General features: G+C 41.7%; 4 protein-coding genes, 1 long non-coding RNA gene and 1 pseudogene across 17 annotated transcripts in view; 4 read left to right on the plus strand and 2 right to left on the minus strand.

Moving 5' to 3' along the window:
- Positions 1–11,055: 11,055 nt before the first annotated feature.
- On the plus strand, positions 11,056–20,518 carry LOC133114308 (GTPase IMAP family member 8-like). 2 transcript variants are annotated; one of them, XM_061223586.1, is made up of 7 exons: positions 11,056–11,328; positions 12,785–12,936; positions 15,138–15,842; positions 15,983–16,192; positions 16,289–16,873; positions 17,686–17,910; positions 18,339–20,518. In XM_061223586.1, the coding sequence occupies exons 2-7, from the start codon at positions 12,846–12,848 to the stop codon at positions 18,542–18,544; spliced, it is 2,022 nt and encodes a 673-aa protein (XP_061079570.1). In that variant the 5' UTR covers positions 11,056–11,328; positions 12,785–12,845; the 3' UTR covers positions 18,545–20,518. The 2 variants fall into 2 exon arrangements, with proteins under 2 accessions (XP_061079570.1, XP_061079569.1); XM_061223585.1 differs by having other exon boundaries at positions 15,983–16,873.
- An 804-nt stretch (positions 20,519–21,322) lies between these two features.
- On the plus strand, positions 21,323–31,092 carry LOC133114175 (GTPase IMAP family member 8-like; annotated as a pseudogene).
- LOC133114307 (GTPase IMAP family member 8-like) lies at positions 29,375–97,055 on the plus strand. Of its 9 annotated transcripts, XM_061223584.1 has the most exons (8): positions 74,053–74,353; positions 86,071–86,149; positions 86,630–86,803; positions 91,536–91,661; positions 91,851–92,246; positions 92,364–93,269; positions 93,353–93,598; positions 94,725–97,055. In XM_061223584.1, the coding sequence occupies exons 3-8, from the start codon at positions 86,773–86,775 to the stop codon at positions 94,928–94,930; spliced, it is 1,911 nt and encodes a 636-aa protein (XP_061079568.1). In that variant the 5' UTR covers positions 74,053–74,353; positions 86,071–86,149; positions 86,630–86,772; the 3' UTR covers positions 94,931–97,055. The 9 variants fall into 9 exon arrangements, 7 of the variants coding, with proteins under 7 accessions (XP_061079562.1, XP_061079567.1, XP_061079563.1 ...); XM_061223578.1 differs by lacking the exons at positions 74,053–74,353; positions 86,071–86,149; positions 86,630–86,803; ... (3 more) ...; positions 93,353–93,598; positions 94,725–97,055 and adding exons at positions 29,375–30,170; positions 31,468–31,858; positions 33,689–33,830; ... (2 more) ...; positions 38,400–38,624; positions 39,024–40,740; XM_061223579.1 differs by having other exon boundaries at positions 74,052–74,353; positions 91,536–92,246.
- Positions 47,672–51,598, minus strand: LOC133113972 (uncharacterized). Its single transcript, XR_009705523.1, has 3 exons — positions 51,536–51,598; positions 48,202–48,320; positions 47,672–48,095 (listed from the first exon to the last, which is right to left on the minus strand). It is a non-coding gene; the product is annotated as an uncharacterized LOC133113972 (long non-coding RNA).
- Positions 54,289–69,878, minus strand: LOC133114880 (GTPase IMAP family member 8-like). The gene is made up of 4 exons (XM_061224568.1): positions 69,851–69,878; positions 67,774–68,484; positions 66,787–67,692; positions 54,289–54,986 (listed from the first exon to the last, which is right to left on the minus strand). The coding sequence occupies exons 1-4, from the start codon at positions 69,876–69,878 to the stop codon at positions 54,289–54,291; spliced, it is 2,343 nt and encodes a 780-aa protein (XP_061080552.1).
- Positions 97,056–138,679: 41,624 nt separating the features above from the next.
- The window catches only part of LOC133114744 (ATP-dependent RNA helicase DHX58-like), a 19,232-nt gene continuing 13,732 nt past the window's right edge, over positions 138,680–144,179 (plus strand). For 2 of the 4 annotated variants that reach the window (XM_061224340.1, XM_061224342.1), the window contains exons 1-3: positions 138,680–138,785; positions 139,737–139,913; positions 141,480–141,684. In XM_061224340.1, coding sequence (XP_061080324.1) covers positions 139,737–139,913; positions 141,480–141,684 — 382 coding nt within the window. In that variant the 5' untranslated portion in view covers positions 138,680–138,785. Of the gene's footprint in view, positions 138,786–139,703; positions 139,914–141,479; positions 141,785–144,179 lie in introns of those variants that run through there. The other 2 variants (XM_061224341.1, XM_061224343.1) reach the window with 2 other exon arrangements.

Below are 144,179 nucleotides of genomic sequence, written 5' to 3' on the forward strand. Positions count from 1 at the left end.
GAGGTCAAATATTATACAATGCCAAAGTTGAATCTAGCCAGAAATGACCAAAAAGTGTTAGATATTCCACAAAGTAGATGGCAAGGTTGAAAGTTTCCGATCAAAATGAAACTTCAAAAGGTATACTAAGGTATACTAAGGTATACAAAGGTATCCAAAAAGTTGTTGTAAAGAGTTGATACTGCAATGCCTTCGATCGGTTCAAATAGGACCTCAATTTTTACTTTATTACACCTACTTATTAATGCGATTATCTAATTAGCCAATTGTGTGGCTGCAGCGCAATGCATATAGTCATGTAGATACGGGTCTGGAGCTTCAGTTAATGTTCACATCAACCATCAGAATAAGAAAAAATGTGATCTAAGTCCTTTGACCGTGGAATGATTGTTTCGTGGCAGAGAGGGTGGTTTGAGTATCTTAGAAACTGCTGATCTCTGGGATTTTCACGCACATTAGAGCAAAGAATGGTGCAAAAAAAGAAAACAGTGAGCAGTGAGCAGCAGTTCTGCAGACAGAAACTCCTTGTTAATGGGAGACGTCAGAGAAGAATGGCCAGACTGGTCAAAGCTGACAGGAAGGTGACAGTAATGCAAATAACTACACATTAGATAGATAGATAGATAGATAGATAGATAGATAGATAGATAGATACTCTATTCATCCCGAGGGAAATTTTAGGCATCCAGTAGCTTATCCATACACACATATACACACATATCTGTTGTATACCTGCTCATGCTCGAATATTTCAATGAATGGAATACTACGAGATGTGTGGAAGTACCACGGTGCTCTGTGTTTATTCTCGTTCTCACACAGGACTACAAGTACAGCAACGCATATGTACAGGACTACAAGTACAGCAATGCATATGTACAGGGCTACAAGTACAGCAATGCATATGTACAGGACTACAAGTACAGCAATGCACATGCAAAAACAACATATCCCTCCCCCCTTACATTTGATGCTCCCCTTAACAGAAACAAAACATTTCTCCATTGCCATGCTTTCTATTCTACAAGTAACATTCAACAAATTATACTACAGCTACAGAACTTAAACTAGGGAAAGAGGGTAGAGTGCCTCAATTCCCAGACTGAACCCTGGGGATTATTCTGCCCCAATGTAGAGGGTTAGACTCTAGACTACCCTACAAAGACAGTCTATTTGGCAGACACCTGACTCTTTGGGGGTGAGTGCGGCCCAGAGATAAGTCAGTCAGATTTTTACTTGGTGGGGACTGTGGAACTCCCCTTTGAGGTGAAGTGATGCCCATGGTAGGCACCGGAGCAGGTTCTGGTGTGCCCAGAGCTGAAGGCACAGCGACAGGCTGATTCTGAGGTTCTTCTGGTGATGGAAGCGGCTCCTGGTATGCCTCCGGCACTGGAATCAACGTTGGTCGCTGAGGCGGCTCATCACTGGACCCAGATGCATGAAGCAGTTGATCCATGTGTCTTCTCCATATGAGATTGTCACTGGTTTCTATGGTGTATGACAAAGGGCCGGTTTTTGCAATTACGGTTGCCGGAGTCCATTTGGCACCTCTGGTATAGCTTCGGGCTAGGACCCTATCTCCGGCTGTGAAGCTGCGGAACTTTGCTTTTGTGCGTCTCTCCACTTGAGCTCTCTGTTGCACGTGCACAATCTTGCTTGTCCTCTGCGGTCTCAAGAGGTCGATTCGAGTGCGGAGGTGTCTATTGAGCTGAGCCGTGGCGGGAGACACCTTTGTTGTTGCATGAGGCGTGTTGCGATATGCCAACAGGAAAGCATTTAGAGGCCGGTTGAGGGATTGGGTCCCCTGAGAAGACTTGAGAGCTTGCTTCATGGTCTGAACAAATCTCTCTGCAAGCCCATTTGTCACCGGGTGATATGGCGCAGACTTAATGTGCTGAATACCGTTCTCTTCCATGAAAGCCTTGAACTCATCAGTTGTGGGCCGTTATCACTGACAAGCTGTTGTGGTAGACCAAAACGAGCGAATCTTGACTTGTAGCTCTTCAATGGTTTTCTCTGAGGAGGTGCTCTTCATGACGGTAACCTCGGGCCATTTACTATGAGCATCCACTACTACTAAGAACATCTGTTTCTCTAGTAGCCCAGCAAAGTCTACATGGATTCTTTGCCATGGATCTGTCGGCCAGTCCCATGGATGTAAGAGAGCCAGCTGTGGAAGGTTCCTCACTTTCTGGCAGGCGAAACATGATTTTGCTTTCTCCTCAATAGCTGAATCTAGGCCTGGCCACCAGAGATAGCTGCGTGCGATTTCCTTCATTCTTACCACACCACAGTGTCCAGAGTGCAGCTCGTCAAGTACTTTTTCCCTAAGTGGTGGTGGAATAATGACACGATAACCCCACAATAGGCACCCAGATTGGACCGAGAGTTAATTTTTTCTCACTAGGTAAGGCTTCAGCCTCGGTGTCATTTCCCCTCTTTTCCCCCCGAGTGACTATGTCCATAACCTCGGCCATGACCGGATCGGTGTGAGTATGTCTCTTCGACTGAGTCGAGGTTACTGGAGCAGATGTCACTTCCTTGAAATAGAAAATCTCTGTTTGTTTTGGCTCAGTGTGTGCGACAGGCAGGGGGAGCCTTGAGAGCCCATCCACATTATCATGCTGTTCCGCCTTCCTATATTTGATGTCACACTGGTGGGCGGACAACAGCAGTGCCCATCGCTGCATGCGACTGGCCGCGAGTGATGGAACGCCATTGTGAGGACCAAAAATAGAGGTGAGGGGTCGATGATCCATCAGTAATGTGAATTTTCTTCCATAAAGGTATTGGTGGAATTTTTTCACTCCAAACACAATTGACGGTGCTTCACGCTCAATCTGAGCATAATTACTTTCTGCCTTGCTCAGTGTCCGCGATGCAAAGGCAATTGGTCTCTCTTCACCTGATGGCATGATGTGTGACACTACTGCACCCACCCCATACGGTGAGGCATCACACGCCAGCTGAAGCGGTAATCTGGGGTCAAAGTGGGTGAGAACCTCTGATTGTGCCAGGGCTGTCTTCACTTCTCTGAAAGCTGTTTCACATGTGTCTGTCCACTTCCATGGAGTGGTTTTGTTGAGAAGGACATGAAGCGGCTTTAGCCTATTTGCAAGATTAGGTACAAACTTTGAATAGTATGTTAGCAGGCCAAGGAATGATCTCAACTGACTCACATTTGTTGGGGAGGGATCCTCCAGAATTGCCTTCACCTTTGATGGTGCCTTATGAAGTCCGGCGGCATCAATTACATGTCCCAGGTATTCGACCGCAGGCTGGAAGAACTCGCACTTATCTTTCCGGACCCTAAGACCGTATTCTTCCAGTTTTTTTAGTGCGGCTTCTAGGTTCCTCAGGTGTGACTGCTCGTCTGGTCCTGTGATGAGCAAGTCATCCAGATAGCACTGAACCCCTGGAATTCCACCCAAAATCTGGTCCATTGCTCTTTGGAAGAGTGCTGGAGCCGAAGTAATTCGGGAATTAAGGAAGCCTCCGGTACCGGTACAGCCCTTTTTGGGTTACTATGGTTAACAGTTCCTGTGATTCTGGATCAACATGCATCTGTAGATAGGCCTGACATAAGTCTATCTTGCTAAACTTTTGCCCCACGGATAAACCTGCAAAGAGGTCCTCAATGAGGGGTAATGGATACTGTTCTACGGGTAGTTTTACAGTAATTTTAAAATCACCGCAGGTCCTTGGGGCCCCATCTTTTTTTATGACTGGAACAATGGGTGTAGCCCATTCACGTGTGGTCACGGGTTCCAATACACCATTCTTCACTAACCTATCTAGTTCTGCCTCTACCTTCGGTTTTATGGCGTATGGTACCGGTCTTACTTTAAGGCACTTTGGGGTGCTTCCTGGTTTGACTGACAGCTTAACGATAATGTCCTGCATGCTGCCAAGTTCTCCATCAAAAACCTGGGAGTATTTCTTTAAAATCTCCAGCAGAGGACGCGTGTCCCCTTCCCTGACTAAGAACACCTCTTGCCAGTTCAGTCTGAGCTTTTCCAGCCACCTGCGGCCGAGCAGCGCTGGACGGTCCCTTGAATAATGTACAATGGGAGAACCTTTTTCTGTTTGTTGTGTTCCACTGTCACATCCACAAATCCTAACACGGGCACTGGCTCACCTGTGTAGGTCCTTAACTTCAACTTGGTCTCCCAAAGAGTGAGGTGCTGCAGCTTATCTCTGTATAGAGATTCACATACCATTGAGACGCGTGTACCAGTGTCTACTTGCATTCGCCCTGTATCCGTCATCACTGTCCATGCACTGTCCATGTATAGGGCTAATATAGCCTATTAGGACAGTCAGACAGATATTGGATAGAGGATGGTAGACAAAGGTGATGTGGTGGAAGGAGCAGAAAGAGACCGAAAAGTCCAATTCTCTCCTCCCGTTTTGTGTGATGTTGTATAACTGAATGGCCCAAGGACCTTCTTAACCTGTCTGTTGAGCATGTCAGAGACAGGAGTCTGCTGCTGAAGATGCTCTTCTGGCTGTTAAGTGTGTTATATAGTGAGTGGCGGTCATTGTCCAGGATTGCCAGCATCCTGTTCAGTGTCCTTTCTCTGCTTTTGATATTATGCACTCCAGCTCCATTCCAACTACAGAGGCAGCTTTCCTTACCAGCCTTTCCAGTCGCCCAGCGTCCCTCTTCTTAATGCTGCCTCCCCAGCACACAATGGCATAAGAAAGGACACTGGCGATGACAAACTGGTTAAACATCCAGAGGAGCTTACTGCAGACATTGAAAGACGGCAGCCTCCTGAGGAAGTAGAGCCGACTCTGCCCTTTCCTGTAGAGTGCATCAGTGTTGGCTGACCAGTCCAGTTTATTGGCCAGGTGTACCCCTAGGTATTTGTATGTGCTGACCACCTCCACATTGACCCCTTCAATGGAGACTGACAGCATAAGTGGCTTAGTCCTCCTGAAGTCCACCACCATCTCTTCGGTTTTGGAAATGTTCAGCTGCATATGGTTGAGATTGCACCACTGCACAAAGTCATCTGCCAGGTTCCTGTACTCATCCTCCTGCCCATCTCTGATACACCCCACTATTGCAGTGTCGTCTGAAAACTTCTGCATGTGGCATGACTCTGAGTTGTACCTGAAGTCAGACGTATACAGGGTGAACAGGACTGGTGAAAGCACAGTCCCCTGTGACGCTCCGGTGCTGCTGACCACCCGCTCTGAGAAACAGTCCTTCAGCCTGACGAACTGTGGTCTCTCCGTCAGGTAGTCTGTGATCCAGGATACCAGGTGAGTGTCTACCCCCATCTGCACAAGCTTGTCTCTCAGTCTGGCAGGCTGGATGGTGTTGAAGGCGCTGGAGAAGTCAAAGAACATGATTCTCACAGCACCTTTCCCCTTGTCCAGATGAGAGTGGGTCATGTGCAGCAGGTAGATGATGGCATCTTCCACGCCCACCTTCTCCTGGTATGCAAACTGGAGCGGGTCGAGTGTGTGGCGGTCCTGGGGTCTGAGGATGTTGAGTAACAGTCGCTCCATGGTCTTCATCATGTGTGATGTTAGAGCGACTGGCCTGTAGTCATTGAGCTGGCTGGGGTGTGGTTTCTTTGGGACTGGGATGAGACAAGATGTCTTCCACATTGCTGGTACAAAAGTACAACACTGGTATGCAGAAGAGCATCTCTGAACACACAACACATCATAACTCTAAGTGGATAGGTTACAGCAGTAGAAGTCTAAAAAAGTCTCATAAATAATCAACTTTTGTCGAAGTTTGAGTGTTTTTAAGAATATTGGTCGCAACCAAGGGGCGGCCTAACTGCTAACTGTTCTGCTAATGGTGAATTCATCTTTAGTGCAGTGATTAGTTCAGCTGTCTTTACCCCTGGAGACCAAAATTTGAGCCTCTCCTGATCCCTGCCTGTTCTTCTTATTGGCATATCACTGTTCCTGAAATTAGGCATTTCTAATCTGACACCGTTGATGAGAGACCCCAGCAGTTTTTATGACAATTCATGTTCGGGTAAATAGCAATAAAGAGTCTTATTCTCTCTGACAGGGAAGACACAACATCTCTCCAAGCTGAGGATTGTGCTGGTGGGAGCAGAGGTATGTGGGAAGAGTTCGGCAGGAAACACCATCTTGGGCAAACAGGAGTTTGCACCTGGAAGAAAAACGTTAGTGTGTAAGAAGGTGCAGGCTACCACAGCTGGGAGACAGGTGCAGGTGCAGACAAATGGGCAGAGAAATTATAAAGGATCTAGAGGAGAAGAGGAGGATTACAGAAGAGCGAGACAGGAAATGCCATTTTGGGCAGAGAGGAGTTTGGAGTTTGGAGAAGAACTGCATAGTGTGAGATGAAGCAAGGTGAAGTCAATGGGAGGCAGGTCACTGTGGTCGACACACCCGGCTGGTGGAAGTTCATCCCGGGGGAGCTCACACCTGATTGGATAAAAGAGGAAGTGGTGAAGAGTTTGACACTCTGTCACCCTGGACCCCATGCAATTCTACTGGTTATTCCTGCAGACACATCATTTAAAGAAGAACAAAGGAAAATAATTTGAGACAACATGAAGCACCTTGGAGATAGAGTGTGGGGACACACTCTAGTGCTCTTCACCTGGGGAGAAAGTCTAGGAAACCACACCATCGAGCAGCACATAGAGAGAGAAGGACAGGCCCTCCAGTGGCTTATAGAGAAATGTGGGAACAGGTACCATGTTCTCAGAAATATGGAAAGGGGGGATAGCACCCAAGTCACAGAGCTGCTGGAGAAGATTGAGGAGATGGTAGCAGGTCGAACTGTCCTTCCTCTCAAGACTGAGACACAAAGTGAAGTTATGGAGGAGATAGAAGACAAGGACAGAGAGACTACGGGGGTAGATCGCAGCACAGATAAGCAGAAAGTAACAGAGCTGATGAAAATCTTTGATGAACAGTGGATCAGGAGAGAAGATCTGTTGGAGAAACTGTATTTGGATCGTAAGGAAAGAAGCAATTTTCAGCCTCCTGCTGATTTCCTAAAAAATCTTGAAAAGGAATGGAGCAGAATAGACTTGAACCTAAAGAAGATGATTCAGGAATACACCACTCCACCAAACAAGGCAGGCAGCATGGGACCCGCCCACTATGGTGAGTTTGGTTCATTCCATTCTGAACCAAGCTGAACTGCTCACTCTTCAAAAGGTATTGACTCCAGGCTAACTGTTGTGCTGTTTTCTAGGGGGAGACATACTCTGTGCATCAAGGAGTTTGGTAGAAGCTGTTGGCTCAGAGGAAGAGGGGAGAACTCTTACGGAAGCAGCCAGCAAGACACATGCCCAACAGTGGATAGAGAGAGGATGCTACTTTTGAAAAGGAGTGGGGAAGGAAAGAAATAGGGATGTTCTGGCAATTTCGAAGGATGATTCAGGACATGACCAGCCTTCCAATGAGGGGAGCAGCAAGCATGGGGGAAGGCCCCAACTGTGAGTTTACTTAAGTCAATATAGTCAATATTATTAATAACATAGGGAACCCTTAAGTTCTTTAATATTACATCGTTACGTACTGAACCTTTCTTGAAATTTGGGTGACTGTTGTTTCCCTTTCTTCAGGTTTTAGTTGAGTGTAGCAGTTTGTAAATGCAAAATGTTTTCATTCAGGAAAAAAACTAGGCAGATTCTATTCAGAATTTCTGTCTGTATTTCAGTCCAGTCAGTATAAAAAGGCAGATTGGTGGATATTCGTGAAAAGTAAATTCCTTTAAATGTATTTCTATAAAAATACAGTCATGAGCTCATGAGATAGCTTCTCAGTCTGTGTAGTAGAGGCAGAGATCCTCATGGTGTTCAGGTCCAGGCTTGATTATGGAGAGAAGAACAGTTCAAAAACCATTGCAAAGTAGACACTACATATCCAGTTAACAAGACACCACATATACAGTTGCCAGGCACTATCCAATTGTTAAGCCAGATATCCAGGCATCCTGCGCCACCCAGTGGACATCACACTACCCAGTTGGGTCAGGCGGGGTGTGCAGCTGGGTAGCACCGTGCTCTTCAGCTGGATATCTCCTTAGAATGACTGGTGTCTTGTAACTGAATATGCTGTGTCTAGTTTGGCCATGTTTAAGAATTGGTAAGGAACAACAAAGTACAAATACTATTTACAACAATACAATTTTAAATGTTTTTTTTTTTTCCCAGATTTTTCCCTTTTTCTCCCAATTTGATAGCCAATTGTACCTCGTCTGATTCAATTGGAGGTAGTCGTATTAGATGTACTGCCCGTACCCCGTCCCTCGGCGGCCCGAATGAGAGCGACAAGCCATCTCGTCTCGTGCCCGTTGCCGTGATTCCGAGGCGCACGAGGTGCTTATTGTGCGGCGATCTAATAACCCTGCCAAGTCCCTCCCTCTGGAGCAGCGAGCCAATTATTGCTGCCCCACGTGAGCCGGCCAAACTTGGCTTTTGGCAGGACCGAGAATCTAACCCTGGTCCCCGGTGTGCAACTGCAGCAAACTGCAACCGCAAGTCTGCTGCGTCTTAGCATGTTGCGCCACCGCGGCTCCTAATTTTAAAGGTTTTAAGCATTAGGTGAAAAGGTAGCCCTGGAGATTAACTTGGTTACCGAGGCACAGCCCTGTGTTCCGACTCTTTGTTTGCTATTTGTCTGTATTTAGTCCCAGATGAATGTGTGTATTTAGTCTCCAACAGTGAACATCAGAACAGCACAGTAACACTGCCTGAGACAGGAGCACAGGAAGTGTGACATGTATCGCTGTAGAAAAGACCGTAGAATGGGCATTCTGAAGTGTAATGCATGAGTAATGATTGTTACTTTACTGTAGTGTTGCATTTTCTCTCTGATACAGCCTGTTTCCTTGCACAGTGCGTGCAGAGACATCTTCAGAGCCTGACACCTCTCATCTTGCACAGGCCAACATCAAGGTGTGTGACTGGATGAGTGAAAAGCATTCTGGGAATTCTGCTGCTGCATCTGGATATGAAACAAGTTCTGAAATTAGCAACACAGAGGCCTCTGACATCACAGAAAGAGACAAGGGACTGGAACACTGTGGGACTGCAGATGCATGAAACTGACCACTGTAATATAGCATCACTCCTTATACAACATCAACACTGAACAGTGTAATATAGCATCACTCCTTATACAACATCAACACTGAACAGTGTAATATAGCATCACTCCTTATACAACATCAACACTGAACAGTGTAATATAGCATCACTCCTTATACTGCATCAACACTGAACAGTGTAATATAGCATCACTCCTTATACAACATCAACACTGAACAGTGTAATATAGCATCACTCCTTATACCAAATCGACACTGACCACTGTAATATAGCATCACTTCTTATACTGCATCAACACTGAACAGTGTAATATAGCATCACTCCTTATACAACATCAACACTGAACAGTGTAATATAGCACCACTCTTTTTACTACAATAGAATGGACCATTGTAATAGAGGCACCACTCATTATACTACATTAGAGGAGTAACATGGTGGTTTAATGTAACACATCCAGTTGTCTTTAGGCAACAACAAAACAAATGTTATACAGTCATTTAAAAGTATTTTAAAACATATTCTTCTAAGCCTAAATTTCCCACAATTAAACTGTCTGGGCATGGTAATGAGAACTATGAATTAGCTATGATTGACAGACCGTGCTCCCACTTTCCACACATTGTAGGTTTGTTACCATAGCTATCTCCATGATACATGCCCCATGATACATGGATTCCATGTATCCATGTTTTTGTCGACAGAGCACAGGAACCATTTGAAACTAAAAAGACTCAATGAGGAAATCACAAAATATGAGTGGGAAAAATGTCTCAACGTTCAGATCGTCAATACAATACACAACGTGATATGAATGGTAATGGAATTACCTTTTTGCACTTGTTTCTCTATCTTGATGTTGTAGTTCTTTACTATAATTATTTCAATGATGGCTTGCATCCTGTTTATGACATGCTATAACTTTCCTGACTTTCCTATATTTACCATGTGGACTAGGCTTGATGTTCTTTGATATGCATTTATTGTTTGTCACTTTGGATAAAAGGATCTGCTCAATAAATGTAATGTAACCTAATTGGGTTAATGAGGTTAGACACTATCAATGATGCATTACTTCAATGCTAATATATCTGATGTCCGCATAAAATGCGACGTTGAGGTGAGCACTTTATTGTGTCTTTAGGAAGAACCCAAAATAAATTACTTTTGATCATGATCATGATTCATATCTTTTGTGATTTAAACAGATTCCTGTTATGTCCCTGAGTCTGTCTGTTAGTTTATAATTGTTTATTATTGGTATTCTTGTCATTCATTATTTTTCATATCTCATCTGGTCTGTTAATTCTTACATTACTATTCATTGGATTCGTGATTTCCCTGTCTTGTCTGTGTCTGAATGTTTCCGAGTCAGAGTCACTGTCTGCGTGAAGCACTATTCGGCTGATTTCGGTAGTTTCCGGATTTCAACATTCCTTCCCACTCTCGCATTCCTAACTTGCTGCTTTCCTCGCTAGGTAATGTTGTATAGCACTATTCTTACTAACAACTACTAATTTAGATATTGTAGAGTAATAATGATATTGATAGACTTACTGTCTCTCTAACTAGTGAACTAACAGTCGCTTATTTTGGGTAGTTTAGATTTAATCACGTAACTAACTTACTAACGATATCTCCTATTGCTCATGCTGTTCTGCTGCTCCGCCTTCCTATCCTGTCCCTGATTACTTGCTTCGTTTCAGCGAAGTGTTCGCACCTGTCTCTCGCTGTGACTACGCCATCTACTCAATGCAAATGTCCACTCCCTAATATGGAGCCGTATGTTTTACGTGCTGGTCTATGTGTACCCAGTTCACGTTTTCGTCTCCAACCTTGTTATTGTATTATTGCCCGTCATGTCCCTCACCTGTTGTTGTTTAATTGTTTCGCACTCTCCTCACTCCAGTGTCCCGCCTAGTAGGCTATGTCACTTCCCTTCATGTATTTAAACCCCAGTCTTGGATAGCGTCCTTGTCAGAACGTTTATCATATTTGGGGTTGCCGAGTCTCCGTAAACCTGAATTGATTGATTGTGTTTTGTTTGTTTTCATCTTCGCTTCGTGTGTTTTGACCTTCCGCTTGACTTATCCCTTGTACCTCTGCAAATCTGCCTTTTTGGATTTTTACCTTTGATTGTTTTTTCACCACTTATTTTGCTACTCGAGTTGGCTTTGTGTTTATTGGAATACCTGGCTTGATTATTGGACTGTAAATAACGACGATTCTGATTATCCCTGGGTCTGCGCTTGGGTCTCTGACCGTACGTAACAATTCCTCTGTGTCCAATGCTATTGGCTATGTTTTGGTTTTCTTCCCTGTCGATTGAAATGAATCTACAATATATGTATGTGTGTATCATTTTCCCTTTACCTTAAAGTAAAACGCACGATAGCGCGTCATTTTTGAAAGTTGAAATGGATATTTCACTTCGGTCAAACACAGGTAAATCTGTGGAGCTCACCCCATTATATTTGAATATTGTGAATACTAACATCTAATTACTGAGGACAAGAGATTAAATCAGCCTAACGTCGTACCAAAGAACCGGTTGGATAACTTTGACTCAAAGTTTGAAGAATGTGAGTAGCAGGCAGTGGTTTCCGAGTCATTTAACCAAGCTACGAACACGTAAAGTCAATGTTGGAATATAAAAATCATTCATGAGAAATACAACGATTTCGTTCAGTTATGATCTATACCATGTGGTCTAGCTAGCTAATGTAACGTTAAGGTTAGCCATCAGCACCCCCCTAACCATGATTGATGTAAAGTTAGTTTTATATTGGGATATTCTCCTGATATTCGGAATAACGAATTCAATAGCTCCCGAACGAAATGTTCAAGTAGGCTAATACAATAAACACTACATTTTTAATCGTGGCAATTACAAAGTATTTTTTTCGTAAGAATTATTTACTCTTTGAAAATGGGAAATTCTATTGATCTCTGACAATCCTGACATTTCTTCATGTCTTTTTAATAAAATGTCTTCCTATAGGTGTAACCGTTCATCCCAAACCGGTTACCCTGGTTATGTTTCCAGTGTCTTCATTATGAATAATTAAGTTCCTGTTCTGTACTGTTGCCCTTGTGAAACTTTTCAAGCACTCCAAAATCCCTTTATTATTGTTGTTAGTATTCAGAAATTGTGAATATAACCTCCTTTATGTTAGGGTAATGCAAATGCAAAATGGGTCATAAACTCATTACTATCTGTTCATCAGCATGGGGTCAAAGATACCTAAGGATCCTTGCCATAACTCTCTGAAAATGAATAAAATGAATTGTGTGAATTATAAAGCATATACGTTTGACACCTTCTGGGGGTTTAAGATGGAACGTGGTACACATTTGGGCGACAAGGCTCAGGCAGTAAGAACAGTCGTCTGGCAGTTGGAGGGTTGCCGGTTCGATCCCCTGCCCGGGCTGTGTCGAAGTGTCCCTGAGCAAGACACCTAACACCTAAATGCTCCTGACGAGCTGGTCGGTGCCTTGCATGGCAGCCAATCACCGTCGGTGTGTGAGTGTGTATGAATGGGAGGATGAGAAGCATCAATTGTACAGCGCTTTGGATAAAGGCGCTATATAAATGCTAACCATTTACTATGCTGCTCATATTAAAAGTGTGTAAAGCAATAACTTCTATACCTGCAGCCAAGTACACAGAATTACCTATCCTATGGACTGTGCTATATTAAAAATATGTTTACTACTAGGATCAGTGCTGCGGAATCTACAGTCCTGTGAGAATCTTTCAACCCAAAACAGCTGGAATAAATGCACTCAGGAAAAAGAGTGTGCATGTGGGAGAGAGATAGAGAGAGAGAGAGTGGAGAAATGGATACAGGTGGATCATCTGGTCATGTTGGTGAGTTCTCTTTTAATATCTGTCTGGCCATCATCATACATCTGAAGCACAAACACTTTCTGAAGGAATTGAAACAGTTTTAACTGTAATTTGTGCTGTAGTACTGGCTACTTTGCAGAAAGTAAAAATAAATAAAACATTTAGTATGACGTTGTTCAGAATTATTTTAAGCAAAATTTTGAAGCATAAACATCAATTGGCTTGCTTCATGCTACTTTTGACAGTTTACATTGATAGGATAAAAGCAACCTGAAAGTAAGGCTTCGACAATATTGAAATGCCATGTCTGGAAACATCGAGTTATAGGGCGACCAGATGTCCTATTATTCCTGGGATGACCCTGTATTTCAGGCCTTTTTCATGCGTCCAAACTTATTTTGTCCTATATTTCAGTCATACCATATCTCAATTAGCTTTTTGACTATAATTACTAATGTCCAAAATGATACTGTAAAGGGTTCATACTGTAATGCCTTTGCATGTTTTAATCGGTTCAAACAGGACCTGAATTTACAGGAACATATATAGTGGGCTCCAGAATTATTGGCACCCCTGACTGGCAATGCAAAAAATATATACTTATTGCGAAACACAAAAATATCAACATGTGAAAAATATTGTACTTTATTAATGTTTCAATGGAACCAAACAAAATCGAGCATTCATTTAATAAAAAATAGATTTTTCCAAAATCAAGATTCCATCATTTTTGGCACCCCTGGTTTAGTACTTCCAGGTGCATCCACATTTGGCAAGGATAATAGCATGGAGTCTTTTCCTATAATGCTTGACAAGGTGAAGGAATTTCATCGATTTTGGACCATTCCTCTCTGCAGATCCCTGCATGATCCTTCACATTCTTGGATTTGCGCTTATCAAGTGCCCTCTTCAGTTCAGCCCACAGGTTTTTAATTGGATTGAGGTCCGCCTGAGATGCCATTGCAGAACATAGATTTTGTTGTTGCAGAAACATTTATGTGTGGATTTTGAGGTATGCCTTGGGTTATTGTCTTGCTGGAAAGTTCATATACAGCCACGTCTCAGCCTTGTGGTAGAGGCAATTTGGCAATTTGAGGCAGATTGTTTGCCAAAATAGCCTGATACTTGGTGGAAATACATTATGTCATAGATCTTAACCAGTACCTGTGGAATTTAAACTGCCCAAAAACATCACTGACCCACTGCCATATTTCACTGTGGGTATCTACTTTAATGCTTCACTGTTTCGATGCCTTACCAATGCTGTATCTGACCAAAATGTTACATTTGTTTATTTTTATTTTGTCACTTCGTTATACATTAAATGACCAAACGAGACCCCAGGAGATCAGCAGTTTCTGAGATACTCAAACCACCCTGTCTAGCACCAACAATCATTCCATGGTCAAAGTCACATTTCATCCCCATTCTGACATTTGGTCTGAAAAACAGCTGAACCTTTTGACCATGTCTGCATGCTTTTATGCATTTAGTGCCACATGATTAGCTGATTAAAGCTGGTGTACAGGTCTTCCTAATAAAATGCTCATTGTATATCAATGTGAAAACGCTAACCTTTTTACGGAATGACTCTTATGCTGTTTGTGCTGTGTACAGCATTTTGTTACAGATTGACAATAGTTCTCATTTAAAATGTATTTATGGCTGATAATATATTTCAGCAATCATCCTACTGTAATCCAAAACAGTGTACTGTTACTTTAGCACACAATTTGACCAATCAACGTGCACAAACTTGAACATTTCTTTTTTTGCTGACCACAGTTGAAGGTGAAGTTAATCATCAACTTTTGTAGAATTTTAAGAATATTGTAGTGCTGCGATCCAACCGAGGGGCGGCCTAACTGCTAACTGCTCTCTGCTAATGGTGAATTAATCTTAATGCAGGGATTGGAGACCCTAATTTGAGCCTTGCCAGATCCCTGCCTTTACAGTGGTGTCAGAAGTGGAGGTGTGGCCTTGATGGAATATCAGAACATATTGATGATAATAACATAAGTGAAACAACAAACCCAATTCTATGGGTTGACAAAAAATCCCATTTCCTAGTTGTGCTAAAAAGCAGTTTTTATTATTGGCATATCATTGTTCCTGCAATAAAACATTTCTAATATGTTGATCAGAGAGCAGTTTTTATGTGTTATATGTTGAGCAGAGTTTATTTTCTGCTAAAAAGCAAAAATGAGTGTTTGTTTTGACAGGGGAAACACAACATCTCTCTGAGCTGAGGATTGTGTTGGTGGGAGCAGAGGTATGTGGGAAGAGTTCAGCAGGAAACACTATCTTGGGCAAACAGGTGTTTGCATCTGGAATAACAACTCTAGAGGGTAAGAAGGTGCAGGCTACCATAGCTGGGAGACAGGTCACTATGGTGGACACACGTGGCTGGATCTGTTATTTTCCTGTTGAAGATTCTCCAGAACTGCTGAAAGACCATATTTTGTGGAGTGTGTCTCTGTGTCCCCCTGGACCCCATGCTTTCCTGCTGGTCATAAATCTGGACTCATCGTTCCAAGAGGAACACAGGATAGCAGTGCAGAAACACCTGGAGCTTCTCGGTGAAACAGTGTGGAGACACACTATACTGCTGTTCACCTTTGGGGACACTTTCAGGGGAATGACCATCAAGCAGCACATTGAAGGACAGGCCCTCCAGATGCTTATAGAGAAATGTGGGAACAGGTACTATGTTCTCAGCAATAAGAACAGCAGTGAGGGCTTTCAGGTCTCAGAGCTGCTGGAGATGATAGAGAAGATGGTGGCAGGTAATGGTGGCTGTCATTTTCAAATGGAGAGAGAAATTCGAAGAGACATGGAGGAGAAGAGGAGGATTACAGAAAAACGAGCCAATCAGAGAGCAATGAAGGTGTATGAACACAGAGAGACACTCCGACACCTCCTTAGAGGTAAAATTAATATATTTTATTTTGTATTTAATTTCTGATTTTGTCTTTTCTCTCAATGATAACGGCAGTTTTATCCAGTTAATCTAGTTGTTCTCTGGTTAATCTAGTTTTAATCTAGTCAAGTTTTTTCACCCTTACAGGGGATGCCACCCGTCCCTCAGAGCTGCGGATGGTGCTTCTGGGGTGGGTGGCTGGGGGGAAGAGCTCGACAACAAATACCATCCTGGGCAGAGAAGAGTTTGGAGTTGGAGTTTGGAAAAGAACTACACAGTGTGAGAAGAAGCAAGGTGAAGTCAATGGGAGGCAGGTCACTGTGGTCGACACACCCGGCTGGTGGAAGTTTATCCAGGGTGAGCTCACACCTGATTCGATAAAAGAGGAAGCAATGAAGGGTTTGACACTGTGCCACCCCGGACCCCATGCAATTCTGCTGGTTATTCCAACAGACACATCATTTAAAGAAGAACAAAGGAAAATAATTCGAGACAACATGAAGCACCTTGGAGAGAGAGTGTGGGGACACACTCTAGTGCTCTTCACCTGGGGGGAATACCTAGGAAACAGCTCCATCGAGCAGCACATAGAGAGAGAAGGACAGGCCCTCCAGTGGCTTATAGAGAAATGTGGGAACAGGTACCATGTTCTCAGCAATAAGGAAAGGGGGGATAAAACCCAAGTCACAGAGCTGCTAGAGAAGATTGAAGAGCTGGTAGCAGGTAAAAGTATCTTTCATCTCAAGACTGAAACACCAAGTGAAGTTATGGAGGAGATAGAACAGAAGGACAGAGAGACCATGGGGGTTCATCTCAGCACAGAGAAGCAGAAGGTAACAGAGCTGATGAAAATTATTGATGAACTCTGGGTCAAGAGAGAACAACATCTGTTTGAGCAACTGGGTTTGGATTCTAAACAAAGGAATGAAGTTAGGCATCCTGCTGATATGCTAAAAGTGTTTGAAAAGGAATGGAGCAGAACAGAAACAGGCTTGAAGCTGAAGACGATGATTCCGGAATGTACCACCACCCACAATGGTTAGTTTGGTTCAATCCATTTTTCTATGATTTCTTATTCATGACAGAATCAAGCTGACTTTTGCACTAAATTAATTCATTCTTATAGTCTTTGCTCTGTAGAAATATATTTGACACACCATTATTCTGAATTAGTCTGAAAATCACATAATGTATGGAAAAAGTTGGTCATCCACACTAATCACCACTAATAGCATGTGCACACTGTTCAGATGTGGTTTGTAGGGGCGGCCTGTAGCATAGTGGTTAAGTTAAATGACTGGGACCCGCAAGGTTGGCGGTTCGATCCCCGGTGTAGCCACAATTAGATCTGCACAGCCGTTGGCCCCTTGAGCAAGGCCCTTAACCCTGCATTGCTCCAGGGGAGATTGTCTCCTGCTTTGTCTAATCAGCTGTACATCACTCTGGATAAGACCATCTGCCAAATTCCAGTAATGTAATGTAATGTGGGTGGCACCCTTGATAAATATGCACAAAATACTGTAAGCTAAAAATGCAGTTATTGACAGAGGCTTTAGTTTCCAGCATTCATCGTGTGTTGTATTAAAGATTCAATGGAATCAACCAAAGTCTTAACATTTTTCCTCTAAAAAAAAATTTCCACAAAAAATAGGCTTCACAATTATTAGCACCCCTGGTTTAAGACTTTGTGCAAACACCCCTGGCAATGATGACAGCCATGAGTTTTTTCCTAAAATTTATAAAGATTAGATCCTACATTTAGATCATTCCTCCATGCAGAACCTTTCAGAATCATTGATATTTCACAAACTTCTGCACTAAACTACAGGCTGGTCTGTGTTCTTTTCCAGAGGGAGACATACTCTGTGGATCAAAGATTTTGGAAGTGGGGAGCACTCTTACAGAAGCAGCCAACAAGACACGTGCCCAACAGTGGATAGAGAGAGAGGATGCTGCTTTTGAAAAGGAGTGGGGAAGGAGAGAATGGATGATGTTCCATCACTTTAAAAGGATGATGCAGGACACTGTCACACAATCTGTGAGGGGAGTGGGAAGCATGTATGAACCTCCAGACTGTGAGTTTGCTTCGTCTCATTATCCAATACAGGCTATTTATAACTTATGGAACTTTTAACAAATTCTTTTACAGGACACTTATGGACTGAATATTTCCAGAAATGTGTGTTCTTCAGACTATTATAGATGAGTTTTCTTGTGACATCACACTGAATACTGTATGCACATACAGACAGGGTCATGCGCAGTCTATGTAGCTTAGCAGCAATATCCGTAGCATATTGATGGTTGCACAGCTTGTGTTATTGTAAAATAATGAAATGATTCCTCACTTGAGGAAATAAGTCTCGTTGTGTCTCATCTTTGTGTTTTCACTCGTGAGATTAAGCTGTTCTTGTAAAAATGTGTTCAGAATGAGCAAGCTCAAGCTTCCATGCATTTGCCCGGCCTCCCAGCGCTCTCTGATACAGCCTGTTTCCTTTCACAGTGTGTGCAGACACATCCTCAGAGCCTGACACCTCTCATGTTGCAAGGGCCTGCATCAAGGTGTGTGACTGGATGAGTGAAAAGCATAATGGGAATTCTGCTGCTGCATCTGGATATGAAACAAGTTCTGAAATTAGCAACACAGAGGCCTCTGGCATCACAGAAAGAGACAAGGGACTGGAACACTGCGGAACTGCAGATGCATAAAACTGACCACTGTAATATAGCATCACTCCTTCTACAACATCAACACTGAACAGTGTAATATAGCATCACTCCTTATACCAAATCAACACTGCACAGTGTAATATAGCATCACTTCTTATACAACATTGACACTGAACAGTGTAATATAGCATCACTTCTTATACAACATCAACACTGACCACTGCAATATAGCATCACCCCTTATACCTAATCAACCCTGCACAGTGTAATATAGCATCACTCCTTATACCAAATGAACACTGCACAGTGTAATATAGCATCACTCCTTATGCCAAATCAACACTGAACAGTGTAATATAGCACCACTCCTTATACAACATCAACCATGAACAGTGTAATATAGCACCACTCCTTATACAACATCAACACTGACCACTGCAATATAGCATCACTCCTTATACCAAATCAACACTGCACAGTGTAATATAGCATCACTCCTTATGCCAAATTGACACTGAACAGTGTAATATAGCACCACTCCTTATACAACATCAACAATGAACAGTGTAATATAGCACCACTCCTTATACTACATCAACACTGAACAGTATAATATAGGACTACTCTTTATTCAAATTCAACACTGAACACTGTAATATAGCCTCACTCCTGATACCAAATCAACACTGAACAGTGTAATATAGCACCACTCCTTATACTGCATCAACACTGCACAGTGTAATATAGCACCTCTCTTTTTACTACAATAGAATGGACCACTGTAATGAGGCACCACTCATTATACTACATTAGAGGAGTAACATGGTGGTTCAATGTAACACATCCAGTTGTCTTTAGGAAACAACAAAACAAATGTTATACAGTCATTTAAAAGTTTTTTTTTTTTTTAAGTATTCTTCTAAGCCTAAATTTCCCACTATTAAACTGTCTGGGCATGGTAATGAGAATTATGAATTAGCTATGATTGACAGACTGTGCTCCCACTTTCCACACATTGTTGTTTGTTACCATAGCTGTCTCCATGATACACGCTCCATGATACATGGATTCCATGTATCCATGTTCTCGTAGACAGAGCACAGGAATCATTTGAAACTAAAAAGACACAATGAGGAAATCACAAAATATGAGTGGGAAAAATGTATCAAAATTCAGATGGTCAATACAATACTCAATGTAATATGAATGGTAATGGAACGACCTCCCCATTTCTCTATGGCTGCCGCTGCAGTGAGAACACATCTCTTCAGACTGTATCTCAAACACTACTTCTCTGCATGATTACCTCCAATCTAGTATCACTCATGTATTGCTTGTGTCTTCATCTTCAAACCCTTTCATGTTGTATTTGTATCTAGCAATCTAATTTTGCACTTGTTTCTCCATCTGGATGTTGTAGTTCTTTACTATAATTATTGCAATGATGCCTTGCATCCTGTTTATGACATGCTATAACTTTCCTGACTTTCAGGAATTTTTTTTTTAATTTACCATGTGAACTAGACATGATGTTCATGGCTATGGATTACTGATGCTTTAAGTGAATTGTACATTATCTGACCTGTAATCTGTTGTTCGATCTTTGATATGCACTTATTCTATGTGGCTTTAGATAAATGGATCTGCTAAATGAATGGAATATAATGATGTAATTGGGTGAATGAGGTTTGACACTCAATGATGCATTACTTTATTGTTAATATCGCTCATGTCTGCATAAAATGCAATTTTGAGGTGAGCACTTTATTTCACTGTCTTTGGGATCACCCCAAAATAAATGACTTTTGGTGCAATTCATATTTTTTGTGATTTAAACAGATCCCTCTGTGTCCAATGCTATGTGTTTTGGTTCTCTTCCCTGTCAATTGAAATTTATCTAGAATTTCATTCTTTTCCCCCTTTGCCGTCTTCTAGTAAAACACGCAATAGCAGCTTTAATTGGTGAAACCCAGTCACTGTATTACCACTGGCTAAAGTAATTGCTTGGCTCTGTACTTGTAAATGTACCTTGTTGTGCCTTTTTCTTTTTTTTCCCTCAAGTCTTAATTTTGTCTTTATTTCACAAAAAACTCAATAAACACATTTTTAAAATGGCAGAAAAGGCAGCACCTTTATGGTTTCTTGAGTCGCTTTTGTTTAATGCCTCTAGGTCAAATAGTGTATGAGTTTAAAAAATAACATTTCATTACATTACATTATTGGCATTTGGCAGACACTCTTATCTAGTGTAACGTATGCCAAAGTGCAAATTTCATACCCATCACCTGGAACAAGTGCACTGAAAGACCCTAGGGGGAAGTACAGTTTCAAGTGCTAAGTGTACAACAAAGATAAGGACGAGGGCCTATTTGAGAAATCTGACAAGGGATTATATCAAAAACAATTTCAGCAAAACGCAGTAGAATGAAAACACTTACATTGGAACAATAAACAGGTTACAAAGCCAAACAAAAGTAGTAAAATATCATCCTAGGGAACAAGTTATTACACAAGTAGTGACACTATTGAGACCTGAAGAACAACAACAACTACCAATCAGTTTAAGATCACAGGGAGGTAGAGAGGGGGTGGAAGTGCGGAGGGAGGGGGGGGGGGGACCTGCATGACCGGGTCAACGCCGCGATGTTCTCAGAGAGGGACAGTCTGTTGTCCATCTCCACGCCGAGGTTCCTTGCACAGGGCGCTGGCGTCACTGGGGTATCCCCCAGGGAAATGGAGAAATCAAGAAAGGGAGAGGTTAGAGCAGGGATGAAGTCTTACCTGGTTGAGCTTTAGTTGGTGGTTGTCCATCCAGATATGGATATCAGGCAAGAAGAGATGCGGGCTGAAACCTGTGCGTCAGATGGTGAGAAGGAGTTGGGTGTCATCAGTATAGCAGTGGTGAACTGTTACAGTGCCACCAAGTGGGTAGTGGAAGTAAATCTGCAGGACCCTTTCACAGCATTCATAACAATTACCAGCCAACAATTTTAGCTGGAGAGAGAGTGGGGTTGGTTGGCACACTGCAATTTTCTGGTCCTTTGAAGGCCATAGAAACAAAAATGTAACATCAAAATAAAAAAAGTTTTTTGTGTGATAAACATTTCAATTCTGTAGTATCAAAATATAAAAAATGGTGTTCACACTAAATACATCATAAACCTGTTTTAGATAGAGATTATAGAAATGTCTTATGGGAATCAGCTACATTTTGATATAAGATTTGAAAGTCTGTGATGAGTGATGTTACCTGGGAAACAACATATTTCCAAGAGGTGGCTCCCAATGGGAGTGGGGTTGGCTGGCCCACTATTTTTGGGGTTGGTCGGCACAAGGATAAAAAATAAAAAAAAACATGTAATATTCATATATTATGCATGATTAAATATAATTCTGTACAAATCCACATGCCACAAAAATACTCACACACCAATGCACATGCATGCACATGCAAGAAGAAAGAGAAAGGGAGAAAGATAAAGAGTGAGAAGGCCAGGCCTATAGGAATGGCATTATTATAGTTATATTATTATATTTATTTTCTCTCATTGGGTATTAGTGCTTTCTGGTTGTTATTTGAATGAAATAGAATCATTTCTATTGGTTGCTAAATTCTTTCTAACTCAAGCTCCCTGGCACACTTCAATCACCATGGCAATATCCCTTACATCATTTAATGTATACATAATCATTCCAGTTTATTATTAGGGGGCCAAGCGCCAAAGGTGCCATGCACCCTATTGTGTTTGTTGGTTTTATTATTAGGGGTCCAAGCAGGAACCCAATTATTTTAATTCTCCCAAAATTACAATTCAATTCATTTCAAGTGGACATGGTTATTACAAAAATGCTAATGATTCCTAAACTGTTTGAAATAAAGTTACACAACTTGGGGTGTGCATTTACAGTTGGATCACAATTCATGCAGTAAAGATTTAGCCCAATCCAACCACATGGTGGCAATAGATACACATAAAAAATAGTGTGACATTTTATTAATGCCCACTGCTTCATTGCGGGAGAGGTAGCTAGCTAATTTATCTTTCATTTTTTGGTTTTGCATGAACAACAACAACCCCTCCCCCCATGTGTGTGGACTCATTTATTTATTTCTTTCTCTTTATGCTTTCATGTAAATGCCCCAAAATCAACTGCCCTATGGACTATGCTGCTCATATTTCCTCATAGACAGTATGTTAAGCATTAACTTATACAGTATACCTGAAGCCACGTACAGAGTTACCTGGCCTATGGACTGTTCAAGTGTGTTCACCATTACTCAGGGTTCAATGTTTAAGGCTCAGCAACACTTGTGGCTCAGATCAAGTGAAGTTATACAGACAGAGAGGACCAGATTCTACAGTCCTATGAGAATCTTTAAACCCAAAACAGCTGGAATAAATGCACTCTGAAAAAAAGTGTGTGTTTGCATGTGGGTGTGTGAGAAAGAGAGAGAGTGAGTGGAGAAATGGATACTGGTCAGTTGGTAAGTTTTCCTTTAATACCGTATATGTCTGACAATCGTCATACATCTCAAACACAAACACTTTCTGAGGGAATTGAAACAGTTTTAACTGCAATTCTTGTTCTAGCACTGGCTACCCTGCAGAAAGTAAAAGTGTTACATTGTCCATAATTATTAAAAACTTTTTTTATTAAGCATAAGCATCAATTTAGGATAAAATCAAGTAATGGTAATATCCTGAAATTAAGGTTTCAACTTTATACAAATATTGAAATGCCACGTCAGGAAACATCAAGCTATAGGGTGACCAGAGGTCCTATTTTACTGGGATGGCCCTGTAATTCAGCTCTTTTTCATGAGTCACCACTTATTCTGAGAAAGTCAGCATTTGCCCTATATTTCAGTCATACCTTATCTCAATGGCTTTCTGACCGTAATGACCAAATATTGCGTCAGCCTGGATTTTGCATTTAATGAAGCATTTCAGTGGTCATTGCTTATTTTATGCTTTAGAGTAGGGGAGTCAAAATTAATTCCCAGGAGGCCACAGTGTCTGCAGGTTTTTGGGGTTTCCCTCCAAGCAGCTGTCAATGAAGGCCTTGAGAACAAGGTGTGTGGATTCTTTCGCCAATCAATGACTTGAATGAACCACAGAACTGGACTTTGACACCTGTGCTTTAGAGGACATCATTCCCATTACTAAATAAAAAATTAAGTGGTTTGCAATATTCAGGTGCACAATTCTGCAAACGTGGGGACTGGCTTGGCACTGGGCTCTGGCTTCTAGTTGGTGCATGAGGAGTTACTGCTGAATACGGGTTGGGTAATGCATGCAATCAGCTTAAAATAATTAAAATAGTGATCCCCACATCCCCTCGTTGTTTAAACCAGAGGCCACATTCTGGGAAAGTCTTGCTGATAAATAGACAATTAGATGGGGAGTGCGAAGCTGAATTTTAAACAGTATTTTACTTCTTTCATGAGTAAAATTACAGTTGTGTGAAAAATCAACCAGAGGTGTAGGGGAGGCACTCCAATTTTGCTCAAACTTTGTATAAATGTTCTTTATATATTCAATAGAAAATATCTAAAACTTTAGCCTCAGTGGATTTGATGATTTAGAGATATTAAAAAGGGAGGCAGGAACCCAAAAAGTTACTTGTGAGTGGAAATTGGAGTTTGTGTTAAATTTTGCGTGTCATAGCCATATCACCTGAAACCTTTCAGATTTTGAAATCATCATTTTTTCATAATTCTGCTCAGAAAAAAGTTATGGTCATTAAACAATGCTAAATCTTGCCACTTGCCACTTGCATATTCAACCAAGTAGTTTGTAAGATGGAAAATGTCTGATCAAAATGAAACTTTCTTAAAATTTGAAAACTTTTGTACAAAACATTGAGTTGTTACTGCTATATTTTGGCAGGTATCCAAACTTGAAATACTAGTAGATGTATTCGTTAAGAACAAGTTTGGTCAGAAATTATACAATGCCAAAGTTGCGGTCCGACCAAAGGGCGGCCTAACTGCTAGCTGGTCTGCTACTGGTGAATTCATCTTCAGTGCAGTGATTAGTGCAGCTGTCTTTACCCCTGGAGACCCAAATTCGAGCCTCGCCAGATCCCTGCCGCTACACTGGTGTCAAAAGTAGAGTTGTGCTCAATAGAATATCATAACATATTGATGTTAATAATACATGTATAAGTGAAAAACCCAGTTCCTAGTTGAGCTTAAAAGCAGTTGCAGATTCACTGGTTCTGCAATGAGGCATTTCTAATCTGACACGATTGATGAGAGACCCCAGCAGTTTTTATAACGTCTATATCAGATCTATGAAATTTATGTTCTGGTGAATAGCAATAAGGAGTCTTATTCTCTCTGATAGGGAAGACACAACATTTCCCTGAGCTGAGGATTGTGCTGGTGGGATCAGAGGTATGTGGGAAGAGTTCAGCAGGAAACACCATCTTGGGCATACAGGAGTTTGCACCTGGAATAAAAACTCTAGAGGGTAAGAAGGTGCAGGCTACCATACATGGGAGGCAGGTCACTATGGTGCACACACCTGGCTGGGTCTGTTATTTTCCTGTTGAAGATTCTCCAGAACTGCTGAAAGACCAGATTTTGTGTAGTTTGTCCCTGTGTCCCCCTGGACCCCATGCTTTCCTGTTGCTCATAAATCTGGACTCTTCATTCCAAGAGAAACACAGGATAGCAGTGCAGGAACACCTGGAGCTTCTCGGCGAAACAGTGTGGAGACACACTATACTGCTGTTCAACTTTGGGGACACATTCAGGGGAATGACCATCAAGCAGCAGATTGAAGGAGAAGGACAGGCCCTCCAGATGCTTATAGAGAAATGTGGGAACAGGTACCATGTTCTCAGCAATGAGAACAGCAGTGAGGTCTCTCAGGTCTCAGAGCTGCTGGAGATGATAGAGAACATGGTGGCAGGTAATGGTGGCTGTCATTTTCACATGGGGAAGAAACTTCTACAGGACATGGAGGAGAAGAGGAGGATTACAGAAGAGCAAGCCAAGCAGAGAGTAAGGAAGGTGTGGGAACACAGAGAGATACTCCGAGACCTTCTGAGAGGTAATATTTTTAATGATCTTTATTTACTCTCTTTTTTTGTCTTTTCTGTGAATGATGACACCAGTTTTACCCAAGTCATCCCTCAGTGCTGAGGGTGGTCTTACTGGGGTGGGTGGCTGGGGGGAAGAGCTCGACAGGAAATACCATTCTGGGCAGAGAGGAGTTTGGAGTTCGGAGAAGAACTGCACAGTGTGAGAAGAAGCAAGGTGAAGTCAATGGGAGGCAGGTCACTGTGGTCGACACACCTGGCTGGTGGAAGTTCATCCCGGGTGAGTTCACACCTGATTGGATAAAAGATGAAGTGGCAAAGAGTTTGACACTCTGTCACCCTGGACCCCATGCAATCCTACTGGTTATTCCTGCAGACACATCATTTAAAGAAAAACAAAGGAAAATAATTTGAGACAACATGAGGCACCTTGGAGAAAGAGTGTGGGGGCACACTCTGGTGCTCTTCACCTGGGGAGAAAGCCTAGGAAACCACACCATCGAGCAGCACATAGAGAGAGAAGGACAGGCCCTCCAGTGGCTTATAGAGAAATGTGGGAACAGGTTCCATGTCCTCAGCAATAAGGAAAGGGGGGATAGCACCCAAGTCACAGAGCTGCTGGAGAAGATTGAGGAGATGGTAGCAGGTCGAACTGTCCTTCCTCTCAAGACTGAGACACAAAGTGAAGTTATGGAGGAGATAGAAGACAAGGACAGAGAGACTATGGGGGCAGATTGCAGCACAGATAAGCAGAAAGTAACAGAGCTGATGAAAATCTTTGATGAACAGTGGATCAGGAGAGAAGATCTGTTGGAGAAACTGTATTTGGATCGTAAAGAAAGAAGCAAATTTCAGCCTCCTGCTGATTTCGTAAAAAATCTTGAAAAGGAATGGAGCAGAATAGACTTCAACCTAAAGAAGATGATTCAGGAATACACCACTCCACCAAACAAGGCAGGCAGCATGGGACCCCCCCACTATGGTGAGTTTGGTTCATTCCATTCTGAACCAAGCTTAACTGTTCACTCTTCAAAAGCTATTGACTCCAGGCTAACTGTTGTGCTGTTTTCTAGGGGGAAACATACTCTGTGTTTGGTAGAAGCTTTGGTAGAAGCTTGGTAGAAGCTGGTAGAAGCTGTTGGCTCTGAGGAAGAGGGGAGAACTCTTACAGAAGCAGCCAGCAAGAGACATGTCCGACAGTGGATAGAGAGAGAGGATGCTACTTTTGAAAAGGAGTGGGGAAGGAAAGAAATGGGGATTTCTGCAATTTCGAAGGATGATTCAGGACATGACCAGCCTTCCAATGAGGGGAGCGGCAAGCATGGGGGAAGGCCCCAACTGTGAGTTAACTTAAGTCAATATAGTCAATATTATTAATAACATAGGGAACCCTTAAGTTCTTTAATATTACATCGTTACGTACTGAACCTTTCTTGAAATTTGGGTGACTGTTGTTTCCCTTTCTTCAGGTTTTAGTTAATCAGTGTAGCAGTTTGTAAATGCAAAATGTTTTCATTCAGGAAAAAAACTAGGCAGATTCTATTCAGAATTTCTGTCTGTATTTCAGTCCAGTCAGTATAAAAAGGCAGATTGGTGGATATTCGTGAAAAGTAAATTCCTTTAAATGTATTTCTATAAAAATACAGTCATGAGCTCATGAGATAGCTTCTCAGTCTGTGTAGTAGAGGCAGAGATCCTCATGGTGTTCAGGTCCAGGCTTGATTATGGAGAGATGAACAGTTTAAAAACCATTGCAAAGTAGACACTACATATCCAGTTAACAAGACACCACATATACAGTTGCCAGGCACTATCCAATTGTTGAGCCAGATATATCCAGGCATCCTGCCCCACCCAGTGGACATCACACTATCCAGTTGGGTCAGGCGGGATGTGCAGCTGGGTAGCACCGTGCTCTTTAGCTGGATATCTCCTTAGAATGACTGGTGTCTTGTAACTGAATATGCTGTGTCTAGTTTGGCCATGTTTAAGAATTGGTAAGGAACAACAAAGTACAAATACTATTTACAACAATACAATACATACAATTTTAAAGGTTTTAAGCATTAGGTGAAAAGGTAGCCCTGGAGATTAACTTGGTTACCGAGGCACAGCCCTGTGTTCCAACTCTTTGTTTGCTATTTGTCTGTATTTAGTCCCAGATGAATGTCTGTATTTAGTCCCCAACAGTGAACATCAGAACAGCACAGTAACACTGCCTGAGACAGGAGCACATGTGACATGTATCGCTGAAAGGATGTAGAAAAGACCGTAGAATGGGCATTCTGAAGTGTAATGCATGAGTAATGATTGTTACTTTACTGTAGTGTTGCATTTTCTCTCTGATACAGCCTGTTTCCTTTCACAGTGTGTGCAGAGACATCTTCAGAGCCTGACACCTCTCATCTTGCAAGGGCCTGCATCAAGGTGTGTGACTGGATGAGTGAAAAGCATTCTGGGAATTCTGCTGCTGCATCTGGATATGAAACAAGTTCTGAAATTAGCAACACAGAGGCCTCTGGCATCACAGAAAGAGACAAGGGACTGGAACACTGTGGGACTGCAGATGCATAAAACTGACCACTGTAATATAGCATCACTCCTTATACAACATCAACACTGAACAGTGTAATATAGCATCACTCCTTATACAACATCAACACTGAACAGTGTAATATAGCACCACTCTTTTTACTACAATAGAATGGACCATTGTAATAGAGGCACCACTCATTATACTACATTAGAGGAGTAACATGGTGGTTCAATGCAACACTTCCAGTTGTCTTTAGGCAACAACAAAACAATTGTTATACAGTCATTTAAAAGTATTTTAAAACATATTCTTCTTAGCCTAAATTTCACACTATTAAACTGTCTGGGCATGGTAATGAGAACTCTGAATTAGCTATGATTGACAGACCGTGCTCCCACTTTCCACACATTGTTGTTTGTTACCATAGCTATCTCCATGATATATGCTCCATGATACATGGATTCCATGTATCCATGTTTTTGTAGACAGCACAGGAATCATTTGAAACTAAAAAGACACAATGAGGAAATCACAAAATATGAGTGGGAAAAATGTCTCAACGTTCAGATCGTCAATACAATACACAACGTGATATGAATGGTAATGGAATGACCTTTTGCACTCTCCATCTTGATGTTGTAGTTCTTTACTATAATTATTGCAATGATGGCTTGCATCCTGTTTATGACAAACAATAACTTTCCTATATTTACCATGTGGACTAGGCTTAATGTTCATGGCTATGGATAACTGATGCTTTATGGGAATTGTACATTATCTGACCTGTAATCTGTATGTTGATCTTTGATATACATTTATTGTTTGTCACTTTGGATAAAAGGATCTGCTCAATAAATGTAACGTAATTGGGTTAATGAGGTTAGACACTATCAATGATGCATTACTTCAATGCTAATATCTCTGATGTCCGCATAAAATGCGATGTTGAGGTGAGCACTTTATTGTGTCTTTAGGAAGAACCCAAAATAAATTACTTTTTTACTTGACATGATTCATATCTTTTGTGATTTAAACAGATTCCTATTTTGTCCCTGGGTCTGTCTGTTAGTTTATCATTGTTTATTATTGGTATTCTTGTCATTTATTATTTTTCATATCTCATCTGGTCTGTTCATTCATACATTACTATTCATTGTATTCGTGATTTCCCTGTCTTGTCTGTGTCTGAATGTTTCCGAGTCAGAGTCACTGTCTGCGTGCAGCACTATTCGGCTGATTTCGGTAGTTTCCGGGTTTCAACATTCCTTCCCAGTCTCGCATTCCTTACTTTCTGCTTTCCTCGCTAGGTAATGTTGTATAGCACTATTCTTACTAACAACTACTAATTTAGCTATTGTAGAGTAATAATTATATTGATATACTTACTGTCTCTCTAACTAGTGAACTAACAGTCGCTTATTTTGGGTAGTTTAGATTTAATCACGTAACTAACTTACTAACGATATCTCCTATTGCTCATGCTGTTCTGCAGCTCCGCCTTCCTATCCTGTCCCTGATTACTTGCTTAGTTTCAGCGAAGTGTTCGCACCTGTCTCTCGCTGTGACTACGCCAACTACTCAATGCAAATTTCCTCTCCCTAATATGGAGCCGTATGTTTTACGTGTTGGTCTATGTGTACCCAGTTCACGTTTTCGTCTCCAACCTTGTTTTTGTATTATTGTCCGTCATGTCCCTCACCTGTTGTTTAATTGTTTCGCACTCTCCTCACTCCAGTACCCCGCCTAGTAGGCTATGTCACTTCCCTTCATGTATTTAAACCCCAGTCTTGGATAGCGTCCTTGTCAGAACGTTCACGTATCATATTTGGGGTTGCCGATTCTGAGTTGATTGTGGTTTGTTTGTTTTCATCTTCGCTTCGTGTTTTTTGACCTTCCGCTTGACTTATCCCTTGTACCTCTGCATATCTGCCTTTTTGGATTTTTACCTTTGATTATTTTCTCACCACTTATTTTGCTACTCGAGTTGACTTTGTGTTTATTGGAATACCTGGCTTGATTATTGGACTGTAAATAACGACGATTCTGATTATCCCTGGGTCTGCGCTTGGGTCTCTGACTGTACGTAACAATTCCTGTGTCCAATGATATAGGCTATGTTTTGGTTCTCTTCCCTGTCGATTGAAATGTGTGTGTGTATATTTTCCCTTTTACCTTTCTTAAAGTAAAACGCACGGTAGCGCGTCACTTTTGAAAGTTGAAATGGATATTTCACTTTGGTCTGACCCAGGTAAATCTGTGGAGCTCACACCATTATATTTGAATATTGTGTACCAACATCTAATTACTGAGGACAAGAGATTAAATCAGCCTAACGCCATAACACCAAAGAACCGGTTGGATAACTTTGACTCAAAGTTTGAGGAATGTGAATAGCAGGCAGTGTTTTACGTGTTCGTAGCTTGGTTAAATTACACGCAAAGTCAATGTTGTAATATAATATGGTGTAATATAGCATCCCTCCTTATACTGCATCAACACTGAACAGTGTAATCTCGCACCTCTCTTTTTACTACAATAGAATGGACCACTGTCACATACTTGGGCAAAGTTGTGGGACGCGGACAGGTACGTCCGGTGGACTCTAAGGTGGAGGCTGTGGTTAAATTCCCAGCTCCCAAATCGCGCCGCGAGTTGCGGAGGTTCTTGGGGATGGTAGGTTACTACCGCAACTTCTGCAGAAACTTTTCTGCAGTCGCCTCACCGTTGACCGACCTTCTCAGTCCTAAGACCGTTTACGCTTGGACTGACCAGTGCCAACGATCGTTTGAGAACGTGAAAGCTTTGCTAGTCAGCACGCCAGTTCTCTCTGCTCCCGATTTTACCCATCCTTTCAAACTTACAGTGGATGCAAGCGACTGTGGGGCCGGAGCCGTTCTTCTGCAAGAAGACACTCTTGGTGTCGACCACCCAGTGTGCTACTTCTCGAGGAAATTTGACCGACATCAGCGGCTATATTCCACAATTGAAAAAGAAGCTTTAGCCCTGGTTCTGGCTTTACAGCACTTTGATGTGTATGTTGGTTCCTCATTACGCCCCGTCGTTATACAGACGGATCATAATCCGCTTGTCTTTCTTCACCGTATGCGTAATCATAACCAACGTCTTATGCGGTGGAGCTTATTCCTGCAAGGTTATGATTTGGACATTCGACACATCCGCGGGCGGGATAATGTTGTCGCCGACGCATTGTCCCGTACATACGAATGTGACAATAAATAAGGATGTATTTATTGTCTTAAGGGTGGGGGTGTTACATCCCAGTGTATTATAAGGTTAGATCTAGGGATGTAATTTTAAGGGTACTGTTTGGAGTTTTTGGCTGGGTATTGTCGCGTGCTGGTTTTTCCCTATACAGGTAGGAGTGCATCCTGTTGCCGGGTGACCTGCCTTGGTGGATGCCCATGACGACCGTCGCGGAGGAACCACCTGGCCATGCAGATGCTGCGGAGACCAGGATGCCTTTACGTCGCCCGGAGACGAGGGATCGCGGCGCGACTATATAACGGCTGGACGTCGTCATCTCATCGGAATCGCCATTTGAATAATCTTCTTGAGACTCATCTACTTTGAGCCATATTCTCTTCTCGCTCTCCCTTTTGGTTATTTAGGTTTACCACTTTTAGCTATTAATTATCAAGACTATATAATACTTTATTTAGTCTCACAAGCCCAGCGTTTTCGGTTCTTCTTTTGGACTTACAAGAACCGACCATCGGACGACCTTGGACCGCTGTATGGACTGCCTGGTGAGGCTCTGTAAATAGTTTATAGTTTAGAGTTATAGGTTTAAGCTTAGGATTAAGACGATCATTAACTTGTAAATATTAAATGATTATTTAACCGATAAATCCCGTGTTGCGTTTCAGTCACGCCTTTACATATTACTGTGGTTGTGTGTTAAATGTTACGAACTTTTACACCCATTTGTCTTTGTTACATTGTTGGGTTTCCGTTTCGTAACATAGATTTAAAAAAAAGTTGAAGTTACTCCTTTTAAATTACATTAAAGGAGTAACATGGTGGTTGAATGTCACTTCCAGTTGTCTTTAGGCAACAACAAAACAAATGTTATTCAGTCATTTAAAAGTATTTTAAAACGTATTCTTCTAAGCCTAAATTTCCCATTATTAAACTGTCTGGGCATGGTAATGATAAGTATGAATTCGCTATGATTGACAGATCGTGCTCCCACTTTCCACACATTTTTGTTTGTTACCATAGCTATCTCCATGATGCACGCTTCATGATACATGGATTCCTTGTATCCATGTTCTTGTAGACAGCACAGGAATCATTAGAAACTAAAAAGACACAATTAGGAAATCACAAAATATGAGTGGGAAAAGCTTAAATCAGCGAGATTAAATCAGCCTAAAGCCATAACACCAAAGAACCGGTTGGATAACTTTGACTCAAAGTTCGAGGAATGTGAATAGCAGGCAGTGGTTTCCGTGTCATTTAACCAAGCTACGAACACGTAAAGTCAATGTTGGAATAAAAAAATAATTTATGAAAACTGAACGAAATCGTTGTCTTTATACGACGTGGTCTAGCTAGCTGATGTAACGTTAGCCGTCAGCACCCCGCTAACCACGGATATTCGGAATAACCGAATTCAATAGCTCACGAACGAAACGTTCAAGTAGGCTAGTATAATAAGCACTACATTTTTAATCGTGGCAATTACAAACTATTTTTTCGTAGGAATTATTTACTCTTTGAAAATGGGAAATTCTATTGATCTCTGACAATCCTGACATTTTAGCGACCGTGTAAAAAGTACGACGACAAGAAAAGTAGGCGATTCAAAATATCAAGACGCTTTCTGTGCTTATTGTGCCTTTTTCATAAAATGTCTTTCCAAAGCTGTAACCGTTATCCTGGTTATGTTTTCAGTGGAATGTCATTATGAATAATTAAGGTCCTGTTCTGTACTGTTGCCCTTGTGAAACTTTTCAAGAACGACAAAATCCCTTTATTATTGATAGTATTCAGAAATTGTGAATATTACCTCCTTTATGTTAGGGTAATGCAAATGCAAAATGGGTATTTCATTTTATGGATCATAAACTCCTGTACCACAAGAGTGAAAAATCTGAGGGAGGGTGATTTGCAGAACTAATAAAGGTCTTTGAGGGAAATTACAATCTGTTCATCAGCATGGGGTCTAAGATACCTAGGGATCCTTTCCATAACTATGAAAATTAATAAAATTAATTGTGTGAATTATAAAGCATATACGTTTGACACCTTCTGGGGGTTTAAGATGGAACGTGGTACACATTGGGGTGGCATGGCTCAGGCAGTAAGAACAGTCGTCTGGCAGTTGGAAGGTTGCCGGTTCGATCCCCCGCCCGGGCTGTGTCGTGCCAATCACTGTGAGTGTGTGTATGAATGGGTGAATGAGAAGCATCAATTGTACAGCGCTTTGGATAAAGGCGCTATATAAATGCCAACCATTTACTATGCTGCGCATATTAAAAGTGTGTAAAGCAATAACTTCTATACCTGCAGCCAGGTACACAGAATTACCTACCCTATGGACTGTGCTATATTAAAAATATGTTTTCTACTAGGATCAGTGCTGCGGGATCTACAGTCCTGTGAGAGTCTTTCAACCCCGAACAGCTGGAATAAATGCACTCAGCAAAAAGAGTGTGTGTGTGAGAGAGATGGAGAGTGGAGAAATGGATACAGGTGGATCATCTGGTCATGTTGGTGAGTTCTCTTTTAATATCTGGCCATCATCATACATCTGAAGCACACTTTCTGAAGGAATTGAAACAGTTTTAACTGTAATTTGTGCTGTAGTACTGGCTACTTTGCAGAAAGTAAAAATAAATAAAACATTTAGTATGACGTTGTTCAGAATTATTTTAAGCAAAATTTTGAAGCATAAACATCAATTGGCTTGCTTCATGCTACTTTTGACAGTTTACATTGATAGGATAAAAGCAACCTGAAAGTAAGGCTTCGACAATATTGAAATGCCATGTCTGGAAACATCTAGTTATAGGGCGACCAGATGTCCTATTATTCCTGGGATGACCCTGTATTTCAGGCCTTTTTCATGCGTCCAAACTTATTTTGTCCTATATTTCAGTCATATCATATCTCAATTAGCCTTTTGACTATAATTTCTAATGTCCAAAATGATACTGTAATCGGTTCAAACAGGACCTGAATTTACAGGAACATATATAGTGGGCTCCAGAATTATTGGCACCCCTGACTGGCAATGCACAAAAAATATATTTCTTGAGAAACACAAAAATGTGAAAAATATTGTACTTTATTAATGTTTCAATGGAACCAAACAAAATCAAGCATTCATTGAATAAAAAATTGATTTTTCCAAAATCAAGATTCCATCATTTTTGGCACCCCTGGTTTATTACTTCCAGGTGCATCACATTTGGCAAGTCTTTTCCTATAATGCTTGACAAGGTGAAGGAATTTAATCGATTTTGGACCATTCCTCTCTGCAGATCCCTGCATGATCCTTCACATTCTTGGATTTGCGCTTATCAAGTGCCCTCTTCAGTTCAGCCCACAGGTTTTTAATTGGATTGAGGTCCACCTGAGATGCCATTGCAGAACATAGATTTTGTTGTCGCAGAAACATTTATGTGTGGATTTTGAGGTATGCCTTGGGTTATTGTCTTGCTGGAAAGTTCATATACAGCCAAGTCTCAGCCTTGTGGTAGAGGCAATTTGGCAATTTGAGGCAGATTGTTAGCCAAAATAGCCTGATACTTGGTGGAAATACATAGATCCATAGATCTTAACCAGTACCTCTGGAATTTAAACTGCCCAAAAACATCACTGACCCACTGCCATATTTCACTGTGGGTATCTACTTTAATGCATCTCTGTTTCGACACCTTACCGATGCTGTATCTGACCAAAATGTTACATTTGTTTATTTTTATTTTGTCACTTTGTTCATACATTAAAGGACCAAATGAGACCCCAGGAGATCAGCAGCTTCTGAGATACTCAAACCACCCTGTCTAGCACCAACAATCATTCCATGGTCAAAGTCACATTTCATCCCCATTCTGACATTTGGTCTGAAAAACAGCTGAACCTTTTGACCATGTCTGCATGCTTTTATGCATTTAGTGCCACATGATTAGCTAATTAAAGCTGGTGTACAGGTCTTCCTAATAAAATGCTCATTGTATATCAATGTGAAAACGCTAACCTTTTTACGGAATGACTCTTATGCTGTTTGTGCTGTGTACAGCATTTTGTTACAGATTGACAATAGTTCTCATATAAAATGTATTCATGGCTGATAATATATTTCAGCAATCATCCTACAGTAATCCAAAACAGTGCACTGTTACTTTAGCACACAATTTGACCAATCAGCTTGCCCAAACTTGAACATTTCTTTTTTCTTTTTTTGCTGACCACAGTTGAAGGTGAAGTTAATCATCAACTTTTGTAGAATTTTAAGAATATTGTAGTGCTGCGATCCAACCGAGGGGCGGCCTAACTGCTAACTGCTCTCTGCTAATGGTGAATTAATCTTAATGCAGGGATTGGAGACCCTAATTTGAGCCTTGCCAGATCCCTGCCTTTACAGTGGTGTCAGAAGTGGAGGTGTGGCCTTGATGGAAAATCAGAACATATTGATGATAATAACATAAGTGAAACAACAAACCCAATTCTATGGGTTGACAAAAAATCCCATTTCCTAGTTGTGCTAAAAAGCAGTTTTTATTATTGCCATATCATTGTTCCTGCAATAAAACATGTCTAATATGTTGATCAGAGAGCAGTTTATTTTCTGCTAAAAAGCAATAATGAGTGTTTGTTTTGACAGGGGAAACACAACATCTCTCTGAGCTGAGGATTGTGTTGGTGGGAGCAGAGGTATGTGGGAAGAGTTCAGCAGGAAACACCATCTTGGGCAAACAGGTGTTTGCACCTGGAATAAAAACTCTAGAGGGTAAGAAGGTGCAGGCTACCATAGATGGGAGGCAGGTCACTGTGGTGGACACACCTGGCTGGATCTGTTATTTTCCTGTTGAAGATTCTCCAGAACTGCTGAAAGACCAGATTTTGTGGAGTGTGTCTCTGTGTCCCCCTGGACCCCATGCTTTCCTGCTGTTCATAAATCTGGACTCTTCATTCCAAGAGAAACACAGGATAGCAGTGCAGGAACACTTGGAGCTTCTCGGCGAAACAGTGTGGAGACACACTATACTGCTGTTCAGCTTTGGGGACACTTTAAGGGAAATGACTATCAAGCATCTGATTGAAGGACAGGCCCTCCAGATGCTATTAGAGAAATGTGGTAACAGGTACTATGTTCTCAGCAATAAGAACAGCAGTGGGGTCTCTCAGGTCTCAGAGCTACTGGAGATGATAGAGAAGATGGTGGCAGGTAATGGTGGCTGTCATTTTCACATGGGGAGGAAACTTCTACAGGACATGGAGGAGAAAAGGAGGATTACGGAAGAACGAGCCAATCAGAGAGTAAGGAAGGTCCTGGAACACAGAGTGACACTCCAACGCCTCCTTAGAGGTAAAATTAATATATTTTATTTTGTATTTAATTTCTGATTTAGTCTTTTCTCTAAATGATGATGACACTTTTATCCAGTTAATCTAGTTGTTCTCTGGTTAATCTAGTTTTAATCTAGCCATGTTTTTTCACCCTGACAGGGGATGCCACCCGTCCCCCAGAGCTGCGGATGGTGCTTCTGGGGTGGGTGGCTGGGGGGAAGAGCTCGACAGGAAATACCATTCTGGGCAGAGAGAAGCTTGGAGTTTGGAAAAGAACTGCACAGTGTGAGAAGAAGCAAGGTGAAGTCAATGGGAGGCAGGTCACTGTGGTCGACACACCCGGCTGGTGGAAGTATCTGCTCACACCTGATTGGATAAAAGAGGAAGCAATGAAGGGTTTGACGGTGTGTGACCTCGGACCCCATGCAATTCTATTGGTTATTCCTGCAGACACATCATTTAAAGAAAAACAAAGGAAAATAATTCGAGAAAACATGAAGCACCTTGGAGAGAGAGTGTGGGGACACACTCTAGTGCTCTTCACCTGGGGGGAAAGCCTAGGAAACCACACCATCGAGCAGCACATAGAGAGAGAAGGCCAGGCCCTCCAGTGGCTTATAGAGAAATGTGGGAACAGGTTCCATGTCCTCAGCAATAAGGAAAGAGGGGATAGCACCCAAGTCACAGAGCTGCTGGAGAAGATTGAGGAGATGGTAGCAGGTCGAACTGTCCTTCCTCTCAAGACTGAGACACAAAGTGAAGTTATGGAGGAGATAGACGAGAAGGATGGAGTGACCAGGGGGGTTGATTTCAGCACAGATACGCAGAAAGTAACAGAGCTGATGAAAATCTTTGATGAACTCTGGGTCAAGAGAGAACAACATCTGTTGGAGCAACTGGGTTTGGATTCTAAACAAAGGAGTGAAGTTAGGCATCCTGCTGATATGCTAAAACTGTTTGAAAAGGAATGGAGCAGAACAGAAACAGGCTTGAAGCTGAAGAAGATGATTCAGGAATGTACCACCACCCACAATGGTTAGTTTGGTTCAATCCATTTTTCAATGATTTCTTATTCATGACAGAATCAAGCTGATTTTTACCATTATTCTGAATTAGTCTGAAAATCACATAATGTATGGAAAAAGTTGGTCATCCACACTAATCACCACTAATAGCATGTGCACACTGTTCACATGTGACCTGTAGGGGCGGCCTGTAGCGTAGTGGTTAAGTTAAATGACTGGGACCCGCAAGGTTGGCGGTTCGATCCCCGGTGTAGCCACAATTAGATCCGCACAGCCGTTGGGCCCTTGGGCCCTTAACCCTGCATTGCTCCAGGGGAGGATTGTCTCCTGCTTAGTCTAATCAACTGTGCGTCACTCTGGATAAGACCATCTGCCAAATTCCAGTAATGTAATGTGGGTGGCATCCTTGATAAATAGGCACAAAATAGAAATGCAGTTATTGACAGAGGCTTTAGTTTCCAACATTCGTAGTGTGTTGTATTAAAGATTCAATGGAATCAACCATTAACATTTTTCCTCTAAAAAAAATAAATAAAATATTTCCCCAAAAAATAGGTTTCACAATTATTAGCACCCCTGGTTTAAGACTTTGTGCAAACACCCCTGGCAATGATGACAGCCATGAGTTTTTTCCTAAAATTTATTTAGGTTAGATCCCACATTTAGATGGATTTGACCATTCCTCCATGCAGAACTTTTCAGAATCATTGATAACTACAGGCTGCTCTGTGCTCTTTTCCAGAGGGAGACATACTCTGTGGATCAAAGAGTTTGGAAGAGGGGAGCACTCTTACAGAAGCAGCCAACAAGACACGTGCCCAACAGTGGATAGAGAGAGAGGATGCTGCTTTTGAAAAGGAGTGGGGAAGGAGAGAATGGATGATGTTCAATCACTTTAAAAGGATGATGCAGGACACTGCCACACAACCTGTGAGGGGAGTGGGAAGCATGCATGAACCTCCAGACTGTGAGTTTGCTTAGTCTCATTATCCAATACAGGCTATTTATAACTTATGGAACTTTTATCAAATTCTTTAACATGACACTTATGGACTGAATATTTCCAGAAATCTGTGTTCTTCAGACTTTTAGAGATGAGTTTTCTTGTGACATCACACTGAATACTGTATGCACATACAGACAGGGTCATGCGCAGTCTATGTAGCTTAGCAGCAATATCCGTAGCATATTGATGGTTGCACAGCTTGTGTTATTGTAAAATAATGAAATGATTCCTCACTTGAGGAAATAAGTCTCGTTGTCTCATCTTTGTGTTTTCACTCATGTTCAGAATGAGCAAGCTCAAGCTTCCATGCATTTGCCTGGCCTCCCAGCACTCTCTGATACAGCCTGTTTCCTTTCACAGTGTGTGCAGAGATATTCTCAGAGCCTGACACCTCTCATCTTGCAAGGACCTGCATCAAGGTGTATGACTGGATGAGTGAAACGCATCATGGGAATTCTGCTGCTGCATCTGGATATGAAACAAATTCTGAAATTAGCAATACAGAGGCCTCTGACATCACAGAGAGAGACAAGGGACTGGAACACTGTGGGACTGCAGATGCATAAAACTGACCACTGTAATATAGCATCACTCCTTACACAACATCAACACTGAACACTGTAATATAGCATCACTCCTTATACAACATCAACACTGAACAGTGTAATATAGCATCACTCCTTATACTGCATCAACACTGAACAGTGTAATATAGCATCACTTCTTATACAACATCCACACTGAACAGTGTAATATAGCATCACTCCTTATACAACATCAACACTGAACAGTGTAATATAGAACCACTCCTTATACAACATCAACAATGAACAGTGTAATATAGAACCACTCTTTAGACTAAATGAACACTGAACACTGTAATACAGCATCACTATCAGGCTCGCAGAACAGAGGATCCAGATACAAGACTCATACGGAGGTTTCTTTGTAATAAAAATCTTCATTACCAGATAGCAAGTCAGACAAGCGAGGTTCAAAAGCCAACAAACAGATACAGCAGGGATAACGCAGTTTGTAATAGATAGTCCAGGAAATGGGTCACATTTCCAACAAACAGATCATATCAATGGTAATCCAAAGAGTAGTAGTGGTCACAGGCGATGGGTCGAAAACAAACAGGCGGAATAAGCTAAACTCGGAGGTCGGGGACGAAATAGGTCTTAACAGATATCAATCAGACAGGGTGGCTACGGTGTGCACAGAGGTTAAAAAAAACACGGAAACGCTAACAACAGAATACCATACATACAAAACACAAATCCTAACGATCACTCCTTATACTGCATGAACACTGAATGGTGTAATATAGCACCACTCCTTATACAACATCAACACTGAACAGTGTAATATAGCACCATTCCTGACACTACATCAACACTGAACAATGTAATATAGCACCACTCCTTGTACTACATCAACACTGAATGGTGTAATATAGGATCACTCCCTTTACTACAATAGCATGGACCGCTGTAATAGAGGCACCACTTATACTATATTCACGCTGGCCAGTGTAATACAGCACCAGTCACTGTCCACCCATCCATCCGCTATGTAACCCATTTTCCTGGTCAGGGCGGCATGGCTGGGCCATGTATCCATGTTCTTGTAGACAGAGCACAGGAATCATTTGAAACTTAAAAAAAAAAAAGCGTGACGTGAAGACACAAGGAGGAAATCGCTAAATATGAGCGGGGAAAATGTCTCAAAGCTCAGGTACAGATGGTAAAGACAAGATTTAATGTCATATAAATGGTAATGGAACAACCACCCCATTTCTCTATGACTGCCACTGCAGTGACCAAGAACGCATCTCTTCAGACTATACCTCAAACACAACTTCTCTGCAGGATTACACCCAATCTAGTGTCAATCATGTATCAATTGTATCTTCAAACCATTTCATGTTGTATTTGTATATAGCACATTCATTTTGCACTTGTTTCTCCATCTTGATGATGTAGTTCCTGTAAAGGTAATTTTCTTAATTGATTCTTAATTGACAATGTGTGTTAACAAAGACAATCATGTGATTAAAGATAACCTTTTACTATAATCCTTATTACTATTAGACCACTTTCTGAATCGTTTGGAAGGGAGTCTTTCTTTGTCTCTCTCTCAGCAGGCAGACAGCCTTTCACCTAGGTATCTCTGCTTCACCCTGAAGGGGGTAGCTAGCACATCCGGTCTTACAGAACCAACAAGGGGTAACAGTGAAGACAAAATATGGATAAAAGTTAGCAGCCAGCTGCGTTTATGTCCTCCCCCACCCCCTTCTGGGTCAGTATACTGAAAAATGTATTTAAGTCATACTGTGTGTGTGTTGGGCGGCACGGATGGTGCAGTGGGGAGCACAACAGCAAGGAGGTCCTGGGTTCGAATCCCCGTCGGCTGGGGTGGATTTTGCATGTTCTCCCCGTGTCTGCGTGGGTTTCCTCCGGGTACTCCGGTTTCCTCCCACAGTCCAAAGACATGCAAGTTAGACTGATTGGAGAGTCTAAATTGCCCGTAGGTATGAGTGTGTGCCCTGCGATGGACTGGCGACACAGGACCCTGGTTTAAATTATGTTTGGACATCACAGATAATTTAAGAAATATTCTCCCTCTCTGTGTCTTACTGCACACCAGTTTCCAGATTTTCTGACAGCATTCATGCATTGCCTTGTGACACTCACACGTATTTGCATGTGTCAGATCCAAAACTGAGTGCAATTCCCTCTCAATAGTGGCCATGTCCAGATATGATGTGGGGCTCATGACTGGGGCTGCTGCACTTCAAGTTACCCCTGAGTCAGAGTACAGGCCATGTCAACGATAATATCCCTGTTTTTGATGCATTACTAAAAGCTGGTGCTGTGGTTCCCTGTCCTAACTCACCCTGCAATACCTCGATTCTGCCTGTAAGAAAACATGATGGATCTTGCCATTTTGTACAAGATTTACGAGCTGTAAACAGCACAGTTCAACACCGGGCTCCAGTGGTTCCAAATCCAACCCCATTTTAGTCCCGGGCAATGCCAAACATTTCACTGTGATCGATCTTGCTAATGCTTTTTTCAGTATACTGGTTGATATTGATTCCCAGTACTGGTTTGCTTTTACGTTTAAGACAAAACGATACATCTGGTCTAGACGACCACCAGGGTATGCTGAGTCTCCGGCTGTATTTTCTGCTGCGCTGCAGGAGAATTTGGAACAGTTCCAGTTCTCTTAGGGGTGTAGCACACTAATTCAGTATGTTGACATTCTTATCTGCTCACCACAATCTTGCCTCAAACATTCACTGGAAATCATTCCCAGCCACACAGGGCCACAAGGTCAAACGAGAAAAACTCTGGCCTGACGGAAGTTACATATCTAGGCCACAGAATTTATGAAGATGGCCATTTTGGACACTGTTTAAACTTGCCCCAGAGGTGTTTCGATGGTCTATTGTCATAGACATGTATCTTCTTTTTGGAAGAACAATATTAGCTCTAATATGTGTATATATTTTGTAATTAAGTGAAAACCTAAAAGTGTTTGGTTGTTCCCCGGTCACCCCTACTACACTAATTAAATAAATGGAGTTAAGCAGATGGTATTTATTTGATGGCTTGTTTGTTTCCTCAGTATTCCCAATATAGAACATGCTCATGGAGCCCCCCTAGTGTTCTAAGTGCAAATTTTATTAATATTAGAAGAAGCACCAATTAATAAAAAAAAAAAGAAATTAATAGAAGTTTTGATCAGATCCACAGAGCACCTCCATGGCATATGCCTCCCTCCCATTTAAAAATAAACTTTGTTATCAGTAGTCTGTAAGTTAAACAGAAAAGTCAGTCTATGAGTATCATAAATCTAGCATATCTCAGCCAAACCTGAACAAACATCATACAAGTAACACCAACATTATCAAAATGAGCAGAACCTGTAGAAGGGGGTTTTCTCCAAGGTTCTAAGTTACACAGAGGAACCATCTGTAAATATATACCCAGTGTTATATTTTTTTCTGACATTTTTTGGCATTTTTATGGCATTTTGTTAAAGGTACAATAGGTAATTTTGTACTTCTAATGGTCATAAAAGGAATTGCAACAACAAACAACCTCAAACCACAACACTGTTTATGCTTCCCACAGTCTATGAATATAATGCATAATATAAAGCATTATTATACACATCAGTGTTCTCGTGCACTGTTTTGGAAAGCTGACAAACGCACCTGTCAGGGTTGGGAGGTAGTACCGGTCGTGGCCACTTGGGGGTCTTTATTATTTTCACCTGGCCCTCATTAGTGCCAATGGTACCTTACCTCCTGAGGCTGTATATAAAGCACTTGCAGACAATCGGTCGACGCTTTGGTGTTACTGTTCACTCTAATACCAAGCCGATATGCACGCGGTAAGACTCTGAGCCTTATTGAGTCAGGTATCGTGCAGGTTTGGGTTTCTGTCTCTTTTTAAAAAATTAAACAAAACAAAACAAAAAGAAAAGGTAAGGAAGACGCTCAGCCTGTTGGTGCTGTGTGCATGGCTGACGCCTTCTGTAAGGTTCTTTGTTTTTCTTTGATTTCATTTTCAGCTCGTGTGAGCTTGCGGGTGAGGGACGTTGTCCCTGGTACATTTTGGGTTGTGTTTTTTCCTGAGCTGTGCCTCAAGGTTCTTTGTTTTCGTGCCTTGTGTTTTTTTTTACTAGGTTGTTATTTTATTTTGTCCCCAGTCTGGGGTTGTAGTGCTCGTTATCAGCATTCATTTTGGTTGGGTTATTCGCCCTGGTTTTTAAGGGTTGCTTTATTTTCCTTAGCCGTTTTTTGGGGCTATTTCCTTTATTTGGTTTCATCTACCTTCCGGGGTTTAGTGGCGGACACGTTCGCGTGCCCACTTACAAGGGATTTCCCTTAGTCGCTCCTGGCTCTCCGCCATTCCTCAACCTTATAGCAACAGAGCCTGCCGTCTTTTGCCTGCCGTGACTTTATAAAATCTTGACTTCGGTATGCTACTTCTTTTTGAAGTTTTCACTTTAGCTAACCAACCATATTGTGAGCAAGCAAGTTATTTGGCTATGTAACTAGCTGGCTATATAACTATGATATGATAGTCTACCACAAACAATGCAACTAACTTACAGTTTGAGAGAAATAAAGGTTTAGCTAAACATGGATGATTGAACACATAAACAAGTAAAAGGAGTGTCGCTGCCCAAATTGCACTGCTGCCTCACAGCAAGGAGGTCCTGGGTTCGTATCCCTGTCGGCCGGGGCCTCTCTGTGCAGAGTTTGTATGTTCTCCCCGTGTCTGCGTGGGTTTCCTCCAGGTACTCCGGTTTCCTCCCACAGTCCAAAGACATGCAGGTCAGGCTGATTGGAGAGTCTAAAATTGCCCGTAGGTATGAGTGTGTGAGTGAATGGTGTGTGTGCCCTGTGATGGACTGGCGACCTTTCCAGGGTGTATTCCTGCCTTTCGCCCAATGTATGCTGGGATAGGCTCCAGCCCCCCTGCGACCCTGATCAGGATAAGCGGGTTCAGATAATGGATGGATGGATGGATGGGATAGTTTTAAAACAATACCAGTTCACTATCAGTAACAATAAGCAAATTAGCTATTACTAGTTAGCTTCCTGAATGTACAAATATCCACCTGAAGGCTTGTGCAATCGCTACTATGTTCATATTGCCATATATTTTATTGTAAGTGGATATTTGTGAATTTGTCAAACTAACTATAGCTAATTTGCTTGTTGCTACTCTCAGGAGCCTGACAGCTGGGCTCGATTTGCCAGAGAGTTGGGTGGGGCTCGGTTTGCACATGGATCCACGCAGCTCCGTGAAGTTGGCAAATGTTGCTGGCCACAATAGGCCTCTCACTGACTGTTGAGGACTTTGTAGTTTCCTCCTCCCGTACAGCAAAGAATCTTGGGGTAACTCTGGATAACTGCCTCACCCTGGCTCCACAGGTATCCTCCACTGTCAGAACCTGCAGGTTCTTTCTGTACAATATACGCCGTATCCGTCATCCTGTGTCTATTTATGTTTATTGTTATTTATTTAAAATTTTTGAAATTGGTTAGTGTTTTCCATTACAGTTCTCATTTGTCATCCCCTGTTATGTCTGCGTCTGAATGTTTACCAGTCTAGTCACTCCCCTGTCTGCGTGTCCCACTATTAGAGTGGTTACGGTAGTTTTCGGGTTTTCAACATTTCTTCTAAAACTCGTACTTCCTGCTTTTTCTTGGTAGGTAAATGTTGTAAAGCACGATTCTTACTAACTACTACTAATCTAAATTTTGTACAGTACTAATCCGATTAATATACTTACTGTCTGTCTAACTAACTAACTAACAATCACTTTTATTGGGTAGTTTAGAAATATTCACGTAACTAACTCACTAACGCAATCTCTTAGTATTTCTGCACTGTTCTGTAACTCCGCCTCCCTATGCTATCCCTGATTACTCGTTTAGTTTCAGCGAAGTGTTCGCACCTGTCTCTAACTATCACTACGTCTTCTAACTACGTCTTCTATAACAAATGTCTACTCCCTAATCCGGAGCCGTATGTTTTACATGTTTTGTTTTGTGCATCCAGTCCGCGTTTTCGTCTCCCTCCCGTTATGTTATTACCCTATTATTTTTCCCCACCTGTTGTCTATTTGTTTAGCCCACCTTTTTCCCAGCCCCGCCTAGATTGTCACCTTCCCTCATGTATTTAAACCTCAATCTCTGCATTGTTCTTTGTCAGAACATTGATCAGTTTTAGTGCCGAATACCTCGTAAGCCTAACTCTTGAGATTCTTGATAGACACCCCTTTGCCTTTTGATTTCCGAGCCTGCCTTGCCCTTTTGTTTGTCTTTCTGCTTTTCTGGTTTTCGACATTCTGCTTTGTTTTCTGGTTTTGATTCTTGCCTTCGTCCTTTTGTACTTTTCATTTTCTGGATTTTTGACCCCCTTGCCTGTTTTTTTTTTTTACTATTCTTTTGCCTTTCATTTTTGTCTTTGTATTGGATCTCTTGGCTACGATTTCGGACTATTAAACACGATTTTTGGATTATCCTGTGGTCTGCATTTGGGTTCTCAGAGCGGTACATAACAAGGAGGAACATGTTATGACATTCTTGATTTTGTATGTTTTATTGTTCAGTGGGTTTGTGAACGTGTGTGCTTTTTGGACAAGGTGACATTGCGCGCAATGGCCGCACCTGTAGCTCCCATTGGGAATGGGATGATGTTTGAGGCATAGCTTTCCAATCAGCGTGCACCAGGAAGTCTCTCAGGTTTTTACCTTTCTTAGGAACAAACACAGGAGGTTCTGTAAATTCACTGGTAAGTAAGGGATCGGATGACAGAATGTGCCAGTGTTTTTTAATGATGTCTTTTAGCTTGACAAATTTCGGAGTGTATGTAGAAATAAATGTCAATGGACGTTTCTTTTGGACTGGTTCTTTGTTTAAGTAAGTCTGATCGTGAGCTATTCAGTGCAGTGTCATAAGCGTTTTTTATCCAACTTGTTGGGTAGCCTCGAGTGCGGAACCTTTCTTTAAGAGAATCCTCCTTTTCAACAAAATCAGTAGTGTCGTGGCATACCCGATGCAGGCGAAAAAACTGGCTTTTTGGTAGGCCTCGTTTCAGGGGCACAGGGTGGTAGGAGGCAGCCGACAGAAAAGTGTTCCTGTCTGTGCCCTTCATGTAAAGACTGGTGATAAGAGAAGAGTCGCATTTGGATACCCCCATGTCTAAAAAATGCACTCTAGGAGTGTCCGATTCTGCTGTGAATCGAAGGTTGGGGTTGATTTCATTAATCCACTGTGTGAAATCTGGAAGCTGAGAATTAGAGCCATTAAATATACAGAAGACATCGTCTATGTAGCAGTACCAGGAAAATATATGCATGAAAAATTGATTATTTGCGTTTAGGATATATCTGTTTTCCAGGATACCGACATACAAGTTTGCGTAATTGGGGGCAAATGCAGAGCCTATAGCAGTGCCTTTTATCTGCAGAAAGAGGTCATTCTCAAAACTGAAATGGTTGTATTTAAGAACAAAGGCTGCAAGTTCAACAATAAAATGTGAAGGAGGTAATGAGTCGTCTGGGCGGTCTTGGAGAAAAAAACGCAGCGTAGCTAGCCGTCCACAGTGTGGAATGTTAGTATAGAGGCTTTCAATGTCTAGAGTGACAAGGATCGAGTTGGATGGAATTTCGGGCAACAGGTTGATCTTAGTCATAAAATCGATTGAATCCCTTATAAAAGAGGGCAATTTGTGCACATAAGGTTTTATAAAGCTGTCCACAAATTTAGACAGGGGCTCCAAGAGAGAATTAATGCCATTAATGATGGGTCGTCCGGGAGGGTAATCCATCTATTTCTTAAACCATTTTTGATATTGCATTACTGGATCCTGTTGTAATTTACTGTAGAACTTAGTATCACTCAACTGTCTTAGGACCTCTTTTCTATAGCGGTCAATATCTTATACCACAATAGCTCCGCCTTTGTCTGTGGGTTTTATTACAATTGCTGGACCATTAGACAGTTCAAAAAGGGCATTTTTCTCAGCATCAGTTAGTCACAAGTTAGTTCTTGCAAAAGGAATGTCTTGGGTGATTAACGACACATCATTTTCCACCAATCTGCAGAAAGTATTGATTGATGCATTAGTGGAGACGGGACAAAAGGTACTTTTAGGACCAAAGTTAGTGTAGGTGGTAGCCGGGGGCTCAGTTACAGGCTTGTACATAATTAAGTGTCTCAGTTTTATTTTTCTGAAAAACTTAAATAGGTCCACCTGAGTGTTGAAAGAATTGTACGGAGGATTGGCCTTTGGAAAGAGCAGCCATTTGGTCGTTGGTGAGTGTCTTCTCGGAGAGGTTGATCACCGACTGCTGAACCTGGTTGGGTAGTGGTGCGTCTGTGCGCGGCAGATCAAACAATTAACAATGAATTCTGAACAATTTGTGTGATGGGTGAGATTGGCAGGGTGCAGATGAAGGAGGTGTTGAATGTGTGGGAGATTGGCAGGGTGCAGATGAAGGAGGTGTTGAATGTGTGGGAGATTGGCAGGGTGCAGATGAAGGAGGTGTTGAATGTGTGGGAGATTGGCAGGGTGCAGATGAAGGAGGTGTTGAATGTGTGGGAGATTGGCAGGGTGCAGATGAAGGAGGTGTTGAATGTGTGTGAGATTGGCAGGGTGCAGATGAAGGAGGTGGTGGTCCTGGGGCGGTATGTGGGGGGTGTCTCAGCGCTGCAGCATGGTTGTGATGAAGACAAGGGAAAAAAATAACAATATGGCAGCGGGAAGTAAGTAGGGACACAGATGGGACTTGGAAACAAACCGAGGCCTTAATTGTACTATTTACTGTACATCCTTTCGGCATGGCCACAAACCCATCTACGAAGCCCCGCAGATGGGAATCTTCAACCACCAGAACAAACTGTAAAATAAAAAAATCCAAGCAGTTAGAAACAAAGAAAAGAGAAGAGTAAAGAAACATATTACAATTCTGTCACTGCAAGGTGCATTTCTCATTTTGTCCTCACCTTTTTATCAGGGGTCTCTGCTGGCACAACAGTCTTATTGTAGTGTTCCGTTACAGGAGACACAGGCCATTCATTCACCCGGTTTCGGAATCCTGTCCCAAGCAAGAAATCTGCCATTGCTAAACAGAGTAAAAGGTGAATATAAGAATATGCACAAGAAAGGAAACCTTTCACACAGCAACAATTGCTCGGAACATGATTTCACAGAAAGGACTCTAGAATATTAAAGATATGGGTCTATAGAGTAAATGTATACCCTCTTTCATTTGGTAACAATTTATAGTTTTTGAGTTATGAGCTATGCAAATGAGTCGGGTGGCTACTGACAGTCAATAGCAACATATGGCCTCCCCACACTGTAAATACTGTTTTTCAAACAGTAAGCAGGTATGCAAATTAGCTGTTATTGAACCGACAGTGTCAAGCAATTTATGCTTGGCCTACATTATAGTCACTAGTCAAACAGCAAGCTAGACCGGAACTTCTGTACAGGAAGTCTAATTGTTGCTAGCTTCACGGAGCTGATCCATGCATGTGACGTGCCGGCTGCCGGGTTTGGGGGCGTGACGTAGCTGTTTAAGCCGGGCTTAAAACAAGCAGGTAAGGGGCAGAAGCGAGAGAGAGACGCCGGGATTTAATGTTGGGTTCCGCGAACGGAATTTTAGCTTGTTGGTTATTTTTCAGTTCGGTGTGTTTGGGTTTTTTTTTTTTTTTCTTTCTTGGTTCTTTTTTTGTTTAGGCTGTCTCCCGCATTGGCGGAGGTTAGCTGGCTGGCAGCCCCAGAAAAATGTGGACGCTACACCTGCGATACTGCTATTAAGTGGGACCAACGCTGGGCGATTCTGGAGGAGCGGCGCTGTGTGGAGCCGTGGCAACGACTGCGCGACTTTGCTAAGGAACAACGCAGCGAGACTACACTCACCCTGACGAGGGCGGAGGGAACTGCGAGTCTCCCACACGGCTGTAAAGCAACGGGCGGACCAGTACCGGAGCCAGCACCAGCTCACTCCCCATTGGTGGAACAGCGAGGACGCTGAGTGTGGACAGTGCAGCAGATCCAGCGTGCAGTGTACAGCAGAGTGGTTCAGGGCGCAGCTCAGCGACCCGGAGACTATATTGCACAGCGGGAGACAGCAGATTGTTTAGGGGGGGGTTGGGTTTTCTTTTTTTCTTTTTTCTTTTTTTGTCTTGGGATGTAGAGGTCCAGCACAGCGGTGGGGGCCAACTACATCCCCTCCTTAAAATTATTTATAAATTATAAATTGTTGTGTTGTGTGTGGAAGTGAAAGGTGTGAGTGCGTGTGTGAGACCCCGCCTGTGTTAGTTGACTTCCCCTTTGAGTGGGGTTTCCCCCCCTCCTTGGCATGGGCTAGGTAGCAGGGGGGCCCTGAGTGGGAAACACTGGAGTGCTGTCTAATCACTGGGAGTTCAGCAGTGATTGTCTTTGTGTGTGGTATGATGGGTTTGCGCTCTACCTGTGCCGGGCTCTGGGTACGGGGGGGGAGTGTTGTAGGGGTAGTGGGGAAGTCGAAGGGGGGTGGGGTTGGTGCGAGTTTGTGGCGTGCTCTGTTTTTTTAATAATTTTTTATTTTTATTTTATAATGAGTAAAATAAAGCTTTTGCCCTTTACCTGCTTTGTTCTGAGCTCCTTGTGGTGGGTGGGTTCTGCATAATTATAATATGAACCCGTGGAAGGGGCGGGAGTCAGCTGGTGCTTTTCCCGCTCCTGACACTACCAATAACAAATTGGTATTGTTTTTAAACTAGATATGTAGTCTTTGCTTGGATTATAAGCAATAGTATACAGCATTTCAGTGATTGCTTGTCTGGAGTGCAATTTGGGCAGCTACATGAACAATCAGTAAGCCCCCACGCCATTGGCTGTGGCAGTTAGAACCAATTTTCAACCAATGAGCTTGAATTGTCGTACAGCTGTACAATGTTTTGATAGTGACGGCCCGACAAATGTAGATTTTGAAACACTAATTTAAGGACTATTAACACAGGCAGAGAGGTGAGTCAACATTTTTTACCCATTTTTACCTTATCCCATGTCATTACCATATCAGTATCAGCCATTCTCCAGGGCTCTCAAGTTTTGGGTTCAGAGTGAGTTCAGAGTGAGATTTTGGCGTGGGGGTTTGGTTGGCGTAGGGACGGGGGTCTGATCTGATAAATAAACACACATAAATAAAAATATTTATTTAATTCAACATTTCTTAGTGCAGGTGTGTGTGTGTGAGATAATGGTTAGTGTAGTTTATTGTAGGTGTTGGTGGCAGGTTTTGAGGCCTTCAGCACGGGGGCTGGTGGCTCCCATTTGAAACACTGTGGTTCCAGGCCAGCCATTTTAACTGCCATTATGGATGACAGAGTTCCGTCCAGTGCCAAGCTGTTTCTAGTTTTGGTCTTGTTTAATCCGACCATGGAGAAAACCCTCTCAGCGTCTGCATTCAAATGAGGGAGCACTACCACTAATGCAGCTATCTTAGAAAGCCTCCCAAACTGGCTCAAACCAGTTGAAGGGAAAAATAAAAGGAAAGAAAAAAACAAAAAAATATTCCATAATTATTAATGGTATTGTTATAAAATTATTACGGGTAGGGCTATTATGAAATGGGTATCTTTATAAAAATATAAAACTGTCAGAGTAGCCCCGGTATAATGTGACACCCCAAGTGCTCCTGCTATCTAGCCGGCTACCTCTGCAAAAATGATTTCGTGAAAAGGAAAAAACCCGACGAGCAGCCGATTCATGTGTAATCGGCAAAAAAAGCTACCGCCGACCACGTACGACGGCCGAAATCGCGTGTGTGTCAGGGTCATTAGCCAAGCAGACCAAACATAGCCTAGACTGTATTTTCATGATGACAATTGAAAATACAGTACAGCCAACAGTAGGTCTATATCCCGAGAATGACATACAATGAAAGTGTCACTCATCAGCCTATCACTGAGCGAGGTGAATGCAAGCAAGCTCGTGCATGAGCCGTCAAGCAAAGCGGAGCTTTTATCTCATCTTAAGTTGGTAATGTCCTTCCTAGAAGTTGGTCTCAACTGCTTTGTGAATTACTTTTAAGGAAAAACTAAAAACCTTTAGTGCAATTTAGAAGTACTCTTAGTGGTAGCCTAAGAGAAAAGCTTTGTGAATAATGGGTCCTGAACTAAGACTAAAAAACAAGTGTCAGAATAGCTGCTGAAATTAGCAGGGATTCAACTGGCTAGCTAGGCTAGTTCACACACTCTGGTCAAACTGTTAGCTAACATTACTGATTACCAGCTGCCTGGACACAATATTCCCCAGCAACGGAAATCAAATGATGAGATGACTTACTGTACTCATAGGATATGGTCTTCTCCCACGTCGATCAGTCTGTAGCTACTTCAGCGAGCGTCTGAATAAATGTGTCAATTGACGTCTTCTGTAGCTACTTCAGCGAGCGCGTGAATCAATGTGTCATTGTCGTCGTTGGAATCAGAATGTAACGTTGTTGTAGCGGGAATATCTAAATCTTACCCGGATACAGCAATGCTATTTTTTGATTGGCTGTTCGGTAGCTATATTATTATTATTTGATTAGCTGGTGCGTGGCATGCGCCTTCTGAACTCTACGGAGAACCCACTTGATTCCTACCTGTTCCACTGTTATAAAAAATAGCGGCGCAACTTGGTGGGCGTTATCCTGGTAATTTCTCGGCGTGAGAAATACAAGGTGTGGCGTGTGAGCGTGTGAACGGGTTGAAATGCGTGTGTCTCACGCACAATGCGTGAGACTTGAGAGCTTTGTGTTAGTAAGAATAGTGCTATGCAACATTAACTAGCGAGGAAAGCAGGAAGTAAGGAATGCGAGACTGGGAAGGAATGTTGAAACCCGGAAACTACCGAAATCAGCCGAATAGTGCTGCACGCAGACAGTGACTCTGACTCGGAAACATTCAGACACAGACAAGACAGGGAAATCACGAATGCAATGAATAGTAATGTATGAATGAACAGACCAGATGAGATATAACAAGAATTACAAGACTAACAATAATAAACAATGATAAACTAACACAGACTCAGGGACATAACAGGAATCTGTTTAAATCACAAAAGATATGAATCATGTCACACCAAAAGTAATTTATTTTGGGTTGTTCCCAAAGACACAATAAAGTGCTCACCTCAACATCGCATTTTATGCGGACATATATTAGCATTGCAGTAATGCATCATTGATAGTGTCTAATCTCATTAACCCAATTACGTTACATTACATTTATTTAGCAGATCCTTTTATCCAAAGTGACAAACAATAAATGCATATCCATCCATCCATCCATTATCTTAACCCACTTATCCTGAACAGGGTCGCAGGGGGCTGGAGCCTATCCCAGCATACATTGGGCGAAAGGCAGGAATACACCCTAGACAGGTCGCCAGTCCATCGCAGGGCACACACACCATTCACTCACACACTCATACCTACGGGCAATTTAGACTCTCCAATCAGCCTAACGTGCATGTCTTTGGACTGTGGGAGGAAACCGGAGTACCCGGAGGAAACCCACGCAGACACAGGGAGAACATGCAAACTCCGCACAGAGAGGCCCCGGCCGACGGGGATTCAAACCCAGGACCTCCTTGCTGTGAGGCGGCAGTGCTACCCACTGCACCATCCGTGCCACCACCAATAGATAAAATGTATGTAAATAAACCAACAAACAAGCAATCAATACATCACAAATCGTTCTCATTCTGAACACACAAACATTTTTTACAAGAACAGTGAAAAAGTGAAAATACAAAGATGAGACACAACAAGACTTATTTCCTCAAGTGAGGAATCATTTTGTTATTTTACAATAACAAACTGTGTTCAGTGTGATGGCAAAATAAAACTCATCTATAATTTCTGGAAATATTCAGTCCATAAGTGTCATGTTAAAGAATTTGATAAAAGTTCCATATGTTATAAATAGCCTGTATCGGATAATGAAACTAAGCAAACTCACAGTCTGGAGGTTCATGCATGCTTCTCCCTCCCCTTACAGGTTGTGTGACAGTGTCCTGAATCATCCTTCTAAAGTGACGGAACATCCCCATTCCTTCCCCACTCCTTTTCAAAAGCAGTATCCTCTCTCTCTATCCACTGTTGGACACGTGTCTTGCTGGCTGCTTCCGTAAGAGTCCTCCCCTCTTCCTCTGAGCGAACAGCTTCTACCAAACTCTTTGATCCACAGAGTATGTCTCCCTCTGGAAAACAGCACAGAACAGCCTGTAGTCTAGTCTAGTTTGTGAACGCCTTGACCGAAGGTATGTGTAACAGAAAATCCTGTGGGAAGTTGTGTTGTTCTGGTCTATTTTTGGGCTATTGTGGCTTGAGGTGTTGTGCAGATCAGTCAAAGTCTTAAAAACACCATTTTGTTTCCTTTGTGTAGTAAAGAATATTGGATCTAAGTGTTTAGCCATTTTCCAAAAGATAGAGAAAAGACAATGGAATGTTATTTTGTTTGTTTAAGATTCTTAAGGTTTTGTCCATTCATGTGGTGCATGAAGAGAGACAGATATGGTGGGCTCCAGAATGATTGGAAATCTTGTTATGAATGAAAAAAGGCTGTATTTAGTACACAACAGGTAATAATCTATAGGATATGTTCAAAGATATAAGAAATATTTATACTTTTATTTAAATCATGTCAAAAACCTGTGGTCTGAACAGAAGAGGGGTCCATAAGTGTAAACCAAAGGATATAAATGATCCTGAAAAGTTCTGCATGGAGGAATGATCAAAATCATTTTAGGAAAGGACTCATGGCTGTCATCATTGCCAGGGGTGTTTGAATATACAGTGCATCCGGAAAGTATTCACAGCGCTTCACTTTTTCCACATTTTGTTATGTTACAGCCTTATTCCAAAATTGATTAAATTCATTTTTTTCCACCAAATTCTACACACAATCCCCCATAATGACAATGTGAAAAAAGTTTTTTTGAGATTTTTGCAAATTTATTAAAAATAAAAAACTAAGAAATCTGTTCTGCTCCATTCCTTTTCAAACACTTTTAGCATATCAGCAGGATGCTGAACTTCACTCCTCTGTTTAGAATCCAAACCCAGTTGCTCCAACAGATGTTCTTCTCTCTTGATCCACTGTTTTCATCAGCTTTGTTACTGTCTGCTTCTCTGTGCTGAAATCTACCCCCCTGGTCTCTCTGTCCTTCTCTTCTATCTCCTCCATAACTTCACTTTGTGTCTCAGTCTTGAGTGGAAGGACAGTTCGACCTGCTACCATCTCCTCAATCTTCTCCAGCAGCTCTGTGACTTGGGTTTTATCCCCCCTTTCCTTATTGCTGAGGACATGGTACCTGTTTCCACATTTCTCTAAAAGCCTCTGGAGGGCCTGTCCTTCTCTCTCTATGTGCTGCTCAATGGTGTGGTTTCCTAGCCTTTCCCCCCAGGTGAAGGGCACTAGAGTGTGTCCCCACACTCTTTCTCCAAGGTGCTTCACGTTGTCTCGAATTATTTTCCTTTGTTCTTCTTTAAATGATGTGTCTGCAGGAATAACCAGTAGAATTGCATGGGGTCCGAGGTTACACACCATCAAACCCTTCATTGCTTCCTCTTTTATCCAATCAGGTGTGAGTTTAGCTGGCATAAACTTCCACCAGCCGGGTGTGTCGACCACAGTGACCTGCCTCCCATTGACTTCACCTTGCTTCTTCTCACACTGTGCAGTTCTTTTCCAAACTCCAAACTCCTCTCTGCCCAGAATGGTATTTCCTGTCGAGCTCTTCCACTCTAAACACTCTAAATTGCTATTTTCACTTCTAAATAGTGTGTCATTATGTGTGTTAGAACTTGCTTGCTAGAATTCTATTTTTCCTAGTTTGTTTGGCTTTGTAAGCTGTTTATTGTTCATATGGAAGTGTATATCATTCTATTGCATTGCGCTGTATAGAAACAGTTTTTCAATATAAATATAATCCAGTAATCAGATTAACCAAATAGGCCCTAGTTCTCATCGTTGTTGTACTGTTAGCCCTTTAATGGTACTTCCCTTTAGGGTTTTTCAGTGCACTTATCCCTGGTTATGGGTATGCACTTTGCACTTTGATATATGTTGCTCTGGATAAGAGCGTCTGCCAAATGCCAATAATCTAGTCATGTCATATTTAACTGAACATAAACTGTCATGCTGGGGTCTCTTATCAACGGCGCCAGATTAGAAACGCCTCATTCCACGAACAGTGATATGCCAATAATAAGAACCAGTGAAACTGCAACTGCTTTTACGCTCAATGAAGAAATGGGTTTTTCTTTTTCATTTAAATTTTTTCAATTAATAGGTATTTGGTTTGTTATACATTTGGTTTGTTGTTTCACTTCTACGTATATTATTAACATCAATATGTTATGATATTCCGTTGAGGCACACCTCTACTTTTGATACCAATGTAACGGCAGGGATCTGGCGAGGCTCGCATTTGGCTCTCCAGGGGAATTCCCTCTTGGCTGGCCTCCCAGCGTCCGCTATCAGACCCCTCCAACTTATCCAGAATGCAGCAGCTCGTCTGGTCTTCAACCTTCCCAAATACTCACGTCACCCCCCTGCTTACTTCCCTCCACTGGCTGCTTGTCATGGCTCGCATCAAATTCAAAACTTCCAAGCAGGTAAGGGATCTTCCCCAGCTTACCTAGAAAAAATCATCAGACCCTACACCCCTGCCAGACCTCTTCGTTCAGCCTCCACAGGCCGCCTGGCACCTCCCCCTCTCCGAACCTCCACCTCACGCACACGACTACTGTCTGTTCTGGCTCCACGGTGGTGGAACAAACTCCCCGTTGAGGTCAGAACTGTAGAATCTCTCCCCACCTTCAAGTGCAAACTGAAGACGCACCTCTCCCCATCCCTCCCTACCTCCCTGTGAACCTTAATTGTTGTCTTTGTGATTTACGTTGTGTTTCGGTATTTTTAGTTGGCTGGGTAAGCAGTATTTGGATAGTTAAATTTAGTCACTTTTGCTTTGTTGTTTGTTTGTTTATTTGTTTGTTTAAAAAAATAAAAAAATAAAAAAAGATAGGCCCTGGTCCTTAACTTTGTTGTACGGGTAGCAATTGAAATTGTACTTCCCTCTAGGGTCTTTCAGCGCACTTATCCCTGGTTATGGGTATGCACTTTGTTGTATGTCGCTCTGGATAAGAGCGTCTTCCAAATGCCAATAATGTAATGTAATGTAAAGACAGCTGCACTAATCACTGCATTGAAGATGAATTCACCATTAGAGCAGTTAGCAGTTATGCCAACCCTTGGTTGGATCGAAGCACTACAATATTCTTAAACTTCTACAAAAGTTGATGATTAACTTCACTTTCAACTGTGGTTATCAAAAAAATAATAAAAAATGTAGTTAGAGCAAGCTGATTGGTCCAGTTTTGTGGTAAAGGCACATTACTTTGTTGTGGATCATAGGAAAGGATGATTGCTGAAATATATTATACCCATAACATTTTTTTAATGAAACCTATTGTAAATCTATAGCAAAATGTGGTACACAGCACAAACAGCAACTGACTGTTCATCAGAGTCCTGTATGAACCAATCAAATCATGCAAAGGCATAACAGTATCAACACCTTTTTGGACATACAAAGGCTCTGTATCTACTTTCTTGAATATCACTTTTTTGTAATTCCTGGCTAGACTTTGGCATTTTATAATTTTTTTAAAGAAATTATCCATTTGCCTGTTCTTAAACAATATATATTCTCGTATTTCAAGTTTTCATACGGCAAGTAGTGCTGATGTAGGAAGCGATCAAATTATGTTTTATTGTGAATTAAGGTTCTCTTCAAAATTATCAAAACATGCCGAGACATAGCAATAACAACTCCATAAGTAGGCCTATTATACCTTTTAAAGTTTAATTTTCATCGGAAACATTCCACCTTACCAGCTACTTGGTTGAATATGCAACATATTTTGGACATTTTCTAGCCACAGGAAAAAACAGGATGTCTGGTCGCCCTATAGCGAGATGTTTCCAGACGTGGCATTTCAATAAGTCAAAACCCTACTTTCAGGTTGATCCCATTACTTGATTTTGATCAAGTAATTGTAAACTTTCAAAAGTAGCATGAAGCAAACCAATTGAGGCTTATGCTTCAAACTTTTTTTGTTTCAAAGAATAAAGAATAATGTTAAAATCCTTCAGAAAGTGTTTGTGTTTTAGATGTATGATGATGGCCAGACATACAGATATTAAGAGAACACACCAACATGACCAGATGATCCACCTGTATCCATTTCTCCACTCTCTCTCTCTCTATCTCTCTCCCACATGCACACTCTTTTTTCTGAGTGCATTTATTCCAGCTGTTTTGGGTTGAAAGACTCTCACAGGACTGTAGATTCCGCAGCACTGATCCTCTCCTGCTGTGTGGCGATCTGCAGTGCAGTATTACTCATTTGATCTGCTGGTTAGACTCAAGTATTGCTGAGCCTTGAACATTGAACCGTGAAATCCGAGTAGTAGTAAACATATTTTTAATATAACACATTCCATAGAGCAGGTAATTCTGTGCACCTGGCTGCAGGTATAGAAGTTATTGCTTAACACACTTTTAATATGAGCAGCATAGTCCATAGGGCAGCTTTGGGCCATATGAGATCCACCCTGTTGGGGTGTTAGGGTTTGAGGTTTGATTTACGGGTTTGCAAAACCGTAAAATGAAAGAAAAATGATTGGCAAAATACTTTTTTTTGAAGAAGGAGAGAAATAAATTACTTCTGATTCCACACCTACACACACACAAAGACAACGTGTAATGTTTGTCCAACTGGCTTCTGTGGAATGAGAATAGCAGCCCCAATCCCAAAGCACTGAAACCTGCAGTACTGCACCTTAAGGAATCCAAGGATGTCTTTTCGTTTTCCTCAGGAGAATTAGCCACTGCTTCGGCCTGCCAACTCTGGATAATATCTGTGTCAAAACAAAACATATTTTACCAATTCCTGAATGAAGCAGTGGGCATTAAGGGTACAATAGGTAAGATTTTTGTGTTAAAACATTGTGACAAGACCATACAAGATCCCTTCCTATCATTGAAAAAGGCTCACTGACACGTTGACTCACCCTCTGCCTGTGTTAATAGTCCTTAAATTAGTGTTTAAAAATCTACATTTGTCGGGCTGTCACTCTGTATCAAAATACTGTACAGCTGTACGACAATTCAAGCTCATTGGTTGAAAATTGGTTCTAACTGTCACAGCCAATGGCGTGGGGGCTTACTGATTGTTCGTGTAGCTGCTCACATTGCACTCCAGACAAGCAATCACTGAAATGCTGTATACTATTGTTTATTATCCAAGCAAAGACTACATTTCTCGTTATAAAACAATACCAATTTGCTATCGGTAGCAACAAGAAAATTAGCTATAGTTAGCTTGACGAATCTACAAATATCCACTTACAATAAAATATATGGCAATATGAACATAGTAGGGATTGCACAAGCCTTCAGGTGGATATTTGTACATTCGGGAAGCTTACTAGTAATAGCTAATTTGCTTGCTGTTACTGATAGCAAACTGGTATTGTTTTAAAATAATATAGTATACAGAGATAAGCAATAGTATAGTATACAGAGATAAGCAATAGTATAGAGTTTCTGTCATCGCTTCTCTGGAGTGCAATTTGGGCAGTGACACTCCTTTTACTTGTTTATGTGTTCAATCATCCGTGTTTAGCTAAACCTTTATTTCTCTCAAACTGTAAGTTACAGTTGCATTGTTTGTGGTAGACTATCATATCGTAGTTATATAGCCAGCTAGTTACATAGCCAAATAACCTGCTTGCTCAGAATATGGTTGGTTAGCTAAAGTGAAAACGTCAAAAAGAAGTAGCATACCGAAGTCAAGATTTCATAAAGTCACGGCAGGCAAAAGACGGCAGGCTCTGTTGCGTTTGTCAGCTTTCCAAAACACATGAACAATGATGTGTATAATAATGCTTTATATTATGCATTATATTCATAGACTGTGGGAAGCATAAACAGTGTTGTGGTTTGAGGTTGTTTGTTGTTGCAATTACTTTTATGACCGCTAGGAGTCCGAAATGACCAATTGCACCTTTGACAAAATGCCATAAAATATTTGAATATCACACAAAAAAGAAAAGAAATGGGTATATATTTACAGATGGTTCCTCTGTGTAACTTAGAACCTTGGAGAAAACCCCCTTCTATAGGTTCTGCTTGTTTTGATAATGTTTGTGTTACTTGTATGATGTTTGTTCAAGTTTGGCTCAGATATGCTAGATTTATGATGTACATAGGTACTGACTTTTCTGTTTAACTTACAGACTACTGATAACAAAGTTTATTTTTAAATGGGAGGGAGGCATATGCCATGGAGGTGCTCTGTGGATCTGATCAAAACTGCTATCTAATATTAATAAAATGTGCACTTGGAACACTAGGGGGGCTCCATGAACATGTTAAGAACAAGGGATTAAAGACTATATTGGGAATACAGAGGGAACAAACAAGCCATCAAATAAATACCATCTGCTTAACTCCATTCATTTAATTAGTGGAGTATGGGTGACCGGTGACATGTATGTTCTTTTTCTTCCATTGTCTATGACAATAGACCATCGAAACACCTCTGGGGCAAGTTGAAATAGCATCCGAAATGGCCAGCTTCATAAATTTTGTGGCCTAGATATGTAACTTCCGTCAGGCCAGAGTTTTTCTTGTTTGACCTTGTGGCCCTGTGTGGCTGGGAATGTTAGCAGCTCCAGCGAATGTTGGAGGCAAGATTGTGGTGAGCAGATAAGAATGTCAACATACTGAATTAGTGTGCTACACCCCAAAGAGAACTGGAACTGTTCCAAAGTCTCCTGCAGCGCAGCAGAAAATACAGCCGGAGACTCAGCATACCCTTGTGGTCGTCTAGACTAAGTGTATAGTTTTGTCTTAAACGTAAAAGCAAACCAGTACTGGGAATCAATATCAACCAGTATACTGAAAAAAGCATTAGCAAGATCGATCACAGTGAAATGTTTGGCATTGCCCGGGACTTGGGCTAAAATAGGGGTTGGATTTGGAACCACTGGAGCCCGGTGTTGAACTGTGCTGTTTACAGCTTGTAAATCTTGTACAAAATGGCAAGATCCGTCATGTTTTCTTACAGGCAGAATCAGGGTATTGCAGGGTGACTTAGGACAGGGAACCACAACACCAGCTTTTAGCAATGCATCAAAAACAGGGATATTAGCGTTTACATGGCTTGTACTCTGACAAGTATAACTTGAAGTGCAGCAGCCCCAGTCATGAGCCCCACATCATATCTGGACATGGCCCACCATTGAGAGGGAATTGCACTCAGTTTTGGATATGACACATGCAAATACGTGTGAGTGTCACAAGGCAATGCATGAATGCTGTCAGAGAATCTGGAAACTGGTGTGCAGTAACACACAGAGAGGGAGAATATTTTGTGAGTTCCCTTGTCTCTTAAATTTTGTTTGTCTGTGATGTCCAAACATAATTTAACCCAGGGTCCTGTGTCCTTTCATTTTTTGTTTAAGGCTTTACACAGAGACACATGGGGTGCGCTTCCCAAAATGGTACAAAATGATGGTTGTGCTGAGCTCAGTTGCACAGACAATGCACAAAAATCTTGTCCTACCAAAAACAATACAGTACACAATTTAGTTCCACCGTACAATTTCTCCTCAAATTCCCAATCTCTACCCCGACTGAGGTGTGCTGTTACATGCAGTTGTGATTCTGTCAGTCTGCTGAGTGTTAGAGAGTGATTAGTAGTAATACCAACACTCTGGGACTGGGTCCAAGTGCTTAGAGTGGTAGAGAGTGATTAGTAGTAATACTAACACTCTGGGATTGGGTCCCAAGTGCTGAGAGAAGTAATAGTTACAATTGTAATAATAGAGAGGCCTTAAGGAGTACATATGTATAGAACTGCGCTCTGAAGTAAATTACTTTGTTGTGTAATATCGTATCTTTTGTTGCGATAGAGGCGCTGTGTAGTGGGTCCATGTGTGTGCACGCATGTGTGAAAGTGTCGACAGTGGAGACAAATTGTCTAGTTGATATTGTGGAATTTGAATCCGATTTTGATCAGATTAAGGTGCACCTTAAAAAAGATTTTTTGTAAAAATAAAGCTTGCGCATTAAAATAAGTGAAAAAGGATTATGAATGCCCTTGTTACATTTTACAGGTGAGCATCGTCTGAAGAAACAGATCCACAGGAAAACGACTATGAGCTATTCTTGAGTTTAACTTTCTTACTTACTTGATCAAACAGAACAAGGCCAGCTTTGTGATAGCTCTTCAATTTGAACACACACACAGTATGACTTTAATACATTTTTCAGTATACTGACCCAGAAGGCGGTGTGGGTGGACATGAACCCAGCTGGCTACTAACTTTTATCCGTATTTTGTCTTCACTGTTACCCCTCGTTGGTCTTCTGTAAGACCGGAATGTGCTAGCTACCCCCTTCTAGGAGAAGCAGAGACACCAAGGTGAAAGGCTGTCTGCCTTCTGGGAGAGAGACAAAAAAAGACTCCCTTCCAAATGATTCAGAAAGTGGTCTAATAGTAATAAGGATTATAGTAAAAGGTTATCTTTAATCACGTGATTGTCTTTATGTTAACACACATTGTCAATTAATAATCAATTAAGAAAATTAACTTTACAGGAACCACAACATCAAGATGGAGAAACAAGTGCAAAATGAATGTGCTAGATACAAATACAACATGAAAGGTTTTGAAGATACAAGTGATACATGATTGACACTAGATTGGGTATAATCCTGCAGAGAAGTTGTGTTTGAGGTATAGTCTGAAGAGATGTGTTCTTGGTCACTGCAGTGGCAGTCATAGAGAAATGGGGTGGTTGTTCCTTTACAATTTATATGACATTGAGTCTTGTTTTTACCATCTGTACCTCAGCTTTGAGACATTTTCCCCGCTCATATTTAGCAATTTCCTCCTTGTGTCTTCACTTCACCCTTTAAAAAAAAAGTTTCAAATGATTCCTGTGCTCTGTCTACAAGAACATGGATACATGGCCCAGCCCTGCCACCCTGACCAGGAAAATGGGTTACATAGCGGATGGATGGGTGGACAGTGACTGGTGCTGTATTACACTGGCCAGCGTGAATGTAGTATAAGCGGTGCCTCTATTACAGCGGTCCATGCTATTGTAGTAAAGGGAGTGATGCTATATTACACCATTCAGTGTTGATGTAGTATAAGGAGTGATTGTTAGGATTTGTGTTTTGTATGTATGGTAGTCTGTTGTTAGCGTTGCCCTGTTTTTGTTACCTCTGTGCACAACGTAGCCACCCTGTCTGATTGATATCTGTTACGACCTATTTCGTCCCCGACCTCCGAGTTTAGCTTATTCCGCCTGTCTGTTTTCGACCCATCACCTGTGACCACTACTACTCCTTGGATTACCATTGATATGATCTGTTTGTTGGCAATGTGACCCATTTCCTGGACTATCTTTTATGAACTGCGTTATCCCTGCTGTATCTGTTTGCTGGCGTTTGAACCTCGCCTGTCTGACCTGCTATCTGGTAATAAATACTTTTATTACAAAGAAACCTCCGTATGAGTCTTGCATCTGGATCCCCTGTTCTGAGACCCTGATAGTGATGCTGTATTACACTGTTCAGTGTTGATTTAGAATGAAGAGTGATGCTATATTTCACTGTTCAGTGTTGATATTATATACGGAGTGGTGCTATATTACACTGTTCAGTGTTGATGTTGTATAAGGAGTGATGCTATATTACACTATATTACACTATTCAGTGTAGATGTATAAGGACCACTTCACCACTTCATCTCATTCTCCCTCCCTCTTCCTCCCCATCCTCCTCCCCTTCCTCCCACCCACACTTCCTCAGCCCGCCGTAACCTCCACTCCCTCTCACCCTCTTCCTTTGCCACCACTGTCACCGCCTCACTCCCCCCTCTCGAATCCTTCTCCAAACTCCCCACTGACTCTGCTACTGCCACCCTCCTTTCATCTCTCTGTCCTCCACCTTTGACTCTCTCTGTCCCCCTGTCTCAAAGCCACCTCGCACATCCCCTCCCAGTCCTTGGATATCTGACACCCTCCGTACCTCCAGGACCAGCCTCCGCGCAGCGGAGAGGAAGTGGGGAAAATCCAGAGACCCTGCAGACCTCACAATTTACCAGTCTCTCCAGGCGGCATTCTCTTCCGCTGTCACTGCCGCCAAAGCAAAATACTATCAGACACAAATTCAGAACTCTCGGAAACTGTTCTCCATTTTCTCCTCTCTCCTCAACGCACCGCCTCCTCCACCTCAGTCCTCCTTCGCTGCTGATTTTTTCGATGAGAAGGTCACAGTCATCCGCAGATCCTTTACAACCTCCGCCCCCCTTACTGTGCCCCTTCCTTTTCCACTTTCTCCCCCCTTACAAACTCTGATGTTTCTCAACTCCTGCCCTCCCACTGCCCTACAACCTGTGCCCTTGACCCTATCCCCTCTTCTCTTCTCCAGACTATCACACCTGACCTTGTCCCATTTGTCACCTCCCTTGTCAACTCCTCCCTGTCTTCCGGCTGTTTTCCAGCAACCTCCAAGAGGGCCCACATCACTCTGTTGCTAAAAAAGCCTACTCTGGATCCCTCCATCATCCAGAACTTCCGCCCGGTATCTCTTCTTCCTTTTCTTTCTAAAACCATAGAACGAGCTACTTCTACTCAACTTTCTTCTTTCTTTCCTAACAACAACCTGCTAGACCCCCGTCGGTCTGGCTTCAGATCGGGCCACTCGACAGAGACCGCGCTCCTCTCTGTCAGTGAGTCCCTCCATGCCGCACGAGCAGCCTCCCTCTCCTCTGTCCTCATTCTTCTAGATCTCTCTGCTTCCATCGATACTGTGGATCGGACTCCATCCTCCTGTCCGCCCTGTCAGCAACGGGCATCTGTGGCACAGCCCTAGACTGGATTGAGTCCTACCTCTCTGGTCGCTCCTTCCAGGTTGCCTGGGCTGGTACGGTATCGACACCTCGGCCCCTTGCCACAGGAATTCCCCAGGGCTCGTTCCCTTGGCCCTGTGATCACTGCATATAGGCTATCCTACCACTGCTATGCGGACGATACCCAACTCTTCATCTCGTTCCCACCATCTGATACACAGGTTTCTGCCCGTATCTCTGCTTGCCTGAGTGACATCCAGAGCTGGATGGATAACCACCATCTAAAGCTCAACCCAGGTAAGGCTGAAATGATATTCATCCCTGCTAATACCTCTCCCCATCTGGATCTCTCCATTTCCCTTGGGGATACCACACTAACGCCATCACCCAGTGCAAGGAACCTTGGCGTGGTGATGGACAGCAGACTGTCCCTTTCCGAGAACATTATGGCGGTGACCCGGTCATGCAGGTTCTTCCTATACAACATACGGAGAATCCGCCCCTTTCTCACCCCCTACTCGACCCAGCTCCTGGTCCAAGCGATGGTTCTGTCCTGCCTGGACTACTGCAATTCCCTCTTGGCTGGCCTCCCAGCGTCCGCTATCAGACCCCTCCAACTTATCCAGAATGCAGCAGCTTGTCTGGTCTTCAACCTTCCCAAATACTCACACGTCACCCCCCTGCTTACTTCCCTCCACTGGCTGCTTGTCATGGCTCGCATCAAATTCAAAACATTGGTGCTAGCCTTCCAAGCAGTTAAGGGGTCTTCCCCAGCTTACCTACAAAAAATCATTAGACCCTACACCCCTGGCAGACCTCTTTGTTCAGCCTCCACAGGCCGCTTGGCACCTCCCCCTCTCCGAACCTCCACCTCACGCTCATGACTACTGTCTGTTCTCGCTCCACGGTGGCGGAACAAACTCCACATTGAGGTCAGAACTGTAGAATCTCTCCCCACCTTCAAGCGCAAACTGAAGACGCACCTCTTCAAGCAGCACCTCTCCCCATCCCTCCCTACCTCCCTGTGAACCTTAATTGTTGTCTTTGTGATTTACGTTGTGTTTCGGTATTTTTAGTTGGCTAGGTAAGCAGTATTTGGATAGTTAAGTTTGGTCACTTTTGCTTTGTTGTTTGTTTGTTTATTTGTTGTTTAAAAAAAACATTATCTTTGTTGTACGGGTAGCAATTGAAATTGTATTTCCCTCTAGGGTCTTTCAGCGCACTTATCCCTGGTTATGGGTATGCACTTTGTTGTTCGTCACTCAGGATAAGAGCGTCTGCCAAATGCCAATAATGTAAATGTAATGTAATGTAAGGAGTGGTGCTATATTACACTGTTCAGTGTTGATTTCGTATAAGGAGTGGTGCTATATTACACTGTTCAGTGTTGATGTTTTATAAGGAGTGATGCTATATTACACTGTTCAGTGTTGATGCAGTATAAAGAGTGATGCTATATTACACTGTTCAGTGTTGATTTGGTATAAGGAGTGGTGCTATATTACTGTGGTCAGTTTTATGCATCTGCAGTTCCGCAGTGTTCCAGTCCCTTGTCTCTTTGTGTGATGTCAGAGGCCTCTGTGTTGCTGATTTCCGAACTTGTTTCATATCCAGATGCAGCAGCAGAATTCCCATGATGCTTTTCACTCATCCAGTCACACACCTTGATGCAGGCCCTTGCAAGATGAGAGGTGTCAGGCTCTGAGGATGTCTCTGCACACACTGTGAAAAGAAGCTGTATCAGAGAGTGCTGGTAGGCAAATGCAACACTACAGTAAAGTAACAATCATTACTCATGCATTACACTTCAGAATGCCCATTCTACGGTCTTTTCTACATCCTTTCAGCGATATGTCACATTTCCTGTGCTCCTGTCTCAGACAGTGTTACTGTGCTATTCTGATGTTTGCTGTTGTCAGTGGTTCATTTGGGACTAAATACAGACAAATACCAAACAAAGAGAACAGGCCTTTCAGCCCATCTAGGCTCAGTTATCATCAGACTAAAGAGTACCCAGCACTGCATCAAGTACGGAGAGTCGAACAGTTCAAAAACCAGCCCAAACTAGATACCTCATTATAAAATGAATGTATTTATTTTAGTCAGAGACTGCTGACACAGGGCTGTGTCTCGGTAGCCAAATTCATCTCCTGGGCTACCTTACCTTGTCACCTGATGCTTAAAACCTTTAAAATTATATTTTTACTTCTTCTTTCCGTAACAATTCTAAAACATGGCCATTCTAGACAAGGGTTCCCTATGTTACTAATAATATTGGCTTAAGTAAACTCACTGTCGGGGCCTTCCCCCATGCTTGCCGCCCCCCTCACAGGCAGGCTGGTCATGTCCTTAATCATCCTTTTAAAGTGACGGAACATCCCCATTTCTCTCCTTCCCCACTCCTTTTCAAATGCAGCATCCTCTCTCTCTATCCACTGTTGGGCACGTGTCTTGCTGGCTGCTTCTGTAAGAGTTCTCCCCTCTTCCTCTGATCCCAAACTCTGTGATTCACAGAGTATGTCTCCCCCTAGAAAACAGCAAAACAGTTAACCTGGAGTCAATACTCGCTGTAGACTGGCTGGTTCAGAACGGAATGAACCAAACTCACCATAGTGGAGGACTCTGCCTGCCTTGTCTGGTGGAGTGCTGCATTCCGGAATCAACGTCTTTAGGTTAAATTCTCTTTCTGTTCTGCTCCATTCCTTTTCAAGATTTTTTAGGAAATCAGCAGGAGGCAGAACATTGCTTCTTTCTTGACAATCCACATACAGTTTGGCCAACAGATCTTCTCTCTTGATCCACTGTTCATCAAAGATTTTCATCAGCTCTGTTACATTCTGCTTCTCCGTGCTGAGATTTATCCCCCTGGTCTCTCTGTCTTTCTCTTCTATCTCCTCCATAACTTCACTTTGTGTCTCAGTCTTGAGAGGAAGGACAGTTCGACCTGCTACCATCTCTTCAATCTTCTCCAGCAGCTCTGTGACTTGGGTGCTATTCTCCCTTTCCATATTTCTGAGAACATGGTACCTGTTCCCACATTTCTCTATAAGCCACTGGAGGGCCTGTCCTTCTCTCTCTATGTGCTGCTCGATGGAGCTTTTTCCTAGGTATTCCCCCCAGGTGAAGAGCACCAGAGTGTGTCCCCACACTCTCTCTCCAAGGTGCCTCATGTTGTCTCTAATTATTTTCCTTTGTTCTTCTTTAAATGATGTGTCTGCAGGAATAACCAGTAGGATTGCATGGGGTCCAGGGTGACACAGTGTCAAACTCTTCACCACTTCCTCTTTTATCCAATCAGGTATGAGCTCACCCGGGATGAACTTCCACCAGCCGGGTGTGTCGACCACAGTGACCTGCCTCCCATTGACTTCACCTTGCTTCTTCTCACACTGTGCAGTTCTTCTCCAAACTCCAAACTCCTCTCTACCCAGAATGGTATTTCCTGTTGAGCTCTTCCCCCCAGCCACCCATCCCAGTAAGACCACCCTCAGTGCTGAGGGACGGCTTGTTCCCCCTGTCAGGGAGAAAGAACATCACTTTCAGTGAACTTTTACTGGGTAAAACTGGCGTAAATACAAATAATTAAAAATATTACCTCTCAGAAGGTCTCGGAGTGTCTCTCTGTGTTCCCGGACCTTTCTTACTCTCTGCTTGGCTCGCTCTTCTGTAATCCTCCTCTTCTCCTCCATGTCCTTTAGAATTTCTCTATCCATTTGAAAATGACAGCCACCATTACCTGCCACCCTCTTCTCTATCATCTCCAGTAGCTCTGAGACCTGAGAGACCTCACTGCTGTTCTTATTGCTGAGAACATGGTACCTGTTCCCACATTTCTCTATAAGCGCCTGGAGGGCCTGTCCTTCTTCTTCAATGTGCTGCTTGATGGTCATTTCCCTGAAAGTGTCCCCAAAGGTGAACAGCAGTATAGTGTATCTCCATACTGTTTCGCTGAGAAGCTCCAGGTGTTCCTGCACTGCTATCCTGTGTTTCTCTTGGAACGATGAGTCCAAATTTATGACCAGCAGGAAAACATGGGGTCCAGGGGGACACAGAGACACACTACACAAAATCTGCTCTTTCAGTAATTCTGGAGAATCTTCAACAGGAAAGTAACGGACCCAGCCACGTGAGTCCACCATAGTGACCTGCCTCCCATCTATGGTAGCCTGCACCTTCTTACCCTCTAGAGTTTTTATTCCAGATGCAAACACCTGTTTGCCCAAGATGGTGTTTCCAGCTGAACTCTTCCCACATACCTCTGCTCCCACCAGCACAATCCTCAGCTCGGAGAGATGTTGTGTCTCCCCTGCCAAAGAGAACAAACACTCTTAATTGCTATTTTCAGTTCTAAATAGTGTGTCATTACATGTGTTCAAACTTGCTTGCTAGAATTCTATTTTTGCTAGTTTGTTTGGCTTTGTAAGCTGTTCATTGTTCATATGGAAGTGTATATCATTCTATTGCATTGCGATGTATAGAAACAGTTTTTCAATATAAATATAATCCAGTAATCAGATTAACCAAATAGGCCCTAGTTCTCATTGTTGTTGTACTGTTAGCACTTTAAATGGTACTTCCCTTTAGGGTTTTTCAGTGCACTTATCCCTGGTTATGGGTATGCACTTTGCACTTTGATGTACGTCGCTCTGGATAAAAGCGTCTGCCAAATGCCAATAATCTAGTAATGTCATATTTAACTGAACATAAACTGTCATGCTGGGGTCTCTTATCAATGGTGCCAGATAAGAAATGCCTCATTCCACAAACAGTGATATGCCAGTAATAAGAACCAGTGAAACTGCAACTGCTTTTACGCTCAATGAAGAAATGGGTTTTTCTTTTTCATTTAATTTTTTCAATTAATAGGATTTGGTTTGTTGTTTCACTTCTGGGTATATTATTAACATCAATATGCTATGATATTCCATTGAGCACACCTCTATTTCTGATACCAATGTAACGGCAGGGATCTGGGTCTCGAATTTGGGTCTCCAGGCGTAAAGACAGCTGCACTAATCACTGCACTGAAGATGAATTCACCATTGGCAGAGCAGTTAGCAGTTATGCCAACCCTTGGTTGGATCGCAGCACTACAATATTCTTATTCTGCAAAAGTTTACTTCTAAAAAATGTATTTAGAGTAAGCTGATTGGTCCAGTTTTGTGGTAAAGGAACATTACTGTGTTTTGGATGATAGTAAAGGATGATTGCTGAAATATATTATAGCCATAACATTTTTTAAATGAAACCTATTGTAAATCTATAGCAAAATGCTGTACACAGCACAAACAGCAACTGACTGAGTCCTGTATGAACCAATCAAATCATGCAAAGGCATTAGAGTATCAACACCTTTTTGGACATACAAAGGCTTCGTATCTACTTTCTTGAATATCATTTTTTTGTCATTCCTGGCTAGACTTTGGCATTGTATAATTTTTTTAAAGAAATTATCCATTTGCCTGTTCTGAAACAATATATATTCTTGTATTTCCAGTTTCATACAGCAAGTAGTGCTGATGTAGCAAGCGATCAAATTATGTTTTATTGTGAATTAAGGTTCAAAATGATCAAAATGATCAAAACATGCCGAGACATAGCAATAACAACTCCATAAGTAGGCCTATTATACGTTTTAAAGTTTAATTTTCATCGGAAACATTCCACCTTACCAGCTACTTGGTTGAATATGCAACACATTTCGACATTTTCTAGCCACAGGAAAAAACAGGATGTCTGGTCGCCCTATAGCGAGATGTTTCCAGACGTGGCATTTCAATAAGCTGAAACCTTACTTTCAGGTTGATCCCATTACTTGATTTTTATCAAGTAATTGTAAACTTTCAAAAGTAGCATGAAGCAAACCAATTGATGCTTATGCTTCAAACTTCTTTTTTTTCAAATAATTATGAATAATGTCAAACTAAATTTCTTTTTTTTTTTACTTTCCAGTATTACCAAAGGAATTGCAGTAACTGTTTAAATTCCTTCAGAAAGTGTTTGAGTTTTAGATGTATGATGATGGCCAGACATACAGATATTAAAAGAGAACACACCAACATGACCAGATGATCCACCTGTATCCATTTCTCCACTCTCTCTCTCACATGCACATTCTTTTTGCTGAGTGCATTTATTCCAGCTGTTTTGGGTTGAAAGATTCTCAGAGGACTGTAGATTCTGCAGCACTGATCCTCTCCTGCTGTGTGGCGATCTGCAGATATAAGTGCAGTATAACTTTGATCTGCTGGATAGCCTCAAGTATTGCTGAGCCTTGAACATTGAACCCTGAAATCTGAGTAGTAGTAAACATTTTTAATATAACACATTCCATAGAGCAGGTAATTCTGTGTACCTGGCAGCAGGTATAGAAGTTATTGCTTAACACACTTTTAATATGAGCAGCATAGTCCATAGGACAGCTAACTTTGGGCCATATGAGATCCACCCTGTTGGGGTGTTAGGGTTTGAGGTTTGATTTACGGGTTTGAAAAACCGTAGAATGAAAGAAAAATGATTGCCAAAAAACTTTTTTTTGGAAGAAAGAGAAATAAATCACTTCTGATTCCACACACACACACACACACACACACACACACACACACACACACACACACACAAAGACAATGTGTAATGTTTGTTGTCCAATTGGCTACTGAGGTATGGGAATAGCAGCCCCAATCCCAAAGCACTGAAACCTGCAGTACTGCACCTTAATGAATGCAAGGATGTCTTTTCATTTCCCTCAGTAGAATTAGCCTCTGCTCTGGCTTGCTAACTCTGGATAATATCTATGTCAAAACAAAACATATTTTACCAATTCCTTAATGAAGCAGTGGGCATTAAAGGTACAATAGGTACGTTTTTTGTGTTAAAACATTGTTACAAGTAGGGGTCGACCGATATGCATTTTTCAGGGCCGATACTGATACTGATATCTGATGGCCTAGAGTGGCCGATACCGATATTTGGCCGATATTCTAGGCCGATATTAATTTTGTCACGTTTCAGGTCTGTCTTGCCATGTTTTATGTTTAATCATTTGTCTTAGTCACGTATTGTCTTATCATGTATTATGTTAGTCTAGGTTTGTCATGTGTTTAGTTGATTTCTTTTAATGAATAATTGTCTTGTCGTGCGTAGTTATGTTTTTGTTACGATTATTTTTCCTTGTTATGTTGAGTGGTTATCGTCTTAGTTTGTGTTAGTGTTTTGATTTATGTTTATTGTTACGTAAACTGGTCGTTGTTTAACATACACTTTTACATGTCTTTCCACAAACCTTGCATTCCGGCTTTCTTTCTCTCCCTTTCTGTCACTCACTCCCTAATTGCTTCTATCGTCTATTTACTAAATATACTAATGCTAGATTAGGATTGGGTAATACTTACATACTAATGATGTGTTCATGTTACCTTACGTTTCTCGTGCATGTCATTTACTAATTTACTAATGCTAGGGCAGGATAGGTTTATTACTAACGATTACTAATTACCTTGTTAACTTGTCATCCATCGCACCTGTTTTCCATTCCCTTGCTGCTCTCTAACTAATTGTCTACACCTGTCTACACCCGCATTTATAGCCCAGTCGCACTTCTATTCTTTGCGAAATTGTCTGCCTCTTGTCCGTCAAAGCAGCGCTTGAGCAGTATTTACCATTGATTCACGTTAAGATCCAAGCCTGGTTTTCGACCACCGTTTATTTATTTCTGCTTTGTTTACCATCGCTTGTTTTTGAGTACGTCCCCGCCTACTGCTATTGTACCTTTTGTCTCGCTGCTTTGTTTACGGTTACGACTTCCGCAGCGCCCTCGACTACGACCCTGCCTACACTTCTGCCCCGCTGACAGCTGTCCTGCTACCGGACCTCCCTGCACGTCTGCCGACTACGAGTTTGCCTCTTCCCTCGGCACTGTGTTTTCGGTTTATTTATTGTTTTTTTGGCTGGATCTACGTGTATGAACTTTGCTTGTTTTGACTACGTTCCTGGGATTCGTCCCGAATAAAGCCCTGACGGGACTTTATATTGCTATTGTTTCTGAGTCGTGCATTTTGGGTCCAACACCCACGTACCCGTCTCAAATATTTCATATTTGACTTTTTCAATCACAAAAAATGATTAAGAATATTGAATTTCTATTCTAAATACCGTCTATAAGGAATAAGAAACAATATAAAGAGTTGAGAAAAGGATGCTTTTAATGAGAAAATGTATTAAACAGTTTATTAAGAAATAGTAGAAAAAAATCTCAGACGCACATAGCCAGGACATGGATAATAGACTACTGTTTATTTGGCTAGGCACACTAAATAGGTAACGCTACATTCTCTCCAATGATAAGCTCCACTTCAGACACCGAGAGGCAGGCACAGAGAAATGCGCACGCACTTCGGAGCAGTCTAAGCGATGTGAGTCGTCTGACTCTGTTCTTCTGTTTCTTCTTTCTTATATCATCTTATATTTAATCATCATCCTATGTTGTCTGTTTCTTCTTTCTCGTATCAACTGATGTTTAATCCTTAAACATTCTATTTTTCTTTTCTTTCTCGTATCAGCCTATGTTGGATATGGATTGGCTACATTTTGCTATTTTACATAGCTATTTTGCCCGCTAAATGTACTAAATGTAGTAAGTGTTGGTTAGGTGTGGAGCTCTGTACAAGCCTGTTAGGGCTTCGCTCCCACCTTGCACAGATTTGTACTAAAATTTGCGCTAAATAAATAAACCTAAAAACCGTGTCGACTGTAACCAGAGAATAGGCTAGAGAGACGGGACGGGATGTAGCTGCTGTAACGCAAAAAAGCTTGAGCAACAGCATTGGGTAATGCTGGCGGGACTATTGCAATGCAACAATAAGGGAATTCGCTGCCATATATTTGATGCTCCTACTTCCTAAATTAGACTGAAAGTTATTTGTGTTTACTGTATGGAAGGGCAAAATGCGGAGTGCAGCAGGACTAAAATATACGTCTGGGGCAGTCTACTTCGGCAGTGGCTTCCTTCCGCGGTTGGAAGCTATACTATTCTCTACTGGGTCGTGCTTAATTGTACGAACAAAATAAGTCTGCATTTCATTCATTTCTCGTTGGGGTTAAGACACGTCTGAAATGAATAGGTTGGGTGGCAATGATAACACATTGGGGCTGAATAGTTTAGTTTAGTAGCCTATTAACTAACACCAAACGCATTACAAAGTGTTTAGAAAATGTAAGCGAGACTTAACCTACTACGTCAAACATCAACCATAAGCTCCACTCTAGAATCTTTGCATAAAATACTTCAAATGAAAATAGAAACACTGACTAGCATGGCCACGGAGACCGCTAGCATGCACTCGTTATAGCTAACTTGGGGCCATAATTATATTAACGCATTGCAGCGTTAAATGTACATCAGCTTCATGTTGAAATATCCAATCTTACTTAAACATACCAATGTCAAGCACGTGTAAGTTTGTCTAAAGACGTGTTAATACAAAGAACATACCTGCTCCATTTATTCAGTGTCCATTAATTAATTTCTTCCTTCACCATCCCATGTTTCCAAGCGTCGTTGCTGGTTTTGTTTACCTTGCCAACAGACCCGCGGTAAGCCAGTGCTATCGTAGTTGTTGAGCAAATACAATTGAAATTAACTTTAGGACTAATATTTTTAGTCACAGTAAATTTGAACCTGTTGAATGTTGGAATTATGAGATGGTGCATTTTGGACAAATATCGGCAAAAGCCGATATGAGAATGCAAAGCTCTTAAGTCTCACGCATTGGGCGTGAGGCACACGCATTTCAACCCGCTCACACGCCACACCTTGTATTTCTCACGCCGAGAAATTACCAGGATAACGCCGCTATTTTTTATAACAGTGGAACAGGTAGGAATCAAGTGGGTTCTCCGTAGAGTTCAGAAGGCGCATGCCACGCACCAGCTAATCAAATAATAATAATATAGCTACCGAACAGCCAATCAAAAAATAGCATTGCTGTATCCGGTAAGATTTCGATATTCCCGCTACAACAACGTTACATTCTGATTCCAACGACGAAAATGACACATTGATTCAGACGCTTGCTGAAGTAGCTACAGAAGAGAGGAGCGCTGTCACATTGATTTACATCTCGCCGAAGTAGCTACAGACTGATCGACGTGGGAGAAGACCATATCCTATGAGTACAGTAAGTCATCTCATCATTTGATTTCCGTTGCTGGGGAATATTGTGTCCAGGCAGCTGGTAATCAGTAATGTTAGCTAACAGTTTGACCAGAGTGTTTTTTAGTCTTAGTTCAGGACCCATTATTCACAAAGCTTTTCTCTTAGGCTACCACTAAGAGTACTTCTAAATTGCACTAAAGGTTTTTAGTTTTTCCTTAAAAGTAATTCACAAAGCAGTTGAGACCAAGTTCTAGGAAGGACATTATCAACTTAAGATGAGCTAAAAGCTCCGCTTTGCTTGACGGCTCATGCACGAGCTTGCTTGCATTCACCTCGCTCAGTGATAGGCTGATGAGTGACACTTTCATTGTATGTCATTCTCGGGATATAGACCTACTGTTGGCTGTACTGTATTTTCAATTGTCATCATGAAAATACAGTCTAGGCTATGTTTGGTCTGCTTGGCTAATGACCCTGACACACGCGATTTCGGCCGTCGTACGTGGTCGGCTGTAGCTTTTTTGCCGATTACACATGTTGAATCGGCTGCTCGTCGGGTTTTTTCCTTTTCACGAAATCATTTTTGCAGAGCTAGCCGGCTAGATAGCAGGAGCACTTGGGGTGTCACATTATACCGGGGCTACTCTGACAGTTTTATATTTTAGTTCAAAACTTGAGAGCCCTGCTAACAACTACTAATTTAGATATTGTAGAGTAATAATTATATTGATAGACTTACTGTCTCTCTAACTAGTGAACTAACAGTCACTTATTTTGGGTAGTTTAGATTTAATCACGTAACTAACTTACTAACGATATCTCCTATTGCTCATGCTGTTCTGCAGCTCCGCCTTCCTATCCTGTCCCTGATGACTTGCTTAGTTTCAGCGAAGTGTTCGCACCTGTCTCTCGCTATGACTACGCCATCTACTTAATGCAAATGTCCACTCCCTAATATGGAGCCGTGTGTTTTACGTGTTGGTCTATGTGTACCCAGTTCATGTTTTCGTCTTCAGCCATGTTATTGTATTATTATTTTCTGACATTTTGGACGCTGTTTCAACTTGCCCCTGAGGTGTTTCAAGGAATGTCCTAGAACTTTATCGATGGTCTATTGTCATAAACATGTATCTTCTTTCTGGATGAAAAATATTAGCTCTAATATGTGTATATATTTTGTAATTAAGTGAAAACCTAAAAGTGTTTGGTTGTTCCCCTGTCACCCCTACTCCACTAATTAAATATTAAATCAGTGCTTTGGGATTGGGGCTGCTATTCTCATTCCACAGTATTCCTGGAGTAAAGGGGTTGCATTGGGAACCACCATATAGATGTATTTCAGCCAACTGGACAAACATTACATGTTGTCTTTGTGTATGTGTAGAATCATAATTCATTTATTTCTCTCTGTCTTCCAAAAAAAGGCAAAGTCTTTACCAATATTTTTTTTGCCAATATTTTTTCTTTAATTTTACGGTTTTGCAAACCCGTAAATCAAACCTCACTCCCCAACAGGGGGATCTCATATGGCCCAAAGTTAGCTGCCCTATGGACTATGATGCTCATATTAAAAGTGTGTAAAGCAATAACTTCTATACCTGCAGCCAGGTACACAGAATTACCTGCTCTATGGCCTGTGTTATATTAAAAATATGTTTACTACTAGGATCAGTGCTGCGGAATCTACAGTCCTGTGAGAGTCTTTCAACCCCGAACAGCTGGAATAAATACACTCAGCAAAAAGAGTGTGTGTGTGTGTGTGTGTGAGAGAGAGAGAGATGGAGAGTGGAGAAATAGATACAGGTGGATCATCTGGTCATGTTGGTGTGTTCTCTTTTAATATCTGTATGTCTGGCCATCATCATACATCTGAAACACAAACACTTTCTGAAGGAATTTATACAGTTTTAACTGTAATTTGTGCTGTAGTACTGGCTACTTTGCAGAAAGTAAAAATAAATAAAACATCCATCCATCCATCGATTATCTGAACCCGCTTATCCTGATCAGGGTCGCAGGGGGGCTGGAGCCTATCCCAGCATACATTGGGCGAAAGGCAGGAATACACCCTGGACAGGTCGCCAGTCCACCGCAGTAAATAAAACATATTTGTTCATAATTATTTTAAACAAAAAAGTTTGAAGAATAAACATCAATTTGCTTGCTTCATGCTACTTTTTTTTTACAGTTTACATTGATAGGATAAAAGCAACCTGAAAGTAAGGCTTCGACAATATTGAAATGCCATGTCTGGAAACATCTAGTTCTAGGGCGACCAGATGTCCTGTTATTCCTGGGATGACCCTGTATTTCAGGCCTTTTGCATGCGTCCAAACTTATTTTGTCCTATATTTCAGTCATACCATATCTCAATTAGCCTTTTGACTATAATTACTAATGTCCAAAATGATACTGTAAAGGGTTCATACTGTAATGCCTTTGCATGTTTTAATCAGTTCAAACAGGACCTGAATTTACAGGAACATATAGAGTGGGCTCCAGAATTATTGGCACCCCTGACTGGCAATGCACAAAAAATATATTTATTGAGAAACACAAAAATGTCAACATGTGAAAAATATTGTAATTTATTAATGTTTCAATGGAACCAAATAAAAAATAGATTTTTCCAAAATCAAGATTCCATAATTTTTGGCACCCCTGGTGTAGTACTTCCAGGTGCATCCACATTTGGCAAGGATAATAGCATGGAGTCTTTTCCTTTAATGCTTGACAAGGGTAAGGAATTTCATCGATTTTGGACCATTCCTCTCTGCAGATCCCTGCATGATCCTTCACATTCTTGGATTTGCGCTTATCAAGTGTGCCCTCTTCAGTTCAGCCCACAGGTTTTTAATTGGATTGAGGTCCGCCTGAGATGCCATTGCAGAACATAGATTTTGTTGTCTCAGAAACATTTATGTGTGGATTTTGAGGTATGCCTTGGGTTATTGTCTTGTGGGAAAGTTCATATACAGCCAAGTCTCAGCCTTGTGGTAGAGGCAATTTGGCAATTTGAGGCAGATTGTTAGCCAAAATACGCCTCAACGATGCTGTATCTGACCAAAATGTTACATTTGTTTATTTTTATTTTGTCACTTCATTCATGCATTAAATGACCAAATGAGACCCCAGGAGATCAGCAGTTTCTGAGATACTCAAACCACCCTGTCTAGCACCAACAATCATTCCATGGTCAAAGTCACATTTCATCCCCATTCTGACATTTGGTCTGAAAAACAGCTAAACCTTTTGACCATGTCTGCATGCTTTTATGCATTTAGTGCCACATGATTAGCTGATTAAATATTTTCATAAGCTAGTGTACAGGTCTTCCTAATAAAATGCTCATTGTATATCAATGTGAAAAAGCTAACTTTTTTACGGAATGACTCTTATGAACAGCATGTTGCTGTTTGTGCTGTGTACAGCATTTTGTTACAGATTGACAATAGTTCTCATTTAAAAATTAATTATGGCTGATAATATATTTCCTACTGTAATCCAAAACAGTGTACTGTTACTTCCTCACACAATTTGACCAATGAACTTGCACAAACTTGAACATTTCTTTTTTCTTTTTTTGCTGACCACAGTTGAAGGTGAAGTTAATCATCAACTTTTGTAGAAGTTTAAGAATATTGTAGTGCTGCGATCCAACCAAGGGGCGGCCTAACTGCTCTCTGCTAATGGTGAATTCATCTTAATGCAGGGATTGGAGACCCAAATTTGTGCTTTTACAGTGCTGTCAGAAGTGGAGGTGTGGCCTTGATGGAATATCAGAACATATTGATGATAATAACATATAAGTGAAACAACAAACCCAATTCTATGGGTTGACAAAAAATCCAATTTCCTAGTTGAGCTAAAAAAGCAGTTGCAGTTTCACAATTTTTATTCTTGGCATATCATTGTTCCTGCAATAAAACATTTCTAATATGTTGATCAGAGACTCCAGCAGTTTTTATGAAAGTGCTAGAGTTTATGTTCTGCTAAAAAGCAATAATGAGAGTTTGTTTTGACAGGGGAAACACAACATCTCTCTGAGCTGAGGATTGTGTTGGTGGGAGCAGAGGTATGTGGGAAGAGTTCAGCAGGAAACACCATCTTGGGCAAACAGGTGTTTGCATCTGGAATAAAAACTCTAGAGGGTAAGAAGGTGCAGGCTACCATAGACGGAAGGCAGGTCACTGTGGTGGACACACCTGGCTGGGTCTGTTATTTTCCTGTTGAAGATTCTCCAGAACTGCTGAAAGACCAGATTTTGTCTAGTGTGTCTCTGTGTCCCCCTGGACCCCATGCTTTCCTGCTGGTCATAAATCTGGACTCAACGTTCCAAGATAAACACAGGATAGCAGTGCAGGAACACCTGGAGCTTCTCGCCAAAACAGTGTGGAGACACACTATACCGCTGTTCACCTTTGGGGACACTTTAAGGGAAGTGACCATCAAGCAGCAGATTGAAGGACATGCCCTCCAGATGCTATTAGAGAAATGTGGGAACAGGTACTATGTTCTCAGCAATAAGAACAGCAGTGAAGTCTCTCAGGTCTCAGAGCTACTGGAGATGATAGAGAAGATGGTGGCAGGTAATAGGGGCTGTCATTTTCACATGGGGAGGAAACTTCTACAGGACATTGAGGAGAAGAGGAGGATTACAGAAGTACGAGCTAATCAGAGAATAAGGAAGGTCTTGGAACGTAGAGAGACACTCCGACACCTCCTTAGAGGTAAAATTAATATATTTTATTTTGTATTTAATTCATGATTTTGTCTTTTCTCTAAATGATGATGGCAGTTTTATCAAGTTAATCTAGTTGTTCTCTGGTTAATCCATTTTTAATCTTTTTTCACCCTGACAGGGGATGCCACCCGTCCCTCAGAGCTGCGGATGGTGCTTCTGGGGTGGGTGGCTGGGGGGAAGAGCTCGACAGGAAATACCATTCTGGGCAGAGAGGAGTTTGGAGTTTGGAAAAGAACCGCACAGTGTGAGAAGAAGCAAGGTGAAGTCAATGGGAGGCAGGTCACTGTGGTTGACACACCTGCCTGGTGGAAGTTTATGCCAGCTAAGCTCACACCTGATTGGATAAAAGAGGAAGCAATGAAGGGGTTGACACTGTGTGACCCCGGACCCCATGCAATTCTACTGGTCATTCCTGCAGACACATCATTTCAAGAAACACAAAGGAAAATAATTCGAGACAACATGAAACACCTTGGAGAGAGAGTGTGGGGACACACTCTGGCGCTCTTCACCTGGGGGGAAAAGCTAGGAAACCACACCATCGAGCAGCACATAGAGAGAGAAGGACAGGCCCTCCAGTGGCTTATAGAGAAATGTGGGAACAGGTACCATTTTCTCAGCAATAAGGAAAGGGGGGATATCACCCAAGTCGCAAAGCTGCTGGAGAAGATTGAGGAGATGGTAGCAGGTCGAACTGTCCTTCCTCTCAAGACTGAGACACAAAGTGAAGTTATGGAGGAGATAGACGAGAAAGACAGAGAGACCAGGGGGGCTGATCTCAGCACAGAGAAGCAGAAAGTAACAGAGCTGATGAAAATTATTGATGAACTCTGGGTCAAGAGAGAAGAACATCTGTTGGAGCAACTGGGTTTGAATTCTAAACAAAGTAGTGAAGTTCAGCATCCTGCTGATATGCTAAAAGTGTTTGAAAAGGAATGGAGCAGAACAGAAACAGGCTTGAAGCTGAAGAAAATTAATCAAGAATGTACCACCACCCACAATGGTAAGTTTGGTTCAATCCATTTTTCAATGATTTCTTATTCATGACAGAATCAAGCTGACTTTTGCGCTCGATTAATTAATTCTTATCGTCTTTGCTCTGTCAAAATATATTTGACACAATTTATTTTGCACCATTATTCTGAATTAGTCTGAAAATCAAATAATGTATGGAAAAAGTTGGTCATCAACGCATAATCACTGCTAATAGCATGTGCACACTGTTCACATGTGGCCTGTTGGGGTTAAGGTAAATGATTGGGACCCGCAAGGTTGGCGGTTCGATCCCCGGTGGAGCCACAATAAGATCCGCACAGCCGTTGGGCCCTTGAGCAAGGCCCTTAACCCTGCATTGCTCCAGGGGAGATTGTCTCCTGCTTAGTCTAATCAACTGTATGTCACTCTAGATAAGACCGTCTGCCAAATTCCAGTAATGTAATGTGGGTGGCACCCTTGATAAATATGCACAAAATACTGTAAGCTAAAAATGCAGTTATTGACAAAGGCTTCCAACATGTGTAGTGTGTTGTATTAAAGATTAATTGGAATCAACCAAAGTCGTAACATTTTTCCTCTTAAAAATATATTTCCCCAAAAAATAGGTTTCACAATTATTAGCACCCCTGGTTTAAGACTTTGTGCAAACACCCCTGGCAATGATGAAAGCCATGAGTCTTTTCCTAAAATTTATAAATTTTAGATCCCACATTTAGATGGATTTTGACCATTCCTCCATGCAGAACTTTTGATATTTCATAAACTTCTGCACTAGAATACAGGCTGTTCTGTGCTGTTTTCCAGAGGGAGACATACTCTGTGGATCAAAGAGTTTGGAAGAGGGGAGCACTCTTACAGAAGCAGCCAACAAGCCCAACAGTGGATAGAGAGAGAGGATGCTGCTTTTGAAAAGGAGTGGGGAAGGAGAGAATGGATGATGTTCCATCACTTTAAAAGGATGATGCAGGACACTGCCACACAACCTGTGAGGGGAGTGGGAAGCATGGATGAACCTCCAGACTGTGAGTTTGCTTAGCCTCATTATCCAATACAGGCTATTTATAACTTATGGAACCCTTATCAGATTCTTTACCATGACATACTTATGGACTGAATATTTCCAGAAATTTGTGTTCTTCAGACTATGATAGCTTAGCAGCAATATCCTGAGTGCTTTAGCATAGACTTGACGACATCCCTAAATCATCATTTTCAATGATCATTTTTACAAGCTTGTAGACGGTCGTAAACGTAGCCTATTCATAGTTGCACAGTTTGTGTTATTGTAAAATAATGAAATGATTCCTCACTTGAGGAAATAAGTCTCGTGTCTCATCTTTGTGTTTTCACTCGTGTTCAGAATGAGCAAGCTCAAGCTTCCATGCATTCCAGCACTCTCTGATACAGCCTGTTTCCTTTCACAGTGTGTGCAGAGACATCCTCAGAGCCTGACACCTCTCATGTTGCAAGGGCCTGCATCAAAGTGTGTGACTGGATGAGTGAAAAGCATCATGGGAATTCTGCTGCTGCATCTGGATATGAAACAAGTTCTGAAATCAGCAAGACAGAGGCCTCTGACATCACAGAAAGAGACAAGGGACTAGAACACTGTGGGACTGCAGATGCATGAAACTGACCACAGTAATATAGCATCACCTTATACAACATCAACTCTGCACAGTGTAATATAGCACCACTCATTATACAACATCAACACTGCACAGTGTAATATAGCATCACTCCTTATACTGCATCAACACTGAACAGTGTAATATAGAACCACTCCTTATACAACATCAACAATGAACAGTGTTATATAGAACCACTCATTATACTAAATCAACACTGAACAGTGTAATACAGCATCACTATCAGGGTCTCAGAACAGAGGATCCAGATGCATGACTCATACGGAGGTTTCTTTGTCATAAAAGTCTTTATTACCAGATAGCAGGTCAGACAAGCGAGGTTCAAAAGCCAACAAACAGATACAGCAGGGATAACGCAGTTTGTAATAGATAGTCCAGGAAATGGGTTTCCAACAAACGGATCATATCAATGGTAATCCAAAGAGTAGTAGTGGTCACAGGCGATGGGTCGAAAAGAGACAGGTGGAATAAGCTAAACTCGGAGGTCGGGGACGAAATACAGTGGTGTGAAAAAGTGTTTGCCCCCTTCCTGATTTCTTATTTTTTTGCATGTTTGTCACACTTAAATGTTTCAGATCAAACAAAAAAAATTTTAATATTAGTCAAAGACGGCACAAGTAAACACAAAATGCAGTTTTTAAATGAAGGTTTTTATTATTAAGGGAGAAAAAAAATCCAAACCTACATGGCCCTGTGTGAAAAAGTGATTGCCTCCCCTGTAAAAAAAAAAAAAAAAAAAAACATTACTTAACTGTGGTTTATCAAACCTGAGTTCAATTTCTCTAGCCACACACACCCGGGTCCATCACTCTGGGAGTGATTCAAACACGAGAGCGGGTATGCTCTCACTAACACTCTGGGACTGGGTCCCAAGTGCTGAGAGTGTTAGAGAGTGATTAGTAGTAATACTAACACTCTGGGACTGGGTCCCAAGTGCTGAGAGTGTTTGAGAGTGATTAGTAGTAATACTAACACTCTGGGACTGGGTCCCAAGTGCTGAGAGTGTTAGAGAGTGATTAGTAGTAATACTGAGCTGAGAGAATAGTTATAATTCTAATAATAGAGAGGCCTTAAGGAGTACATACGTATAGAACTGCGCTCTGAAGTTGTGTTTTTGTTGTGTAATATGGTATTTTTGTTGTCCGTGAGAGTGCAAGCTGAACACAGGCCAGTGCGATAGAGGCGCTGTGTAGCGGGTCCGTGTGTGTGCACGCGTGTGTGAAAGTGTCGACAGTGGAGACAAATTGTCTAGTTGATATTGCGGAATTTGAATCCGACTTTGATCAGATTAAGGTGCACCTTAAAAAAAATGTTTGTGCATTAAAATAAGTGAAAAAGGAAAATTATGAATAATAAGGTAATAACCATGGGCTCGAAGAGGTCAAAGAAGCAAGACCCAGAATTTACGGGTCCTATGAAAATAATGCATGATAAGTATGGATCGGAAGCCACACAGCCAAATGGATTACAAGGACAATAAAGGTGTGCCAAGGAGGAGGAGACGCAAGCACGGGATGGTGAGTCCAGTTTTTCTCTATCGAACAACCCCAAATTCATTACCAATCTGGTCGTTACAGGTCAATGGGCGAGCATTCGACTTTATTTTAGATATGGGGGCTGGTCATTCTGTAATAACAGCAAAATTGTGGGGATCAAAGCCCCTACCTTTCAGTGAAAAAACTATGGTCAGTCAAGATGCCAGAGGAGGTAATACAACAGAAAAGTTTACAATTCCTTTACTGGATCAGGAAAACCCTGCAGGTTCAGATCCAAAAACTGAGTGCAAATCCCTCTCAATGGTGGGCCACGTCCAGATATGATGTGGGGCTCATGACTGGAGCTGCTGCACTTCAAGTTACCCCTAAGTCAGAGTACAGGCCATGTAAACGCTAATATCCCTGTTTTTGATGCATTGCTAAAAGCTGGTGTTGTGGTTCCCTGTCCTAACTCACCCTGCAATACCCTGATTCTGCCTGTCAGAAAACATGATGGATCTTGCCGTTTTGAACAGAATTTATGAGCTGTAAACAGCACAGTTCAACACCGCGCTCCAGTGGTTCCAAATCCAACCCCTATTTTAGCCCAAGTCCCGGGCAATGCCAAACATTTCACTGTGATCGATCTTGCTAATGCTTTTTTCAGTATACTGGTTGATATTGATTCCCAGTACTGGTTTGCTTTTACGTTTAAGACAAAACGATACACCTAGTCTAGACGACCACAAGGGTATGCTGAGTCTCCGGCTGTATTTTCTGCTGCGCTGCAGGAGAATTTGGAACAGTTCCAGTTCTCTTAGGGGTGTAGCACACTAATTCAGTATGTTGACATTCTTATCTGCTCACCACAATCTTGCCTCCAACATTCGCTGGAGCTGCTAACATTCCCAGCCACACAGGGCCACAAGGTCAAACAAGAAAAACTCTGGCCTGACTGAAGTTACATATCTAGGCCACAAAATTTATGAAGCTGGCCATTTCGGATGCTATTTCAACTTGCCCCAGAGGTGTTTCGATGGTCTATTGTCATAGACATGTTTCTTCTTTTTGGAAGAAAAATATTAGCTCTAATATGTGTATATATTTTGTAATTAAGTGAAAACCTAAAAGTGTTTGGTTGTTCCCAGGTCACCCCTACTCCACTAATTAAGCAGATGGTATTTATTTGATGGCTTGTTTGTTCCCTCTCTATTCCCAATGTAGTCTTTAATCCCTTGTTCTTAACATGCTCATGGAGCCCCCCTAGTGTTCCAAGTGCACATTTTATTAATATATTTATTTTTTAAAATAAAAATAATTAATAGCAGTTTTGATCAGATCCACAGAGCACCTCCATGGCATGTGCCTCCCTCCAATTTAAAAATAAACTTTGTTATCAGTAGTCTGTAAGTTAAACAGAAAAGTCAGTCTATGAATATCATAAATCTAGCATATCTGAGCCAAACTTGAACAAACATCATACAAGTAACACAGACAACATGAGCAGAACCTATAGAAGGGGGTTTTCTCCAATGTTCTAAGTTACACAGAGGAACCATCTGTAAATATATACCCAGTGTTATATTTTTTTCTGACATTCAAATATTTTATGGCATTTTGTTAAAGGTACAATAGGTAATTTTGGACTTCTAATGGTCATAAAAGGAATTGCAACAACAAACAACCTCAAACCACAACACTGTTTATGCTTCCCACAGTCTATGAATATAATACATAATGTAAAGCGTTATTATACACATCAGTGTTCTCGTGCACTGTTTTGGAAAGCTGACAAACGCAACAGAGCCTGCCGTCTTTTGCCTGCCGTGACTTTATGAAATTTTGACTTCGGTATGCTACTTCTTTTTGACGTTTTCACTTTAGCTAACCAACCATATTGTGAGCAAGCAAGTTATTTGGCTATGTAACTAGCTGGCTATATAACTACGATATGATAGTCTACCACAAACAATGCAACTGTAACTTACAGTTTGAGAGAAATAAAGGTTTAGCTCAACACGGATGATTGAACACATAAACAAGTAAAAGGAGTGTCGCTGCCCAAATTGCACTGCCGCCTCACAGCAAGGGTTCGAATCCCCGTCGGCCGGGGCCTCTCTGTGCGGAGTTTGTATGTTCTCCCCGTGTCTGCGTGGGTTTCCTCCGGGTACTCCGGTTTCCTCCCACAGTCCAAAGACATGCAGGTTAGGCTGATTGGAGAGTCTAAAATTGCCTGTAGGTATGAGTGTGTGAGTGAATGGTGTGTGTGCCCTGTGATGGACTGGCGACCTGTCCAGGGTGTGTTCCTGCCTTTCGCCCAATGTATGCTGGGATAGGCTCCAGCCCCCCTGCGACCCTGTTCAGGATAAGCAGGTTCAGATAATGGATGGATGGATGGATGGATGTTTGTAAATTCGTCAAGCTAACTATAGCTAATTTGCTTGTTGCTACCGATAACAAATTGGTATTATTTTATAACTAGATATGTAGTTTTTGCTTGGATAATAAGCAATAGTATACAGCATTTCAGTGATTGCTTGTCTGGAGTGCAATTTTGGCAGCTACACGAACAATCAGTAAGCCCCCACGCCATTGGCTGTGGCAGTTAGAACCGATTTTCAACCAATGAGCTTGAATTGTCGTACAGCTGTACAATGTTTTGATACAGAGACAAATGTAGATTTTTAAACACTAATTTAAGGACTGTTAACACTGGCAGAGGGTGAGTCAACGTGTCAGTGAGCCTTTTTCAATGATAGGAAAGGATTTACAATGGTCCTGTAACAATGTTTTAACACAAAAATCTTACCTATTGTACCTTTAATGCCCACTGCTTCATTCAGGAATTGGTAAAATATCTTTTGTTTTGACATAGATATTATCCAGAGTTAGCAGGCCAGAGCAGAGGCTAATTCTCCTGAGGGAAATGAAAAGACATCCTTGCATTCATTAAGGTGCAGTACTGCAGGTTTCAGTGCTTTGGGATTGGGGCTGCTTTTCTCATACCTCAGTAGCCAATTGGACAAACATTACATGCTGTCTTTGTGTATGTAGGTGTGGAATCATAAGCAATTTATTTATTTCCGTCTTCCAAAAAAAGGCCAAGTTTTTACCAATAATTTTTGCCAAAGAAATTTCTTTCATTTTACGGTTTTCTAAAGAAGTAAATCAAACCTCAAACCCCAACACCCCAACAGGGTGGATCTCATATGGCCCAAAGTTAGCTGCCCTATGGACTATGCTGCTCATATTAAAAGTGTGTAAAGCAATAACTTCTATACCTGCTGCCAGGTACACAGAATTAAATGCTCTATGGACTGTGTTATATTAAAAATATGTTTACAACTACTCGGATTTCAGGGTTCAATGTTCAAGGCTCAGCAATACTTGAGGCTATCCAGCAGATCAACGTTATACTGCACTTATATGTGCAGATCGCCACACAGCAGGAGAGGATCAGTGCTGCAGAATCTACAGTCCTGTGAGAATCTTTCAACCCAAAACAGCTGGAATAAATGCACTCAGCAAAAAGAGTGTGTGTGTGTGTGAGAGAGAGAGAGAGAGAGAGAGTGGAGAAATGGATACAGGTGGATTATCTGGTCATGTTGGTGAGTTCTCTTTTAATATCTGTATGTCTGGCCATCATCATACATCTAATACACGAACACTTTCTGAAGGATTTTAAACAGTTACTGTAATTCCTTTGGTAGTACTGGAAAGTAAAAAAAGAAATAATTTAGTTTGACATTGTTCAAAATTATTTCAAACAAAAAAGGTTTGAAGCATAAGCATAAATTGGTTTGCTTCATGCTACTTTCGAAAGTTTACAGTTATCAAAATCAAGTAATGGGATGAACCTGAAAGTAAGGTGTTGATTTTTTGAAATGCCACGTCTGGAAACATCGCTCTAGGGCGACCAGACGTCCTGTTTTTTCCTGTGGCTGGAAATTGTCCAAAATGTGTTGCAAATTCAACCAGGTAGCTGGTAAGGTGGAATGTTTCTGATGAAAATGAAACTTTATGTACTTCAAAAGGTATAATAGGCCTACCTATTGAGTTGTTATTGCTATGTCTCGGCATGTTTTGATCATTTTGAAGAGAACCTTAATTCACAATAAAACATAATTTGATCGCTTCCTACATTAGCACTACTTGCTGTATGAAACTTGAAATACGAGAAAATATATTGTTTAAGAACAGGCAACAATTTCTTTAAAAAAATTATACAATGCCAATGTCTAGCCAGGAATTACAAAAAAGTGATATTCAAGAAAGTAGATACTAGGCCTTTGTATGTCCAAAAAGGTGTTGATACTCTAATGCCTTTGCATGATTTGATTGGTTCATACAGGACTCTTATGAACAGTCAGTTGCTCTTTGTGCTGTGTACAGCATTTATTCATGCTATAGATTTACAATGGGTTTCATTTAAAAAATGTTATGGCTGTTAATATATTTCAGCAATCATCCTTTACTATCACCCAAAACAAAGTAATGTTCCTTTACCACAAAACTGGATCAGCTTGCACTAACTTAATTTTAGAATTGTTTTTTTGCTAACCACAGTTGAAGGTGAAGTTAATCATCAACTTTTGTTGAAGTTTTTGTAGAATATTGTAGTGCTGCGATCCAACCAAGGGGCGGCCTAACTGCTAGCTGGTCTGCTAATGGTGAATTCATCTTCAGTGCAGTGATTAGTGCAGCTGTCTTTATGCCTGGAGACCCAAATTCGAGCCTCCGCCAGATCCCTGCCCTTACATTGGAAATGTCAGAAATAAAGGTGTGCCTCAACGGAATATCATAGCATATTGATGTTAATAATATACGTAGAAGTGAAACAGCAAACCAAATCCTATTTATGGAAAAACATTTTTTTTTTAAAGAAAAACCCATTTCTTCACTGAGTGTAAAAGCAGTTCTTATTATTGATATATCACTGTTCGTGGAATGAGGCATTTCTAATCTGGCACCGCTGATAAGAGACCCCAGCATGACAGTTTATGTTCAGTTAAATATTACATTACATGACTAGATTATTGGCATTTGGCAGACGCTCTTATTCAGAGTGACGTACATCAAAGTGCAAAGTGCATACCCATAACCAGGGATAAGTGCACTGAAAAACCCTAAAGGGAAGTACCATTTAAAGTGCTAACAGTACAACAACGATGAGAACTAGGGCCTATTTGGTTAATCTGATTAACAGCTTACATAGCCAAACAAACTAGCAAAAATATAATTCTAGCAAGCAAGTTCTAACACACTATTTAGAACTGAAAATAGCAATTAAGAGTGTTTGTTCTCCCTGACAGGGGAGACACAACATCTCTCTGAGGTGAGGATTGTGATTGAGAGAAAAGTTCATACCCATCACCTGGAACAAGTGCACTGAAAGACCCTAGAGGGAAGTACAGTTTCAAGTGCTAAGAGCACAACAAAGATAAGGACGAGGGCCGATTTGAGAAATCTGACAAGGGATTATATCAAAAACAATTTCAGCAAAACGCAATAGAATGAAAACACTTACATTGGAACAATAAACAGGTTACAAAGCCACACAAAAGTAGTAAAATATCATCCTAGGGAACAAGTAGTGACACTATTGAGACCTGAAAAACAACAACAACTACCAATCAGTTTAAGATCACAGGGAGGTAGAGAGGGGGTGGAAGTGCGGAGAGGGGGAGAGAGAACCTGCATGACCGGGTAAACGCCGCGATGTTCTCCGAGAGGGACCATCTCCACGCCGAGGTTCCTTGCACAGGGTGATGGCGTCACTGGGGTATCCATCAGGGAAATGGAGAAATCAAGAAAGGGAGAGGTTAGAGGAGGGATGAAGTCTTACCTGGTTGAGCTTTAGTTGGTGGTTGTCCATCCAGATATGGATGTCACTCAGGCAAGAAGAGATGCGGGCTGAAACCTGTGCGTCAGATGGTGAGAAGGAGTTGGGTGTCATCAGTATAGCAGTGGTGAACTGTTACAGTGCCAGCAAGTGGGTAGTGGCAGTAAATTTGCAGGACCCTCTCACAGTATTCATAGCAGCCATAATCAGCCAACAATTTTAGCTGGAGAGAGAGTGGGGTTGGTTGGCACACTGCAATTCTCTGGTCCTTTGAAGGCCATAGAAACAAAAATGTAACATCAAATCAATTCTGTAGTATCAAAATATAAAAAATGGTCTTCACACTAAATACATCATAAACCTGTTTTAGATAGAGATTATAGAAATGTCTTATGGGAATCAGCTACATTTTGATATAAGATTTGAAAGTCTGTGATGAGTGATGTTACCTGGGAAACAACATATTTTCAAGAGGTGGCTCCCAATGGGAGTGGGGTTGACTATTTTTGGGGTTGGTCGGCACAAGGATAAAAAAAAAAACCCATGTAATATTCATATATTATGCATGATTAAATATAATTCTGTACAAATCCACATGCCACAAAAATACTCACACACCAATGCACACGCATGCACACGCAAGAAGAAAGAGAAAGGGAGAAAGATAAAGAGTGAGAAGGCCAGGCCTATAGGAATGGCATTATTATAGTTATATTATTATATTTATTTTCTCTCATTGGGTATTAGTGCTTTCTGGTTGTTATTTGAATTAAATAGAATCATTTCTATTGGTTGCTAAATTCTTTCTAACTCAAGCTCCCTGGCACTCTTCAATCACCATGGCAATATCCCTTACATCATTTAATGTCTACATAATCATTCCAGTTTATTATTAGGGGGCCAAGCGCCAAAGGTGCCATGCACCCTATTGTGTTTGTTGGTTTTATTATTAGGGGTCCAAGCAGGAACCCAATTATTTTAATTCTCCCAAAATTACAATTCAATTCATTTCAAGTGGACATGGTTATTATAAAAATGCTAATGATTCCTAAACTGTTTGAAATAAAGTTACACAACTTGGGGTGTGCATTTACAGTTGGATCACAATTCACCCAGTAAGGATTTAGCCCAATCCAACCTCATGGTGGCAATAGAAAGATACACATAAAAATTATTAATGCCCACTGCTTCATTACGGGAGAGGTAGCTGGCCAGAGCAGAGGCAAATTCTTCTGCCGAAAACAAAAAGACCTCATTGCATTCATTAAAGTGCAGTTTTGCAGGCTTCATTTCTCTCTGTCTTCCAAAAAAAAAAAAATTAATTGACAATAATTTATCTTTCATTTTTTGGTTTTGCATGAACAAGAACAACCCCTCCCCCCATGTGTGTGGAATCATTTATTTATTTATTTCTCTTTTTGCTTTCATGTAAATGCCCCAAAGTCAACTGCCCTATGGACTATGCTTTCCTCATAGACAGTATGTTAAGCATTAACTTATACAGTATACCTGAAGCCACGTACAGAGTTACCTGGCCTATGGACTGTTCAAGTGTGTTCACCATTACTCAGGGTTCAATGTTTAAGGCTCAGCAACACTTGTGGCTCAGATCAAGTGAAGTTATACAGAGAGGACCAGATTCTACAGTCCTATGAGAATCTTTAAACCCAAAACAGCTGGAATAAATGCACTCTGAAAAAAAGTGTGTTTGCATGTGGGTGTGTGAGAAAGAGAGAGAGAGAGAGTGGAGAAATGGATAGAGGTGGATCATCTGGGCATGTTGGTAAGTTTTCCTTTAATACTGTATATGTCTGACAATCGTCATCTCAAACACAAACACTTTCATAATTCTGCTCAGAAAAAAGTTATGGTCATTAAACAATGCTAAATCTTGCCACTTGCCTTTTTTCTTTTCTTTTTTATATTTGATGGTCAGAACATGACAAAAAAGTGTTGCATATTCAAGGAGTTTGTAAGATGGAAAATGTCTGATCAAAATGAAACTTTCTTAAAATTTGAAAACTTTTGTAACAAAGTTGTTACTGCTATATTTTGGCAGGTATCCAAACTTGAAATACTAGTAGATGTATTCGTTAAGAACAGCCAGAAGAAAAATTTGGTCAGAAATTATACAATGCCAAAGTTGCGGTCCGACCAAAGGGCGGCCTAACTGCTAGCTGGTCTGCTACTGGTGAATTCATCTTCAGTGCAGTGATTAGTGCAGCTGTCTTTACCCCTGGAGACCCAAATTCGAGCCTCGACAGATCCCTGCCGCTACACTGGTGTCAACATATTGATGTGAATAATATATGTATAAGTGAAAAACCCAGTTCCTAGTTGAGCTTAAAAGCAGTTGCAGTTTCACTGGTTCTGCAATGAGGCATTTCTAATCTGACACCATTGATGAGAGACCCCAGCAGTTGTTATAACATCTATGTCGCATCTATGAAATGTATGTTCTGGTGAACAGCAATAAAGAGTCTTATTCTCTCTGACAGGGAAGACACAACATCTACCTGAGCTGAGGATTGTGCTGGTGGGATCAGAGGTATGTCGGAAGAGTTCAGCAGGAAACACCATCTTGGGCAAACAGGAGTTTGCACCTGGAATAAAAACTCTAGAGGGTAAGATGGTGCAGGCTATCATAGATGGGAGGCAGGTCACTATGGTGCACACACCTGGCTGGGTCTGTTATTTTCCTGTTGAAGATTCTCCAGAACTGCTGAAAGACCAGATTTTGTGTAGTGTGTCTCTGTGTCCCCCTGGACCCCATGCTTTCCTGTTGATCATAAATCTGGACTCTTCATTCCAAGAGAAACACAGGATAGCAGTGCAGGAACACCTGGAGCTTCTCGGCAAAACAGTGTGGAGACACACTATACTGCTGTTCACCTTTGGGGACACTTTCAGGGGAATGACCATCAAGCAGCACATTGAAGGAGAAGGACAGGCCCTCCAGATGCTTATAGAGAAATGTGGTAGCAGGTACCATGTTCTCAGCAATAAGAACAGCAGTGAGGTCTCTCAGGACTCAGAGCTACTGGAGATGATCGAGAAGATGGTGGCAGGTAATGGTGGCTGTCATTTTCAAATGGAGAGAGAATTTCTAAAGGATATAGAGGAGAAGAAGAGGATTACAGAAGAGCGAGCGAAGCAGAGAGTAAGGAAGGTGTGGAAAGACAGAGAGACACTCCGAGACCTTCTTAGAGGTAATTTTCTTTTTGCTTTTTTATTTACTTTCTATTTTTGTCTTTTCTGTGAATGATGATGCCAATTTTACCCAGTTAATCTAGTTCACTGAAAGTGATGTTCTTTCTCCCTGACAGGGGGAACAAGCTGTCCCTCAGCACTGAGGGTGGTCTTACTGGGGTGGGTGGCTGGGGGGAAGAGCTCGACAGGAAATACCATCCTGGGCAGAGAGGAGTTTGGAGTTCGGAGAAGAACTGCACAGTGTGAGAAGAAGCAAGGTGAAGTCAATGGGAGGCAGGTCACTGTGGTCGACACACCCGGCTGGTGGAAGTTCATCCCGGGTGAGCTCACACCTGATTGGATAAAAGATGACGTGGCAAAGAGTTTGACGCTCTGTCACCCTGGACCCCATGCAATCCTACTGGTTATTCCTGCCGACACATCATTTAAAGAAGAACAAAGGAAAATAATTAGAGACAACATGAAGCACCTTGGAGAGAGAGTGTGGGGACACACTCTAGTGATCTTCACCTGGGGAGAAAGCCTAGGAAACCACACCATCGAGCAGCACATAGAGAGAGAAGGACAGGCCCTCCAGTGGCTTATAGAGAAATGTGGGAACAGGTACCATGTCCTCAGCAATAAGGAAAGGGAGGATAACATGCAAGTCACAGAGCTGCTGGAGAAGATTGAAGAGCTGTTAGCAGGTCGAATTGTCCTTCCTCTCAAGACTGAGAGACAAAGTGAAGTTATGGAGGAGATAGACGAGAAGGACAGAGAGACCCTGGGGGTTGATCTCAGCACAGAGAAGCAGAAAGTAACGGAGCTGATGAAAATCTTTGATGAACAGTGGATCAGGAGAGAAGATCTGTTGGAGAAACTGTATTTGGATTGTAGAGAAAGAGGCAATATTCTGCCTCCTGCTGATTTCCTAAAAAATCTTGAAAAGGAATGGAGCAGAATAGACTTGAACCTAAAGAAGATGATTCAGGAATACACCACTCCACCAAACAAGGCAGGCCGCATGGGAACCCCCCACTATGGTGAGTTTGGTTCATTCCATTCTGAATCAAGCTGAACTGCGCACTCTTCAGAAAGTATTGACAATTGTTGTGCATTTTTCTAGGGGGAGACATACTCTGTGCATCAAGGAGTTTGGTAGAAGCTGTTGGCTCTGAGGAAGAGGGGAGGACTCTTATGGAAGCAGCCAGCAAGACATTTGCCCAACAGTGGATAGAGAGAGAGGATGCTGCTTTTGAAAAGGAGTGGGGAAGGAAAGAAATAGGGATGTTCTGTCAATTTCGAAGGATGATTCAGGACATGACCAGCCTTCCAATGAGGGGAGCGGCAAGCATGGGGGAAGGCCCCAACTGTGAGTTTACTTAAGCTGATATCGTCAATATTATTAGTAACATAGGGAACCCTTAACTTCTTTAACATTACATCCTTACGTACTGAACCTTTCTTGAAATCTGAGTTCTTCACACTACTATTTCATGATCATGAGAACACTCATCAGGGTGGGTGGAGTGTATGAGAGCAACTGCTGGACATTGGAATCTTTTGCTCTCTATTTTATGTTCAGTTTTTATTGTAGGAAGTATGTGTATGTAAGAAAGCTCTAGTGGAGGAGAGGGTGACTGGTGTTTCCCTTTCTTCAGGTTTTAGTTAATCAGTGTAGCAGTTTGTAAATGCAAAATGTTTTCATTCAGGAAAAAAACTAGGCAGATTATATTTAGAATTTCTGTCTATATTTCAGTTCAGTGAGTATACAAAGGCAGATTGGTGGATATTAGTGAAAAGTAAATTCCTGAAAATGTATTTATTTAAAAATACAGTCATGAGCTCATGAGATAGCTTCTCAGGCTTGATTATGGAGAGATGAACAGTTCAAAAACCATTGCAAAGTAGACGCTACATATCCAGTTAACAAGACACCACATATACAGTTGCCAGGCACTATCCAATTGTTAGGCCAGATATATCCAGGCATCCTGCGCCACCCAGTGGACATCACACTATCCAGCTGGGTCAGGCGGGATGTGCAGCTGGGTAGCACCGTGCTCTTTTGCTGGATATCTCCTTAGAATGACTGGTGTCTTGTAATTGAATATGCTATGTCTAGTTTGGCCATGTTTAAGAATTGGTAAGGCACAACAAAGTACAAATACAATTTTAAAGGTTTTAAGCATTAGGTGAAAAGGTAGCCCTGGAGATTAACTTGGTTACCGAGACGCAGCCCTGTGTTCCGACTCTTTGTTTGCTATTTGTCTGTATTTAGTCCCAGATGAACCACCGACAACAGTGAACATCAGAACAGCACAGTAACACTTTCTGAGACAGGAGCACAGGAAATGTGACATGTATCGCTGAAAGGATGTAGAAAATACCCTAGTATGGGCATTCTGAAGTGTAATGCATGAGTAATGATTGTTACTTTACTGTAGTGTTGCATTTGCCTACCAGCGCTCTCTGATACAGCCTGTTTCCTTTCACAGTGTGTGCAGAGACATCCTCAGAGCCTGACACCTCTCATCTTGCAAGGGCCTGCATCAAGGTGTGTGACTGGATGAGTGAAAAGCATCATGGGAATTCTGCTGCTGCATCTGGATATGAAACAAGTTCTGAAATTAGCAACACAGAGGCCTCTGACATCACAGAAAGAGACCAGGGACAGGAACACTGCGGGACTGCAGATGCGTGAATCTATGACCACAGTAATATAGCATCAGTCCATATACTACACTACACTACTAACACTGAACAGTGCACAATAGCAACATTCTTTATACTACACCAACACTGAACAGTGTAATACAGCATCACTCCTTATACCAAATCAACACTGCACAGTGTAATATAGCACCACTCCTTATACTACATGAACACTGACCACTGTAATATAGCATCACTCCTTTTACCAAATCAACCCTGCACAGTGTAATATAGCCTCACTCCTTATACCAAATCAACACTACACAGTGTAATATATCATCACTCCTTATACCAAATCAACACTGCACAGTGTAATATAGCACCACTCCTTATACAACATCAACATTGAACAGTGTAATATAGCACCACTCCTTATACTACATCAACACTGACCACTGTAATATAGCATCACTCCTTATACCAAATCAACACTGCATAGTGTAATATAGCATCACTCCTTACACCAAATCAACACTGCACAGTGTAATATAGCATCACTCCTTATAGAACATCCACACTGAACAGTGTAATATAGCACCAATCCTTATACAACATCAACAATGAACAGTGTAATGTAGCATCAGTCCTTATACAACATCAACAATGAACAGTGTAATATAGAACCACTCCTTATACTAAATGAACACTGAACAGTGTAATACAGCATCACTATCAGGGTCTCAGAACAGAGGATCCAGATGCAAGACTCATACGGAGGTTTTTTTGTCAGAAAAGTCTTTATTACCAGATAGCAGGTCAGACAGACGAGAAAAAAAGCCAGCAAACAGATACAGCCGGGATAACGCAGTTTGTAATTGATAGTCCAGGCAATGGGTCACATTTCCAACAAACAGATCATATCAATGGTAATCCAAAGAGTAGTAGTGGTCACAGGCGATGGGTCGAAAACAGACAGGCGGAATAAGCTAAACTTGGAGGTTGGGGATGAAATAGGTCTTAACAGATATCATTACATTACATTACATTACATTACGTGGCATTTAGCAGACGCTCTTATCCAGAGCGACGTACAACAAAGTGCAAATCAAACACAAGAACAAGTGCAAAAGTGGACCTGAGAGGACAGTACAGTTCCGAGTCCTAGTGTAAACATACAGAAATTCAGAACCCTTGAAGAGTACAATCAACTTTCAATCTAGCATACCACAGTTGGCAGCTAGAATACAACAACAGCCAATAAAAACAACAATACCTATACAAGTACCGATATCTATACATAAGTGCCATTACGGTCTAAGGCTAATCACAGTGATTGTGAGTTGGGGAGGGAAAGGTGTAGCCTGAAGAGATGGGTCTTCAGTCTGTGCTTGAAGGAGGTCAGAGACTCTACCGTTCTGACATCCACCGGGAGGTCATTCCACCACCGTGGGACCAGGACAGACAGTCGTTGTGAGCATATCAATCAGACAGGGTGGCTACAGTGTTCACAGAGGTAAAAAAAAAAACATGGAAACGCTAACAACAGACTACCATACATACAAAACACACTCCCTTTACTACAATAGCATGAACCACTGTAATAGAGGCACCACTTATACTACATTAACGCTGGCCAGTGTAATGCAGGACCAGTCACTGTCCACCCATCTATCCGCTATGTAACCCATTTTCCTGGTCAGGGTGGCAGGGCGGGGGCATGTATCCATGTTCTTGTAGACAGAGCACAGGAATCATTTGAAACTTAAAAAAAAAAAAAGCGTGAAGTGAAGACACAAGGAGGAAATCGCAAAATATGAGCGGGGAAAAAATCTCAAAGCCCAGGTACAGATGGTAAAGACAACACTTAATGTCATATAAATGGTAATGGAATAACCACCCCATTTCTCTATGACTGCCACTGCAGTGACCAAGAACACATCAGACTATACCTCAAACACAATTTCTCCGCACGATTACACCCAATCTAGTGTCAATCATGTATCACTTGTATCTTCAAACCCTTTCATGTTGTATTTGTATCTAGCACATTCATTTTGCACTTGTTTCTCCATCTTGATATTGTGGTTCCTGCAAAGGTCATTTTTTAAATTGATTCTTAATTGACAATGTGTGTAATTTACAATCACGTGATTAAAGACAACCTTTTATTTTAATCCTTATTACTATTATACCACTTTCTGCATCGTTTGGAAGGGAGTCTTTCTTTATCTTTCTCCCAGCAGGCAGACAGCCTTTCACCTTGGTGTCTCTGCTTCTCCTAGAAGGGGGTAGCTAGCACATTCCGGTCTTACAGAAGACCAACAAGGGGTAACAGTGAAGACAAAATATGGATAAAAGTTAGCAGCCAGCTGGGTTCATCTCCACCCCCACCCCCTTCTGGGTCAGTATACTGAAAAATGTATTTAAGTCATACTGTGGACTGGATCCCAAGCACTGAGAGAAGTAATAATTATAATTGTAATAATAGACAGGCCTTTAGGAGTAAATACGTATAGAACTAAGCTCTGAAGTAAATTACCTTGTTGTGTAATATGGTATTTTTGTTGTCCGTGAGAGTGCAAGCTGAACACAGGCCAGTGCGATAGAGGCGCTGTGTAGCGGGTCCGTGTGTGTGCGCGCGTGTGTGAAAGTGAGACGGGTGCGTGGGGGGGTTGGACCCAACGTGACTCAGGAACAGGGATGTAATAAAGTCCCGTCAGGGCTTTATTCAGGGAATGTCCCGAGAGCGTTGTCAAAAAACAAGCAATGTTCGTTCACGTAAAATCCAGCCAAAACCAAAGTGCAGTACCGAGGGAGAAGGCAGTCTCGTAATCGGTATACCATGCAAAAAGTGGAGAGAAGGAAAGCTGTCAGTGGGGCAGAAGTACAGGCGGACGGTAGGCAGGCTCAAGGTCGGTGACGGTGCAAGACCGAAGTCCGCTCCGTGGGGCAAAAGCACAAATACAGCAGGCAAAGTCGTGGTACAGGCAGGCAATGGTCAATAAAACAGAAGTCAATAATCTTTGGTCAATAAACAGGCTTGGATCGTAATGGGAAGACAAATGGCTTGCCAAAACCGCTAAAGCGGTACACTGACGAACAGGGGGCAACAATTTTGCAAAGACAAGACATGGAACTGAGCTTATATGCAGGTGTAGACAGGTGCAGACAATTAGCTTGAGAGCAGCATGAGAATGGAAATCAGGTGTGGAGGATTGACAAGTTAACGAGGTAATTAGTAATCGTTAGTAATAAACCTATTCTGCCCTAGCGTTAGTAAATTAGTAAATTACATGCACAAGAAACGTAAGGTAACATGAACACATGGTTAGAATGTTAGTATTACCCAAACCTGATCTAAAGTTAGTAGATTAGTAAGAAGACAAGGGAAATTGAAACAATTAGGGCGTGAGTGACAGAAAGGGAGAGAGAGAAAGCAGGAATGCAAGGTTTGCAGAAAGACACGGAAAAGTATGCTAAACAATGAACAGAACCACATAACATGAAGCAAACATAAATCATGACATTACATTACATTATTGGCAAGTTTGTGAACAAGTTTGTGAAATTATGACAATAAATTATATAAGATGACATGGCAAGTCTAAGAAATAAATGGTAACAAGATCTAAACATGAAACATAACATGACAAGACAATGAAACGTAACAAGAAATAATGGCGAGACTAGACTAACATAATACGTAACATGACAATAACGTAACTAAGACAATAACTAAACATGAAACATGACGTGACAAACATGAAACGTGACAGAAAGTGTCGACAGTGGAGACAAATTGTCTAGTAGATTTGAATATGTCTTTGATCAGATTAAGGTGCACCTTAAAAAAAAAAAAATTAAAAAATACAACTTTTAATAAGTGAAAAAGGAAAATTATTAATAGTAAGGTAATAACCATGGGCTCGAAGAGGTCAAAGAGGCAAGACCCAGCATTTACGGGTCCTATGAAAATAATGCCTGATAAGTATGGATCGGAAGCCACACAGCCAAATGGACAATGAAGATGTGTCAAGGAGGAGGAGATGCAAGCACGGGATGGTGAGTCCGGTTTTTCTATATAGAACAACCCCAAATTCATTACCAATCTGGTCCTTACAGGTCAATGGGCGATCATTAGACTTTATTGTAGATATCCGTGTTGGAATTTGAGGAGAAATGGTACGGTGAAACTAAATTGTGTACTGCATTGTTTTTGGTAGGACAAGATTTGCGCATTATCTGTACAATTGAACTCAGCACAACAATCATTTTGTACCATTTTGGGAAGCGCACCCCATGCATCTCTGTGTAAAGCCTTAAACAAAAAATGAAAGGCCACAGGACCCTGGGTTAAATTATGTTTGGACATCACAGACTGGCAAGAGACAAGAGAACTCACTCTGCTTGTTACTGCACACCAGTTTCAAAATTCTCTAACAGCTGTTTGCAGCATTCATGTATTGCCTTGTGACACTCACGTATTTGCAGGTGTCAGATCCAAAACTGAGTGCAATTCCCTCTCAATGGCGGCCCACGTCCAGATATGATGTGGGGCTCATGACTGGGGCTGCTGCACTTCGAGTTAAGTCAGAGTACAGGCCATGTAAACGCTAATATCCTTGTTTTTTTTTTGTTTCTTTTTGTCCCCGGTATCTTGGGCAAGCAGTATGATTGATCTGGGTGCCGTGTGTTTTGGGGCCAGTTTGATCTATAACAGGGGAGTACCCTTGTATTCTTCCAGAGGTGTCAGATATTCCCCCTGTTGCTTATTTCATACTTTATTTAGGCATTTGGGGATGGGATATGAGGGGGGGGGTGGAGTAGCAAGTCTTCGTCTTCGTCTTCTTCCCTGAGTAGGCTGTTACTGCTCTCCTCCCCCACGCCGCAGATTGAGGGGGGGGAGTGGCATAGGAGAGGGGAAGGGAGGGGGACACAAGTGATGGGGAGAGACACCAAACATAACAAGACATACGTTCAAGACAGTACAAAGACAACTACAACACTAAAGACTTGCGGCACTAAAGGCTGGCCCCGCCAACCAGTGGTCCCCAAGCATCGGGCCCCCCGCGCCAGGGGCGGGCCGCCCCAACCACAACAAGCCCACCCGAGCCCCGGCCCCCAGGCGGGCGAGGCGGCGCCCACCGCGGCGCCCGGACGGCGAACCCCCAGGCCCCGCAGAGAAGGGGCCTAAACGCTGGCCAACTATCCCTGTCCGCCTCCCAAGGCCCTAGTGTGATATGTGGTGTGGGTGGAGTGTGTCTCTGACTGACGTGCAATTAAAATTGGGGCGACGGTTGGGCGACAGAGAGCTAGTCTGCCCCATCCCTCCCCCCGGAGCCCTAGTGACATATGGTGACTAATGTGTGTTGTTACATTTTTTTTCTTTTTTTTGGGGGGGGGGGCGGCGCAACAAGGCAGGGTCCGGCAAACAGGACGAAGCCGCCCCGAACCTATCCTCCCTCCTCACCGTCCCCCCAAAACCCTAGTGACATGTGAACGGGAGGGGGGGAGCGGCCAGGGCGGCCCGGGGTGGGAGGAGGACACCGGCCATGCGCAGCCCCCCACCCATCCGCCCCCCCCCCACACACCCCTCACCACCCCCCGCACCCCAACCACCGCAGGACCCAGGGTGCCCCCCCCCCAGGCACCGCAGCGAGCACCGCCCCGCCCCGCCCGGGGGCAGGACCCGACAAGCGCAGCCCCACCGCAAGCGGGCAGCCACGCCCCCAGGAGCCAACACGGCCACCACAGCCGGCCACAGGGGCGAGACGGGCCCCAAGGCCCCCCGGCCACCCCAACCCACCCTCCCCAAGCCCCCACCCGCCCAAGAGGACAGCGCCCCCAAGGCCACCGACCCTTGTTTTTGATGCATTGCTAAAAGCTGGTGTTGTGGTTCCCGGTCCTAAGTCACCCTGCAATACCCCGATTCTGCCTGTAAGAAAACATGATGGATCTTGCCATTTTGTACAAGATTTACGAGCTGTAAACAGCACAGTTCAACACCGGGCTCCAGTGGTTCCAAATCCGACCCCTATTTTAGCCCAAACATTTCACTGTGATCGATCTTGCTAATGCTTTTTTCACTATACTGGTTGATATTGATTCCCAGTACTGGTTTGCTTTTACGTTGAAGACAAAATGATACACCTGGTCTAGACGACCACAAGGGTATGCTGAGTCTCCGGCTGTATTTTCTGCTGCGCTGCAGAAGAATTTGGAACAGTTCCACTTTTCTTAGGGGTGTGGCACACTAATTCAGTATGTTGAAATTCTTATCTGCTCACCACAATCGTGCCTCCAACATTTGCTAGAGCTGCTAATATTCCCAGGCACACAGGGCCACAAGATCAAACGAGAAAAACTCTGGCCTGACTGAAGTTACATATCTAGGCCACAAAAGTTCTGAAGCTGGCAAATCTTTGGGAACTGACAGAATCCAGGTTATTGTCGACCTTCCTAGATGCCAAAGTAAAAAACAGGTAATGTCTTTTCTTTGCATGACAGGTTATTGTAGGCTGTGGATCCCTGACTATGCAGAAGTCGCACAACTATTGCTTGGCACACGGCCTCAATCGCTCTGCTAACAATAAGGTTACATGGACAGAGACTGCTGACATATCTTTTCAAGCCCTTACCTTGGGCCTTCCTGACATGAACAAACCTTTTCTTTTGACTGTTGATGAGATGGCTGGTTATATGTCTGCTGTTCTTCTGCAAAAACATGGTGATAGAAACAGGCCTGTTGCATATTATTCTAAGAGACTTGATGCTGTCGCTAGGGGTCTCCCCCCATGATCAATTTCAGCAGCTGCTTCTGCTGTTTCGGCTTCTGCATCGATCCTTGCTTATCGCCCACTCCACACTCACTGTTTTGGTTCCTCATGCAGTAGCTGAAATTCTGCTAAAGCAGAAAACTGCTCATTTCTCACCAGCCCGGGTACTTCATTACCAACATGTGCTTCTTTCCCTGCCGAATGTTACATTGAAGCATTGTACTGTTCTGAATCCAGCTACACTGCTTCCTACCCCTGAGGATGGGGAGCCTCATAATTGTGTGCACGTTATAGATCAAGTTCTCTCTCCCCATCCTGATCTCACTTCCACCCCCCTTCCCAATGCAGACTTGGAGATTTTTGTTGACGGTTCTGCCAGTCGCTGTCCCCTTACAGGTGACGGGTTGGTTCTGCCAGTCGCTGTCCCCTTACAGGTGACGGGTTGGTTGGATATGCAGTCGTGTCGTATGACATTACCAAGGTTACTGATGTGTGCAAGAGAAACATGTCACCTGCAATCTCGTTACCATTGGATAAAACACAGACTGCACATTGTTCTGGCTTATCTCCCTCTTCTCACCTCAGGACCTGGTGTTATCTGATTGATATTGGCTTTGTGGGCGCTCTGTTTATTCACCCCTCCCTGCTTAATGGAGCGGAGTTTGTGCTTTGTACATTGCTTTATATGATTCCACATTTGTAATTCCTAACAGGTCCACATATAATCATACAGCGTAAAGAGGGGCCTAACAGACTGCAAAATATGACTTTTGGCGTGATGTGATGAATTTCTTTTGTGATATGAACAGATTCCTCCTCCTTTGGTTCTCTTCCCAGTCAATTGAAATTTATCTACAAATAGATATTTAAAAAAATTCCCTTTACCTTCTTCAAGTAAAACACTCAATAGCAGCTTTTATTGGTGAAACCCAGTCACTGTATTACCACTGACAAAAATAATTGCTTGGCTCTGAAAAATCATACTTAGGGAAAAAGCCAAAGAATTTCTAAATATTTTGGGTCTATTTTTGCACTTATGTACTATTATCTTGGCTACTGTCATATTAATGAATCTGAATGGAACACAGCATGTATCTATGTACGCTGTGCCTTTTTTTTTTTTTTCCTCAAGTCTTCATTTTGTACCGTGTCTGTATTTCAGACTAAGAACTCAAAAATGGCAGAAAAGGCAGGAACTGTGTGCTTTCCTCAGTCACTTTTGTTGTATGTGTCTAGTTCAAATATTGTCGGAGTTGAAACTTATCTTTTGGAGTCAGATAAACGAGAACACATTTCATTAACGCTGTTCCAGTAGCACCTGGTAAGATACTGGTGTATTTGGGGGGTTCCTACAGTATGTAGAAATTACAGGACTTTTTTATGCATTCCCCCCAATTTCAGGGTGTCATAATATTTTGAAGGATTGGGTTCATAAGTGTAGATCAGGACACAGTCGGAGAGGACCAGTACCACGGAATTTATAGTCTTGAGAAAATCTTTAAAACCAAAACAGCTGGAATAAACTCTCTAAAAAAAGGAGAGAAAGAGTGAGAATAGAAATGAATACAAATGGATCATCTGGTCATGTTGGTGAGTTTTCCTTTCATTCCTGTCTGACTATGGTACATATTAAACACACACTTAGTATACAAACAGTTCCTGTCGGAATAAGCACTTTCTGTAGGGAGAGAAACACTTCCTGCAGTTCCTGTTGTTGTACTGGAATCTTCTCTCCAGAAAGGCTTGCAACGTGTTACCTTTGAAAGTTGAAATGGATCTTTAATTTTGGTGTAACATAGATAAATTTGTGGAGCTTAGTCCATTATATTTCAATTGTGTGAATACTAACAACATCTGTCCCTGCTGACTGTTAACATCGTCCCCATTCCTCTGTTTGTTCGGCTACCAATTCACTCACACTAATGTCCTGGACTTGGCCAAAATGCATAGTTTTAAGGCACAAACTAATTAAAGAGGACAATAGATGAAATCAGTGTAACGTCAAATAATTTACTTCCGGGTGGATGCATTCGAGGAATGTGAATAGCAGGCAGTGTTTTCCGTGTAATTTAGGCAAGTAAATATTGGAATATAAAAATATATTTTTTAAACTGAACGAAATTTATGATTTATATGATGTGATAGCTGTCAGCACCCCCTAACCATGATTGTGTAAACAATTTTTTATTGGGATTATATTATGCGTTTTATATTGGGTTATTTGCCGGATATTTGGATTTACGAATTTAATAGCCTACTAAGGTTGTAGCTTGTTCTCCATTGTAACCGCATACAGGATTTGTCATTGTTTCAGCATATGACGTTTCGTTCCTGAGCTATTGAAGCTGGAATCCGAATATCTTAATATAAAACCAACTTTACGGGAATCATAACAGAGTGAATAGGTGTTCGGACCATCGTGAGCTAACATGGTCTTCTGAACACAGCGATGTTGTGCAGTTGTTTGTCTTTTTCTTTATAAATATTGGTCAAATTTACACCAATCAACAAAAAAAAAAGTGTTTCAGTGAGAAAAAAAGTGTTTCAGTGACTGGGATAGACAATGAGCAACCATAATCATAAACCACATTCCTCTGGAGAAAAACTACCATTGGAAGCGGTCGCTTCCCCGTCTATACCTTAGTTACCTTTCTAAACGATTATTATCAGATGAAAAATTCAAACGGACGGTAATAAATGCTGGATTCGCCTGACTTTGACTCATATTCAAAAATATATATGAGTTTTCCGACATTTCGGATGCTGTTTCAACTTGCCCCAGAGGTGTTTGTCATAGACATGCATCTTCTTTTTGGAAGAAAAATATTAGCTCTAATATGTGTATATATTTTTTTATTAAGTGAAAACCTAAAAGTGTTTGGTTGTTCCCCAGTCACCCCTACCCCACTAATTCAATGAATGGTGTTAAGCAGATGGTTTTTATTTGATGGCTTGTTTGTTTCCTCAGTATTCCCAATATCGCCTTTAATCCCTTGTTCTTAACATGCTCATGGAACCCCCCTAGTGTTCCAAGTGCACATTTTATTAATATTAGAAGCACCGATTAAAAAAAGAAAAAAAATTATAGCAGTTTTGATCAGATCCACAGAGCCTATGAATATCATAAATCTAGCATATCTGAGCCAAACTTGAACAAACATACAAGTAACACGAACATTATCAAAATAAGCAGAACCTATAGAAGGGGTTTTTTTTTTTTCTAAGTTACACGGAGGAACCATCTGTAAATATATACCCAGTGTTATATTTTTTTCTGACATTCAAATATTTTATCGCATTTTGTTAAAGGTATAATAGGTAATTTCGGACTCGGAATTTTTGTGACTCGATCAGGGGTCAGTATTCTTCACTCCAAAATCTTGATCCTCCAACTCCACAGGAAGTCCGAGACATCATCATGTCTCTAAAGAACTCAGCTCATGGTCATGATGGAATCAAGAGTATCCTTATCAAGGAGACAATTGATCACATCATCACACCTCTTACTCATATTCTTTCTTTATCTCTTCTCTCTGGCACCATCCCCCACGATCTAAAAATCGCAAAAGTCATACCCATATTCAAATCAGGTGATTCTAAGGAATTTAGTAACTACCGTCCTATATCAATTCTTCCTTGTATCTCTAAAATCTTAGAAAAACTGATCTATTCTAGACTATCCAATCACCTTGCAGTAAATAATATATTATACAAACACCAATATGGATTTCGTAAAAAATACTCTACCGAGTATGCCATAATACAGCTCGTTAATTATATCTCATCAGCTCTTGATAACAAAAAATTTGCCCTTGGTGTCTTCCTGGATCTAAGCAAAGCCTTTGACACGGTATGCCATGCTATACTGCTTGCCAAACTCAAAAGATATGGAGTGAAGGATACTGCCCTTAAACTGTTAACCAGTTACCTTGTCAATAGAGAGCAATATGTCCATCTAAATGGTGTTTCCTCAAAGAAATCTAAGATCGCATTTGGTGTCCCCCAGGGCTCAGTCCTGGGTCCTTTATTATTTTTAATCTATATAAACGATATGGCCATGTCATGTACAAATCTCCTTCCAGTTCTGTTTGCGGATGACACAAATCTCATAGCTTCCCACGATGATTTTCACTCCCTGATCAGAATTGTTAATAATGAACTATCTATTTTAGCGCAATGGTTCCAACGAAACAAACTAACCCTCAATGTGAAGAAGTGCAACTTCATGATCTTTTGTAACATAAACAAACACTACCCAAAAGAACTAGCCAAAATTCTCATAAATAATGCTGAAATCCATCTAGTCCAGCAAACTAAATTCTTAGGCATCATTATTGATAGTGATCTCAAGTGGTCTAATCACATTGACCTAGTCACCAAAAGATCTTCAAGGATGCTGGGCATATTGAGGAAAGTTTGTCCCTTAGTTCACTCTTCAGCTCATCTTACTCTGTATTATAGCTTCCTGTTCCCTTTCATCAATTACTGTAACATTATCTGGGCAGCGACCTATCCTACATATCTTAATAAACTACGTACAGTACAGAAGAAATACTTAAGGTTTATCTCCCACTCAAATAGATATGCACCATCCGCCCCCCTTTTTAAAAAATATAACATATTGCCGATTGAAAAAGTGAACACATACCAGATATGCATATTCATCCACAAATTCATGTATAGAAAACATGAACTTCCAGACACCCTTCAGAATCTATTTACTGCCACCTCCAATGTCCATTCACATCAAACGAGACACAGCAACAATAATCTACTCCTATCGCGCTCACAAACATCAAGACACCAGTATAATCTTTCCGTTAGAGGCCCAAAGCTGTGGAGTGAACTAAGCCCTCAACTGAGATCTATGTCCTCACATACTGTCTTTAAAAAACATTTGAAAAAATATCTAATGTCTACCTAATCTGCTACTAAATATTCATCTCAGTTATTTGTTTCTCTTCTTCTTGTATCATCCCATGTTTAGTCATCATCCTATGTTGTCTTTTTTTTTCTCATATCATCCTATGTTCAATCATCATCCTATGTCTGTTTCTTCGTTTTCGTATCATCCTATATTCAATCATCATCCTATGTTGTCTGTTTTTTCTTTCTTATATCATTTTATGTTTAATCATCATCCTATGTTGTCTGTTTCTTCTTTCTTATTTCATTTTATGTTTAATCATCATTCTTTGTTGTCTGTTTCTTCTTCCTTATATCATCTTATGTTTAATCATCACTCTATGTTGTCGGTTTCTTCTTTCTTATATCATCTTAGTAAGTAGTAAGTGTTGGTTAGGTGTGGAGCTCTGTACAAGCCTGTTAGGGCTTCGCTCCCACCTTGCACAGATTTGTACTAAAATTTGTGCTAAATAAATAAACATAAACATAAACAGAGCCTGCCGTGACTTGACTTTGGTATGCTACTTCTTTTTGAAGTTTTCACTTTAGCTAACCAACCATATTGTGAGCAAGCTAGATCTTTGGCTATGTAACTAGCTGGCTGTAGAACTATGATATGATAGTCTACCACAAAAAATGCAACTGTAACGTACAGTTTGAGAGTTTTACACAAGTAAAAGGAGTGTCGCTGCCCGAATTGCACTCCAGAGAAGCGATCACAGAAATACCAGTTCACTACCAGTAACAACAAAAACTAGATATTACTAGTAAGCTTCCCGAATTTACAAATATCCACCTGAATGCTTATGCAATTGCCATATATTTTATTGTAAGTGGAGATTTGTAAATTCGTCAAGCTAACTATAGCTAATGAGACGGGTGCGTGGGGGGACCCAAAATGCACGACTCAAACAATAGTTATATAAAAGACCCAGGGCTTTATTCGGGACGAATCCCAGGAGCGTAGTCAAAACAAGCAAAGTCCGTACACGTAGATCCAGCCAAACAAATAGTAAACAAACAAAAAGCACGGTGCCGAGGGAAGAGGCAAACTCGTAGTCGGTAGACGTGCAGGGAGGTCCGGTAGCAGGAGAGCTGTCAGCGGGGCAGATAAACAGGCGGACGGCAGGCAGAGGCGTAGTCGTGGGCGAAGCGGGAGTCGAAACCATGAAAAAAATCAGCGAAGCAAAAGTACAAAACGGTAGCCCAGGACGTGGTCAAAAACAAACAGTGGTCAAGAAAACATAAATCAATAAACAATGGTCGGTAACAGGCTTGGATCGTAACGTGAAATCAACCAGTAACTAATGCTCAAGAGTTGCGTAGTAGAACTAGAGGCAGGCAACTTCACAGTGAACAGTAGCGCGACTGGGCTATAAATGCGGGTGTAGACAGGTGTAGACAATTAGTTAGAGCGTAGCAAGGAAATGGAAAACAGGTGCGATGGATGACAAGTTTAACAAGGAGATTAGTAATCGTTAGTAATAAACCTATCCTGCCCTAGCATTAGTAAATTAGTAAATGACATGCACGAGAAACGTAAGGTAACATGAACACATGATTAGTTTGTTAGTTTCTACCCAATCCTGATCTAGCGTTAGTAGTTTTAGTAAATAGACAAATGGAAACAATTAGGGAGTGAATGACAGAAAGAGAGAGAGAGAAAAGGCGGAACGCAAGGTTTGTATGCAAAGTGTATGCATAAACAACGACCAGTTAACGTGACAATAAACATAAATCAAAACATAACACAAAGCGAAACTAAGACGATAACCACTCAACATAACAAGGTAATGTAATCGTACGAAACATAACTAGACATGACAAGAAAATAAATCGTAACGAAACATAACTAAACAACATGACGAACCTAGACTAACATAATACATGATAAGACACTACGTGACTAAGACAACATGAATAAACATAAAACATGGCAAGACAGACCTGAAACGTGACAGCTAATTTGCTTGTTACTACCGATAACAAATTGGTATTGTTTTATAGCTAGATATGTAGTCTTTGCTTGGATAATAAGCAATAGTATACAGCATTTCAGTGATTGCTTGGAATGCAATTTGGGCAGCTACACGAACAATCAGTAAGGCCCCACGCAATTGGCTGTGGCAGTTAGAACAAATTTTCAACCAATGAGTATGAATGGGTGAATGAGAAGCATCAATTGTACAGCACTTTGGATAAAGGCACTATATAAATGCCAACCATTTACTATTTAAGGCTCAGCAATACTTGAGGCTATCCAGCAGATCAAATGAGTTATACTGCACTTATATCTGCAGATTGCCACACAGCAGGAGAGGATCAGTGCTGCGGAATCTGAGAATCTTTCAACCCAAAACAGCTGGAATGCACTCAGCAAAAAGAGTGTGCGTGAGAGAGAGAGAGAGTGGAGAAATTGATACAGGTGGATCATCTGGTCATGTTGGTGAGTTCTCTTTTAATATCTGTATGTCTGGCCTGTATATCATTATACATCTGAAACACAAACACTTTCTGAAGGAATTCATACAGTTACTGCAATTCCTTGGGTTGTACTGGAAAGTAAAAAAAAAGAATCATTTAGTTTGACATTGTCCAAAATTATTTGAAACAAAAAAGTTTGAAGCATAAGCATCAATTGGTTTGCTTCATGCTATTTTTGAAAGTTTACAGTTATCAAAATCAAGTAATGGGATCAACCTGAAAGTAGGGTTTTGACTTATTGAAATGCCACGTCTGGAAACATCTCGCTATAGGGCGACCCGACGTCCTGTTTTTTCCTGTGGCTAGAAAATGTCCAAAATGTGTTGCATATTCAACCAAGTAGCTGGTAAGGTGGAATGTTTCCGATGAAAATGAAACTTTATGTACTTCAAAAGGTATAATAGGCCTACTTATTGAGTTGTTATTGCTATGTCTCGGCATGTTTTGATCATTTTGAAGAGAACCTTAATTCACAATAAAACATAATTTGATCGCTTCCCACATCAGCACTACTTGCTGTATGAAACTTGAAATACGAGAAAATATATTGTTTCTTAAAAAAAATTATACAATGCCAAAGTCTAGCCAGGAATGACAAAAAAGTGATATTCAAGAAAGTAGATACTAAGCCTTTGTATGTCCAAAAAGGTGTTGATACTCTAATGCCTTTGCATGATTTGATTGGTTCATACATGATGCTGTTTGTGCTGTGTACAGCATTTTGCTACAGATTTACAATAGGTTTCATTGAACATTTTTTATGGCTGATAATGTATTTCAGCAATCATCCTTTACTATCATCCAAAAGAAAGTAATGTTCCTTTACCACAAAACTGGACCAATCAGCTTGCACTAACTACATTTTTGAATTTGTTTTGCTAACCACATTTGAAGGTGAAGTTAATCATCAACTTTTGTAGAAGTTTGTAGAATAATATTGTAGTGCTGCGATCCAACTAAGGGGCGGCATAACTAACTGCTCTGCTAATGCTGAATTCATCTTCAGTGCAGTGGCATATCACTGTTCCTGGAATGAGGCATTTCTAATCTGACACCGTTGATTAGAGAACCCAGCATGGCAGTTTATGTTCAGTTAAATATTACATTACATGACTAGATTATTCGCATTTGGCAGATACTCTTATCCAGAGCGACGTACATCAAAGTGCAAAGTGCATACCCATAACCAGAGATAAGTGCGCTGAAAGACCCTAGAGGGAAGTACCATTTAAAGTGCAAACAGTACAACAATGATGAGAACTAGGGCCTCTTTGATTAATCTGATTAATGGATTATATTTATATCAAAAAACGATTTCTATACAGGGCAATGCAATAGAATGCTATACACTATCATATGAACAATAAACAGCTTACATAGGCAAACAAAACTAGCAAAAATATAATTCTAGAGAGCAAGTTCTAACACACATAATGACACACTATGTAGAACAGAAAATAGCAATTAAGAGTGTTTGTTCTCTCTGACAGGGGACACACAACATCTCTCTGAGCTGAGGATTGTGTTGGTGGGATCAGAGGTATGTGGGAAGAGTTCAGCAGGAAACACCATCTTGGGAAAACAGGAGTTTGCATCTGGAATAAAAACTCTAGAGAGCAAGAAGGTGCAGGCTACCATAAATGGGAGGCAGGTCACTATGGTGCACACACCAGGCTGGGTCTGTTATTTTCCTGTTGAAGATTCTCCAGAACTGCTGAAAGACCAGATTATGTCTAGTGTGTCTCTGTGTACCCCTGGACCCCATGCTTTCCTGCTGGTCATAAATCTGGATTCAACGTTCCAAGAGAAACACAGGATAGCAGTGCAGGAACACCTGGAGCTTCTCGGCGAAATAGTGTGGAGACACACTATACTACTGTTCAGCTTTGGGGACACTTTCAGGGAAATGACCATCAAGCAGCACATTGAAGGGGAAGGACAGGCCCTCCAGATGCTTATTGAGAAATGTGGGAACAGGTACCATGTTCTCAGCAATAAGAACAGCAGTGAGGGCTCTCAGGTCTCAGAGCTACTGGAGATGATAGAGAAGATGGTGGCAGGTAATGGTGGCTGTCATTTTCAAATGGAGAGAGAAATTCTAAAGGACAGAGGAGGATTACAGAAGAGCGAGCCAAGCAGAGAGTAAGGAAGGTGTGGGAACACAGAGAGACACTCCGACACCTTCTCAGAGGTAATATTTTTAATGATTTTTATTTACGCCAGTTTTACCCGGTAAATCTAGTTCACTGAAAGTGATGTTCTTTCTCCCTGACAGGGGGAACAAGCTGTCCCTCAGCACTGAGGGTGGTCTTACTGGGGTGGGTGGCTGGGGGAAAGAGTTTGACAGGAAATACCATTCTGGGCAGAGAGGCGTTTGGAGTTTGGAGAAGAACTGCACAGTGTGAGAAGGAGCTAGGTGAAGTCAATGGGAGGCAGGTCACTGTGGTCGACACACCCGGCTGGTGGAAGTTTATCCCAGGTGAGCTCACACCTGATTGGATAAAAGAAGAAGTGGTGAAGAGTCTGACACTGTGTCACCCTGGACCCCATGCAATCCTACTGGTTATTCCTGCAGACACATCATTTCAAGAAAAACAAAGGAAAATAATTCGAGACAACATGAAGCACCTTGGAGAGAGAGTGTGGGGACACACTCTAGTGCTCTTCACCTGGGGGGAAAGCCCAGGAAACCACACCATCGAGCAGCACATAGAGAGAGAAGGGCAGGCCCTCCAGTGGCTTATAGAGAGATGTGGGAACAGGTACCATGTTCTCAGAAATATGGAAAGGGAGAATAGCACCCAAGTCACAGAGCTGCTGGAGAAGATTGAAGAGATGGTCGCAGGTAAAAGTATCTTTCATCTCAAGACACAAAGTAAAGTTTTGGAGGAGATAGAAGAGAAAGACAGAGAGACCAGGGGGGTTGATCTCAGCACAGAGAAGCAGAAAGTAACAGAGCTGATGAAAATCTTTGATGAACAGTGGATCAGGAGAGAAGATCTGTTGGAGAAACTGTATTTGGATTGTAAAAAAAGGAGCAATGATCTGCCTCCTGCTGATTTCTTAAAAAAGCTTGAAAAGGAATGGAGTAGAATAGAAAGAGAATTGAACCTAAAGAAGTTGATTCCGGAATGCAGCACTCCACCAGACAAGACAGGCAGAACCCTCCACTATGGTGAGTTTGGTTTATTCCGTTCTGAACCAGCCAGTCTACAGCTAGTATTGACTCCAGGCTAACTGTTTTGCTGTTTTCTAGGGGGAGACATACTCTGTGAATCAAGGAGTTTGGTAGAAGTTGTTGGCTCAGATGAAGAGGGAATAACTCTTGCAGAAGCAGCCAGCAAGACACATGCCCAACAGTGGATAGAGAGAGAGGATGCTGCTTTTGAAAAGGAGTGGGGAAGAAAAGAAATGGGGATGTTCCGTCACTTTAAAAGGATGATTCAGGACATGACCAGCCTGCCTGTGAGGGGGGCGGCAAGCATGGGGGAAGGCCCCGACAGTGAGTTTACTTAAGCCAATATTATCAGTAACATCGGGAACCCTTAAATTCTTTGACATTACATCCTTATGTACATCCTTATGTACATTACATTACATTACATCCTTATGTACTGAACCTTTCTTGAAATATAGTTTCTTCACCCTACTATTTTATGGTCATGAGAACATGGTGTCTAGAATGGTCATGTTTTAGAAGAGTTACGGAAAGAAGAAATAAAAATATAATTTTAAAAGTTTAAAGCATTAGGTGACAAGGTAAGGTAGCCCCAGAGATGAATTTGGCTACCAAGGCACAGCCCTGTGTCAGCAGTCTCTGACTAAAATAATTACATGAATTCTATTATGAGGTATCTAGTTTGGGCTGGTTTTTGAACTGTTCGACTCTCCGTACTTGATGCAGTGCTGGGTACTCTTCAGTCTTTTGATAACTGAGCCTAGATGGGCTGAAAGGCCTGTTCTCTTTGTTTGCTATTTGTCTGTATTTAGTCCCAGATGAACCACTGATAACAGCGAACATCAGAACAGCACAGTAACACTGCCTGAGACAGGAGCAGAAAGGATGTAGAAAAGACCATAGAATGGGCATTCTGAAGTGTAATGCATGAGTAATGATTGTTACTTAACTGTAGTGTTGCATTTGCCTACCAGCACTCTCTGATACAGCCTGTTTCCCTTCACAGTGTGTGCAGAGACATCCTCAGAGCCTGACACCTCTCATCTTGCACAGGCCTGCATCAAGGTGTGTGACTGGATGAGTGAAAAGCATCATGGGAATTCTGCTGCTGCATCTGGATATGAAACAAGTTCTGAAATTAGCAACACAGAGGCCTCTGACATCACAGAAAGAGACAAGGGACTGGAACACTGCGGGACTGCAGATGCATAAAACTGACCACTGTAATATAGCATCACTCCTTATACAACATCAACACTGAACAGTGTAATATAGCACCACTCCTTTTACTGCATCAACACTGAACAGTGTAATATAGCACCACTCCTTAGACAACATCAACACTGACCACTGTAATATAGCATCACTCCTTATACTGCATCAACAATGAACAGTGTAATATAGCATCACTCCTTATACCAAATCAAAACTGGAAAGTGTAATCGCAATAGCAGCCTTTATTGGTGAAACCCAGTCTGAATTACCACAGACTAAAATAATTGCTTGACAATTCTTTTGGCCATTGTCATATTAAATAATCTGAAAGGAACATAGAAAGTATCTATATATGCTGTGCCTTTTTCTTTTTCTTTCTTCTCAAGTCTTACTTTTGTATCATGTATTTATTTCACGCTAAAAACTCAATGTGATATAAATGGTAATGGAACGACCTCCCCATTTCTCTATGGCTGCCACTGCAGTGAGAACACATCTCCTCAGACTGTATCTTAAACACTACTTTCTGCATGATTACCCCCAATCTAGTATCAGTCATGTATCGCTTGTGTCTTCATCTTCAAACCCTTTCATGTTGTATTTGTATCCAGCAATCTAATTTTGCACTTGTTCCTCCATCTTGTAGTTTTTTACCATAATTATTGCAATGATCTGTTGCGTCCTGTTTATGACATGCTATAACTTTGCTGACTTAGCCTATATTTACCAGGTGAACTAGACTTGATGTTCATGGCTATGGATAACTGATTCTTTATGTGAATTGAACATTATCTGACCTGTCTAATGTAGTTTGATCTTTGATATGCACTTATTGTATGTCGCCTTGGATAAAAGGATCTGTCATGATCTGTGGTCTGTGAATTAATTTCATTGTTTATTATCGTTTATTTTTGTAATTTATTGTTTTTCATACTCATGTTTGTCTTGACAGTCATGGTATTCCTGTGTTTGTGTCTGCCTTACCATGTGCTTGTGTTTTCTTTGTCCTGAACCCCGCCCTCACCTGCCTCTGTTAGCCATGCTCCCTTTGGTTTATTTACATAATCATTGCCCTGATTGGTTCCCCCTGTTCCTTGTTTTCTCTGCCTTTTAGTTGCCTCCTCTGGTTATTTCAGCTCCCCTTTGTTTGGTGTTCTTTGTCAGATCGTACCAGTATCTGCCCGTAAGGCTGGTGAGAAACGCTGTCAAATTTTTGCTCTGCTTACCTTTGCGCTGTTCTGTTTGTAGAATATTTTTGTTCCACATTCCCTGTAACTTCTGAGCTTTGGATTTTTGTGTTTTACTAATTCTGATTTTTGGAGAATATTTTTGTTCACATTCCCTGTAACTTCTGAGCTTTGGATTTTTTGTGTTTTACTTTTTATTCCTGTGGTCGGCTGTTGTGCATTGTCTATTTTTGAGGATTGTCTATTTTTGCGCTCCATTTCTGGTCTGCACTTGGATCCTTTACCGGCATCCCCATAACAGTACGATCTGACCAGGATGGACCCAGCAGATCAGAATCGGGCGCGGGATGCCCTTGAGCAGCAGGGAATCGTCCTGGGAAGACATCAGACCCAACTAGAGACCGCTATGTCCCGCGTCAGCGACCTGGCTACTCCGATCCAGTCCCTCCAGCTTACCCAGTCCGCTGCTGCGATCAGAACTGCCCCAACGGCTCGTGAACCCCAACTGCCCCCTCCTGAGCTCACCAGAGTCCTCCGGTACTCTGGTGAGCCTGGCGCCTGTCGCTCCTTCCTCTCGCAATGCTCCCTCATTTGTCAACTTCAACCTGCCACCTTCCCCTCAGACCGGGCTAAAGTGGCCTTCGTGATCACCCAGCTGTCAGGTCGAGCCAGGGAGTGGGGAACCGCTCTCTGGGAGGCAGGGCTGCCGTCATGTGATAATTTTCAGGAATTCTCGGCGGAGATGAGACGGGTCTTCGACCGATCCAAGGCGGCACGTGAGTTACTGCACATGCGGCAGGGGGGCAGGTCTATCTGACTACGCAATTGATTTCCAGACCTTAGCAATGTCAACTGACTGGAATACAGCGTCCTTGTTTGATACCTTTCTGAATGGCCTGTCTGAGGGAATTAAGGATGAGCTGGTCTCCCACGACCTGCCCTCCACCTGCGAGGAGCTGATCAAGCTGGTCATCTGAATTGACGGGCGACACCAGCAGCGCCGGCGCCTGCGAGCCATGGGGAGCCCACGTCGAGGGACCTCCAAACCCCCAGCCTTCCAACACGCTGCCCCGGCCATCCCTGAGTTTCCCAAGGCGGAGCCTATGCAGATAGGTCGCACCCGGTTAACCCCGGCGGAGCATCAGCATAGAATCCATTCACGTTCCTGCCTGTACTGCGGACAGCCAGGCCACTTCATCGCCACCTGTCCGGCAAAAGCCAACGCTCACCAGTAAGGAGAGGGGTACTGGTGAGCGGAACATCACTAACACCCTTTCCAAGACAACGCCCTCTCCTCTCTGCCATCCTAGAGTGGGGAGACCAACGACAGGAGGTGGTGGCATTCATAGACTCTGGGGCTGAGGAGAATTTTATTGACTCCGGCGTTGTGACCCACTGGGACTTGCCGACTAGAGGCCTCCAGATTCCCCTAGTGGCCAACGCCTTGAACGGCCAGCGGCTGACCCACATTACTCAAGCCAGTGTTCCGGTGAGTCTATGCCTGTCCGGCAATCATCACGAACAATTAACTTTTTACGTAATTGATTCCCCACATGCTCCTTTGGTTCTTGGTCACCCCTGGTTAACGAGACACAACCCACACATAGACTGGACTAATAAGAGAATTGTGGGTTGGAGCCCTTTCTGCCATTCTAACAGCCTCCTCCAAGCTCAGACTCCATCACCCTCGGTCGCCAGAACCGCAGAGGAGCTTCCGGATCTATCGGGCGTCCCTCCGGACTATGGGGATCTCCAGGCAGTTTTTAGTAAGTCCAGAGCCTCCTCATTACCCCCGCATCGCCCCTATGACTGTGCCATAGACCTCCTGCCGGGCACATCTCCCCCTAAGGGTCGCCTGTATTCTCTGTTCCGACCTGAAACCGAGGCCATGGGTAACTACATTCAAGACTCCCTGGAAGCTGGTTTAATCCGCCCATCCTCCTCCCCTGCAGGAGCCGGCTTCTTCTTTGTTAAAAAGAAGGACGGTTCCTTGCGCCCCTGTATTGACTACCGGGGCCTCAACGACATAACCCTCAAGAATCCTTACCCTCTTCCTCATGTCCTCCGCCTTCGAGATGCTTCAGGAGGCATCCGTCTTCACCAAGCTCGACCTTCGGAACGCCTACCACCTGGTCCGTATCCGCGAGGGGGATGAGTGGAAGACCGCTTTTAATACCGCCTCCGGTCATTATCAGTACCTGGTCATGCCTTTTGGTCTAACCAATGCTCCAGCAGTTTTCCAGGCCCTTGTAAATGATGTACTCAGGGACATGCTTAATCACTTTGTCTTTGTATACCTGGATGACATACTAATTTTTTCCAAGTCCCTTCCCGAGCATATCTCCCATGTCCGTAGAGTCCTGCAGCGCCTCCTGGAGAACCAGTTGTTCGTAAAGGCGGAGAGGTGCGCTTTCCATCAGGGCACGGTCTCATTCCTGGGGTACGTGATCTCACCTGGAGCCATCCAAATGGACCAAGGTAAGGTCCAAGCTGTGGCTGAGTGGCTGGCGCCCGCTAACCGGCAAGAGCTACAGCGCTTTCTTGGCTTTGCCAACTTCTACCGCCGCTTTGTTCGAAGCTATAGCGCGTTGGCGGCTCCCCTCACTGCCCTAACTTCACCCTCCGTTAAATTCTCCTGGTCTCCCGCTGCCGAGGAGGCATTTAACACCTTGAAACAGCGGTTCACCTCAGCCCCTATCCTCACCCAGCCAGACCCCAAGCGGCAATTTATAGTGTAGGTTGATGCCTGTGTCGGGGCAGTCCTGTCTCAATGTTCTCCCAAAGACAACAAGGTCCATCCATGTGCCTTCTACTCCCACCGCCTCACCCCTGCTGAACAAAATTATGATGTGGGCGATAGAGAATTATTGGCCGTGAAGCTGGCCCTCGAGGAGTGGAGGCATTGGTTAGAGGGGGCCACGGTGCCCTTCCTAGTCTGGACTGACCACAAGAACTTAGAATATATCCGCACTGCCAAAAGACTCAATCCCCGTCAAGCTCGTTGGTCTATGTTCTTTTCTAGATTCAGTTTCACCCTGTCCTACCGCCCTGGCCACAAGAATCAGAAACCGGACGCACTATCACGCAGATTCAACCCATCAGACCGACCCCAGCTCCCGGACACCATCCTTCCCCCACATTGTATTGTAGGAGCAGCACTATTTGAAATTGAGTCCGTTGTTGTCGCAGCCCAGGCCAGTGAGGCTGGGCCCAGCCAATGCCCCACTAACCGTCTGTATGTCCCCAGCTCTATTCGCTCACAGGTTCTGCAGTGGGGTCATTCGTCCCAATTCTCCGGTCACCCTGGAATCAGCCGGACTCAGGCCTTCATTGGTCGACGGTTCTGGTGGCCGACCATGGAGAGGGACATCAGGGAGTACGTTCAAGTCTGTTCTGTCTGCGCTGTCTGTTGATCGGTTTTCCAAATCCGTCCACTTCATTCCCCTACCGAACCTCCCATCTGCCAAAGCCACAGCCCTGTTAATGGTCCAACATATATTTAGACTACATGGCCTACCTGTGGAAGTAGTCTCCGATAGAGGGCCACAGTTTACGTCCACCTTCTGGAGGGCGTTCTGCAGATTGCTTGGGGCTTCTGTCTGTTTGTCTTCTGGGTTCCATCCACAGACTAATGGTCAGACCGAGAGGGCGAACCAACAGTTGGAGACGGTGCTGCGCTGCATGGGTCCCAGAACCCCACCACCTGGAGCCAGCAGTCGCCATGGGCCGAATATGCCATCAACCCCCATATTTCGTCCTCCACAGGTCGGTCTCCATTCGAGTGCTCACTGGGCTACCAGCCGCCTCTCTTCCCAGACCAGGAGAGGGAGGTGGGCGTGCCATCGGCCGAGGCATTCATTTGTCCTTGCCGCCAGACATGGAGATGCACACGTTCAGCCCTTCTTCGCGCTTCAGCCAGAATGAAGGCTCAAGCGGACAAACACCGCTCTCGACCACCGCGTTATCGCCCAGGACAGCAGGTCTGGCTCTCCACTAAGGACCTGCCCCTCAAGACCGAATCCCGTAAGCTCTCCCCCCCCGTTTCATTGGGCCCTTTCCCATTAAAGTCATCAGCCCCACCGCAGTCCGCCTCAAGCTCCCTGCCCCCCTCCGCCGTATTCACCCCACTTTCCATGTCTCCAGAATCAAGCCAGTCATCCGTAGCTCCTTACACCCTGCCCCTAAATCCCCCCCACCCCCACGCCTCATTGATGGTTCAGAGGCGTACTCCGTCCGGCAACTGCTGGATGTTCGGCGCCGGGGCCAAGGACTTCAGTACCTCGTGGACTGGGAGGGCTATGACCCCAAGGAGAGGACCCAACACTCATCAGGGACTTCCGTCGCCGGCATCCTTCCAAAGGGACGCCTGGAGGCGTCCGTTAAGGGGGGGGGGTACTGTCATGATCTGTGGTCTGTGAATTAATTTCAGTGTTTATTATCGTTTATTTTTGTAATTTATTGTTTTTCATACTCATGTTTGTCTTGACAGTCATGGTATTCCTGTGTTTGTGTCTGCCTTACCATGTGCTTGTGTTTTCTTTGTCCTGAACCCCACCCTCACCTGCCTCTGTTAGCCACGCCCCCTTTGGTTTATTTACATAATCATTGCCCTGATTCCCCCTGTTCCTTGTTTTCTCTGCCTTTTAGTTGCCTCCTCTGGTTATTTCAGCTCCCCTTTGTTTGGTGTTCTTTGTCAGATCGTACCAGTATCTGCCCGTAAGGCTGGTGAGAAACGCTGTCAAATTTTTGCTCTGCTTACCTTTGCGCTGTTCTGTTTGTAGAATATTTTTGTTCCACATTCCCTGTAACTTCTGAGCTTTGGATTTGTGTTTTACTAGTTCTGATTTTTGGAGAATACTTGTTCCACGTTTCCTGTAACTTCTGAGCTTTGGATTTTTTGTGTTTTACTTTTTATTCCTGTGGTCGGCTGTTGTGCATTGTCTATTTTTGAGGACTTAATAAACCCTGTTTTTGCGCTCCATTTCTGGTCTGCACTTGGATCCTTTACCGGCATCCCCATAACAGGATCTGCTAAATGAATGTAATATAATGATGTAATTGGGTTAATGAGGTTAGATTATTAATGATGCATCATATCCCTTTATTTCTCTGTCTTTGGGATCCCGCAAAAATATATTGTTTTTGGTGTGATGTGATTAATATCTTTTGTGATTTAGACAGATTCCTCTGTGTCCAATGCAACTTCAAGTAAAATGTGCAATAGCAGCTTTTATCGGTAACCCAGTCACTGTATTACCACCGACTAAAATAATTGCTTGGCTCTGAAAAAACATACTTTTGTACTATTTTCTTGGCCACTGTCATATTAAGCTGAAGGGAAAATAGGATCTATGTATGCCGTGCCTTTTGCTTTTCTTTAAGTCTTACTTTTGTACCATGTCTGTATTTCACACCAAAAAATCAATAAACACATTTTTATAAAGGCAGAAAAGGCAGCAACTTTATTGTTTCCTGAGTCAGTTTTGTTTTATGTCTCTAGGTCAAATAGTTTCTGAGTTTAAAAATGTACATTTCTGGTGAACTGTTAGTGCCACCAGGTGGGTAGTGGCAGTACATTTGCTGGACCCTCTCACGGTATTCCAAGTTTCGTAACCATCAACAGCCAATGATTTTAGCTGTCACTGTGTGTGAAAAAAGTGAGTGAATATTATCTGGTCATACTTCACTTGAACCCCTCATCATAAGGCTGACATAACACTGTCATAACACCTGTCACAAGATGGCATAACATGATGTCAGAAGATGTCAAATGATACTAAACTAAAACTTTTATCTGCCTTATATTATTGTCATAAAATGAACTGATAAAAGTATGACAGTGGAACAGAGTTTACATTTTTGTATTCTCTTATTTGTTTTTGTATGCCTGATATTTCACTACATCTTCAGAACAGACAGCTGAAGCTCCAGACACCCTCTAGTGGGCAGATAAAACGCTTATGGGCTGCACTGTGACATACCATTGTAAATGTAAGCACTTTCTGCAGGGAGATAAACACTTCCTGCAGTTTCTGTTGTTGCACTGCAATCTTCTCTCCAGAAAGACTTGCATCGTGTTACTTTTGAAAGTTGAAATGGATATTTCACTTTGGTGTAACACAGGTAGTTGTGGAGCTCACCCCATTATATTTGAATAGTGTGAACATCTGTCCCGGCTGACTGTTAACATCGTCCCCATTCCTCTGTTTGTTCGGCTACCAATTCAATCACATTCATTTCCTGGACCTCGTCAAAATCAATCGTTTTAAGGCACAAACTAATTTCTGAGGACAATAGATTGATACTAACATCAAAATGTCACAGGTTTTACATGGAGAGAGCTACCCTTATTTTCACAACTTCACGACTATAAATCCACCAAAATCACCAATTATAAAATATCTACATAATCTATCTCAGTGATCACTTTATTAGGTAGACCTGTACGCCAGCTTGTTAATGCAAATATTTAGCCTACTCAACCAATCATGTGGCAGCAACTAAAGGCACTTGTGGGGGAGAAATGTGATCTTTAACTTTGACTGTGGAATGATTGATGATGCCAGACAGGGTGGTTTGAGGATTTTCATGCACAACAGTCTCTATAGTTTGCAAAATGTTGTGAAAAACAAAAAACATCCAGTGAGCAGCAGTTCTGCAGGCAAACATGCGTTGTTAATTAGAGGTCAGACAAGAATTGGCCAGACTGGTCGAAGCTGACAGGAAGGTGACAGTAAGTCAAATAACCACACATTACAACAGTGGCATGGAGAACAGCATCTCTGGACTCACAACACATCAAACCTCTAAGTGGATAGGCTACAGCAGCAGAAGACCAATAAGTAAAAACAAATAAGTTTAATAAATCCTTAAAGTGCTCAGTGGCCCACCCTCGACTTCGGTATTCTTGGATTTCTCTTGTAAAACCCAACGCTAACCCAACGACGGAATTTAGCGAGGGCTGAAGGTATCAGCGTGCTCGTCCTTCTGGTGTTGCTGAAAGAATACTAATAGGGTTAAAAAGTAGTGGCCCCTATGCAGACAGTCTAGATCAGCCAATAAACAAACCACTATACAAAGGCAGTAGTACCACTCTGCCTTCCGCTCTTTACTGGTCCGGGGCTGACCCAGAATCTCCACAATAGGGCCAATAGATTCACCTTCGTTTATCTGACTCCATTTTAGAATAATAATTTAGATGAGTTATCCACATTAGTGGATGTCGTATTTATAATTTTGACTTGATCGCTATAGGAATCCTGTACTGAGAAGAACTCGCTGAACAATCCTCTGCTGGTACCACCGCATGTCACATCGCGCGTAATGTGCACGTCTCACGAACTGACTAGCTATCTGTAGTCATTACAGAGGTCGCAGGAATAGCTACTCTCGGGTATATCTGTTTACAGCCTAGGGACCCAAGCAGACCAACATAGCTACGGCTGTGCTCGACATGAATGAACTACCAAGCGGAGGTGAGGGATTTACCAACATAGGTCTACGGGTGCTATACGCCGTGATACAGTAAGTGGAAATATTCATCCTCCCTAGACCAGTTCGAGGGGGTAAACCACGCATTCCCTGTGTAACATTAAGTGTCAGTAAGGAAAACCAAACAGATCAAGTTTTAACAATTTTATTTTACCAGGCAGGTTACATACACGTAATTGCATACTAGTTCCAAATAAAAACATTGCAATGCAAACCAAATTACGGAGTCTTAAACGTCATACCTGGTAATAAAAGCTACATATGGGAGTCTGGCTACAGACACCCTGTACGTAGAAACTACGTGCACGGAGTGCACGGGAGGCTGATTGCATTCTCCCAGATTGCTTAGTTTGCTGTCCTTAAATCCAAATTCTGGCCTTTGATGTTCACCCATCTGTAATTTGGAACCACGCCTCCCCAGGAAGCGCAGGGGGGTTGAGGCACATGGCTTTCACTGGGGCAGAGCTCCACACAGCTTCTCCTGGTTCCTGGTTATGATGTACAGGGTTTGCTGTTGCAGAAATAAAACCATTGCACCAGTCGCACTGAAACAATCAGAATAATACCAAACATGAATATTATCTAAACTGACTTTGTCATGAAACATCCAATGCTGTACACATCATTTAGTGACTGAGTAAAGAGGGAGAGAACAATGAAGGGGGGTTCAGGAGAAGGTCAGGGCCTAACAGGCAGTGCCCTCTGAAACCTTCCAGTGCCGAAAAGAATGTTGCCCTGTCGTAAGAGTTTTACGACTGGAGGCCTGAGTCTTCCCCCACAGGCTCCTGCCCGTATGGGTGTGGAGATAAGGGGGGGGTTCATGATGCATGCTCCTAAATTACTTTACAGCCACATATTCCACAATACCAGAGGAAGCCAGCAAGCTGACCAGCCCTGAGTGATAATGCCAGATTTCGGCCTTACACTCTTTAGCGTAGACGACCGACAAGGCGATGATGCTCCTGCTCCCACCACTATGCCTACCACCCCCAGGGTCTTGCTGATGAAAAAGCCTTTGGCCATCTCTGACAGTTAAGGAGTGAGAAGATCGATCTGCTGAATTTGGACCTTTTTATTTAAGCTCTGTACCAGCTCTCCTCCCACCAGAGTTAACAGCTGATGTATTAACACATAAATCTGGGGAACAGAGGGACGATGTTCACTGCTATCTGGAAGGGTCATAGGAACCTAGATGATAAAACAGAAATATACACTCAGTGAGCATTTTATTAGGTAGACCTGTATACCAGCTTTTTTATGCACATATTTAATCAGTCAATCATGTGGCACTAAATGCATAAAAGCATGTAGATGTGGTCAAGAAGTTCAGCTGTTGCTCAGACCAAATGTCAGAATGGGTGAAATGTGTGAAATGTGATCTAAGTAACTGTGAAATGATTGTTGGTGCCAGACAGGGTGGTTTGAGTATCTAAAAAATGGCAGATTTCCTGTGATCTTCTTTTACAACAGTTCTAGAGTTTGCAGAGAATGTGAGATGCAGTTCTGCGGACAGAAACACGTTGTTAATGAGAGACGTCAGAGGAGAAGGGCCAGACTGGTCGAAGCTAACAGGAAGGTGACAGTAACGCAAATAACCACACATTACAACAGTGGAATGCAGAAGAGCTCTGAACACACAACCTGCCAAACCTCTAAGTGGATAGGCTGCAGCAGTAGAAGTCTAAAAAATAAGTCTAATAAATACCTAATAAAGTGCTCACTGAGTGTACATGTGCATCTCAAAAAATTTTAATATTGTGGAAAAGTTCTCATAATTTAATTTCGTAATTTAATTCAAAAATGAAACTGTTACGCCCCCCTCTGATGGTCGGAGGCCGCCGGCGTAACATAGACAGTGAGGGTGTGGAAAAGGAGGAGGCAGTGACACCAAATAGTTGTAACAATAATTTATTAACAAAAGAAAACAACCGGAACACAGGGCCGAGACACAACATGTACCCAACCCCCTGAGCTATGCAGCGACTACTAAAAGAAAAAGCCCAAAACAAACTAACCCTACCTAAACACACAAAAACAACCCCAGGACTAATCCCCCTAGCCTAACCCCCTTGACAGGCGCGCTAGCACCCCAAAGACATGGGTTAGTGGCGCCGCTCTAACTGTTGTACTAATACAGAGAGAAGTCTACATGTGGTGCAGGACAAGATGTAGACCTGTAGGCAGATACCCAAGTTCCCTACCTCTCGAACCCTGCGTCTGGCTGAATCTAGAAAAAAGACAAAAAGAGAACAAAGTTACCAAACAGCTGGTAAACTGAAAAAGGTAAAAAAAAAAAAAAAAAATGAATCAAAAACTACATAATCAAAACAGAATCAAAAGTATCAAACAAACAAACAAACAAACAAACAAACAAACAAACAAACAAACAAACAAACAAACAAACAAACAAACAAACAAATCTGAGACCTGCCACATCCCCTGACTGGGAGCAAACAAAGAACTTAAATAGGGTGTGTGTGATGATAGGTTGATTGGGTGACACCAGCTGCAGGCAATCCAGATGATTAGCTGACAGAGGAATCTACTAAGGGATGACAAAAGTGAATTACTGAAATGAAACCAGAGGGAAAACACACACAACGAAACAGAACAGAACTACATGTACAAAAACCCCACCACCCGTAACAGAAACTTTCATATGTTCTAGATTTATTACACATTAAGTGAAATATTTCAAGCCTTTTTTTGTTTTAATCTTGATGATTACGCCAAAGTGCATAAATGAACATACTTTTCAGAAGGTTTACATTTCTGTATTATAAATCCTTTTTTAAATTGGTTTTATGTAATATTTTGAGATACTGGATTTTTGATTTCTTGAGCTGTAAACTGTAATCATCAAGATTACAACAAAGGCTTGAAATATTTCCCTTCATGTGTAATGAATCTAGAATATATGAAAGTTTCACTTTTTTCAGTTTTATGCTACAGTCACACAGCCCTGTTTAGCTATCCAATACAATATGTCAACATGAGTGTTTGATCTCTTTCTGAGGAATTTTCATTGATAGTGGCACTCACTGGAGACTTCCTTAGCTTCTATGAAAACAATTTGCCCAATTTAATGTTAATTGTAAATAATCCTGGTGAATTTTATCTCTGACCAAACCTCCTTAAGATGTACACTGATGTATTTGTTTGGATTGCAAAATGTATTTGTTTGGACTGCAATTATGCTGACATTAAGCTACCTAAAAATTAAACTGTAGCTGTCAGTGGTGTATGGAAAAGTAGCATTTCACATGAAATGGTGAAAACTGTAAAAAAAAGAAAAAAAGAAATATTGTCTCATCAGATCACATAATGGAGTGTTGCAGAGATGGTCGTCCTTCTGGCTGGTTCTCTCATCTCTGCACCTCTTCCGAACCTCTTTTGGAGAGATCGTTGGGTTCTTGGTCACCTCCCTGACCAAGGCCCTTCTTTCCAGATGGCCAACACTAGGAAGAGTCCCGGTGATTCTAAACGTCTTCCATTGCACAATTATTGAAGCGACAGTGCTCCTGGGAACACTCAAAGCTCTATAAATGGTTTTATACCCTTGCCCTGCTCTATGCCTTGCCAGAATATTGCAGAGGTCTACAGAGAGTTCCTTGGACTTCATGGCTTGGTTTTTGTCCAGACATGCAGTGTGAGTGGTGGGACCTTATATACACAGGTGTGTGCCTTTCTAAACTATGTCCGATCAATCCAATTGGCCATTTCCAATCCAGTTCTTGAGATATCTCAAGGATAATTAAAGCAAATAGGATACATCTGACCACAATTGGATGGAGTGCCACAATAAACTTTCAAAACTTTTCACTTTGTCATTATGGGTTATCAAATGTAGATTGACGGGCAAAAATAGCAATTTTTTTATCTACAACACAATAAAGTGTGCAAAAGGTGAAGGGGACTGAATACTTTCTGAAACTACTGTAAATGCAGTACATTTAAGTGTTATGGAACGAGACCCCGTGGTATATCGTGGATATTGGCACAGCGAGCAGGGTGGTGGTTACACCCCCTAGCTGTGTCAATATCCACGATATACCACAGGTTCTAGTTCCAAAATGCTTTTATACAACGTGCAGTTAATGAAATAACTCATAGCATTGTCATGAGTCATCATTTGCTTCACCAAGGTTGGGTGGTCTTGGTGGTATTTCAATCCAAAGATGTTGCCTCACTGTCACTTCAGCGAATCACCTTTGGTCTCCTTTTCTCCACTTGGGGCAAGTTTATGGCCCCTCTGCTCACTGAGTGTATAGCAGACGTGATGGTTTTTAATAATATATATTTTAATAAATTGTTTGTGCATATGTGGGAGCATGTATTTCTATCTATCTTCCAAAAAAAGGCAAAGTTTTTATGGGTTCATTGACAATAATTACTTTCATTTTACGGTTTTGAAACAGTAAAATCAAACCTCCCATCTCACATGGCCTAAAAACAGCTGCTCTATGGACTATGCTGCTCATATTTCCTCATTTAAAGTGTGTTAATCATTAACTTATATACCTGCAGCTACATGTTTTCCACTACTCAGGGTTCTGGGTTCAATGTTTAAAGCTCAGCAACACATGCTATCTAACAGATAAAGGAAAGTTATACTGCACTCAGATCTGCAGATCTGAGTGCAGACAGCAGGAGAGGATCAGTGCTGCGGAATCTACACTCCTGTGAGAATCTTTCAACCCAAAACAGCTAGAGTAAACCCACTCTGAAAAAAGAGAGAGTGTGTATCTGAGAGAGAGAGAGAGAGAGAGAGAGAGAGAGAGAGAGAGACCAAAAAAATGGATACAGGTGGATCATCTGGTCATGTTGGTGAGTTTAATGTTTGTCTGACCATCGTCATACCTCTCAAACACAAACAAACTTTCTGGAGGAATTTTAAGGTTTAATTGCAATTCTTGTTGTAGTACTGGCTACTCTTCAGAAAGTTTAAAAAAAAAGAAATGCATTTAGTATTACGTAGCTGAATCAAATTAAGTGGTTTGCAAAATTCAGGTGAAATATTTAGTGTCATAATGATGTCACTGCTGAACAAAGGTTGGTTAATGACATGCAATCAGCTAAGAATTAAAATAGTGATTCAGCTGAATTTTAAGCATTGTTTTATTATCAAAATGACTGTATTATTAATAGTATTTCGCTGTAGGTGCTGGGTGGATTTACAATGAGTTTTGTTTGATTTTTCTTTATGGCCGATTCAGCGATCAACCTTTCCTGTAATCCCAAAGAGAGTAACGTTCACAAAATTGTGCCGCTGCATTCTGTATTATCTGCAGATGACCAATCATTGCCTTCGACAGAAGCTCTGCAATGAAACATTTTTTTAATTGATAGAAGACGGTCTTAATAACCACAGAGTTGTTTTTTTTTCTATCTGAGCAAAGGAAACAGGTCAAGGCTGTAAATTTTATCTCTGTTAAGTTGTAAAAAGTTGTTGTGGAAGATCCATAGTCACGATAAACAATGTGTTTCATAAATCTGAGTTGATAGCTGTAAATTGTTAAATGCACATTAAACACCAAAATGAATACCAAAATTACCAAAGAAATGGGTAAACAAAATCATATGAATTGAATACAATTCATGAATTAAATGAAAACAAATGTCTTTTTTTCAAGCACTGGCTTTTATTATCGGCATATGACTGTTCATGGAATGAACCTTTGATGAAAATTGAGAACATTTCGAAATTGACATAGTTGATGAGAGACCCCCAGTTTTTATGAATTTGCCAAAGTTTATGTTCTGCTAAAGGCATACTATGCAGGATTTCTTTCCTTGCTTCGCTCCTTTGTTTACACATAAAAGGAGTAAACTATTCTCTAGCTGTTGGTAGCTTTGTAGCTAGCTCTGTTGCAGACTACCGCATGTGCTAAGAAAACCGTGGTCTAATATGATTTGTGAAACATCTGCTTTAGTAGTTGCTTTCTACACAGGCCATTTAGCTAGCTATTTAAAGGCCTGCATATTTTCGTATCATCCGGGAGCTTTCAATTGATGTTGCATACTGATCCAAGAACATATCATTTCAATTTTGGTCAAAGTATGCATATTTTAGTATAACATAATAGTCTAACTGCTATTTTTCAAAGCTTTCCCATGTGACATGGCGCATGTTTTTTCATATTTTTCGGCTGATGTTGGTAAATATTAACACAGAATGCTGACCAGAAGGAGAAGTGGGAGGGGTTTGGAACTTTTCAAAAAACCTACATAACTGCTCTTTATGGATGTTTTTTGGCCGTTTTAGATACTAAAACCAGGAAGAGAATGCTGATGTGTGTGCACATTGAACTGACATCACTCATGTTTGTATTTAGTTATAGTTAGTAGCTCACCTATAGCTCACCAACACTAGCCACTGCTGCTAACACCAGTGGATTTCTGTCTGCTCTAGCCTGCCTGGAATGAGCAAAATTCTGTAATATAAGCACAAATACTCGCAAATGCATCAATTCATTGTTGCTTTTATTTTTATCAGACATGTGAAGCCTTCTGAAAGGCCAGGAGTCTTTTGGATTTAGGCATGAGCTCCCTGCCCAGGAGAGGAAATAAACAAGTAGAATCTCCTGAAGAGATTAGCCATCGTACTCTGCAATAGGACCCAGCTATTATTATAGTTAGCTTAATGTTGTTTAATGTTACCAAAAGCTGGCCAACCACTTAATTATTGGTTACCCACCAAGTCTAATCTCTCACAAACCCAGCTCACTACTGGCATAGCCAATCTGTACACGTCTCCTCCTTCTGTATTGGATCATAGAGCATATGAGTTCAGTGTATTGGACACATGCTTTTCAGATACAGCACAGAAAAAAAAGGTTTTAGATTAACAGATACAAGTATACAAGCAAGGTACTGGGCAGAAGTGAACATAGACACAGGTTGTTTGTATATCCAAGTAATCACTGAACATGCTTGTTTAATTATATTTTTAAGGTGGCACTCCTGCACAGTATGCCTTTAAATAGCGATAAATTGTGTTTATTCTCTCCAACAGGGGAGACACAGCAGCTCTCTGAGCTGAGGATTGTGCTGCTAGGAGCAGAAGAGAGTGGGAAGAGTTCAGCAGGAAACACCATCTTGGGCAAACAGGAGTTTACACCTGGAATAAACACTCTAGTGTGTAACAAGGTGCAGGCTACCATAGATGGGAGGCAGGTCACTGTGGTGGACACACCTGGCTGGGTCAGTTACTTTCCGGTTGAATATTCTCGAGAACTACTGAAACACCAGATTTTGTGTAGTGTGTCTCTGTGTCCGCCTGGACCCCATGCTGTCCTGCTGGTCATCGATTTAAGCTCATCTTTCCAAGAGGACCACAGGATAGCAGTGCAGGAACACCTGGAGCTTCTCGGCGACACAGTATGGAGACACACTATACTGCTGTTCACCTTTGGGGACACTTTCAGGAGAATGACCATCAAGCAGCACATTGAAGGAGAAGGACAGGCCCTCCAGATGCTTATAGAGAAATGTGGGAATAGGTACTATGTTCTCAGCAATAAGAACAGCAGTGAGGTCTCTCAGGTCTCAGAGCTACTGGAGATGATAGAGAAGATGGTGGCAGGTAATGGTGGCTGTCATTTTCACATGAGGAGGAAACTTCTACAGGACATGGAGGAGAAGAGGAGGATTACAGAAGAACGAGCCAATCAGAGAATAAGGAAGGTCCTGGAACACAGAGAGACACTCCGACATCTTCTTCGAGGTAAGATAAATAACCTTTTTATTTATATTAATTTTATGTTTAAATCTTTTTTCTGAATGATTATGATGTTCTTTCTCATTTACAGGGAAAGCAAACCACCTCTCAGAGCTGAGGGTGGTCTTACTGGGGTGGGTGGCTGGGGGGAAGAGCTCGACAGGAAATACCATCCTGGGCAGAGATGAGTTTGGAGTTTGGAAAAGAACTGCACAGTGTGAGAAGAAGCAAGGTGAAGTCAATGGGAGGCAGGTGACTGTGGTCGACACACCCGGCTGGTGGAAGTTCATCCCGGGTGAGCTCACACCTGATTGGATAAAAGAGGAAGCAATGAAGGGTTTGACATTGTGTCACCCCGGACCCCATGCAATTCTACTGGTTATTCCTGCAGACACATCATTTAAAGAAGAACAAAGGAAAATAATTCGAGACAACATGAGGCACCTTGGAGAGAGAGTGTGGGGACACACTCTAGTGCTCTTCACCTGGGGGGAATACCTAGGAAACAGCTCCATCGAGCAGCACATAGAAAGAGAAGGACAGGCCCTCCAGTGGCTTATAGAGAAATGTGGGAACAGGTACCATGTTCTCAGCAATAAGGAAATGCGGGATAGCACCCAAGTCACAGAGCTGCTGGAGAAGATTGAGGAGATGGTAGCAGGTCGAACTGTCTTTCAAGTCAAGACTGAGACACAAAGTGAAGTTATGGAGGAGATAGAGGAGATGAACAGAGAGACCAGGGGGATTGAGAAGCAGACAGCAACTGAGCTGACTAAAATTATTGATGAAATCTGGGTCAGGAGAGAAGAACATCTGTTGGAAAGAGTTGAAAAGCAATGCAACAGAGGAGGGTCAGCCACGAATATGAGGTCTGTCAGAGCTTTTAGAGAAAAGGAACTGCGCAGAAGAGCATCTGCTATGATTGAAGGAGAAACCACTCCATCAAAAAGAAGACGGGGTAACGGTGAATCTCCTTTTAGTGAAAATGATCCATTCCCTAGTTTCACTGGTTTCTTATTAATGACAGACTCAGGTTGACCTGATCACTTGTCATAAACAATCTTTAGATTGATTTTGCTCTTAATTTATGCTGATTATTTTTCAAATGGCTAAACATTTCAATACGAAAAAACTTAAATGGACTGCATTCATATCACACTTTTTCCAGTAACTATGGACACTCAAAAGTTTCATTTAGTCACACAGTCACACACCAACAGCGAAAGGCAGCTATGCAAGGTGCCAACAAGCTCCTCTGGAGCAAATGGGTGTCTTCCATTTGCTCCAGAGGACCCATCCATAGGTCAAGAACAAGGGCTTGGCAACTTTTTGATTGCCAGACAACCACTCTACCTTCTGAGCTAATGTCATTTCTACATTGTTAGACAAGTAGTTCACGTAGTTCATACTGGAAAGTACAGAAGTAAATGTCCAAAAACTTTCAAACATTGAATAAATGTAAGATTTAGGCACCAGAATACTGAACTCAAGACCACAGAAGTTAATGTCAAAGTCTTCATTAACTTCAGAGAAGAACACACAGGCAGGAGTCAAGAACCAGCAAACAGTTATAATGTAGATCAGGCAGTTGGTAATCAAAAGTTCAGCCAATAGTTGGGTATCTGGGCAGACAACAGAGGTAATGCAAAATGGTCTTGGTCACAGGTGAGGGTCGAAAACAAACATGCAGTCCCAATAGAATTGAAATCCAAAATTAAAATCCAAAAAAACAAAAAGCTATGGGTCTGTCAGAACCAACGGGAAATCCAAAAAAACAGTAGTCAAATGGGCCGGACGGGAGATCAGTCAGAAATAAACGCTGGAGAGTATGGCTAACACACATGATAATCTGGCAACAAGAATTACAAACAGAGAGGTTTATATACACAGATAACGAGAGGAAATGACAATCAGGTGTGGGAAACAAATGTGAAACAGGTGAAATGAATGAATGAATTGACAGAACATACAGACAGACTATGGTGTGCACAGAGCATAAAAAATGAATGAAAACACTAAAGACTTGGACAAAACAGATAACAGAAAACACAGAAACTGACAAGGATAGTAAGTTGGGAGACAATAACAAGGCGACACACTACATTTCAAAATCTTTCTATTACAATATTTTTCTGTTTCTTTCAACTGTTATGGTAAATTTGACCCCAAATGTAAAACCAAATAAAATAATAGGAGGGGAAAACACCAGTGGTCATTTAATCGTCTACAGTGGATAGTAACTTATCGAACAAACTAAGAAAATTCTTCTTATGCAAAGCTAATTATAATGTGTGTCATTATGTAGTATAGTAGCATAGTGGTGAAGGTTAATGACTGGGACACGCAAGGTCGGTGGTTCTAATCCCGGTGTAGCCACACTAAGATCCGCACAGCCCTTGGTCCCTTGAGCAAGGCCCTTAACCCTGCATTAGCATAATGGCAATATTCAAAATTTTACATTTTTCTAATTTGGCAGACGCTTTTAATCCAAAGCGACTTACAAGTGCATAGGTTCTTCCACAAGTTAAAGCAACACATCCATAACTCGTAAATATTACAATATTACAATTTTTTTTTTTATAACTGGTACATTAAAACTATATACAACTATGAAATGTCTATGGTAATGTTTGAAGGAACAATGCCTGTTTTTGGTTTCTGCTTACTGAAGCAACCACCTCTGAAGGAAAAAAGCCCAGGCATGACTCTGCAGGGGTGGAAGAGAGTGAACAGAGTGACACAGAACAGGAGGCACGAACTGCACCATTGGCAACAGAGCAGACTCTTGCTTTTCTTCATAATGAAATGAAGCGGATCTTTGAGAAGGAGTGGAGCAGGAAAGAGGACATGATCAACGAAAAGGTCAGGACAGAGGTTAAGTGCTATATCGTCCCTCCTGCTAAAGAGGACAGTATGGATCATCCAATCACTAACAGTGAGTTTGTTTTTTGTTTGTTTGTTTGTTTGTGTGTGTACGATTAGATTTACAACACTGAAAGTACATTCAAATTCTTAGATATGCATATTTTACACATACTATACTACTGAATTATGTACACTTTTGCTAAGTTTATATTGGATGTAAGCATTTTGTGCTGTTGCATCAAAAAAAGGAAATGATGCAGAAACCCTCTTTATGTATATTATCCAAACCATATAGATAAGAAGCCTATCAGAGCTCTGCTTCTTAGCTCTAAACATGAAGCCAGTCGATTAGAGCTGTGCTTCACTGTGACAAATTCTGTTTCCTTACACAGTTAGGGGAAACGCCTCTGAACCAGACACCTCTGCAGTTGCGACGTCATGTATGAAGGTGTGTGACTGGATGAGTGAAAAGCATAATGGAAATTCTTCTGCTGTATCTGGATATGAAACAGGAAGAAGCCTGGGACCAGAAAAAAATTGAGTTATTGCCTCTAAGTCGCTGATGATATGTGGCAACCATCAACCATTTTTTTTCCCCCTAAGCAGTATCAAACTGTCTCTGTTTGCGTTCGCCTCTTCCCCATATCACTGTGGAGGCCAACTTAAATCACTTGTGGAACAGAGGTGTGTCCCGCTGCTTGACGTCACAGCAGTAAGTGCCAAAACAAGACAAAATGAAATAAAGGCGAAAACTAAAAGGAAACAAGGAATGTCAGTGGGTGTAATTCCTAGTCAGAACACATTGGCCACTGTAATATAGCACCACTCCATATACTACATTAACATTGACCAGTAAAATGTAGCACCACTCACTATATTATATTAACGCTGAGCAGTGTAATAATGCATCACTCCATATACTACATTAACACTGACCACTGTAACATACCATCACTCCATATACTACATTAACACTGCCCACTGTAATAAAGCATCAGTGAATATACTGCATAGCACCACTCATTATCCATCCGTCCATCCATCCATCCACTCACTATCTAGATCCTACCCCAGCATGCACTGGGTGAGAGGCAGGAATCCATTGCATTGCATGTTTTTTTCTATTGTAGGTACATATAAATTGCAAGACACAGCAGCCAGGGAAGGAGGAGACAGCAGTATCCATGTTCCATGTATCTATGTTCTTGTAGACAGGAATCATTTGAAACTAAAAACAATTATGGAGACACAAGAGAAAATATGAGTGGGAAGAAATGTTTAAAAGCTCAGGTACAGATGGTAAATTGGTAAACAAGATTCAGTGTTCCATAAATGGTAATGGAACAACCTCCCCATTTCTCTATGGCTGCCGCTGCAGTGTGAACACATCTCTTCAGACTGTACCTCAAACACTACTTCCCTGCACGATTACCCCCAATCTAGTATCAGTCATGTATCGCTTGTGTCTTCATCTTCAAACCCTTTCATGTTTTATTTGTATCCAGCAATCTCAGTTTGCACTTGTTTCTCCATCTTGATGTTGGAGTTCCTGGGATGTTGCAGCCTATATTTACCATGTGAACTAGACTTGATGTTCATGCCTATGGATAACTGCTGCTTTATGTGAATTGTACATTATCTGACCTATAATCTGTAGTTTGATCTTTGATATGCATTTTGCATACTGCAAAAGGATCAGGATAAAAGGATCTGCTAAATAAATGTAATGTAACGTAATTGGGTTAATGAACACTATCAATGATGCATTACTTTAATGTTAGGATCCCTGATGTCTGCATAAAATGTGATGTTGAGGTGAGCACTTTATTTCACTGTCTTTTGGAACACCCCAAAATAAATTACTTTTGGTGCAATTCATAACTTTTGTGATTTAAACAGATCCCTCTGTGTCCAATGTTTTGTTTTTCTTCCCTCTCGATTGAAATTTATCGACAATTGAATATATATTTTTCCCTTCAAGTAAAATACGAAATAGCAGGTTTTTTGGTGAAACCAAATCACTGTATTACCACTGATTAAATTAATTGCTTGGCTCTGAAAATACATACCTTGTTATTAGGTAAAAGGGAAAAATTCCACATAATTTTATTTGGTTTATTTTTGCACTTATGTACAATTTTCTTTGCCACTGTCATATTGATTAATCTGAATGGAACATAGAATGTGTCTACGTATGTTGTGCCTTTTTTTCAAAAGTCTTAATTTTGTACCATGTCTGTATTTCACACTAAAATTAAAAACTCAATAAACCCATTTTTAAAATGGCAGAAAGTGTACATTTCTGGTGAACTGTTACAGTGCAACTAAGTGGGTAGTGGCAGTAAATTTGCAGAATGCCACTAGCAGTATTCAAAGTTTCATAACGATCATAAACCAAGGATTTTACCAATAATGCAGAAAAGGATTTTTAGAATTATGTCTAATTCCATGCCCAGTTCAAAATGGGACTGCCAACAAGACATGCAGTGTGTGTATGTTTCTAATGGGGTTTGGTCACCAGCACGGTTGAAATCTCTGCAAAGAATCTGAAATGTTTAGATAATTTATTTAGAGCTTTCTAGCACCACCACATTTTTTCCAGTCAGGTTCAGAATTATTGGCATCCTTAATAAATTTCCCAAAAATACTGCAAACTAAAAGATAATTTAGTTCAGTATTGACATACACTGTGTATTGACAACCAAACATATTTAAAAAATAATAATAATAATTCAAGAATTTCCCAGAAAGAAAACAGTTTCACAATTGTTGCCACCCCTGGATTAATATTTTGTGCAACCACCATTTTTGTGCTAAAGATGACAGCCATGTATCAATAATTTGTCGTAAATAGAACACATTTTGAGGGATTTTTGACAATACCAAACCCCCCAAAACATCACTAGCCCACCTGACAGTAGGTATGAGGTGTTTTTTATTGTACGCATTCCTCTTTTGCCACAAAACATGTTGATAGTGCGTATGGCAATAAAGTTGAACTTTGGTCTCATCTGACCATATCACTCTCTGGCAGTCATAATTTGAATGATGTTTGGCTGGGCAGTGCACGTTATTTGCTTTTTGTTTATTGTGCTTAGTAAGGGCTTTCTTTGTGCCACCCTTTCTTGGTATGGTGGTGGTGTCTTATGGTTTTAAGACTTGGTGACCCCACGATGCAACCAATCTCTGAAATTCCTTGGGCTCATGGCCTCCTTCAGTCTCCCTCAGTGGACACAACATGCACTTGTGTCCTCTTCCTGCCAATTTTCTACCATTCCATGTTTTACACGTTTTGATTATTGCCCTAACAGTGCATATGGATGTAAATGTTGAAACATGAGAATACATACAAATTAAATTATACAGTATAGTCCATAAGTATTTGGACAGTGATACGATTTATGTGCTTTTGCTTCTGTACTCCAGCATATTGGATGTGAAATTCAACAATACACGAGGTTAAAGTGCAGACTGTCAGCTTTAATTTGAATTTACATCCATATTGGGTGATCTGTGTAAGAATTACAACCATTTTATACATATTCCCCCCATTTTAGGGGAAGAAATACAATTGGACAGTTGGCTTCTCAGATGTTTTTGATCAGCTGGTGAGTACTCACTGACACATCCATACCTGCCTCCTGAGCATCTCATCTGGCTGACAGGTGTTTGGGGTTTTTTTCTTCAGAGAATTCTTCAGTCATTAACTGTAGACAATTGCAGACTGTCCCCTTAATTTGAGGGTATTTAAATCCATATTGAGTGATCCATGTAAGAATTATACCGCTTTATGTACACCGATCAGCCAGATTAAAACCACCTGCTTAAACCAGTTTTTCATGATTAAAAATGCTTTAAACCATATAAATTTGTGCATAAACACTTAATATTTTATTACATGATATGTGTATAAGTGAAGTCATACGTGAATTGCATTAAAAATAAATCTTGTAAGCTCATTGGGAGGGGGGGAGTATTGTTTTATTTAAATATCTTGGTACGTACTGGTGTTCATGATCACATCTATCTTAACAGGTGCTCCAGGACCTATAGAATTTTCATATTTAAAGAAATAAAATAAAGACCACCCGCCGTATTTCAAAATTCATGGGATACGAGTCTGCAATTTTACCTCATAGACATTGTTTCATTTCAAATCCAACGTGCAGGAGATTAGAGCCAACCAAAATGAAACTGTCCAAATACTTATAGGTTGCACTGTAGTTTTCCCATATGTTTGAAAAACAACATTTAGATTATTATCTGTTTTTATATGCAGCCTTTTTTTCATTTTTAAGAAGGGTGCCAATAATTCTGGAGCTGACTACCATGTTCTATGGCAAATTATACAGGAATAATTCATGAAAAGCTATACTCACTGAAAGCTCATTGGCTTTATTATATTATTTGATATACAAATTTATTTTACAGAGTTAGGTCTAAGTGGCTGTATGAATTTAAAAAAAAATTATATGGAGGCCTATAGCACCACCTTGTGGTTTGATTAGGCTAGTACTTGAAGTTTGTGTCTGGACGTCAATATTGGCAGCCACAGGCAAGGCAGAGCAAGAAAGTGCTAGTAGCCATTTATTTACAATTGGAACTAATGCTCACAGGCTGTGATGGTGGGGCGGCCTGTAGCGTAGTGGTTAAGGTAAATGACTGGGAGACGCAAGGTCAGTGGTCGTAATCCCGGTGTAGCCACAATGAGATCCGCACAGCCGTTGGGCCCTTGTGCAAGGCCCTTAACCCTGCATTGCTCCAGGGGAGGATTGTCTCCTGCTTAGTCTAATCAACTGTACATCGCTCTGGATAAGAGCATCTGCCAAATGCCAATAATGTAAAGTAATGTAATATTTGGCATCAGAAAATGTCATAGTGAGACATAGCTCTCTGTAGCCTGTTGGTTGCATACACAATAACTGGAAGCTAAAGGCCTAAATGATTTTTTCCAAATCTGTCTGCCAAATGCCAATAATGTAATGTGATGTAATGAGGTAAATGTCTGCCTGTTAAGTCTCCTCTGGAGGGCTGGTGAAGTGGGAGAGGTGGAGTGAGGAGGGGGTCAGGTATCCACGGTTCTTAGACATCCAGCCCGCTTCGTACCATATGCCTGTCCATAGCCAAGCTTGCACAGACATGCGTCAGATGAAGGCCTTTGCAGGTTCGGTTCATGACAAGTGCCCGATCAAGTAGATCATCCCTCCCCAAATTTCAATAAAAAAAACAATATGATAGAAAAAGGGCTTCCTCAATTTAACAAAGTACACTATCCTTAACTATGAAAGTTAGACCTTCTCAGATTTTACATTTACTGTTACTGATGTTACTGATTTCAAGTGGTGCAAGATGAGGCCAGAATGCCATAACTCATTTACAGTTTTTTACAGTCACGTTGGTACTATAGTCACTTAATTGTATGTTGCTCTGGATAAGAGTGTCTGCTAAATGACTGCAATGTAATCTAATGTAAATTCAGAACCTTGAGGTCATTTTTTTAAACTGTAGACACAAAACTCAAAAACAGATAATGAAAATGCAAAATCGCTTGGATACAGTATACATCCTGATTGTAAAAAAAACTGTAAATGTATCAATGAGTTCATGCAGAGCACAGGGAGGTTTAACAGAATTAAGGTTAAGATCTAAGCCACAAAAAGTGACTGACAGAACGAGTACACTCAATACCAGAGATGTATTCAAAAATAATTAATCACATTAGCTATTCTAAGGGTAAGCCAAAGTTAAAGATTAAACATTAAACCTTTTGCATTCCCCTTAATGTGAGGCAAATGAGCTGTTGGTTTCCTTTTACCAGCCTCACGTGGAGTAAGGGAAACTAGGGGGGCTCCCTTCAGTTGGTGCATTCCTTCTACCGTTGCTGGCGCAACCCCACTGTCGTTCCTCTCTCACCCCCTCAAGTGGGCCCTCTGACGCAAGCAAGGCAGGTCCGATCAGTTTCGCTTTCCACTCGACAGTCAGACTTCCAGGCTGGAAGACGAATACTGTGGACATGTTCTCTGTACAAAAACACAAGAGGGGGGAATCCTAGCAGCACCTAATCATTGTTTTCAGCTTCAACGGTAAGTTGCATAAAAACGTGGCTGTTAATATCCTCATTACATGGGTTTACATGCTTTAGCTGTGTTCATATATATAAGTAAGTTTCATAAGATAATGATTTCAAAAGCAGTACAGGAGGGGATCATGTCCAGAAATTATAAATACTATATGTAAACATTTTAATTAAATGTTAAGGCTGCTTTAAGACAGGTTGCCACATGTTTAATTGTTGTTCACTTCTTGTGTATGTTTATAATGTACGTGTTGTGTTCCTTTGGTCTTTTGAGTAACTCTTGCTACGTGGTGCTAATCAAGACTGCAGTGTCTGTTCATTACTATCATTTCAATACATTTCAAGTCAAGTGTTTTGCATGTTTATTATCATGCCCAGTGAGAATTGTATTTGTATCATATACAGTGCAGTCTATAAGTATTCAGATACTGAGAACATTTGAAGTAATTTTGACATGGATCACGTCATATGGATGTAAATATCTTTCATTTGAGGACATTTACGTCCATATGGAGTGAACCATGTCGGAATTACAGCACTTTGAAAAGCTGTCCAAATGCTTACAGGCAGCTCTGTACCTCCCTTTACTTCACTCAGAAATGTATGGTTTCACAAAATGGGATAAAAATTTAGGATTTGGTGGAAAACCAGCGGAGGAAATAATATCTTTTCAGCTACCCCTCAATATAATTTTAGTCTCATCCTGCAAATATTTGGTTGTAGGTGGTAGCTTTCGGGCATGTGATTTGTCCTGATTGATCTCATTTTGAGACCCTTCGCACCTCAGCACTTAATCCAGAACGTTCTTTTTGGCTCTCAAAGTGGGCCTGCCGTTCTTCACCAGACAGCGGTCATAGGAAAAGGGGAGAGATTGTATGTGGCAGTGAGGTAATTATTCTTACAATTCAGAGAGTTTGATTCCCAGGTGAGACCTAATTTGGGTCTTTGCTAATGGTAGATGGAGGAGATCAGCCTGTACGGGTACCAGGAAGAGGTGGTGCAGCCAGCCCTGCAGGGCAGGAACATTATTATCTGGCTGCCAACCGGAGGAGGCAAGACCCGGGCTGCTGTCTATGTTGCAAAGAGACACCTGGAGTCCAGGCCAGGGGCTAAGGTGGCTGTCCTGGTGAACAAGGTAATGTAAATGGTAAATGCTTGGCATCTATATAGCACCTTTATCCAAAGCGCTGTACAATTGATGCTTCTCATTCACCCATTCATACACACACTCACACACCGACGGTGAATGGCTGCCATGCAAGGCGCCGACCAGCTCGTCGGGAGCATTTGGGGGTTAGGTGTCTTGGTCAAGGGACACTTCAACACAGCCCGGGCAGGGGATCGAACCGGCAACCCTCTGACTGCCAGACGATTGCTCTTACTGCCTGAGCCATGTCACCCCTCTATGTGCAGTCATGTGCTGCGTATGTACCTGCCTGTAGAGTAGTGGTTAAGGTACATGACTGGGACCCGCAAGGTTGGTGGTCCAATCTCTGGTGTAGCAGGGCCCCTTAACCCTGCATTGCTCAAGGGGGTTTGTCCCCTGCTGTCTAATCAACTGTAAGTTGCTTTGGATAAAAGTGTCAGCTAAATAGCACTTACCTGCCTGCGCTGTGTCTATCGTCAAGGATGAACAAGTTCCTAGTTAAGTAGTTTAATGTGTTTCACAAGTGACCATAACACAATGAAGCCAAAAACTACTTGAATGCCCAAACCTCGCCACAAAAAAACCCCAAAACAATATCAAAGCCATTCAATCAACACAAATCTCATAACTGGTGCTCTGAAACGTAAACTATTTTGTCCCTAATCATACCGTTTTAAGTTTCTCTTCAAACTGCAACAAAAAAATTGTATTAATTTTTTTTGCTCTGTTTAGGTTAAAGCATACTCCACAATGTTACCCTGTCTGAAGGTTACCACATTTCAGCTTTCTTTATGGTTATACTTTATTCTTTATGATTTATGACACAGGACAATATTTGACACCTGGCCAAACTAAGTGACTAGAAAGTCGTAACTATATTTTCTATAAGTCTATTTTAAAAGTACTTTATTCCTATTCAAACTAACAGCCAATGTAAAGCTTTAAACCAGACATTTAAAGGTACAATAGGTAAGATTTTTGTGTTAAAATATTACATTATTGGCATTTGGCAGACGCTCTTATCCAGAGCAACGTACAGTTGATGAGACTAAGCAGGAGACAATCCTCCCCTGGAGCAATGCAGGGTTAAGGGCCTTGCTCAAGGGCCCAACGGCTTTGTGGCTACACCGGAATTAGAACCACCAACAATGCGTGTCCCAGTCCTTTACCTTAACCACTACGCTACAGGCCGCCGTAAATATTGTTACAAAACCATTGTAAATCTCTTCCTATCATTGAAAAAGGCTCACTGGCATGTTGACTCACCCTCTGCCTGTGTTTATAGTCCTTAAATTTGGGTTTCAAAATATGTAGTTGACGGGGCCAGCACTCTGTACCAAAACATCTATAGCTGTACAATAATTCCAGCTCATTGGTTGAAAATTGGTTCTAATTGCCACGTGGAGCCAATGGCGTTTCAACTTCAGCGCGTTCACAGAGAAGGGGGAGGGATAAACAGTGTCTTGGTTTGGGCGTCTTTGCTGCTGCAATTCCTCTCTTGACCGTTAGAAGTCACTTATTGTACCTCTAACAAAATTTTGAAACTTTACCCAGGTTCACCTGGTGGACCAGCACTACAGCAAGGAGTTCCAGCCCTTCCTCGGGGAGCGATATAAGATAGCATCCATAAGCGGTGACTGTGACCAGAAGGATTTTTTTGGCCCAGTGTTGCAGAACAATGATGTGATCATCTGCACTGCCCAGATCTTGGAGAACAGCTTGAGGAGCATCGAGGAAGACAAACACGTGGAGCTGACCGGTACTGTCCTCTCTCTCCGACACCTCAGCCTGCTACGTGCACAGGATACGGGATCACTTATAGCACTACGACACGACCATGACTCAGAGATCAATCACAAGTAAGACCAAACTTACACATAGGTATCAAGACACACAAATGCACATATATGTACACAAACACACATTTCACAGGAATACATAGAAATGTGAAAAGGGAAGTACACCAGCTTTCAATGCTATAGTTTTACTTATTAGGGCATAACTACCCCCAACTAGTCCTACATATACAGTCCATACTGTGTGTGTTTGTGTGTGTGTGTGTGTGTGTGTGTGTGTGCGTGTGCATGCATGTATATTGTGTGTGTATTTACACTACTGTGTACATATGAATATAGGAACATAAAGAACATTGATTTATATATTGTACATAAAATTAATACTCTATACGTTATGTGATGCTGTGTACATATTGTCATGCCATAAAATGACATGATATGCTATGGTATACTTTATAAAACAACGGCCATGCTGACATAGAATTGACAGTGCAAAACTGGACATAAACAGTGAGTCCTTAGAGCAAGCACACAGGGAACCCGGGCCTCGGTTAGTATTAATACCAATCATGTAAAGCAAAAGGACATCAACCTGCACAATTGCAACAGCACAGAGAACCCATTTTTATCTGTTCCCCTTTATAGCCAGGTGTCCCCTAGATGGCATCATTGGGCCTGATAAAAACCTGTTGTAACCTGAACTCTAAATGGTACAGAGTTAAACATGAGACCTTTCTACAAATTTTGAAGCAAGATTGCTTTTTATTTTCATTTTTTAATGCTTTATAGATTATAAAAAAGGAATAGGGCCATGTGCAAAAGTTTGGCAACCCTTTTGGATTATTCTTTGTTACTTTAAAATATATATATATTAAGGCCCAGACCCAGGTGATTTACTCATTAGGGCTTCAATGAGTCAAGTGAGTATAATTCCAGGGCTGAACTTTTTATTCTGAAGTAACTCCATGCTTTCTAATGTATCCAACTGCAGTGGCCGTTCTGTCCAGTGTTAACAACCATGGGTTCCTCTAAACAGTTTCCACCAAGAAAGAGAAGGCTACAAAAACTATCTCAATGTTTCAAACTATTTCCACAGTCAGACACATTAGAAAATGGAAGATAAATGGAACAGTTGAAGTCAAGATATATTTCAGATAGAAAGGCCCGAGACCTGGTGAAAAATGCTCAGAAGAATCCATACATCACTGCAAATGAGCTGCAAAAAAGAGTAGCAAACACAGGTGTAGCTGCTCACAGGACTAGCTGTTCATAGGACAACAATACAACATACTTTAAACAACAAAGAAACAACTGAAATAGGCAAAAGAAAACATTAAGAAGCCTGAAGCCTTTTGGAACAATGTGCTTTGGACTAATGAAACCAAAATGTAAGTTTTTCGCCGCCACCGAAGAAGGTATGTACCAACATAGAGGTGGATCCATTATGCTTTGAGGGGGGCACAGGAAATATTGTGCAAGTGGAAGGAAGAATGAATTCCACCAAATATCAAGACATTCTAGGTCATTCTAGGTCAGTCCAGACATTGGACTTTGGAAGTTAAAGAGAGGTTGGGTATTCCAGCAAGATAATGATCCAAAACATACCTCAAAATCAACCATGAAGTACCTCCAGGAAAGACGGATTAATTTTTCGAATGGCCACCACAATCCCCAGACTTGAATATTATTGAAAATCTGTGGAGAGATCTGAAACATGCAAGGAGTCCAAAGAATATTTCTGAGCTAGAGGGGTTCGGCCAGGAAGAATGGGAAAAAATGTCAAGCTGTTATAGTTGCCTGAGGGTTAACTGACAGGGTTCCTAAACTTTTGCACAGGGCCTTTTTAATTTTTTTACATTTATTTTGAAACTGTCAAAATAAAATGAAATGTAATCTTACTTTAAAATTTGAAGAAATATGTCATGTTTAACATGAACCCTTTAGAAGTCAGGTTCACTTCTGTTCACTTAGGTATTAATGATAAAGGGCTTTCTGACCAGGGGTACCCAAGTTTCCATACAACACTGTTCAAAGAATGAATATATACATAGACAGAGGCATGCATTTCTGTCTTGTCTAAATATGCATGCCTTTTTATGCATGTCTTAAAAAAAAAACTTTTTTAATCATGTGAACAACAAAAGTAATCCCACTCAAAAGTTGAGAGGGAAAAGGTAACATGCTATTTCAAGTCACAGTTTTGTTTTCACAGGTCAAAATTGTAGTTTGCATGACTTGTGAACCTATTCATGCATATATTCATTCATGAATATTTTCATTCACTTGTGAAAATTGTCAGTTCACATATGAATTTACGATTTTAACTGATGATCTTTATTTACAGGAACGGCGATTATCAGAGATATAGGAAACGCACTCTAGATTCTGTGGAGATAATCTGAATCCTGCTATAATGACTTATTTACTTACAGATTACTTTAGATACAATAAATTATTT

Source organism: Conger conger, chromosome 16 (genome assembly GCF_963514075.1).
Source record: "Conger conger chromosome 16, fConCon1.1, whole genome shotgun sequence".
In the NCBI taxonomy this organism is placed as follows: domain Eukaryota; kingdom Metazoa; phylum Chordata; class Actinopteri; order Anguilliformes; family Congridae; genus Conger; species Conger conger.

What these genes read in the sequence shown, in the direction of transcription:
- LOC133114308 (XM_061223585.1), top strand. Translation starts at nt 12,846, where the DNA reads ATGCACTCAGGAAAAAGAGTGTGCATGTGGGAGAGAGATAGAGAGAGA. An exon ending in TGGATCATCTGGTCATGTTG is followed by an intron (nt 12,937 to 15,137) that starts GTGAGTTCTCTT and finishes TTGTTTTGACAG; the next exon opens with GGGAAACACAACATCTCTCT. An exon ending in ACTCCGACACCTCCTTAGAG is followed by an intron (nt 15,843 to 15,982) that starts GTAAAATTAATA and finishes TCACCCTTACAG; the next exon opens with GGGATGCCACCCGTCCCTCA.
- LOC133114307 (XM_061223578.1), top strand. An exon ending in TGGATCATCTGGTCATGTTG is followed by an intron (nt 33,831 to 35,946) that starts GTGAGTTCTCTT and finishes TTGTTTTGACAG; the next exon opens with GGGAAACACAACATCTCTCT. An exon ending in ATGTACCACCACCCACAATG is followed by an intron (nt 37,668 to 38,399) that starts GTTAGTTTGGTT and finishes GCTCTTTTCCAG; the next exon opens with AGGGAGACATACTCTGTGGA.
- LOC133114880 (XM_061224568.1), bottom strand. Translation starts at nt 69,878, where the DNA reads ATGTGTTGCATATTCAACCAAGTAGCTG. An exon ending in ACTCCGAGACCTTCTGAGAG is followed by an intron (nt 67,693 to 67,773) that starts GTAATATTTTTA and finishes TCTCCCTGACAG; the next exon opens with GGGGAACAAGCCGTCCCTCA. An exon ending in AGGCAGAGTCCTCCACTATG is followed by an intron (nt 54,987 to 66,786) that starts GTGAGTTTGGTT and finishes TAGAGTGTTTAG; the next exon opens with AGTGGAAGAGCTCGACAGGA.